The following is a 140,769-nucleotide window of genomic DNA, read 5'->3' on the forward strand; positions in this document are numbered from 1 at the left end:
TGAGTCATTTGTTATGTATTTGAGCTCCACTTTCTTTCTAGCCATAATGATGATATGGTAATCAGAAAGATGGAAAATCAATAATGAAAAGTTTTTTATTTTTATTGACTCAATGTCAACTATTGCTCTATTTATGTTGTTTATATAGGATAAATTTTAGATATGCATTCAAGTTGAATATCTTAGGTAGCATGTATGTGCATTATCACCATTGTACAAAAATTCCTGATTTAATTAGGGGGAATTTAAAATAGATTTTAATTAAATGCATTGCCATATGTGGATGGTATAAAAAATCTAAATCTTTTAATGTTTTGTAACAAATAAAATAAACGGAAATATTTGGTAATAAAAAATATTAATCAAAAACAGCTAAAACTTGTTTTGTTTAGTATTTATTAATTGTTAACAATTAATGTATGCTAAATTAAATAAGATAATTTCTGACTTTTTTTTATCTTTCTACCATTATTGTAAAATAAACTTGGGTAAAATACTGTTTTGGTCCTTAACATTTGGAGTGAATTCTATTTGGGTGTCTAACGTTTTAATCGTCCTCTTTTTATCCCAAAACGTTTAAAATGAAATCAATGTTATCCCACCGTCAAATCCCTCACTAACAACTAACATAATTAATATACTGCTAATAATATTTTTGTTAAAGTTATGTTTGCTCAACCTTCTTTTTCTACTACATTCACCCTCTAAAAAGCTCAAATCCCATTTTTCTATTCCTTTCTTCCTCTCCCTTTTACACTATTAATTCTTCAACAGGGGTACGAGGAGGAAGAAAAAGGGAGTAAGAGCATGGAGTTTGAACTTGTTGAGAAGGCGAAGGTAAAAAAAGGGGGGTTTGGTAAATGTAACTTTAACAAAAGCATTATTAATAGTACATCAATTTCGCTAAATGTTAGTGAAGGAATATTTAACGGTGGGATAACATTGATGTCATTAAACATTTTGTGATAAAAATAAGACAATTAAAAAATTAGGATCCAAAATAAAATTAACCCCAAATATTAGGGATTAAAACAATACTTTATCTAATAAACTTTTAAAGCTTTACAATACAAGTCAATAAGGTGTACTGGTGTAGACTTTCAGTCAGAAAAAACTACTGTTTATCAAATTAAAAAATCTAATACATCCTTATATATATTAATAAATATCCAAACTTACTCTTATGTTTATAAGAGTGGTAGACTTTTTAAATTTTAAAAATTATTTTAGACTTATTAAAAGTTATTTTTAATTTAATGTATTAAACATAAACACAATAGCTTTTAGAAAATTATCTTTTAAAAGCCAAATTTAATACGCTACTGTAAAAAAACACCAAATAAACAATTTTATAAAGAATATAGAAAAAAATAAATATTTTATAAGACCAAGAACTTATTTAAACTAAATATTTAATAGTTTGTGATACTGAAATAGGCTTTCGATAAATCATATAAAATGGTAACTACTGGTTTTTTTTTCATACTACTCTTTCGATATAGAATTGAATGCTTTTTGAGAAAAATTAATGTCGAACTTGAAGTACCATGCTATTATTACTTAATATTTATTTGGCGAAGACATAGTCTTTTTTTAAGGACTTGTTGGTGCTAAGCGTAAGAGAATGCTACACGTTTGGTAATTTCTCCACCTTCCAAAAGAAAAGATCCCATTTTATTAAAGTAGCTTCTCATATATACCGTCTGTATAGCAAGTCATACAAATTGCATAGTATCATAATTTGCTATTCCGGATATTATTCATCGCTTGGAAAATTTATAAACAGATACAAATCTTTCTTGTCCTTCATACTAAGATATATTATAAGGCCAACAAGTTGATTCAATATTTCACTATCAACCTCTTAGCCTAAAAAAAGAGTCGTTCTCTATAAAGTCGGTTGATAATAAAGGATTACCATATGTTCATAACACGCAGCAGAAGAAAAGAAAGTAATCCTAAAGATCTATTTTGTGCTTGAACTTTATTCGAATAATATATAGATCAGATCTAAATACCTTAGGACGTTTTAGTAAAAAATTTATTCTTTGTTGTACGATGACTTTATGCGCATCCACACCAAGACCAACCTTTGCTGTTAACTCCTTGACCAACGGATATCTGATCTAAATTGAGAAACCTCTTTGCAATTCTTTACACACCATAAAATTCTTCTCCAAAAATCAGACTCACATACATTTATGAAGGAATACAACTCTTGTGTTGGTTTTCGTCTCTTTCCTCCACTCTTGGCATACAAACACACACACATATATATATATATATATATATATATATATATATATATTATGAGATTTGTTACTGATTTCATATTTGAATCTTTCAAATTTATGAATAATATCATAACTCAATTTGAAACAAAATCAGTTAAGATCTAATCAAAACTTAGAATTCAAATTTAGAAATAGAATAGCTAATTATTCTAAATTAGCATATTATTATTATATTTTTGGTGCTAGAATAAAATATAATAATATTCTATTTGAATTAATATAATTATTTATTTGATCGAATCAAAATAATAATTAAATAATTCTACAGCAAAGGGTAGAACACTCGTTAGTTTGTGATTCCATAGGTTCAATACTAAGCGGGTAGTAATTAGTAAATTAGTCATACTCAATTTACTATTTAAGGTTGGCATCTAGCAACACTTCTTAACGACCCGATAGTATGAAGTAATATATTTTTACTAAGAACCTAAGAAGAATAAAGTATAATTCCTTCCAACTTTCCAACTCTTGATTAACCCTTAAAGTATAGTTTAATTGTCAAAATTCTAACTTGTTACTATTATTATAATGAATTGTGAATAACTTAAAAAACTCATTTATTCATTCATTCAATTCCCTTAACCAAGATTTTATTTATCTCAGTCATTATAATCATAGAGCTCAAACTCTTTACTGAGAGTTGACAGATTTCTTATTTAGTAATCATTAATTCTACAAGCATTTAAATCATACCCAATATATCCATTAAACTAGCACCCTAGGGTATTAGGTGCCCAAAATCAAAGTATAATAAATACATTATTAATTATGAGGACAGTCACAGGTCAAAGGAAACTCTATTACTCTGTTCATCTTGAGAATATCCTATTGACAAATATGTGATAATTATAACCATTAGGAATTTTTGAAGTGAGTCAGTTAAATGGACATATCTCTATATGCACCATCAATATATATAATTTAATAAATGAGATCTATTAATCTTCATCTAATGAAGACCATTATATATATATATATATATATATATATATATATATATATATATATATATGATCTTTTTGGATTATTAATGTTCGTTTAATAATCTTTGGTTTAATTACTCTGTTGGTCTTTATAGTTTTACAAAATTTTCAATTAGGTCTCTATACTTTTTTTCCTTTTAATTGAGTCCTTGCACCAAATTTTTTTTAATTGGGTCCCTACACTGTTTTTTCCTTTTATTTAGGTCCCTATACCAATTCTTTTTTTTTAGTTGAGTCCCTATAAAATTAAGCCAATTACTACTAAGAGGGATTTAATTGAAAAAAAAATTAGTGCAGGGACCCAATTAAAAAGAAAAAAATATAGGGACCTAATTAAAAATTTCACGAAACTATAGGGACCAACAGTGTAATTAAACCATAATCTTATGACCAAGAATATTTTAAATTAAATTATAAAAGATTTATCTCTCAATATTATGATCACTATCACAATGATAAATCTATAAATTTAATCAAAGATCTTATTATATTAACCCTTTAATATAATACCAATAACAAATTATTTGACACATGATAGATTGATAAATTGAATTGTGGTTATACTACTTATTCTAAACACATTAGGATAAGATTTTATTTTTTAAGAGCAGTAATTATTCATTTTATAAGTTATACTTTGCACAAATCTAAGCATACAATTATTGATCAAGCTAAGAAATAAATGCTAAAGTAATGTTACATGATCAATAGAATTTATCATTTTCGGTCAACGGATAACCAACAATAATATTTTTATACCTAATATTCAAAAAATATGGTATTAGCTAAATTTAAACCCTAAACTCTAAACCTTAGATCCTAAGTATAAAAATAAGGTTTCAATTCAAAGTATTGGCTAACACTAATACAAAAATATTATACCTAATATTTCTCTATGTGGTGTGAGAACAAGTTTTCATTTGTTAAAAAATTCTATTTATTATTAATTATTTATTACAAGCGGGTATATGTTAGAATAAAAATCATCCAAAAATATAAAAAATCGATCACCAATAATCCAACTATCATGTATATATTTATTATTTTTGTACATTAGTTTAACAAAATTAATTAATCATCAGAATAATTAAACTTAACATAATAGAATAATCAAACATTTTATGAAAATATAATTAACTTTTTTTTATAAACACTAAATATATATGAAAAATACTAGGAGACCAACACTTCTAGGAGAAAAAAAAAAGAAAAGATGGTTAATATTAGTTTAAATTAAATGTAAGACACAAAAAAAAAATATTGACTACCTAATACTTAGGCTTGTAAGGATGATGAGCATTGTTATTTGTAAGATATTATAAAAATGGGAACCAAAGTATTGGATGGAGATATAAGTTTCCCTCTTAAAAAGAATTGGAATAGGGATGAAGACTATGCCTAAGTATTGTAGACTATAGAGTGAGTTATTGAAAAGGATTACACAAAAGAGAAGTCTTCAAATGAATTTTCTCATTCTAGTGAATGTATGTCATCACTTCCGTGAAACATAAGTTTTTAATTTTATAGTGGCAAATGCATCAAATATCCTATTTTATATCTTTGTAAATTTTCATGGTCCAAAAAGTAAATTAAAAAAGAAAAAAAGTAGAGAAAAAAAAGAAAGAACACTTTTTTTCGGTTTCTTACGGTATTTTTCTAGTCCAGTAGGCTAAGAATTAATCTGTCGTGAATCAAAGTTCTATTTAAGGATTTGCAGCTGGCCCATAGATTGCCGCATGTATAAGATGATATTTGAATATCCGATACTTGTTTAAGCAGACTAGTGAGCTAACCACTAGCTAGATCAATTCAACTTGGTTAGAACACTTTTTTTATTTATACTTAAGCACTCATTAAGCAGGAAAATGAAGAAAATGTACATCAAATTAAAAGATCCAAAAACACTAATATAACTTCATCAAATACCCCACAAATGATAATACTTCTTACCACCAATACATTTCATAAGAAAAAGTACACTTTGAGTTGTGCAAAAGGAAAAAAAAACATGCATAAAAAATTCAAAACTACTAAACTATGATGGTGTAAGAAAGAGACATCTAATAATAATAATGACAAACATAACATTAAAATCAACCGACATGGGACAAACTCATCATTGCACACCCCACTAAGCATGGTTGGTTGGTTTGTTTGTTTTTCAAGGATTGAATGGGGTTGGGCAATAATCATTTTGGAAATTATTAGCGGCATCCACAAATGGAAATACACCACCATTGATATTATCCACTTGAGCTTGCTCTCCATTGATGGTTGCTACTCCATTATTATTGCTACTAGTCCCTTCTTGCCCTTGAAGCTTGCTCATTTGCTTGTTGACCTCGTTGATATTTTGATCAATGATCCATGCAAGATCATTGAGATCAATCATGGTGGCATTGTCAAGGGATTGGTATCCACCTAAGGATTGAAACATGAGATTGTTCATTTCTTTCTTTCTATTCTCATTCTTTAATTTCTTTAGTTGATCTTGGCCTTTTTGGATCCTTTGTCTCAAGAAGCTTTCTTGAGACATCATTTTCTTGCTTTGTTCTAATTCAGGCATCTCCTTAAATCTAGAGATCACTCGGTTCACCCCTGATGGCGACGACGATACTTCTGGTTGTGGATCATCAGAGCTATAGATTATAGCACATGCATCAACCCCACAAAAAGTGCTAATCTCATCAACCTTTTTTATCAGACCACTTTTCCTTTTCTTTTGTGTTACCCTCCTCTTTGAGTCATTTGCTATATATTTGAGCTCCACTTTCTTTCTAGCCATAACGATGATATGGTGATCAGAAAGATGGAAAATCAAGAATGAAAAGTTATTGATTTTTATTGTGACTCAATTTCTGCTATTGCTCTATTTATGGTTTTTATATAGGATAAATTTTTTATACGCATACAAGTTGAATATCTTAGGTAGCATGTATGTGCATGGTTGCCATTGTACAAAAATTCCTTATTTAATTAGAGGGAATTTAAAATAGATTTTCTTTAAATGCATTGCCATACGTGGACGATATCAGAAATCTAAATCCTTTAATGTTTCGTAACAAACAAAATAAATGGAAATGTTTGATAATAAAAAATATTAGTCAAAAACAGTTAAAGCTTGCCTTATTTAATATTTATTAATTGTTAACAATTAATATATGCTAAATTAAATAAGATAAGTTATGACTTTTTTTTATCTCCTTACCAATATCGCAAAATAAACTTGGGTAAAATACTGTTTTGGTCCCAATATTTAGGGTGAATTTTATTTTGGTCTCTAATGTTTTAATCATCCTATTGTTATCCCAAAACGTTTAAAATGACGTCAATGTTATCTTATCATCAAATCCCTCACTAATAACTAATGGAATTGATATACTGCTAATAATGTTTTTGTTAAAAGTATGTTTGCTCAACCCTCTTCTCCTACCTTCATCCTCTTAACAGTCTCAAATCCCATTTTTCTATTCGTTTCTTTCTCTCTCTTTTACATTATTAATTCTTCAAGAGGAGTTTGAGGAGGAAGAAAAAGAGAGTAGTATAATGGAGTTTGGACTTGTTGAGAGGGTGAAGGAGGAAAAGGGGGTTGGACAATGTAGCTTTAACAAAAGCATTATTAATAGTACATCAATTTCGTTAAGTATTAGTGAAGGATTTGACAATGGAATAACATTGATGCCATTAAACATTTTGTGATAAAAATAAGATGATTAAAATGTTAGAGACCAAAATAGGATTCACCCCAAATGTTAGGGATTAAAACAGTACTTTAGCCAATAAACTTTTGAGTAAATTACCAATTATGTCCTCGGATTATCAGAACGGTGACAAAAATAACCTCCACTCTTATTAACGACAAAAATACACCAAAAATATTGAAAAACACTACAAAAAATCCGCTCGTAAATAAAAATCTAATCTATTAACAGAGTTGGCTGAGCTATCAAATGGATTCCGTTACACCTATTCTTCTGCTTCTCCTTTATTCTCCCTCACTTCCTCCCTCCCCCAAACCTCCCAAAAAGAGCTTATGCCTCACCCTCTTCACTCTTACTCTAAATCCATGGTTGCTGCCTTTCGATCTTCTTTGTCTCGCGCTTTCACACCCCACTTTCCGCTCCTTTTTTCTTCTCCCTTCTTCTCACTTTTACTTCTCCAACACACAGAACAGTTGCTCATCAACCCACGTCACTTTCTCTTTTTCTTTGTCTTCAACGGCAGAACCTCATTGTTGCCACTACTGCTTGCTCACCGCCCCTCCATTGTCGTCAGGAGCGTATCTCGTAGTTCCTTACCTTCTTTATTGTCCCAGTAAATCTCTTGATCTTTTCTCTTAGATTTGCCATCGTCGTCGCTGTTTTTTTGCCACCCCTCCATCGTTGTCAGGAACCTGTCTTGTAGCGCCTTACTCTTCTCTCTCGCAATAAGCCAGTAGCGGATAATCCCTCTCTCTCGAGGGCGGTGAGGAGCTATCTCTCCAACTCTTGTCTTTTGTCATTCTTTCTCTTTAAATTCTATTTTTATTAGATTATTAAAAAAAGCATAATGAAAATTTGTGAAATTGCTGATTATGGATGATTATTACTTATTATTACTGTGGATGATATGAAGAGGGTGAGGTGTAAAGTCTATTCTAGAAGGTTTGGAGGAGGGAGGGAGTCATTGAGATGTTGCTTATAGTTGTTGTAGTTGCTTTGGGGAGTGAGGGAGGACAAGAGGAGAGGGTAGCATCACTGCAGGCACCATCGTTGACACAACTAGAAAATGGATTAATACAGACAGATTTAGTCTTTATTACAGACGGATTTTTGGTTACCGACGAAATTACCAACGGATTTTGTCCCTCTGTAAAAGTCCCGTCGGAAATTATTTACCGACGGATTTTTTTCCGTCAAAAAATTACCGATGGATTTTTACCAGTTACCGACGGATTTTTCTTCTGTAATTATAGACGAATTTTCAGACAGATTTTCCGTCTGTAATTACAGACGGATTTTCAGACGGATTTTTCGTCTGTAACTACAGACAGATTTTCAGACGGATTTTCCGTCTATAACTACAGACGGATTTTCCAACAGATTTTCCGTCTATAATTTGAACTTTGAAATATCATCTCACACTCTAATTACAGACAGAAAATCCGTCTGTAAATCAGTCAATAACGTAAAATAAAATTTTTTTTATTTTTCTAATTACAAAATAAACTTGTTTTCATACAAAATAAATATAAATTTAATGAATACAAATTTTCATCTAACTTATATTCAAATATTTATAATATTTCAAAAAATAAACAAGTTTATCGTATTATCAAACTAAAAAAAGGTACTATAATAAACAAGCAAGTCAATATAATTCAAAGCATAAAGAAAATGTATTGATACATCAACTATAATCCTCAATATATTTTTCAACCATACTAAAACTATCAACGATACTAAAAGCTGTGTTATTCTCCATATTAAAACAGAAATTGGAAAACACCAAAAATCTCTATTTCAGTTTAGACCTTAGTTACAACAATCTCTCAGGTGAAATCTCAGCTTCTCTTGGGAATCTATTGAAATCTCAGCTTCTCAACTATAATCTCTGCTTGTTCCAGCTGCTTCACCACATCTTCGAACACACCAGGGCAACTCCTATGTATTTTAATCTGCAAATGCCATTCAAAATTGCAATTACAATTATTAGAATTCAAGTGTTTGTACAGAAAATGATCATTTTTACCATAACTATTATAACTTTTAAAAGCCAAGAAAGTTAAAAAATGTTTGAACAGCATAACAAATACTAACCTCACTCTAAATAAGTTCTTAGCACAGGAAGAAGAAGAAGAAATTAAGCACAAAATAGAAATTGAACAACTTAGCAGAGAAAAATTAGAAGAAGAATCAAATTCCAGATCTCAATCACAACCAGAAAAACTATAGGCCATCCAGCAGCTTGAAGCTTCTTGCATAATCCTAGAACAAGATTGCTTTTTAAATTTTGCAACTCTAGCATACAATTGACAATGCTGTTTTCATGAAACCTACACCAATAAGATCATGTCAAGTTAACTGGTGCTGAAGATCAGCTTGGAGTTAGAACAACAGAAAAGAATACTTCTTTCTTTTTTTAGAACCTGATAAACTATAAGTTATTTCAAAATAAACTTTGATAAACTACAAAAAGAAGAAATTTAGGCAAGATTAGTATGTTACCTCTGATATAGATTGGATGAATTGGGATTCAGAGGAAAAATGCTATCTATGTCTATTATCCCCATGTGATGCAAGTTTTGTGATTTGTTCATGTGAAAAACAATCCAAAACAGCATTATTCCCATTCTCAACTCCCTTAAACCCTTTCTTCCTAATCTCTTCTGACTCAGCCTTCCAAAATAGTACCCCATTGATGCAAGTTTTGTGATTTGTTCCTAATTGTAAGACTTATGGAGAACAGACTTACTGCAAATTGTCAACTGCCAAGAGATTGTTCACATGATTAATATACTTACAGCAACAACATTTACAAGGGAAGTCTTTCTAGCATTCTGGAGTCCTGTCAGAGATAGCTCCATTTCCTGCTTGAAGAATATGCTGCAATCATATTCATGATAACATAGTAAGCTCAAGCATTTCAGATAAAGTGATCCACTATTACAGTTCAAATTATATGATGCATCATACTAAAATATGAATCAACTTAAACAGGTTTATTGAAAACAAAAGACATTGCAACAAATAACATGCGAATAAATGGACGCTTTAAAACAAATTCAAAAGTGCTATGTAAGGATCAAAAGGATGATCACCAATGCTGTGTCAATTATAAAGTCTAGTGTCTTTGTTAATCCCTACATGTATACATATATATAGCAATATTAGTCAACATTCAATTTTGACAAAATAAATAAACATGAAATAGGTGATGCTTTTTTAATTTGTTATGCTTACTAAGCAAATTGAGGGCTTCATCTTCCTTAAATATGCTGGTGTTAAACACTGTATTCAAACCAAAAGCCTTTCCAAATTTAACAGCCATGTGACTAAGTCCACCAAGGCCAATCACTCCAAAAGATTTTCCCGGCTGCTCATTCATCTTGAGGCAAATCATTGGTGAATAAACAGTATAAAAACTGCAAAGACTCCAAAACAAGTAAAAACATTCCCGTAAAAACTGGCGTGTGGTTATTTTCAATGGAGGCAATGCGGCCAATGTCAATGAAGTCTCTAGAAGGAATACAAATTGGAGTCCCAACCTGTCAAATAGAAGATATTACATACAAACTCATAGAAACCATGAATCACGAAACAAAATAGAATTAACAAGGCTCCTTCATTATACTAACAGTAGAACCCAAACAGATAAAGTTAGTTTTAATGGTAAAAAAATTCTTTCAAGATAAGGCTTAGAGATCTCAATCAGAGCAACAATTGGGTTGACTGAGATCACTCCAAAAAATAATGATGCAAAACAACCATACAGAGGTAACCATTATCAAAATAAAATCCAAGCAGAGTAGATTCTTACAGAGAATATTTTAACCCTGCTCGTAAATGGTATTAAGAAAGGGGCCTGTTTCAAAATTTCATTTGCTTGTGTGTTTTCTGTTACAGCCTGTGGAAAAAGGATTATACAACTAGCAACCTAAGCTTTTGTTCATATAACCTTAAAAATCATTGATAATAAAAATACCTGGGAGATAAAAATGTCATTCACCCCATCAGCATGAAAATCACCGGGGGATGTAAACTGCCGCCTGTTGTTCCAATCTTGCAGCTTAGGGAAGTAAATCAAAACACAAGTGAGAAAAAAGTCATTGTATTGTAAGGTTACTCATAGCAAATGCACAAGGATTTCTCTTTCAGGAGCAACAAAGATCCCATAACACAGATTATAAGACTAAAGAAAACCCAAATAATTTAAAAAAAAAATCAAAAAAGCAATTAGAGATGAAAGAGTGGGAGTAGAAGATATCCAGTCTAACTGCTTATTAGTGATAGACACTTGCTGAAATTCTCAGAGGAATAGAGCAAATAAGCTATAAACAACACCCTAGCTTAAAGCAAAACCCTAAGAAACACCCTTTGCCACATAAATGATCTAAGAATATAATTTTCCTAGAATAATAGTTAAAAAGAAAAAGGAGGGGAAAAAAAAGATATGCAACCTATGGATTATCTCTACCTGTGAAAGAAGCTCAGAAACCACAGTGCTAACCCTCTGTTGAATAGCTTCAACAGACTGCCTCTTACTAGCTGAACTGGATGAAGCAGATTTCAGCGAATTAGGATTTGTGGTATGATTTATCCACAGCAGCTGCCATAAAGCCTGCACGAACCGAAAATTGTCATGAAAAAGTTGTAACTGCAAATACATTTGTAATTGGAATTTTAGCAGAAACCCTGGGCAGCTTTACACTATATCCTTGGCTTAAGAGTTAAGACCAACAATTTAGAAAAGGTATGACATATTGGTCTCATATATATAATGAAAATTTAATACACCTTATTTAGGTGCCGACTCTGTATCTGTTAACAAACCTTTTTTCTCTAAGGAGTTCAATCATAAAATTCTCAATCTTTCCTACAAGGATAGATAATAATCTTACCTGTCTCAATATAATGATAAGGCTTCTGATATCCTTCAGTGACAGTGGCCTCTCATGCTCATAAAATTCTTCATTATCAACTATCATAAGCATGTGCCTGGTAAGAAAAAAAACTACTTAAGTATACGCTTAAATAATTAAAATCAGTTAGCACAGTGTAAAATATCAAACATTTTAAGAGGAGAAAAAAGGAGACAACAATGAGCAAGAGAATATAGTTTGTGAACCCATACAAGCATTTATTGAAGATGACCATGGTAAAAATGTCTTACTTGTAAACAGGACCTAAAAATGCACATCACTGAATATAAAGATAAGTAATTTATAGAAAAACTAAAGGGATAAAACAAAACACATTCTTGTAATGTAATCTATCGTAGAACAAAGGGATAAAAATGAAGGTAAAAGATATCTGAGTAAAATACATTTACACTCACCTACTTTTAGAATTGTCCCACCAATGGGGATGGTTACATGAATCAAACAGCACTACAGTACTTTTTAAATCATACTGACACATATATCCATTTTTTGTTTTTTCTTGCAATAATTTAAGTTCTTGATTAAGCATATTAATTCCAACAACAAACAATGCCCAAGCATAAAGCACAATCACAACAACTATAGAAATTCAGAGGTAGGGTCTTCTTCTACCTGCAATGGTTTGGGAGAAACTCCCAGCAGCTAGAAACCTTGCCATGACTTCCATTCTTCCAATCCCAAGGGAACATACCATCATGAATGAAAAAAGTATAAAATAAAAAAAACCGCAAATCTGAACAACATAATAATTCAAATCAGTTTCAGCTTCAGCTCGTAGCTACTCTTCTGATCTAACAACAACAACGACGATAGAACAATCGGTAAAAACAGAAAACCCAACGAAACACGAACGTCAAATGCAGAATGCGCCAGATGCATTGCCAATCAATGAATCCCTCAAGACGCAGCGAAAACAAGCGTAGGCGAAACTAACATTCGGAAATCCAGAAACAATGATCTTAGAAACAGAAGAAGGTTACCTGGATCGACGAGAACCCTAGAAACGACGGAATCAGAGCGGAATTGGGGAATGGAAGTGATATGAGAGCAATGCCTGTGGAGAAGAAGGGGCAGGAGCTTAGGGTGATGCCATCAATGGCAGAAGAGAAAACCCTAGTAGAAGAAGCAACTCGGTGACGGAGAGAGAAACAAGCTCATTTGATATGGGTAGAGTGTAAATGGATCGAGTGGATAGAGATAAGATTAGGGTTATCTTAATATTTACCGACGGAAAATTTAAATTACAGACGAATTTTCTGTCTGTAATAATTTAACAAAACGGACCGTTTTGTCTATTTAATTACAGACGGATTTTCCGTCTGTAATCATTTTCCACGGAAAAAAATTAATTTTTCCAACGGAATTATCGACGGATTTTCTTTTCTGTCTGTAATTTATGCTAATCCATTTTTTTGGTTTTCCGACAAAAAATCCCTCTGAAATTCCCTCTGTATTTCCGTGGGATAAAATCCGTCGAAAATATCTGTCTGTAATAACTAGTTTTCTAGTAGTGTGAGGAGAGAGAACCAGAACAACAAGGAGAGAGAAAGATAGAAGTGGCGACAGAGATGAATCAAAGAAGGAGAAGTGGATGAGCAAGATGACACTGGCATAGAGCCAGACCATTGTCGTACTTGAGGGAGAGAAATTGTGGAAGAAGAGGCGACATCGTATTTGATGAGAGAAATAGTGATGAAGATGTTGTTGTTGCAGGAGCTTCAGCTAGGAAGATGATGTTGTTGTCGTTGTTGTAATTTTGGGGTGACTGAGATATGTTGTTGTTGTTGAAGCTTGTAGCGGCTTCTGGGAGGTTTGGGGGAGGGAACGAGTGACTGAGATGCTGTTTATTGTTATTGTAATTGCTTTGGGGAGGGAGGGAGTGAGGGAGAATGAAGGAGAAGTAGAAGAAAGGGTGTAACGGACTCCGTTTGACAGCTCAGCCAACTCTGTTAACGGAATAGATTTTTATTTATGGCCGGGTATTTTATAGCGTTTTCTAATATTTTAGGTGTATTTTGTCATTAATAAAGGTGGAGGTTATTTTTATCAGCGTTCTAATAATTCGAGGGTAAAATTGGTAATTTACTTTAAACTTTTAAAGCTTTACAATACAAGTCAATAAGGTGTACTGGTGTAGACTTTGAGTAAAAAACAACTAATATTGTTATGATTAATTTTGTAGTTTTCCCTTTTTGAAAAGTAATTCTCTTTTATTACTTTTTTTTCCTATTTTTTTATGTTTTCTAAGACAATTCACTCCATTTCTAGAAAGATGAACTAACCTCTCATCCTAGGGTGTCTTTTTTTTTTTCCGGTTTTCTACGGTATTTCTTTAAGACGGTAGACTAAAAACTAATCCGTCATGGATCAAAGTTTCATTTAAGTATTTGTCATTGGCTAATAAATTGCTGCATGTATAAGATGAGATTCGAATCCCCGATACTTATTTAAAAGGACTAGTGAGCTAACCACTAGACCAATTCAACTTGATTAAAACGCTTTTTTTAATACTACTTATTCACTCATTAAAGTTCCAAAACAGAAAAATGAAGAAAATGTACATCAAATAAAAAGATCCAAGAACACTAATAGAACTTTGTCAAATACCTCACAAATGATAATTCTTCTTACCACCAATACATTTCATAAGAAAAAAGTACACTTGGGTTGTGCAAAAGAAAAATAAAACATGCATAAAAAATTCAAAGCTATTAAACTATGATGGTGTAAGAAAGACACATCTACTACTACTACTACTACTACTACTAATAATAATAATAATAATAATAATAATAATAATAATAATAATAATAAATCAAACAACATGGGACAAACTCATCATTGCACACCCTACTAAGCATGGTTGGTTGGTTTGTTTGTTTTTCAAGGATTAAATGGAGTTGGGCAATAATCATTTTGGAAATTATTAGCAGCATCCTCAAATGGAAACACATCACCGTTGATGATATTGTCCACTTGAGCTTGCTCTTCATTGATGGTTGCTACTCTATTATTATTACTACTAGTCCCTTCTTGCCCTTGAAGCTTGCTAATTTGCTTGTTGACCTCCTTGATATTTTGATCAATGATCCATGCAAGATCATTGAGATCAATCATGGTGGCGTTGTCAAGGGATTGGTAGCCACCTAAGGATTGAAACATGAGATTGTTCATCTCTTTCTTTCTATTCTCATTTTTTAGTTTCTTTAGTTGATCTTGGCCTTTCTGGATCCTTTGTCTCAAGAAGCTCTCTTGAGACATCATTTTCTTACTTTGTTCTAATACAGGCATTTCTTTAAATCTAGAGATCACTCGGTTCACCCCTAATGGTGACGGCCATACCTCTGGCCGTGGTTCATCAGGGGTATAGATTATAGCACAAGCATCAACTCCGCAAAGAGTGCTAATCTCATCAACCTTTTTTATTAGACCACTTTTCCTTTTCTTTTGCGTTGCCCTCCTCTTTGAGTCATTTGCTATGTATTTGAACTCCACTTTCTTTCTAGCCATAGTGATGGTATGGTGATAAGAAAGATGGAAAATAAAGAATGAAAAGTTATTGATTTTTATTGTGACTCAATTTCTGTTGCTCTATTTATGTTGTTTATATAGGATAAATTTTTTTTATGCATACAATTGAATATCTTAGATAGCATGTATGTGCATTGTCGCCATTGTACAAAAATTCCTGATTTAATTAGAGGGAATTTAAAATAGATTTTGTTTAAATGCATTGCCATATGTGGAGGATATCTGGAATCTAAATCTTTTAATGTTTCGTAACAAATAAAATAAACAAAAATGTTTGATAACAAAAAAATATTAATAAAAAATAATCAGAATTTACTTTATTTAGCATTTATTAATTGTTAACAATTATTAAATGCTAAATTAAATAAGACAAGTTATACCTACTTTTTTATTTCCCTAACATTATTATATAATAAACTTTTAAAACTTTACAATACAAGTCAATAAGATGTATTGGTGTAGACTTTGAGTCAGAAACAGCTAATGTTGTTATGTTCGTTTATTATATTTTGTAGTTTTCCCTTTTTGGAAAGTAATTCTCTTTTATCACTTTTTTCCCTTTTTTTTAAATTGTTTTCTAAGAAAATTCACTCCATTTCTAGAAAGATGAACTAACCTCTCACCCTAGAGTGTCTTTATAAGGATAATTTGTGAAGAAATCAAAATCAATTTTGATTTGTCAATACGATGAAAATGAATGTGCATAAATTAAATTAAATAAATATTAAGTTGCAATGATGATAATCTTAATTATTGAAGAATATAGTAAAATCACAAACCAAAGTTACAAGTGTCTAATTACAAGAATCATATTATAATATAGTTAAAAATATTGACTAATTCTTATATTATGATCATTATGACAAGTAATATACATCTTGTTTACAAGTTGCATAGTTGAATGTCTTTTTGCCTACACGAAAATAATATAAAGAGGTAGTTTGATCTCAAATTTATATATCATTTTATTAAGAGTTATAAGTCAGTTAGTGAGTGTTAAAGAACAAATTATTAGATATTTTTTTGTATTTTTATATTTGTTTTGTGTATAAAATCATTAGTTATTCTTTTGGTTAGATATGATTGATTTTGTACTTTTGGATATTCCTTTTGTATTTGGGTTGTGTATTTACACTATTTAATTTAGTATTTTCGATATAATTGAGACTTGATTTTAGGTGGAGTGTGATAAGTTACCACTTTAATTTGTATCTCTGTATCAGAAATTTAGTTAGCATAGAGTGATTATCCGATTTTATAACTCTACTATATTTTATATATTTCTTTAGTAGAATTTTTGGTGTTCTTTTTTTGTGTCAATCGTGTAAATTTTACGTTTTTGCTTGCACGAACTATTTTCTATCACAAATTTTTTTGAATAAATGTTATGAACATTGTATTGTTTTGGAAATCAATTTTTTATATTTGCATTGTAAATGAATGAGAATTGAATTGATTTAACTGTAGAATTTTACATTTTTATTCTCTATTCTCTAATATATTACATAATCTACCACCACTATAGAAGTTTTCCTGGTCACTACTAAACTGTCGGGATCGTTCGAGGTCATCCAATGGTTGACCAGCCTTGTCCATCGGTTTCGTGTTTGTCACCTACGTTGGTTGGGCAGTTACTTGGGATCATCTAGTTGATAGTTGGGATCATTTGGGAGTTAGCCAAATAGTTGGTCGAGGTTTAACTGAGATTGACTGGCTAGTTGGCCAAGGTTCGATTGATGTTGTTGCTTTTACTTGTTTATTTTTTTCGTTCTTACTTTTTTTTTTTTTGGAAAGTGAAGAATTAAATTGATGTTGTTGCTGTTATATTTGGGGATTTTGATGAGTTTATCAATCCTAGTGAAGGAAGTAGTAGGAGTATTAGTAAGAGAGGAATAGAATAGTTTAAATAAACAATAGATGAAGGGGATGGAAGTAATGAATATACTATTAAGTGGTAGAAAATTTACATGGAGAAAGAGAATGTGTGCCAACAAAATTGATAAATTTTATATCTGTCCAAATTGGGGAAGATTTTCAAGTTTAAAGGTTGAAGTAGTGTAATACTCAAAATATATCGTGTACCACTTATACTTGAAGAGAAGAAGGTTGATTGACCATTCAAGGTTCTAGATGTTTGGTTCTCTCACCCATAATTTAAAAAAGATGTTTGATAAGGAATGTATGAATATAAAAGGGAATTTGATTGTTGAAAAATTGAAAAATATGGAAAAGAAAAACATTGGAAAAATAGAATATATAAAAGTTCGAGAAATTAAAGAAAAGATAAAGTGTTTTGAAGAGAAAATTGTGAGATATAGGAATGCATGGAGAATAGAGCCAATCAAGAAGAGAATATGAGTAGATGAGAAGTGTTGAATACTCAATAGTCAATATTGAAGTATGACATGAAAGAAGAGTAAAATAGTAAAAGCAACAATCAAGGAATAAATGCATTAAAAATGTTGACAAAAACACAAAGTAATTTCATGTGAATCCAACAATTAGATAAAAACAGAAGAAGCTAGATTGAGGTAGTGCCAGTGAGAGGAAGAAATGTTAGAAAACCAAGAAAAATTAAGCAAATTGCTATGAGTAATTTTCACTAGAAGAAGACGCGGAGTACTATCTGATTTATCATCAGAAAAACGAATAAAATCCGATGATAATTTAATTATAGTCGAATTTACTATCGAAAACAACCAGACGGTATAAACCTCGCTAACAAATCTTTACCCACGGAATTTTCTCGTTCGATGATAATTATCGTCGGATTTTGCGACGGATTATCAGCTTAGAAAACCAATTAGTTACAGGCAGATTTTTCCGACGGTATTGTTGGCGCCAAAAAATGTTGTTCGCACACTATTACCATCGGATTATTCCTACAGTAATTCCGATAGTAATGTCAATTTTTTTTTCAATTTGAAATAGATGGTCAATTTTAAATTTATTTTTTTCGCACAATTAGTTGTCCATTCATAAATAATGAAAAGCTTTTATTTAAAATAAATAATACAATATTCACATAAATTGAAAGTCAAGTACATCCAATAATAAAATGAAACAATAAAATAAAAACTAATAACTACAGATCCAGGTAGTCGTCGTTGTTGGTCCGATGGCCCTAAGTCGACGGTGTAGAAGGCGGTGATGTCCGTCTGCCACTAGTAGGACCGCTGTCACCAGTAGCGGTGCTGCCACCAGTAAGGTTGATAAAAGCGGTGCGCATCTTGGCCTGGTACACCTCCATTTGAACCTCCATATGTTGCATCCGCTCGAACGACTCCCTCCACTCCAGCCTGAGCTCATCCGTAGATGTCACGTGGTTGAGGATCTCCTGATTCCTCTCCAGATAATCGTTAAGCTCCTGAGCATGCTGTTGAAGGCTGTGTTGAAGCTCCTACACTTGTAGCCTCAAATCCATGCCTTCCTCAGGCTCAATGGCTCAACTGGTGGTGGAGCCTGACGACGACCTCAACATAGATGTGTGATGGCTACTGGCGAAAAACGACTCCATCCCGTATACGCGGTTCTTATACGGCGCTAAGGCGATCTCGCACCAAACGGCATCAGGATCGACGATTGAAGCTGCAGAGCCATCGGTGGCGTCCTCTCTACGTTTCTGAGACTACTGAGTCGTGGCCTCTAGTGTCTGTGTATAAGACTCCTGTGTAAGTAACACAATTTATTGTGATTAATACAACAGATATACAGTTAATCTCTAATAATTTTATAGCGAAAGATAATTAGATGTATGTTTACTCACCTATTGGTGCTGAGATCGCTGATAAGCAAATGTCTCTTTGTTCTCCTTCAGCGTGTAAGTGTACTTGAACGTCTCTGCCAACGTCGTCTCACGATCCAACGACTTCGACTACACATGTTACATTGAAACAATATGATTAGGATGCCTAGTAATGACATGCAGGAGAATATGACTAAGTTATTAACAAAATTAAAGTCACTTTACATACCAGCTTGGCCTTGGTCTTCATGAAGGTCGCTGAGTCGCTAGTATACTTGGACAACCTGACCGATGCCCTGTTAGCTCTGTTAGTGAGACACTGATGCCCAAACTCCTCATCAGTTTCCCAATGAACAAATAGAGCCTTCTATATGTCTGGTCTAAGCTAGGTCATTCGGTGGTCCTGTCCCTAATGAAAATCATCCAGCATCTGCTGGAGCCGCCGACCCATTCTATGATTGAATATCTTCCTGATGGTAAGGTCGTGCTCAGCGTCCCACCTAAAGTGCAGCTGCAACAAAGAAATTTTAAAATTAGTTAAGTAAGATAGAAGATATAAACTAGCTAAGTACACACGTTGTTGTTCGGCGCAAACCTAACATCCCACAAACAAGAACAATCAACCTAAATCCACTAAACAGGAATCATAATCATTGAAACTTAAAACAATAACAAGGCAACCAAATCAACCTAAATCTACTAGACATGAATCAATTTTCACTAAATTTCAGCAACAAAGTTAATCATAATCATTGAAACTTAAAAACACTAATCAGCCAACCAAATCAACATAAATTCACTAAATAGGAATCAAATTTCAAGAACTTTCAGCAACAACCATAATCATTGAAACTTAAAACAATAACCAGACAATCAAATCAACCTAAATCCACTAGACATGAATCAATTTTCACTAAATTTCAACAACAAAGTTAATCATAATCATTAAAACTTAAAAACACTAAACAGCCAACCAAAGAAAACTAAATTCGCTAAATAGGAATCAATTTTCAAGAACTTTTAGCAACAGCCATAATTATTGAAAATTAAAACAATAACCAAAAAACCAAATCAATTTAAATTCACTATATAGGAATCAATTTTCACTAAATTTTAGCAACAAAGTTAATCATAATCATTGAAACATAAAAATACTAACCAGTATTCAAACCTAAATCCGCTAAATTAGAATCAATTTTCAGGCACTTTCAGCGATAATCATAAACAGAAAATATACGAGACTCAATGTGATACTTACCCCGTGCCGCCATCAGGCCAAATCTTCAACTGTACGATAGGAGGTGATGGAGGGACATCAGTTGCTGCCTCACTTGCATGGCTGGACTCCGGGGCCATGGCATCCGTCGCTGGAGGCAGCGTCGATGTGGATGCGGGCTGCTGAGCAGTAGGAGGCGGCTTCATCACCATAGATGAAGGCACGTAGTTAGAGTAGAGCGAGAGGATCTAAAAGTCTTGGGGGGTACCGGAAGAAACCCTCCCTCTACCTCGACCACGGCTACGACCACCACCAACAGCCTGATCCACGGCACCGACCTCTACCTGTCAACATGTCTGAAAATACCAAATTATCAAATAATTTCAGCAAAACAATGATCAACGCAGCAATTAACACAATTAGACAATTCCAAACACTTCAGCAATTCAAAACCTAATGTATTGAATCTAACCTAACTTAATCAAACCTAAAATCACTAAGATTAGAAAACTAAACTAAACTAACTTTGAAACTGATTTAAAATTAAAATTGAAACTTTAATCAAACCTAAACTAAATTAAACTTGATGAGTTTGAAAAACTCCAAATTAAATTGATGATGATCAAACATTATTAACATAATTAATTACAAAATTATTAATTTGAATTTTAATTCATATTTGCTAATTAATAATTTTGTCACTTGCAGAATTTTTACTTTGGGCCAAAAAGAAATTGCAAGCCCAATGTGTTGAAGAAATCCAGCCTTGGTTACAAAAATGCTTTAAAAATTATGGCTGAAGTATAACTATATTGGTTGGACCAGGTTTAATCATTATTGTATTAGCCCAAATTAATTTTGAAAGACCAACTAGCTTGGTCCAAAATTAAAAGATGAAAGAAAGCAAAACTTCATGCTTTCCACGGATAACACTCCCTACTTTTAGTTGGAATTCAAATTTTATAAATTAGCTTTAAATGACTTGGTAAATGGAAAGAGAAAATTTGATTTGATGGCATTTAATGAGTTATGCACGTTACAAAGCAAAAGCATGGGAAATGGGTTTCAATTTATTTTAATTGATTATAATAGATATCACTCATTACTTCCAAAGCTTTTCCTTTTACTTCTCTTTCTTCTCTCTCTTTGTATTCGGTCACCTCACTGTTAGAGAAGAAAATGGTAGAAGCAAGTAAAGGAAGCAGAGACTAGACATGAGTAAGTAAACTTAACTCATTTTCATTTTCTTCCTTAGTTACATAGCAAACTTTTCTCTGTTCTCTCTCCTCTCTCTTTCGGTCTTGTCTTGCAGGAAAGGAGGGATGAAGCAAGCTATTAGTAAAATCACAGAAAAACTAGGAGCAAGGAAGAGGCCATTGTGATGATGGCATCAAGAAAAAGAAAATCTGAAGTGTGGTGTGGCTAAGATCTTTACCACAAAAGGCAAGATGTGGTGAAGTAATCTTAAGCTCTTTATACCCTAAAAAGGAAGAAGATGATCTCGATCAGAGGAAGAAGATCCTTGGAGGCATGGCTCGTCTCAGCTTTTGATCAACTACCACAGGAGGTAGCTACTGTAGCTACGTGGAGGAAGAGGCAGAAGTTTGAACAGATGGAGCTGTCATCATCAAGGACTTATCAAGGGCTAGGAATCCTTCTTGGAGTGCAAGTCAAGATGGAAGGCCCGCCGGATTGATGAAGATTGATGACTAAGGAAGACGTAGAGGTAATTGCATGTTGGATTTTACATTCGGTTATCTCTCCTCTCTCTCTGGCTGAACCGATTTTGCATGAAGAAGAAGAAGTTTAGCTTGGTTCAACAGTTTCAACCGTAGAGGCTTCCCCTTCTATAAATAAGGGAGAACAGCCAGGACTTGAAGCAAGGAAAAGAGTGAAAGCACAGTATTCCTATAGCTACCCCAGCTAACAGAAGTTCTTCTCCTTCAATGTTCTTCATTTTGTAGTTTTCTGTTTAATTTTGTCTGTCTTGAGTCTCATGGAAAAAGGCAAACAGTGAGGTTTGTAAGAAAAAGCCATAGAGTAGAAAAAGGCAGAGTGCACAAAATTAAAAGAAAAAGCCATAGATATTCTTAGAGGTCCTTTGTACATCTGTGTTGTGTTTTATGATTCTGTGGGAATCCCCTTGCAAGTTGGGTTAGCACTTAGCAGTTGAAAGCTTGGTAGTGACCAAGTCAAGTTCAGGATTGGGGATTAGATTCTGGACTTGTCCCGGATAGGAAGGGTAGTTCCTAGGGAGAATTGGTGTTTGTAATCAAGGATGATTATAGTGAAATTCCATCATTGTTGTGATGGAGACTGGATGTAGGCTGCATTGCACTTTACAGCTGAACCAGGATATATCTGGGTATAATTTTATCTCTCTTCTACTCCATTTCTTATTCTGCTGCACAGGAGACAAAACTGAAAAATATCTCCTGGCTGGTCACGAGACAAAACGAAAAAGTCTCTTGACTAGACACGAGACAAAAACAAAAATATCTCCTCAAGTGTTCTAAAGTACAACAAGAGTTACTAAGCGAAAAAGGTGTTACGATTCAACCCCCCTTCTCTTAGCCACTGATAAACCATCAAAATTAAAATTAAACAATTATCAAACAATCTCAGCAACAATTTCTCAGTAAAACCGTCATCAATGCAACAATTAATACAATTAGACAATTTCAAACGCTTCAACAAATCAAAACCTAATGTATTGAATTAACATAATTTAATCAACCTAAATCCACTAAAATTAGAAAACTAAACTGAACTAATTTTGAAATTGATTCAAAATTAAAATTGAAATTCTAATCAAACCTAAAATAAATTAAACTTAAAATTAAACAATTATTAACCAATCTCAACAATAATTTCTCAGCAAAAAGTCATCAACACAGCAATTAATACAATTAGAAAATTTCAAACGCTTCAACAATTCAAAATCTAATGTATTAAATGTAACCTAATTTAATCAACCTAAATCTACTAAGTTTAGAAATCTAAACTGAGCCAACTTTGAAACTGATTCAAAATTAAAATTGAAATTCTAATCAAATATAAATTAAATTAAACTAAAATTAAACAATTAGCAAACAATTTTAGCAATAATTTCTCAGCAAAACAGTTATCAACACAGGAAATAACAAAATTAGAGAATTCCAAACATTTCAACAATTCAAAACCTAGAGTATTAAATCTAACCTAAATCCACTAAGATTAGAAAATTAAACTGAACTAACTTTGAAACTGATTCAAAATTAAAATTGAAATTCAACTCAAACCTAAACTAAATTAAACTAAAATTAAAGGAATTGGAAAAGAGTTGCTCAAAAACCTATAATGAAGAACAAAGCAAGAAATAAGGGAAGAGGTGAAATTGAGTTATTGTCGAATTTTTCCGATGATAAACTCGACAGTAAAGGATGTGCCAGTCTAATTTATTTTTCCTTCAAATATTACTAGCAGATTTACTGTTGGAAAACAAAATCCACTGGTAATTACTTAACCTTACAAATTTGACGTGGTTATCACCGATAAATTTGACGGTAAATCTGCCACTACTCTGTAATATTAAATCTGACGGCACTCAGCCTTTTTTTTGTAGTGTTTAAAGACGTGTAGTAAAACAAAATACAAGACAAGATGTTCTTCTAAAGATGGAATGGTATCGAAGATATTTAAAGAACAAACAAATCGATTGAATATAATACTAAATGCTAGAGAGATCAAAGAAGGAATATGGTCATGTGAATCTACAAGAGTTTTAGAATTGGATGGTAACAATATGGGATATATGAAAAAGACTTGGGAGACAGTGGGAGCAGAACTTATTGATATGGTTGGAAATTTAATTTCTTTGTAAAACACATAATGCCAAAAAGTGATTAACATGATTTGGGTGACTCTAGCAATGAAGCCGGGAAGAGAAACAATATAAAAGATACGAGGCCTAAAATAACAAGATCAAAAGCATATATAAGGTGTTATCTAAAATAACGATTGTGAGAAGGTTGGTAGGTGAAAAACTAGTGGCATTTGTTCAAAATAAGCAATCCTAGTCACTAGATGGTGCATTAATAACATGTGAAACAGTAATTTGAATTAAGAAAACTAATAAAATTAATGTCGTGATAAAATTAGACTTCGAAAAGGCATACGAGTTATTGAGATGGAAGTTTGTTCACTATATGCTTTGCAGGATTGAATTTGGACAGGTTTAGAGAAAATTGATACAATAAATTTTTGAGAAAACAAGCATGTTAGTTGTGGTAGATGTCTCACTGTCTAAGATATTTCAAATGCAATGTGGACTAAGACAAAACGATCTAATTTCACATTTTTTCTTTGTCCTAGTTGCTAAATTACTTAAAAAATTGATGACAAAAGCAATACAACTACGATTGGTGCGAGAGTTAAAGATTAGCAAGAAAAAGAATAAAAAATTTCATTAACTTACCTACAAATTTTACATATGTCTGTCAAATTTCTAAATGTCAAAGAGTTATAAAAGAACCATTAAGTGTTTTCAAATGATTTCAGGTTTACTATCAACTTTGACAAATCTGTCATCATCTCGGTAGATTGGGTATAAATGTAGAGACTTATTTTAGATAAGAAGAGTATTAGGGGTAGCGAATTTTGTAACATTAATTAGTTATTTTTGTTGTTTTTAATGGTGTGAGATTTTATTTAATGATGTGAGATTATTCACTTTTCTTTTATTGGTTAAGTGCTGGATAAATTTTATTAAAAGTACTGTTCCCTAAACTTTTTTTATGGATTTTTTTATTTAAATTAAAAAATATAATATTTACCAATTTAAATAAAAGTAACCAAAATACATTTAGAGTCATATCTCGGATACAGTGGAAAAAATTTTCAAAACAAACATATCTCGGGTGCACCGACCCCGTTCTGTGATATGGGACGCGTTGGTCATATTCCGGGTGCACCCGAGATATGAACAACAGAGCATCTTAAATATACTGCATCCGAGATATGCTCATATTCTGACATGAATCAGTGCATCCGAGATAGGTGTAAGGAAGCAAGACAAGGGAACTACATCCGAGATATAGTCAAGATCCATTTTTTTTATGAAAATATTGTAATGTTGTAAATGAAAAATGGTCCCATAACAATCGAAGGCAGATATAGTCAAGATCCAATTTTTTTTTTTATGAAAATATTGTAATGTTGTAGATGAAAAATGGTCCCATAACAATCGAAGGTAGTAGTTATACATAAATTATACTTCATTACACATTAAACACATTTAATAACAATCAGTACATCAAAGTGACAACATTAAAACAAAAAGATCTAAACTCTAAACTGCATGCCCCTGTCTTGCTCTTTTGTTCATATCTCGGGTATACCCGGAATATGACCAGCGCATTCTATATCAAAAAACGGGTCAGTACACTTATGATATGTTCGTTTTGTGATTTTTGTCGTCGTATCCAAAATATGACCCTAAATATATTTTGATAAATACTTATACGTTTATTTAAATTGGTAAATATTATATTTTTAATTTAAATAAAAAAACCTTTCTCTATAAGTAATACAAAGAAAAAGTTAAACAGTTGAAAAATTTATTATTAAAAACAAAAAGGTTAGTCATAGTCATATTAGTAATAACAATCCACTCTTGACTAGTTTCATATTTATTATTGTCACACATATTTGATAAAAAATAAAAAAAAGAGAGATTAATAGATGATATGTATTAATTTGGATGAAATCAAGTCATTCTAATGAAATTTTATATTTGAAAAATTATTTTTAGAAATAAAATTATCTAAAATCATCGAATAAATTAATGATAAAAATAAAAATAAATACTTTTTAAATTTAATTAAAAATCATTTAAAAAATAAGTAAATAAAATTTTTTATCTAAACCAACAAACAAATATTAAAATGAAAAATTTGTAAGAATAAAAAATTAATAACATAAAAAATTTTAATTATCATTAAATTTATAATTTTATTATATATAAATTTTATTATTATTATTATTATTATTATTATTATTATTATTGTTAAATTTTTGTATCAAATTATTATTATTATTATTATTATTATTATTATTATTAATTTTCCAGTTCTTCCCCAAATCTTCCCGTACGAGTTGCGCTGAGTTTTCCACTGAATCCAAACAGACAATGGACCCTGACATTGCGCGGTGGGTTGCGGAATTCCACCTCCGTAGTTCCGCCCCCGACTCCCTCGTCTCCAAGATCCTTAAGGTCCTTAATCTCTCTGGCGCCGATCCCAACCTTAAGAAAACCCTACTCCTCCGCACCCTCCGATCCCAACTCTGCAATGCCTCAATCACCGAAACCGCTCTCGAGATACTGGAGCAAATCGAAGCGATTGACCGAAACGACGCCGTTCCGATAATCGATTCCATGCGCAGGGCCTACTGCGCCGTCGCCGTCGAGTGCACTGTCAAGTACCTCGCCGCCTCCTACGACGGCACCACCAGCGGTAAGTACTTATCCGCGGTGACGCGTATCTGGCGCGGCCGCGTGGAGGAGTTGGAGCAGCGCCAGAGCGAGCTGTTCTTCGACGAGACTGCGCGATGGAGGGACGACATTGAGGCCGCACTTTTTGACACTAGGGTTTCTGATAGGTTGAAGGAGTTGAATACCCGAAACGACGCGTTTACTGAAGTTAGGTTTTATCTGCAGGAAGTGTGGGAAACAATGGGTCCTTCTTTTCTTGAATCGGTAGCAGAAATGACAAAGAACAAAGGAAAGACGAAAGGCAAGGGGAAAGAATTGCCGAATGTGATTTTGAATCCGGTGCCGGAGACTAGAGTGGTAGGGTGTACGACAGGTGTTTGCAGAAATGCCTCTGGTGCTGAACAGGCAAGGGATCATGATGTTGATGACAATGGTGACGTAGACAATGATGGTTCACGTTGCATGGACGGTGTGGAGGTGAAGAGAGCTGAAGGTTCTGTTGATGGAACCCAGGAGCATGCAAAGAAGAAGAAAGGTTTGTTCTATTTAGCGGATTTTGATGTTAATGATTTTTCTTTAATTGTCTTGGACCTGTTCCTTGCAAATTTTGTGTGTTTTGGTTATTAGTGTACAAGTACAATGCACAATAGTTCTATGTGTTTTATTGTTTCAAGTCCTAATGGTCTATGGTATGGCATATGGAGTGCAGTTCAAGTAGTTTTTCTTAAGTCAATTGTGAAACTGAATTTTCGTGCAGGGCAGTGCCAACCCTATCTAGTAAGCTAAAGCTCGATTGATGTACAGTTTTGGTGTCCCTTCTTGCAGGAGTTTTTAAAATGTTTATGTTAATTCTTTTGTTATTGCTTGTTTAAATAAGGATATACATAGATATTTAGTGCTCTAGAAATGATAATTTAGCCACTCGCTCTCTCCAATTGAAGAGAAACTTGTGAATTGGCCTAAATATGAAGTTACTAAATGTGAATTGGCGCAAATGCTTCCCTTACTTGGTTTATGCTTTTACCTTTATCGGTGTTGTTATTACCAAGTGGGACTATGTTGTTATCTGTTTTTACTCATTTACTCTTGCTTACCACTTACCAGAGGACTATTTTCAATCAGGGTCAATTTGAACATAAATTTTGTTTTAACAAATGAATGGGTTTGCTCATTGTTGAAAACAAGAGACAATTATGCAATTTATAACGCTCTTCATGAATGGCTATCTTACACCTATTCTTTGTTATTTACACGTGTACTATGTTATGTCCTCATTAGCAAGAGGCAATCCTCAACTTAAACGCAAGCCGCCTGCATTTCGTAGATGCAGTAGAGGAGTTAAAATGTCTAGTGCTGAGGAATTGGGGACAGAAAGGTCAAGGAGAAAAAATGATACTGTGCTAAGTGGAGAAGTTAAAACGGCCCGAGAATCTCTTAAATCAAGTTCTTCGGAGCTACGGGCATTGGTCAATGATCCTCTTCCTGAGGCATTGGATATACCTGACGCTGTTAGATCTAAACTTGCACGGAAAGGTACAAATCATGAACAGCCAATGGAAAACCATAACGGAGATGCAGATGTACGAAACTCAAATACTTGCAGGACTACTATTCCTTATCAACCTAATGATGCCGAGCACAAGAAGTCGGCTTCTGTTGAGCCGAACAAAACTGCTCATAAAAGACCCAATTTGATGGAGCCGAGTGGTACTTCTCAAACTTGTGAGGTAATCGTGTCTTTATTATCTGCATTAATCTAAGAGCATAGATCTTAAGGGTGGTATCATATTCAAGGTAACTTTTCTAATGAGAAAGAAAATGTTTGCTTACGCCTGGAGCTAGTTTATCCTCTAAGAGGATTACCAACATCTGATGCAGTGAATTTTGGGTTCTGCAGATGTGGACTACCAAAGACTGTTTTTTACACAACAAGATGGTTTATATATATAATATTTTTTTGCCTGCTTGGTTTGGGCATTCAGTTTGTACTTGTTTATATCTTTTCATTGGCATCTTAGTTATTTCTTTATCTTTGCAGTGGAATGATTCAATAGAAAACATGCCCAATGGAATGCAGCCAAGAAGGAAGAAAAGGAAGAATAGAAAATGGTCTTCATTAGAAGAGGTGACACTAAGGACTGGTGTACAAATGTATGTGTTAGCTCTAAACTAGTCAAACCAAAAAGATTCAGGGTGAACTGTCTTGAATGTTAGTTATACATGAAATTGAAAACTATTTGATTTAGTCAACAGTTTTGTACATCATGAGCGGTTTTGTTTTCCTATTAACCATATTATCTTATATAGGTTTGGTGCAGGAAATTGGAAAACAATTCAAAGTTTTTACAGTGATGTATTTGAACATAGACTAGCAGTATGTAATCAATGCTCCAAAGTGATTTGCCTTTTTTTTTCCTTGACTTAAGCATTAAGTACAACTGCAATGGTTTTATCAGGTTGATTTGAAGGACAAGTGGAGAAACATGATGCGGTAGTGATGGACATGTGTATATCTTAGGGAGGTATGTTTCTTTGCTTTTATATCTGCAGTTCATAAAGTTGTTTGTTTTAAAGCTCATTCTTTAATGCACCCAGTAAAAAGTATGCATCAAGAACCTTAAATAAGATGTAGAAGTATTCTATTCTTCCTTTGCCTCCTCTGCTCTTAACAGAATCAAAACATTTTCCTATCTTCCAAAACTTGTCACGCTTGAGGTGATGACAATTTTGTTAGCAGGTTCTTACTTCTATGGATGCAACCAAGTTTTTTTGAAGAGGGATCTATGACCTAAGTACCAACTTTGCTGCCAATACACTTCAGTTTTATACCTGGCTTTAAGAGCTCATCTAAAGGTTAGTCTACTTCTAATAAATCCAGTCTCCAAAAATACTTTTTATATAAACTAGCAGGAATTACCTTCTAAAAGATAAGATCTTAGGTCAAACTTCGAGAAAACAATGTTTTTTTTTTCCTTGTTGTTTAATCCTAACAGATAAGTTCTATGGCTATATAGATAATAGTTTCTTTTAACGGAATTTACAATTATAATAATTCAGTTTAAGTAAAGAGTTAAGTTTGCAGTTTTCTTTCTGCCGAACCGTACCTATGCTATTTTCATCATGCGGGAAAAAAAAAAGTATTTTCCCTGCCACTTTAACCATTCCGATTAAGAGTGTTCCAAACCCTAATAAATTTCAGGTACATAAATCCAAGATTATGTGGGAAGCTTGAGACAGAAAGGAATGCAGCCAATTTTGTTGCAACTGATTAGTACTATGTGTAGAGATATATGAAATAAAGTGTATGGATCTTACATAAACGATTCAAAGAGCAATAATCTCTGTGTTGATCAATAATATTTAATCGTTCCATGCAAGAATTTTATCCATCTTTCCAAGGTTATATTGGTTGCAACTTACAATGACTATGCGAGAGAAATAATTATTAAAACTAAACAAACAAACAAACTGAATTACAATAAAAGAGTGAATTAGTTTAGTATAGTGGCTTTGCTATTCAAATGAGATAAGGAAATGATGTAAGAAATGAATTATTACCGGGTGAAAGGGTGACAAAATTAAAAGGGAAAAAGACAAATAGGTTCCTAACTTTTTAAGTTTTTGATAAATACATTCCTGACAAAATTTAAATACAAAAAAGTCCCCGACTTTAACAAACGGAGGACAATTTAGTCCTTCCGTCTATTTTCCTCTCACAAATCAAACGGAACTGGCTGACGTGGTTGTAACGGGGTCCAGGTGTCCGTTATGGTGCCACGTTGGAAGGGGAAAAAAGTTCGAAGGACAAATAGGTTCTTGAGAATTTTTTTTTCATTATACTTCTATTATACTTCTATTATGAGAATTTAGTTTATAAAATTAGGCTAATTTTTTTTGTATGGAAAAAATATTGGTGTTTTTGTTGAAAATGAGAGAATGTGGTGTAATTATAGATGGGTGGATTTTTTGTGTGGAAAGTCAACACGTGGGGGGCGTGGTGAACACGTGGCATCATTCTGGTCAACACGTGGGGGGCATGTTGAACACGTGGCAGCATCTTAGCCAACACGTGGGGGCGTGTTGAATAATATTCACAATACTGTAATACACTTCAAATGTCAATATTCAACCAAAACACCAATTTTTTTTCATATTAAAAATAATTTCTGATAAAATTATGCTTGTATTTTGAAATCTAGTTAACTTGTTTTATTCTACAATTTAAATTATTTGTATTAAAATTGTAGAAATTGGGCTTGTTATGTTTCTACTCTTTTTCTTAAATTGCATTAGTTTAGTTTTAGTGCATTTGTGTATTATATTAGAATTTGTTAAATTGCATTAGTTCAGTTTTCATCATACCAGTGGCATTAGTTAGCATCAGTTCATTTATGCATCAAGTTAGCATTAGTTCATTTGTGCATCATTCATGTATTAAGTTAGTATTAGTGCATTTGTATATTATATTAGAACTAGTATTTTTATGCATAATAACATTACGAGAATATATTTTTTTTAAAATTATAGTTTACTTTGTTCTAACAGTATAAATTATGCATGACACAAAAGATTTATAAAATCAAACTACTTTTACAAAAAAGTCGTAAGTTGATTAAGAAGACCAAGATATCTGCAGATAAAAAATTAAATAATAAGATTTTTAGTTATTATTTTTATATGAAAAAGTCTAATTTTTTATTAGTAATTAATTTTAACATTCATTATCTAAAATTTAAAATAATTTAATGTGTATAATTTTATATTTAAAATATTTTAATTGTAAAAAAATATCGAATGACATATTTTGATTTGTCAAATTACTAATATAAAATATAATTATATATAGAGTAAAAATAGTAGAGAGAAATATAAAAATGGAGAGAGGTAGATGAGAGAATTTAGGAAATGAGTTTATTAATTTTGAAAAAAAAAAATTCTCAAGGACCTATTTGTCCTTCGAACTTTATTTGTAAAATGACGTCAAGGACTTATTTGTCCTTTGAACTTTTTTCCCCTTCCAACGTGGCACCGTAACGGACACCTGGACACCGTTTCAGCCACGTCAGCCAGTTCCGTTAGGTGTATGAGAGACAAATAGACGGAAGGACTAAATTGTCCTCCGCTTATTAAAGTCAGGAACTTTTTTGTATTTAAATTTTGTCAGAGATGTATTTGTCAAAAATTTGAAAAGTCAACGACCTATTTGTCTTTTTCTCAAATTAAAAATTAACGTATGGAACTCAGAAATTGAAGGGAAAGAAGTAGAGTTGTCAAATGGAGAAACCCGCGAATTTGAGTAAAGTTATCATGAGTGGCGAGTTAAAATTAAAAAATAGTTGACTCTTTTTTAAACAAACCAATAAATACTGATTTGACTCGTCCAAGCAAATAAGTTAATTAAACGAGTTCACTCGTATTGCTTGTTAAACTAAATTAAGAAAAAAAATTAGATAATTTTAATATTTTTATTAATTAATATCCATACAAGTCAAGAAGTTTTATTATACATTTATATATTTTTATATTATTTTTTTGATACATTATATATTTTTTGTATATTAAAAAATTATATTACATTTTACATAGTTTATATATTCTTAAAAAAAAAGGGTCAAATGAGCCGACTGTTGCTCATTTAATGTTATTCGAATTGAGTCAAATGGCCAATTTATAAACCAGTCATATTTTTGCTGGCTTAACTTATCCATTTTTAATATTTTTATTTTTTATAATATTAAAAAATAGATTAATGTTTATTATTGTATAACAAAATTGTAAAAATAAGAGAATAAGACCAAGTAGAGTTTCAATCAGATTGGACATCAGAGTGAGGGGCGATGATGCTGAAAATATCTCTTCAACCTTCTCTTGCGAATAGATTGAACAAATGTAAAAAGATTGAACAAAAAAATTTAATTAGTTCTTCTCATAAATATGAAGGCCCTAGATGATAATTAATACGTGTCTCATCATAACAAATTAACAATAATAATCGTCAAGTCACAACTCACAACAGAAATAAATAATAATTAGTATGTAGATTATTTTCTTGACAATTTATTTTTTATTTAAAAGTTAATTAGACATTTTAGTAGATTCCTTTTAAATACATGTTCCATCATTTTTTTTTATTTTTCTCTCTCTTAAAACAAAGACGTGTAAGAAATGATTATGTGAAACAACTTTAGTGAGACTTCTCTTAATAGTCTTATCCTTATTATCTGCCTGGTTCCTAAAATAATCATAATTAATTACGCAACTTTATACTTGATTTGAAGTTTTCGGAGACATACTTGTGCCTAAGAAAAAGGAGGGATTGAATCTTGAATTTTCTTTTATTTTTGTAACTTTGCTTTTTTAAGATAAATACAGAAGAGATTTTAAATTTTGTCTCCTAATACAAGATGAACCAGAATTAAATTACTTATTAGAACAAATGCAGTTAAGTTGAACAATTAGAAGACATTTTTAGTTGTCTTCTAATACATATAACCAAAAACAAAGATAGTAAAGAGTGACATATAGATATATTTTGGTTTGGTTATTTAGTGTAATGTAATTTACATTCGGTCTCTATCACAATATGATAGAATTTTACTATTTCTTCGACAATTTACATACACCAATTCTTCCTAAAATCTACCATAATCCTATTTGCGACAAGTCTAGATTCTAATCCAAATTGAACTAGGACTCACTCTATCTTTTAACAACGAAGTGCTAACCCAACTTGTAAGGGAATCTTCTTAGGATTATGACACAAAACAGAAAAACTTACAAAGAATCTCTAAGATAATTATGCTTTTTTATCCAACTCTAGCTCACTGTCTTTTTCTATTCATTGGTTTTTTTTTTTTTTTACAAACCACACCATGTTTGTCTTTTTCCAATGAAACTCAGACAGACTAAATTGAGAAAAAGAATTACAAAATAAAAAACATGAAGAAGACGAACAGGAGCAACTCAATGAACTATGGAAACCGAAACAAGTGCTCTTTCTCTCTTGTTCAATCGTTAGCCGTTCACCCCTATTATAGAAGAGTGAAGCCTCCAAAGTTTGAATCAAGTTCAACACTTGGGTTGTCTTCTTCTTCATCATTAGAACTACTAGCAGCGTGGTGAGAGAGAGCAGAAGCAGTGACATGCAACTTTACCTTTCTCTCTCAACCTTTTTCTTAAAGAATCTTGAATATGAGGCGTTGAGTTTTGCTTTGCCCCCAAGTTTGATTCTTGACCATGGATTTCCAGCAGAGCACCATTGACTTCACTTTTTCCATACTTTTTAGAATGTTGCTTGTACAGAGTATATTTCTGCACGATTTCTTGGTGATTCACAAATGAAAAAAAAAAATAGCTTTTGGGATATTCTATTCGGATAAGATTTACCCTTTTGTTGTAACCCTTTTTTCTTTTTGCTTGAAATCGAAAATAATTTTTTTTATCTTCGTTTTACTCTAGCTTCTGATCTTTCCACTTTCTTCTTTCTTAGTTAAGGGATTTGACGTGAAAAGAGTGAAAAAGAGAAAAGAGAGAGTTTGTATTCGATGGAAGTGAAAAAAGATTTAATTAGAATTTAATTTGCTTGCTTGGTTAGTGATTAGGATGAAGAGAGATAGGTTTAATGTGGTCACCGAATTGGGCTTGAATTAGGCCAACTTATCTTTGTTTCTTTCAGTTGGTTTAGCTATCCAGCCTTCTTAGATCAAGATTGGAGTGAATGTAGTGGTACAGCTGAATTGATATAGGGCCATATTTTGTATGTATGTGTGCTTTGATCATTTGCTTTTTGGGTTTGTTTTATTTTTTGCACACTAAATCAAACCAATCACAAATAATTTGATAATTAACCCAATAATATTTAGTCATCATCTTTATCATAGTTTATTTTACTAAACTCAACAATACTCTTTAATAAAATTGAGAGAGTATGTAAAGATAACTGTATTTCTTATTCAATTAAAAATAGATAAAAACGACTAACTATATATATATATATATACACACAAAAGTAAAACAAACTAATAGAATTTTAAATTTTAAACTACGCTAACAAACTAACAGAGTTTTAAATTTTAAACTTCTTCATAGGATTCTGAAGGTGATTGATTCAATATGTCTCCGCAAAGTGGAAGATCGTATATATCGAGAATCCACCGCTTGGAAAGATTAGCATGAAATGGTTGAGTAGGCAAAGGTTTGGTAAAAATATCTGCCAATTATCGTGAGAAAGGAACGGGAAGTAATTTCATGATCCCCTCTCAAACTTCTTGTCGAACAAGGTGATAATCAACCTTTAGATGTTTGGTTCTTTCATGAAAAAACGGGTTGGCAGCGATATGTAATGCACCCTGGTTATCACAAAAAAGAATGGGAGGTCTTCCACAAGTAATGCGAAGGAATTGTAGTAAGTTTAATATCCATAAAAGCTCACAAGTTATATTAGTCAAAGTACAATACTCGGCTTCCGTAGAAGAATGAGCAATAGCGGCCTGCTTCTTAGTTTTCTAAGACACTAAACAATCCCCCAAAAAAAGCAATAGCCAATTAAGGAACGGCGAGTATGAGGGCATTGGACCTAATCAAAATCACTAAATCCATAAATCTGAAAAGTATAGTCTCTAGAAAAATACAACCCTTTGCCTGGACTATTCTTGAGATAGCGAAGAACCAGCAATGCAGCGTTATAATGAGCCTGAGAAGGAAAGGCCATGAACTAGCTAAGTTGCTGGTGGCATACATAATATGCGATTGAGTAGTGGTTAAATAAATTAACCGGCTAACAAGATGGCGATAAACAGAGGGAAAGAAGAGGACCATCATCTTAGTAAAGCTTAACAGTACTTTTCATAGGGACAGCAGCAGGTTTAGCACCAAGTAATCTAGAATCATCTAATAAATCAAGGCAGTATTTATGCTGAGAAAGAGAAATACCCTTTGAAAAGTGAGCAACTTCAATACCTAGAAAATACTTCAGTGTACCAAGATCCTTAATCTTAAAATTGTAATTTAAAATCTTCTTAATAGAAGCAATTTCAGCAGCAGAATTTCTAGTAACAATGATATCATCGACATAAACTAACAGAATACATATTTCATTGCCCATAATTTTGACAAACAAACTATAATCAAAAGTTGTCTGCTGATAACCACAAGAAAGGAGAAGAGAAGAAAGTTTTTCATACCACATTCTGCTTGACTGTTGCAACCCATAAAGAGACTTAAGGAGCTTGCAACACTGATTGGGACGGGATGGAATGATGCCAGGAGAAAGTGCCATATAAACTGTTTCTGTCAAATTACTGTGTAAAAATATATTATTGATATCCAATTGTGGAATAGACCATCTCTTCATTGATGCTAAGGCAAGAATAATTCTTATCGTTGCAGGTTTCACCATCGGTGAGAAAGTCTCGAGAAAATCAATCCCCTCTGTTTGTGTGAAACTCTTTGCGACGAGTTGTGCCTTGTATCTCTCAATAGAACCATCCGGCCTTCGTTTAATCTTGTAAACCCATTTGCAGCTAATGGGTTGCACTTTTGGAGGGCAGTCCACTAGTTTCCAAGTCCTATTCAACGCCAGGGTAGCAATTTCCTCATTCATGGTATTTTGCCAGTGAGGGACCTTTTGTGCTTCCTAAAAATTCCTGAGATCATACTCATAATACAAAGATAAGACATATTTTTTATGTGAAAGAGAAAGGTTATCAAGAGAGAAAACATATGAAATGGGATACCTAGAACTTGAGGAGGAGGTTTGGTCAGAAAACGAGAGAGAGAAAAGGATAGGAGATGAGGGTGGTGATGGGAGAGATGGTGACGATGGAAAAGTGATAGGAGGAAGGATGCTATCTAGAGAAGATGAAGGTGAGGACGTGTTAGATGAGGGAGAGAGAATAGGTGTTGGGTCATGGAATGGTGTATTAGGTCCAATTGGAAGTAGGGGTGGCAAAACGGGTCGAACCCGTCAGGCCGATCCGCCGAACCCGTTAAAAAAAGACGGGTCGGACTAGATTTTGGTACCCGCCAAATTAAAAAAAGCTGCCAAACCCGTACCGCCGAATTTGCGGGTTCTGGAGGGCCAGACCGGGTCGCCGGGCCATGAACTTTTATTTTTCTTTATTTAATTAAATAAAAGATTGATTTTTACTATAAAATTAATAATTATATAATTATAAAATTAATAGTTATACAGAAATAATGTTTCATTACACATTAAACACATTTAATAACAATCAGTACATCAAAGTGACAATATTGAAACAAAAAGATCTAAATCCTAAATTGCATGTCTCTGTTTTGCTTCTTTGCACGTATCTTGGATATACTAGTCCATGTCAGTATATGAGCATATCTCGAGTGCACTCGAGATATGATTAGCGCGTTCCATATCACAAAACGGGATTAGTGCACTTGAGATATGTTCGTTTTATAGTTCTGTCAATGTATCTGATATATGACCCTAAATGTATTTTGATAAATATTATATGTTTATTTAAATAGGTAAATATTATATTTTTAATTTAAATAAAAAAACTTTTCTCTATCGGTAATACAGAAAAAAAAGTTAAACAATTAAAAATTTTATTATTAAAAACAAAAAAGATTAGTAATAGTCATATTAGTAATAACAATCTACTTCTGACTAATTTCATATTTATTATTGTCACACATATTTGATAAAAAAAAAAAGAGATTAATAGATGATATGAATTAATTTGGATGAAATCAAGTCATTCTAATAAAATTTTATATTTAAAAAATTATTTATAAAAATAAAATTATCTAAAATCATCGAATAAATTAATGATAAAAAATAGATATTTTTTAAATTTAATTAAAAATCATTTCAAAAATAAGTAAATAACAAATTTTATCTAAACCAAGAAACAAATATTATAATGAAAAATTGGGTAATTTACTAAAATAAATAATTTGGCTTCCAATCTTACCGGAATACACATTTTGCAAAATGGATATTAAAATGTATTTTTTTCATAAACTATGTAAACTGCGACAGGTATCCATAGTTTACAAATGAACGTAAACAGTAGGGGTCCGCAGTTTGTGTGTGAATTAACGTCTATAAACCGCTATATCCCTGCTGCGTTTATATTTATATGCAAAATGGCTAAAAATCGCACCGGAGTCTCGCGGTTTATATGTATATGTGTTTTTTGTGTTTTCAATTAAACTTTTTTTCAACCGAACCTTCAACTTTAGCATAGTTTTCACCAGTACTTCACCCATGTTTATTCACCAACTTTAACATTTTTATTTTAAATTTTTTATATTTAATTTTTTTTAAAAGAGACCTTATTTTTAAATGTTAAAAATAATAAAAATATGTTTAGCTAGTCTATTTTTAAAATGTATTTTTTAATTTTTTAAAATATCAAATTATATTTTTATTAAATGTACATTTTTAGTTATTTAAATTTTTTATTAAGTTAACAATTTATTTTTATATAATATCAAACATGAAATACATTTGTTGAATTTATAGTCAATTTAGTTCTAAAATTTAGGATTGAAAAAGTATATTTGTTAAATTTTTTTATTTAGTACTGAATACCTACTACCTGACTTAAAAGAGTTATGGTAAATAATAGATTAACGTACTAGTCTTATTCTTTTAATGGTTGATCTATATAAATGCAATTAATTATTTTAAGATTGTAATTTATTTCATATTTGATATTATATAAAAATAAATTATTCTTAAACTTGAAGTAAGAAATTAAGAATTAGGAGCATCATTCTTGATCAAATGATAGAGAACATAGCCAATAAAATCAGCCAATTATTATAGAAGACATAGCCTGAAAAAATAAAACAAAACTAAATAAATAAACACAACATCATAGGCCCAAAAAAATTGATCTTTTGATAAAATTGAAATAAAATAATAAAAAAGGTCGCTGAAAAAATCAACAATATATATATAATAACTTGAGAATTGGGGAGCATGATGGGAGAATCAAGCAATGCAGTGGGACTAATGCCAGGGTATAGTGATGCATGGTGATGCAGAGCAAGAAAATGGAGATAAAGAAGCGAAAAGGGCCGCGATTTATGGACGTTTGCAATTCACACACAAACCGCGACATCCCTACCACAGATGATGTGCAGTTTGGCTTCGAACATAATTCACGAGACTTGTTGCGGCTCGGCCCAGTCTCATAGCCGATCCGGCCCAACACACGATCTGACTCAACCCGAGCGAATGGTCACCGGGGCACCACACGCCCGGACCCTGCCCCGAACACCTCCTCCAGGGAGCCAACTACTTGATAGCTGGGGTTAGGAAAGTTCCAGGAAGGTGGCTTGCCCTCGTGGGACCCACCCCACTGACAGGGTATAAATAAATGGAGAGGGCCCTATCCCTCCCCAAGGTACGTCACTACCACCACTACTCACTGCCATCTGTAACATTTTCTGACTTGAGCGTCGGAGTGTCATTGTAGCGTCTCGTACAAAGGCTCAGATCCAGGCTAGTATCCACCTCCTTACTTGGAGCATCTTCTCAACCTGTCCGGAGTACTGAGCAACCGAACAAGACCCCTATAGCGGTTTACGTTCATTTGTAAACCGTGGGTCCTCTATCGCGGTTTATATAGTTTATAAAAAAATGCATTTTGATATCCATTTTGCAAAGAGAAATTCTCTACATACAAGCGTTTTTTTATACAAGTCTTTACAAGTGTACCTTCTTCTTCTTCTTGCGCACGTTCTTATTCATCTTCCTCTTCTTCTTCTTCTTTTCTTTCATTTCTTGCCTTCTCTTTCTCCTTCTTCAACAATTACTGCATGTTTTTACTGCACCTTCTTCTTCTTGTTGTTGCACGTTCTTTTTCCTCTTCCTCTTCCTCTTCTTCTTTTCTTTCGTTTCTTGTCTTCTCTTTCTCCTTCTTCAACAGTTACTCACTGCACCTTCTTCTTCTTCTTGCTGCACGTTCTTCTTCCTCTTCTTCTTCTTCTTCTTCTTCTTCTTCTTCTTCTTCTTCTTCTTCTTCTTCTTCTTCTTCTTCTTCTTCTTCTTCTTCTTCTTCTTCTTCTTCTTTTCTTTCGTTTCTTGCCTTCTTTTTTTCTTTCTTCATTTACGTGCTTTTCTCTCTATTTTTTTTCGTTATTCTCTCTATTTTTTTCCTTCGTTATTCAACGAATTTTAGGTGTATTTCTTAAATCCTTTGGGTGTAGTTTTTGTAATCCTTTGGGTGTATTTCTGTAATCCTTTGGGTGTATTTCTATAATCGTTTGGGTGAATTTCTGTAACCGTTTGGGTGTATTTCTGTAATCCTTTGGGTGCATTTCTGTAATCGTTTGGGTATATTTCTGAAGTTTCATTATCTTCAAATTTGGCAAGAAACACGTTTTCACGAGGAAGAAGAAGAAGAGTCGTTTATAATGCATGATGAGTAGCGCGCTTTGGAAACAGGAAATGGTTGAATAACGTGCGTTTATTTACTCTTAAATGTGGGAGTGCAATGCGTGTTTTTTTTAGGCTTGTACCAACTTGTAAGACTTGTAAGGCAAAAAGACTTGTATGTGTAGCAGACCTCTTTTGCAAAATGTGTATTCTGGTAAAATTGGAAGCTAAATTATTTATTTTGGTAAATTGCCCTGAAAAATTTTTTAGAATAAAAAATTAAGAGTGAATACCCCATCCGACCCCTGACAATCACCTCGAAAGGACAACAAGACTCCAAGAAAGAAAACACCCAATCCAACCCCTGATATTTTTTTTTGGGACTGATTAGCCCCTGTGCAAAAAAAAGCAACCTAAATTTCTTTTGACACAGGGACCTCGGCGTCCTTTCGAGATAATTGTCCGAGGCCGGGTTAGGTTTTTTTTGTTAAGGACCTCGTTGTCTTTCGAGGTAATTGTCAAGGACTATTTTGGGTTTTATTCTAAAAATTAATAACATAAAAAAACTTAATTATCATTAAATTTTATAAATTATTATTATTATTATTATTATTATTATTATTATTATTATTATTATTTGGATCAAATTCCAAACCCCACTCTTTTTCATGCTTACACACCTGTCACTCGTTAGTAGCAAAAAGTAAAATTAAAAAACCCTAATATTCCAGTTCATCCACAAATCTTCCCATACGAGTTGTGCGGAGTTTTCCACTGAATCCAAACAGACAATGGACCCTGACATTGCGCGGTGGGTTGCGGAATTCCACCTCCGGAGTTCCGCCCCCGATTCCCTCGTCTCCAAGATCCTTAGGGTCCTTAATCTCTCTGGCGCCGATCCCAAACTTAAGAAAACCCTACTCCTCCGCACCCTCCGATCCCAACTCTGCAATGCCTCAATCACCGAAACCGCTCTCGAGATACTGGAGAAAATCGAAGCGATTGACCGAAACGACGCCGTTCCGATCATCGATTCCATGCGCAGAGCCTACTGCGCCGTCGCCGTCGAGTGCACCGTCAAATTCCTCGCCGCCTCCTACGACGGGTCCACCAGCGGTGAGTACTTATCCGCGGTGACGCGTATCTGGCGCGGCCGCGTGGAGGAGTTGGAGCAGCGCCAGAGCGAGCTGTTCTTCGACGAGATTGCGCGATGGAGGGACGACATTGAGGCCGCACTTTTTGACACTAGGGTTTCTGATAGGTTGAAGGAGTTGAATACCCGAAACGACGCGTTTACTGAAGTTAGGTTTTATCTGCAGGAAGTGTGGGAAACAATGGGTCCTTCTTTTCTTGAATCGGTAGCAGAAATGACAAAGAACAAAGGAAAGACGAAAGGCAAGGGGAAAGAATTGCCGAATGTGATTTTGAATCCGGTGCCGGAGACTAGAGTGGTAGGGTGTACGACAGGTGTTTGCAGAAATGCCTCTGGTGCTGAACAGGCAAGGGATCATGGTGTTGATGACAATGGTTACGACGACAATGATGGTTCACGTTGCATGGACGGTGTGGAGGTGAAGAGAGCTGAAGGTTCTGTTGATGGAACCCTGGAGCCTGCAAAGGAGAAGAAAGGTTTGTTCTATTTAGTGGATTTTGATGTTAATGATTTTTCTTTATTGTCCTGGACCTGTTCCTTGCAAATTTTATGTCTTTTGGTTATTAGTGTACCAGTACAATGCACAATAGTGCTATGTGTTCTAGTGTTTTAAGTCCTAATGGTGTATGGTATGGCATATGGAGTGCAGTTCAAGTAGTTTTTCTTAAGTCAAATTTGAAACTGAATTTTCGTCCAGGGCAGTGCCAACCCTATCTAGTAAGCTAAAGCTTGATTGTTGTACAGTTTTGGTGTCCCTTCTTGCAAGAGTTTTTAAAATGTTTATGTTAATTCATTTGTTATTGCATGTTTAAATAAGGATACACATAGATATTTAGTGCTCTAGAAATGATAATTTAGCCACTCGCTCTCTCCAATTGAAGAGAAGCTTGTGAATTGGCCTAAATATGAAGTTACTAAATGTAAATTGGCGCAAATGCTTCCCTAACTTGATTTATGCTTTTACCTTTTCCGGTGTTGTTATTACCAAGTGGGACTATGTTGTTATCTGTTTTTACTCATTTACTCATGCTTACCACTTACCAGAGGACTATTTTTACCAGAGGACTATTTTCAATCAGGGTCAGTTTGAACTTAAATTTTGTTTTAACAAATGAATGGGTTTGCTCATTGTTGAAAACAAGAGACAATTATGCAATTTATAACGCTGTTCATGATTGGCCATCTTACACCTATTCTTTGTTATTTACACGTGTACTATGTTATGTCCTCATTAGCAAGAGGCAATCCTCAACTTCAACGCAAGCTGCCTGCATTTCGGAGATGCAGTAGAGGAGTTAAAATGTCTAGTGCTGAGGAATTGGGGACAGAAAGATCATGGAGAAAAAATGATACTGTGCTAAGTGGAGAAGTTAAAACGGCCCGAGAATCTCTTAAATCAAGTTTTTCGGAGCTACGAGCATTGGTCAATGATCCTCTTCCTGAGGCATTAGATATATCTGATGCTGTTAGATCTAAACTTGCACGGAAAGGTACAAATCATGAACAGCCAATGGAAAACCATAGCAGAGATGTAGATGTACCAAACTCAAATACTTGCATGGCTATTATTCCTTATCAACCTAAAGATGCCGAGCACAAGAAGTCGCCTTCTGTTCATCATAGTAGAGTTAATGCTGAACGTCCGAATTCAATTGAGCCGAACAATACTGCTCATAAAAGACCCAGTTTGATGGAGCCGAATGGTACTTCTCAAACTTATGAGGTAATCATGTATTTATTATCTGCATTAATCTGGGAGCATAGATCTTAAGGGTGGTATCTTATTTTCAAGGTAACTTTTTTAAATGAGAAAGAAAATGTTTGCTTACGCCTGGAGCTAGTTTATCCTCTAAGACGATTACCAACATCTGATGCAGTGAACTTTGGGTTCTGCAGATGTGGACCATCAAACACTGTTTTTTACACAAGAAGATGGTTTATATATATATATATATAATTTTTTTGCCTGCTTGGTTTAGGTATTCAGTTTGTGCTTAATTATATCTTTGGATTGGCATCTTAGTTATTTCTTTATCTTTGCAGTGGAATGATTCAATAGAAAACATGCCCAATGGAATGCAGCTAAGAAGGAAGAAAAGAAAATGGTCTTCATTGGAAGAGGAGACACTAAGGACTGGCGTACAAATGTATGTGTTAGCTCTAAACTAGTCAAACCAAAAAGATTCAGGGTGAACTGTCTTGAATGTTAGTTATACATGAAATTGAAAACTATTTGATTTAGTTAACAGTTTTGTACATCATGAGCGGTTTTGTGTTCCTATTAACCATATTATCTTATACAGGTTTGGCACAGGAAATTGGAAAACAATTCAAAGTTTTTACAGTGATGTATTTGAACATAGACTAGCAGTATGTAATCAATGCACCAAAGTGATTTGCCTTTTTTGCCCTTTCCTTAAGCATTAAGTACAACTGCAATGGTTTTATCAGGTTGATTTGAAGGACAAGTGGAGAAACATGATGCGGTATTGATGGACATGTGTATATCTTAGGGAGGTATGTTTCTTTGCATTTATATCTGCAGTTCATAAAATTATTTGTTTTAAGGCTCATTCTTTAATGCACCCAGTAAAAAGTATGCATCAAGAACCTTAAATAAGATGTAGAAGTATTCTATTCTTCCTTTGCCTCCTCTGCTCTTAACAGCATCAAAACATTTTTCCCATCTTCCAAAACTTGTCATGCTTTGGGTGATGGCAATTTTGTTAGCAGGTTCTAACTTCTATGGATGCAACCAAGTTTTTTTGAAGAGGGATCTATGACCTAAGTACCAACTTTGCTGCCAATACACTTTTGTTTTATACCTGGCTTTAAGAGCTCCTATAAAGGTTAGTCTACTTGTAAATAAATCCAATCTCCAAAAATACTTTTTATATAAACTAGAAGGAATTACCTTCTAAAAGAATAGATCTTAGTTCAAACTTCAAGAAAACAGTGTTTTTTTTCTTGTTGTTTAATCTTAACAGATAAGTTCTATGGCTCTATAGATAATTGTTTCTTTTAACAGAATTTACAATTATAATAATTCAGTTTAAGTAAAGAGTTAAGTTTGCAGTTTTCTTGCTTCCGAACCGTACCTATGCTATTTTCATCATGCGGGGAAAAAAAAGTATTATCCCTGTCACTTTAGCCATTCCGTTTAAGAGTGTTCCAGACCCTAATAATTTTCAGGTACATAAATCCAAGATTATTTGGGAAGCTTGAGACAGAAGGAAATGCTGCCAATTTTGTTGCAATTGATTAGTACTATGTATAGAGATATAGTTAGATGGTGCTTTTCGTCTTCTGGATATCCTTTGCATTCAGTGTAAATATTAGATCTTTTAATTAAGTGTATTTTGTGTTGGTAGTAGGTAGATAGGGTAATAGTGTATTACTCCAAATATTGCATTGTTACTACTCACTAGCAAGTGCAACTACCCTTTATCTTTGTCTTGTGAAAAGGATACGAATTCATTTTAGTGAATTCTATCTGACTAATATAATTTAATTTTCTGATATGTTTGTCTTCTCAAACAAAAACGTGCGAGTAAAATAATGTCCAAATACGCGACTTCCACCTTGAAGTTTCGTGATCAGACATGATTTTTGAAATTTATCACCATGAAAATAATGCAAAACAAAGAAATTGGTGACACTATTTCTAAACATATAGCAGCCTCTTGGACCCAATTGTAGTTACTTATTACCAAAATCTTCTATGCCACAACACCCCAATTCTCCACACTATATATAACCCTATTAATTCCAACATCTCACACCATAGATCAAAATCAAATTACAAGCTTCCAACCTGGTGTTCCTAATGGAGACTAGGAGAAAAGTAGATGAATTAAATAGGATAAGAAACAGAGGAGGAATGATGAACATTGCAAAAGTTGACTGTTTCGGGAAAGGTAGAAGAAGAGCAAAGTTGACTGTTTTGGGTAAGGTAGAAGAAGAGCAGGGGGCCTTGCAGTTCTGTGGGACAATTTTATATATATTAATGTTTCTTTTATGTCCCTAAACCACATAGATATGGAGGTTAAAGCAGAAGAGAGTAAGCAAATTATCTTTTGAACACCCTTGGACAAGCCTGAAACATGTCATGGCTTGTCTTCAGTAATTTCAATCAGGTTCTTGAATAAAAGGAATAGTAAGAAAGTTTACCAGTCACTTACATTCAGGTAAAAAGATTTCTAGAGACTTTGCAGATCAATCAATTACTTGACTTGGGTTTTGTAGGACACGTCTTTACGTGATAGAAAAACCAAACAGGAGCTGCAAACATTCAAGAAAGACTGGACAGAGCAGTGGCATCTATAGACTGAAAAGAAGCTTTCCCAAAAACGGTAGTGCGACATCTTCAAAGATACCAATCTGATCATTGCCCCATTCTCATTGATGTAAAAGGAGAGACATTAAAGAAAAGAAAGAAGCTCAAGCTGTTCAGATTCGAAGAGGTGTGGCTAGGAACCCGAAATGCAAAGATGTTGTGAAAAGAGCATGGAATAATAGCTCAAATCAGATCAATGGAAGAATAGAGAATTGTGGAAGAGTCCTAACTGAATGGGGGGAGGCAATTTTTGGTATAATTTCAAAGAAAATAAATGAAAAACAAAGAAGATTAGAGCAGCTAACAGCCCTCACTCAAATCGAGGACACAATGAAGAAAATAAAGGAGATTCAAGCTTATTTAGATGACCTTCTACACTAGGAAGAAGTTTGGTGGGCACAAAGATCCTAGGCCACTTGGCTAAAGTCCGGTGATAAAAATACCAAGTTTTTTCATAGAAAAATAGCCCAAAGAGAAAAGAGAAATCGGATTGAAAGAATCACCGAGGAGGCTGGAATTGTTTTTGAAGAGGAGAAAAAGATGGAAGAAATCATTGTTGACTTCTATGCAAACCTTTTCAGGACAGAGAACACAGAAAATGTGGAACAGATGGCTGATGTAGTGAGGGAAAGAGTATCACAAGAGGCGTTTAATGTGCTAGATTAAAAATTCACAAAAGAGGAGGTCAAAGGAGCATTAAACCAGATGCACCCATCAAAAGCCCGGGTCCGAATGGATTACCAGCTTTGTTCTACCAAAAAATGTGGGATGTAGTTGGGTAAGACAACCAATTGGGTGCTAAATTGTATTAACGAAGGAAGTAACCTAACATAACTAAACAAGACTCACATATGCCTAATTCCCAAGACAAAGAACCCGAAGCACACAAGAGAATTCAGGTCAATCTCCTTATGCAATGTCATATTCAAGATAGCAACGAAGATTATAGACAATAGACTAAGACTAGTCCTACTTGAAATTGTGGGCGATTTCCAAAGTGCTTTTGTTTCTGGGAGACTGATCATTGACAATGGGCTAATTGTTTTTGATATTTTTCATTTCATGAGGAAGAAGAAAACGGACAGCAAAGGTTATGTCGGATTAAAACTGGACATGACCAAAGCCTATGATAGACTCAAATAGAATTTTTTGATAGAAGTTCTCAGGGTCATGGGCTTCCCGGATTGGTGGACAGCACTAATTGAAAAATACATCAACTCAGTTTCTTTCTCAGTTCTCATAAATGGGACACCATATAAGCAGTTCACCCCATCTAGGGATATTAGACAGGGGGACCCGCTATTCCCCTATCTGTTGATCTTTGGTGCTGAAATATTTTTGGAATTGCATATAAAAGCTCAAGAAAGGAAGGTTATTCGAGGTATTAAGATTACAAGACAAGTCTCAGAGATCTCTCACTTTTTTTTTGTGGATGATAGCATAATTTTTGCGAGAGCATTAGACCAAGACATAACAGAGATCAAAAACATCCTTTAATCCTACCAACTGGCTTCTGGATAAAGAGTTAACTTGGATAAATCCGAACTCTCTATTAGCCAAAATGTGCCTCTTCTCAGACAAAAGCTTATACAAGAATGGTTAAAGATAAAGGCAGTGGAGAATCACCAAAAATACTTGAGAATTCCAACCTTCATGGGTAGGTCAAAGAACCAGATTTTTGAATTAGTGCAAGATCGAGTTTGAAAGAAGTTAAAAGGATGGAAGAAAAAGTGTCTCTCTAGAGTGGAAAAAAAAAGTGCTCATCAAATCTATTGCCCAAGCCATACCCTCATACATAGGGTACTTTTTCAACTTTCCAAGAGTCTTTGCCAACATATCGAAAGCCTCGTTAGCAAATTCTACTGGGGGAGCAAAAATAGAGAGAGAAATATTCATTGGATAAAGTGGTCAAAGCTATGTGCATCTAAGGAGGAAGGGGGAATAGGCTTTAGAAGGTTTGAAGTTTTCAACCAAGCGCTCTTAGCCAAGCAAGGTTGGAGACTCATCAAGAATCTCGACTCTTTAGCTGCAAGGACCTTAAAGGCTAAATATTTTAAGATGAAAATTTTTTTGAAGTCTAAAATTGGGTCAATGTCTAACTATACTTGAAAGAGCATTTGGTCTGCTAAGTGGGTTCTTAATTTAGGAGGGCAATGGAGAATTGGTTCGAGCAGAACAACAAGAATTTGGGATGACTCGTGGCTTCGTCATCAAAATGGCTTCAAAATCTGGAGCCCTTGCTCTAATTTTGATTAGGAAGCCACAATGAAAAATCTCATTGATCAAGAATCATTAACAAATTTTAAAACTACCACTTGACATTAACTAGCAAGAAGATTGCTACTATTCAAAATATTCTAGAATAGGAGAGTTTGAGGTTAAAAGGCGTACCATCTCATTAGGTTTTAACCCAAAAATTCCGCATAAGGAAGTAATCAAAACCACCGTTTAAACTTCTCTTAAAAACAACTCTAAAAAACCAAAGCAAACCAAAAGACTTTGAATTTTGTTTAGAGATTAATCTCACGTGCTTTGCCTACAAAATCCAACCTAAAAAAAAGCGAAATCAGAGATATAAATCTTTGTTCCAAATGCTAAAAAGGAGAAGTGACAAATATTTACCTTTTCAGAGATTATCCTTGGATACAAAAATTCTATTCTTATTGTCTTTCAATTTGAGAATAGATCGAAAAATAAAATAATCAATAGAAATAAAAATAAAAATTTAAAGAATTAATTATAACATAAGCCAATTTAAATTATTTTTTATATTTTTAATTTTAAAATTTAAAAAATTGGATAATAAGAGATTTTTTTTATAATTTTTTTTATTTTTTAATTAATTAACTATAGTTGATTACGTTTCTAGTTAGTTCTCTAACAAAACCGTTATAATTATTATTGGGGATAATTATACCGTGTATGGATTGCATATTTGCACTTAACCACGATCCAGTGTATTAAATTTTCTATATATTGATCAGAAATGAGATCTCTATATATACCTGTTTAATTATAAAGTCTAACCAACTCTATCCATTAGCAACCTAAGTGGAGTAAGGGCTAAATGTAATTTGCAATTTTAAGAACTATAATATTAACTATATATATATATATATATATATATATATATATATATATATATATATATATATATAATACTGTCCATACTGATTTTTGCCATGTATCACTAGCATGATCACGTGTTAAACTTGATGTTTCAGAATATTTTCCTTTTAATTGAAGAATAAAATATGTTGCATGTATATATTTTCAGGTATATATTAAATTAAAGCGAAGATGATAATTCTAAAATATCTACCATTATTGAGCATCCATAATATTTCAAGAGATCCATAATTTGAGAAAATAAGATGATTAGTTTACAACATCAACAATAATTTAGCAAATTAGAAGGACTGCGCCAAACTCCAAAGGAATAAAAGAAAAATATCACTAAAAGACAACCCAACTCAACACTTAGTGTGGAAAAATCTTTGATTCATATAATATTTTTTCACGCATATACCTGTTTAATTATCCTTTTTGGTTTTACAAGGATATATCTATATTGGATATAATGATTTTCTTATATTATACTAATTGGAGAACTAATAAATGTCACATGCCAATTCCTTGTTGATATTTCGTTAAACCATAACGTTTATATATTAAAAATTAGTTACTATATATATATTGTTAGGATTTGGTTGAATTAGTCCCACATTATTTAGGATAGCAAATGAAGTGGGTAGCCTAGGTTATAAATATGAGGCTAAGTTCTCCATATTTTTTGCACCAGTCAAAAATACTTAAAGCTTGTATCTGACTTTTCTTTTCCTCTATACTCTTTGATTAAAGAGTGTTGTGAGGTGTAGTTAAATATTTGCTTTGAGAGAGTGTGGGTGTACTGGGGTACTGGTGTTAGAGAGAAAAAAGTATATATGTTGTAACAATTTTCACATAGTGATATTCTCTGGTTGTCATTTGGCAACGGCCGTGGTTTTTTCTCCAATAATTGGAATTTCCACGTTAAATTCTTGTGTTGTGATTGTGTCTATTTTATTTCTCTGTGAAAGGTATTTTCTCAAGGAGGAATGGTGTATTATTCCCAACAAGTGGTATCAGAGTTTCGGTTCGGTGGGATTTATTCTTAGTATGCTCTGTGGTCGCAGCCTAGTCTGACCTTCCACATCAGAAAAGAATTTTGTCCTGTAACTTGAGGTTGATCTTTGGTTGCTGTTGTTGTTGCTGGAAGGCAGTGTGACACTGTGAGAGTGCAGTTTGGAAAGGTTCTGGTTAAGGAAAGACCTGGTATTTAAGTGTGTCCATTGTGACCCACCTCTCTTTCCTGGGGACCCTTCCTAGTGCACGGTCTACAGTTGAGTTATACTATTCCAGTATACGGTTGCAACAATGTCAGGATATTCAAGTGCTGTGAAGCTTGAAATAGAGAAATTTGATGGAAGAATCAATTTTGACTTGTGGCAAATACAAGTCAAGGATGTGTTGATACAATCAGGTTTGCACAAGGCGTAGAAGACAAGAAGTATCCTCATGGTATTGCCGCATTGCCATGGATAAGGATAAGTTGTGGCAATCGGGTCCACAATTGCACACGGGCATTGGTTGGCGTTGAGATGCAAGGTATGTGGCGGAGTTATGTCGATGGCTGAAGAACTTCCAGGAAAAGCCAATTTGGAAGTTGCACCATGAATTTTCAGCAAGGTTTCGATTCGTACCAAGGCGAAATGTTTGGAGTGGTCTAATTCCAAGTGAGTATACTTTCATGATGGAGTATGATAGTTCTCTGAACTATGATTGTCGGTATAGACAATGGCAGCAAAGAATTGTCTGTGTTGACAATGGAAGCTGAAGATGTGTGACTATTTCAATCAAGGTGGAGATTGTTAGGATTTGGTTGAATTAGTCCTACATTGTTTAGGATAGCAAATGGAGTGGGTGGCTTAGGCTATAAATATGAGGCTAAATTCTCCATATTTTTTGCACCAGTCGGAAACACTTAAAGCTTGTATCTGACTTTTCTTTTCCTCTATACTCTTTGATTAGAGAGTGTTGTGAGGTGTAGTTAAATATTTGCTTTGAGAGAGTGTGGGTGTATTGGGGTGCCGGTGTTAGAGAGAAAGAAGTCTATGTGTTGTAACAATTTTCACATAGTGATATTCTCTGGTTGTCATTTGGCAACGGCCGTGGTTTTTTCTCCAATAATTGGAGTTTTCACGTTAAATTTTTGTGTTGTGATTGTGTCTATTTTATTTCTCTGTGAAAGGTATTTTCTCAAGGAAGAATGGTGTATTATTCCCAACATATATATATATATATATATATATATATATATATTAATAAATATAAAAAATTAATTTTTGATTAGTTAATATTTATTATTTTTATAATGATTATAAAATTATATTTTAATTTTTATTTTTGAAAAAAAAAATAGGATTTAGATTAAAAATTTGGGTTTAGAATTTAAAATTTAAGTTTAAAATTTAAGCCGTAAAATTTAAAATTTAAAAAAGTTGATTGATAAAAATTTGCTATTTAATTAAATTTTATATTAATTTATACATTTTTTAACTAAATAATCAACTATACTAGAATAATCAAATATGTTATACTAGAATAATCCAATTTATAACAAACAATTATTTAAATTTATTTATAGTAGTATGATAAAATAATTATTTGAGCGACCAAATAGTTATTTTATTTCTATAATTGATAACTAAATTTTGGTATATAAGTAACATGATTATTCTTGAAATTGGTTTTATTTTTATTTTCTTTTTGTAATCTATATTTTAATTTAACTTATAAGTTAAGGAAAAAATGCACCTAATTCCATAATATAAATAAAACTTTGTATTTTTAAATACTCTATAAATTTTTTTTATTATAACTAAAAAAATTATTTTTTCCACCAAAAATCAAATTCATAGGCTCTTATATTGTATTCATCTTATTTTTTGTTTTGAATAAAATACTGAAAATGAAACAATAATAAAAATATATGAAATATTGGGGGAAAAAGGTATTTTAGTTCTAAATTATTGTAGAGAGCCTATAATAATATACCTTATAGACAAAGACAAAGACAAAGACCAAGACCTTACCAAGAATAATAATAGAAGAAATCCTTTTCCCCCTTCTAAATCAAATAGATTGAACACATATAGATCAAATAGATTGAACACATATAGAGCGTGATTGATTTTTCTCACATCATCATGACAATAACATATGTGGTTTATAGAGAATTTTATAGATAATCAAAATGATTAAATTTTTATTTTATATATTTATATCATCAAATTTATTTTAACTTAATTACCACTTATTGATATAACAATTCATACGCTTCCTCTAATTAGTTTAAATTTTTAAAAAAGATAATTTTATAACATAGTATAAAAATTTCTATAACCTAAGACTATTTTTGGATTAAAAAAGGATAAAGATAGAATATCGAGACCAAGATATAAATGACAGAAATATAAAAATTAGTATTTTTATATTTTATTTAGTGACAAACTAGAATAAATTATGAAAGTTCAATTTACTGTTTTTTTTCCATACAAAAATTTAAGAAGAAAAATATAATTATAAAAACTAAGATTAATAGGAGTAATTAAAAGAAAAATAAAAAATAAACGGTATCTCTTGTTATTATTTTTGTGTTCTTCCTGTCAGAAAAAATATAAAATACACTAATTCAATTTTTTTGGACATAATATCTTTATCCATATCTTATCTGTTAAATATGATTTTGTATCTTTATGTACTTACTTTAGTGTATTATACTTATAAACATACGCAACTTAAATATTTAAAATTTTATTTTTATTGATCTAAAAATAAAAAAAATTTAACATACAATAAATAAAAAAAAGTCTATACAAATTCACGTAAGAGCTTTTGTATGAACTGTGTTTTCACGACACAAGTTTTTGTGAATTTATTCGTTGGCACAATACCAGTTTAGTGATTTTCTCTTTTCATTGTTTGTGCATTTGTGCTTCTATACAATAACAGCAAATTAAAGTCTTGTCCCATTAAAAAAAATCAACTACATTATTATTAATTATTATTATTTAATCCTCCTTCATCCTTCTAATAGAGATAGCAATGGGGTGGGTAGGAATAGGTTTTTACTCTATCCGATCTCGTCCCACTGCATAATAATTCGTATAGAATCCGTCCCATTTCTACCGGCGGGTAGTAAAACGTTGAATCCTAACCCATCTTTACGGATACTCGTTCCGCCCCTACCCACTCCTATAATTATTAAAATCCAATAAATAAAATAAAACTTCAAAATTTATATAACTATCATCACATACATAACATAAATTAAGTAAAAATTTAAATATGTGATACAATATTATAAATCATTTACTAATTATTTTACGTATATTATACATATTATATATTAAAATTATATATATTATATATATAGCGGAGCGGGTAGAGACGGATATTACCCCATCCCGCCCCTTCCAAGAACCCTCCCTAAACGGATAGAGATGGAATAAGTACCCGCGAATTCAGATGGTATTTTCGTACCTAGCTTCTAATCACCTCATTAATCATAATCCTAATCACCAAACTCTCTCTCATCTGATCTGATCTGATCTATTATCTTCTAACAGGGTGTTCTTTTTAGTCTACTTTTGCATTGTGCGTATATTAGTTAATTAAAAAGTTAAATTCTAATATCACTATGTTACCGTTGTTATATTAATTATATAAGTGTTGTTAAATTATAATTATATTTTTTGTTATATTTTGAAATACTATTTTTCAAATAACACTTTTTTAAAAAAATTATTTAACGATAAAAAAAAATTACTTTAATTTTAACAATATTTTTTATTATATTATAATTATCGTAAATACTATAACATAGTCATAGAATAATACGTAATATTTTTTTAGTAATTTAGATATATTTTTAGCGTTAATCAATATCTTCATGTCGCAGTATTGCAGCTAGTACTCGTAAGCAAATGCAACCTTACAGAGAAATTGAACTTGAAGGGAAGTATTTCATTGACGATCGATATAGAAATTGATCATTGGATCGTAAATAAAGTACACCTTATTTTTCTTATTTATTTCCAATTATTGCTAAATATTTCTATATATTATATATATTATATAGATCAATTATTTAATGATCTTTATACAAGTGCTGGTGAATAACTAACGATCCTGATCCCGATTAGGCCAATAATTGGAACTCTTTGCTGCTGCTTACTGCACCCTATAAAATAACATCAAATATCGATCAAATTAGTATAAATATGTATGTATGTCATATATATAATATTATTAGACATGAAAAATAATTTTGGGGAAAATATAAATATTATCGTTAACTACAAAATAAAAGTAATTAACAAAGTCTTGTATATTTTCTTATTAACTACTATTACACCTTCCCGTACATGCTTCTCACATATTATTAAATGCCAACTTCGATTCATCCCTAACTATCTTTTGAGCCAAAATTTGTATATTTATATGGTTAAAAAGATAGTATTTAACATAGTATTTAACAAGATATAAATTTTATTATTATTTTTTCATTAAAATAGAAGTTATAGAGATAACAACGGATTATTAGCGACTGTTTTGATAGCCGTCACTATCTATTAAATCAACGACAATTTTAACTACGACTTTAAGAATAATATTTATATAATCTATTAACGTTTAAATAAGTTATAAGTAGAAATTAGAAGAGATTATTCTCTATATGTATATATATATATAAAAGCTCTAACACCATGCTAGAAACCTAAAAAAGAGATTAGAAAAAAAAATATGTGTTTACTATGAATAAAAAAATATGATACTATACTCTAACATCACTTATAGAATCTCAAAAAATTGAATAAGATTATGATTATCTCAAATTATTACTTAAGAAAACCTACTATATATAAAATTCAAAACAGAAAAAGAAAAAAAAGAGAAAAATATAATAATAAAAACTTACTTGGAGCAGTTAGTAGTTGGGTAAACTTTGTAGGGACATTTAGTGCCACATAAGCCAGCAATTTGATTAACACGTGTATAATCAATCCCAGGAATAAGGGCAGCCCTATCCTTAATGCATTGGCATGCAGATCTTCTATCATCTCCATTCTTATATCCTTTATTAAGAGAATATATACCTTGGCAGCACAATTGTGACACATTCCCTCCCAAAACTGCATAGGTTACGCATGGAAGTAGCCATACTGTCACTTGGTCACAACTCAATGTTGCTTGACCATGAGAACCAACTATCACCATGCAAGCCATAATTGTAGCTACTAATGCCAACTTAGCCATTGCAAATATGGCTTTTCTTAAATAATATGATTTATTTAGTGTATGGTTGTTTGTGTTGAGGTGCAGTTTGTGGGAGATTTATTATATAGAGGGGAGGATTTTGGTTGTAAGCATTGGGGGCTTGAATAAATTTAGAGATAGAGCCATCATAATTGTTTGATTTTTTGCATTATTCATGATGAGAAAATTCAAAGAATAATGTGCCTCATCATGCAAAGAAATGTAAAAAAAAAAATGTGAGAATTATTAAGGGTGTATATTGGTAAGATTAGACTGAGTAGCCAGATAGATTGCAAATAGTATTTATTAATTAGTTGCTATGTTTATCGATAAATATAATTATTTATGTATATATTTTTTTATCAGTTTAAATCTTTAAAAGAAATAATATTATATCATGATATCAGAAATTTTTATGATTAGAAAACATAAAATTCAATCTTTATAAATTTGATCTTTATTGACGCAAAAAAAAGAAAAGAATTTTAGAAAAAAAAAGAAAAAAACTCCTATAAAAAATATTTGCGCAAATAAAATATAAGTGTATAAAGTTTAACCAACTCTATCTATCATCAGCAACATAAGTGGAGTCGGGGATAGGTGTAAGAAAAAGTTTTAGAATTCAGTATTTTTATTAAAATTTAATTAGTATTTAATTATTAAAAAAGTGTATAATTTTATATTATTAAATATAATTTTATATTATTAAAAATATTAATAATAATTAATTAATAATTATAAATTATAAAATGTATTGACTTCCTAATACTATTCTAAATGTAATTTGCAATTTTAAGAACTATAATATTAATTATATATAAATAATGCTGTCCATAGTGATTTTTGCCATGTATCACTAAAATATCACGTGTTAACTTGATTGTTTCAGAATATTTTCCTTTTAATTGAAGAATAAAATATGTTGCATATGTATATATTTTCAGGTATATATTAAATTAAAGCCGAGATGATAAGTCTAAAATATCTACCAACATCCATAATATTTCAAGAGATTCATAATTTGAGAAAATAAGATGATTAGTTTACAACATCAACAATAATTTAGCAAATTAGAAGGACTGCGCCAAACTCCAAAGGATGAAAGAAAAATAGCACAAAAAGACAACCCAACTCAACACTTGGTGTGGAAAAATCTTTGAATCATGTCATATTTTTTCACGCATATATATAGAATAATAGTAGATAATTGAAAGCAATACTTTTTGTCTTTTCTTCCGTTTTTCTACTCTACTCTATGAATAGTCAAGATTAATGTCTGTGGAAGGTGTTAATAACCAATAAAAATAAATAAAATCTTAAGATATTTTCTGGCGGGATTCACGCAAGATATTATGGTCTTATTAGTTTCTTATGGGTTTATTAATTTTCATAACACTGTCAGAAACATACGCGTTACCAATGGGAAGCTACGTGCAAACGAAAAATAGTGGCAAATTTATATAATTATAGTAATTACTTGTAACGTCTTATGTTTTTGTGGTCAAATTTTATAAAATTTTTTTATGGTTTTATTTGTTCGTATCTAATTTGAGATACGTTCTCTCAATTATCAGTTTATCACAAACTCAATAATCATCGTGATGAAATCAAACGATTTTTATTTTTAAATTTTGCATTTAATTTAGTATTTTTTTCTGTCTCTCTCAAAATATTTTTATGTAGTTTATACTTTTTTTTCTACTTCGATTCTTAAATTCTGCCATATTTCTGAATCATGTGTTTTTTTTATTTAGTACTAACTATGCGCTAATTTGGTTAATTTTTCTTTTTGATTTAACAGTAATTTTTTACGTGGTTGTGTTATTTATTACTTGTATAAAAATCAGATTGTAATATAATTAAAGAGACTAAATTATATACATAAAATTTTACTATTTATATTTTTTAGTTGTTATATTTTTTGTCCATGTTCTTTTTGGTCAAATGCAGTTTCGAACTTTCGGTGTCCAATTTTTTCGTATGTATTAATTTAGAGACTTTGGTAATGGAATAAAATGATTTAATTGAAAATAAATGTTAAAATTATAAAAAGAGTACCAAAAAAAGTACAAAAAGAATACATATTTATTTTTAATAAAATAGTTCTAACTAATTTTAGAAAATAAAAAATACTAACCATAATTGATTGGAATAATAACTAATTTAATTATTCATTATTAATTTATAACAACATTAATGAACAGAATCTTAACTTTTAAAATTCATAATATTAATTTTATACCTATATTTTATTAATTTAATAAAAAATAAATTAAAATTAATTTTATAGTAGTTCATTTTCTATCTATGTATAAAATTTTTATTCTTAATCAATTTAAAGATATCAAATTCTTAAGTTTTAAGTTTATCTATTTTAATTTTTGTTGATGCCATTTTTTTTTAATTCAACAGTCAAAATTTTAAATTCTAATTAGTATGTGAAATTTTGGAAATATAGTTTAAAGTTATAAATTTTGTAATTTGATATTTTTTATTAAAATTAAATTTTATTTTAAATTAAAAAATTATAGTTACTTCACTAAACAAAATTCAAATTAACATCTATAATAAAATAAAAGAAATTTTTAACAATAATATTAAATGCAACTTTTATTTAATAATTCACTCACTTAGTTTTAATAATAACTCCCTCTTACTATTTTCTAAATTTTCTGATTGTTAGCTCTTGCAATTGATTTTCAGTATTTTCTTTTCTGTGGCAGTCCATTTTAGAAGGCTTCTTAAAAAACAACGAAAGATGAATTTGGTATTTTTGTTTAAGCAATGAAAGAAACAAATAGAGAATGAAAGAAAAGAAAGTGATATGAACCTGAAAGAAATGATGAAATAGACAATGAAAAGATCAAACGTTATTTAGTATGAAGCAGTGAATGCCACCTTAGTTTTTTTTTCTATTTCAAAATGTTGTTATCATATTAATTATTACGTTTGATTAGATTTATTATTTGATATTAATAAAACGGAAAGAGTACATAAAGAATACGTAAAGATAATAAAATTATGAAAGAATAAGAAAAGAAAAGATGAAGAAATTTTATTAATTGGTGATTCATTAAAAATTGTAAACTATGAAGGTAAAACTAAATATATATAAAATATTAAAATATTGTCCTATAAAAGATAAAATCAAATAAAGATAAGATAAAGATAAATAAAGATAAAATAATAATAAAGACAAAAATTATAACTGAATTTGTGTATTCTGTTGGGCTGAATTTGTGGGTCGTGAGACTTCTTTATTGTTGCCATGGGCTAAAGTGGAAGAGTGGTTTAATACGCCACCACAGATTGGAGGATGAAAGATGTCAAGAACACTAAGTTTATTCAAATTAAGATGGAAGGGTTGAGAAGACAAAGGTTTGGTAAATATGTCAACTAGCTGCCCAGAAGAGGGAATAGGGAGGAGTTTCATCACTCCAACTTGAGCTTTTTGTAGTGATAATCAATCTCTAAATGTTTGGTCAATATGAAGAGCACTCTGATTATCACAATATAAAACTGGGTGAATAGGAGAGATGCGTAAAAATTGTAAACATTTAGTATCCATTGAAGTTCACAAGTTGTGTTAGCAAGTGTACGATATTCTGCTTCAGTGGATGAGCGGATAACGGTGGTTTGTTTTTTGGTCTTCAAAGAGACTAAAGAACTGCCTAAGAAGAAACAATAACCTGATCACCGAGTGTCAGGACATCCAGCCCAATTAGAGTCACTGAAACTGAGAATCTGAATTTCTGATTTTCTTGAAAAAAAAGTTCTTTGCCAGGGCTAGTTTTCAGATATCGTAACACATGTTTGGCAGCTTCTTGAAGATGAGATTCAATAGGAGATGCCATAAATTGACTTAATTGTTGAGTGGCATACATGATGTTCGGTCGAGTAGTGGTGAGATAGATAAGACGCCAAACCAAAAAGCGATATACAAAAGGGTCAGCTAGCAGTGGACTTTTGTCTTGATGTAGTCTTGTGGTACTATCCATTGGAACAGAGGCAGGCTTAGCACCTAATAAACCAAAATTCTCTAAAAGATCAAGACAATATTTTCTCTGAGATAAGCAAATTCCTTTCACTGATTGAGCAACCTCAATACCCAAAAAATATTTTAATGGGCCCAAATCTTTAATTCGAAAATGTTGGTGCAAAATAGACTTAATGGCAGCAAGTTCAGAAATGGAATTACCAGTGAAAACGATGTCGTCAACATAGACTAGAAGGATAGAAGTTTGAGCACCAGTGAATTTAACAAATAGACTATAATCAGATAAGGTTTGCTGATATCCATGAGATAGCAAAAGATGAGAAAGTTTGTCATACCACATACGACTAGATTGTCGTAAACCATACAGTGACTTTAGTAGCTTGCAGCATTGATTTGGTCGAGAAGATGTAAATTCGGGTGGCAGAGTCATATAAACATCCTCAAAAAGATCTTCATGTAAGAAAGCATTATTAACATCCAACTGATGTATGGGCCAATGCTTCATAGAGGTCAATGCCAAAACTAATCTGATGGTGGCAGGCTTGACAACAGGGGAAAAAGTTTCCAAGAAATCAATACTTTCAGTCTGAGTGAATCCTTTAGCCACAAGACGTATTTTATATCGATCAACTGAACCATCACGCTTGCATTTGATGTGATAGATCCATTTACAGCCAACCGGCTTAACGCCTACAAGGCAATCAACAAGATGCCAAGTTTTGTTCATCTCAAGAGCATCCAGCTCATCTTTCATAGCACTACGCCAATTAGAATGTTGATTGGAGTCCTTAAAAGACTTTGGCTCTACATTAGAATGTAGAGATAAAAGAAACTTTTTATATGAAGATGAAAGAGAAGAAAAAGGCATGACTGAAGATAAAGGATACTTGCACTTTGAAGGAGATTGATTTGTAGAGATGAGAGAGGAATTGCACAAATAATCAGAGAGATATGCTGGAGGTCGGTGAGGCCGGTCGGAATGACGAAGACGGGATTGCTCAGGTGGTGAAAAAGGTGACGGGGGAGGAGGAGGTGATGGTGGACTGGTGTCTAGTGCAGAAGGAGAGATGGGTGTGTGTGTTGAAAGAGATTCGGTGGTCATGGGTTCAATTTGGTTAGGAAACGACAATGAGGAAGAAGGATAGGTTGGTGGAGCAAATAAAGAATTAGATGGAGTTGGGTCAATGGGTATAGGTGAGGTTTCAACTGGAAGACTAACTGAATCTTGTTTTTGAGAAGGTGTGTTTGGCAATGTTGGGTTGAGTGTATGGAATTGGACATTTTTGGTGACTAAGAAAAAGATCATTTCATAAAAAATTACATTTCTATAAATCTCAATTCTTTTATCTTCTAAAACATAAACAATATATCTTTTAAAACCATGTTGAAAGCCAATAAACACAGCCGTTTTTACTCTTGGATCAAATTTTGATCTGTTCGCCATTAGGGTAGAAACAAAACATAAGCATCCAAAAACTTTAAGGTCATGATAATTTGGTGGATGATTGAATAAAATCTCAAATGGTGTTTTAAAATTAATTGCGAATGATGGAACTTTGTTAAGTAAATAAACAGCATGTTTAACAGTATAAGACCGAAAAGATGATGGTAAATTAGATTGAAATATAAGAACACGAGCTATATTTAAAATATGTTGATGCTTGCGTTCTACCCTTCTATTTTGTTGAGGAGTTTCAACACAACTACATTGATGAATAATGTCATTTGAAGCATAAAAATCATGTAAAATAAATTTTGGTCCATTATCAGAACGAATAGTTTTGACTTTAGAGTTGAATTGTGTTTCAACTAAAGTAATAAATTTTTTTACATGATTTTTCAGTTCTCCTTTTGATTTTAATAAAACAACCCATGTAAAGCGCCTAAAATCATCAACAATAGTAAAAAAATATTTATGATTATGAATAAAATTTTGTCGAAATGGACCCCAAATATCAAAATATAATAAATCAAAACTTGCATTGGTTTTGTTAAAAATTTGTGAAAAAAGAAAGTTTCTTTTGCTTAGAAAGATGACAAATATCACAAACCTCATCATAATGCATAGAGATAAAAGGAAAATGTTTATGTAAATGATTAAGTCTTTATCCAAAAAGATGTCCTAAACGAAAATACCATATATTTGAAGGTATAATGGGTGGGGATTGAATAGAATTTATGGAATGTGTAATGGATGGATTTTTACCGAAATTGGATTTAAGGAGATATAATTCCTCTCTCATTCTGCCCAAATCAATCGTCCTCAAATTGTTACTTTGTGCAAGAAGAAGATGAAAAAGTGAGTTCACATATGAGTGCTGAAATAATTTTTGAGATGGAGATAATATTAAAGTTGAAATAAGGTAAATAAAGAACATCACGAAGAACCAAGGATGGTGAAAATTGAACAATGCCTTTATAAGAAACGGTAATTTGAGAACCATTTGGTAAATGAACAATGATAGGAAAAATTTGTGTGTAAGAAATAAACCAAGATAAATTTGATGCAAAGTAATCTGTGGCACCAGAATCAATGATCCAAGTGTTCAAGAATGAATCTCGATTTGAAAATTTGTTAACAATAGAAAAATCATTGAAAGAACAAAGATAATGAGTAGTTGGACTTGACAACGATAGGTCTAAGAGAGGCTCTTGATGAAGTTGCTCATATGCCCTTTCTCCTTGACCTAGAATAGAGTAGGGGATTGATTATTCATAGTGGGAGGAGAAGTTGAAAAGATTTTAGGATTTGATTGGTTGGTTTATCCATAGATGTCAGTAGAGGAGCTCTGATACCATAATAAAACAGAAAGAGTACATAAAGAATACGTAAAGATAATAAAATTATGAAAGAATAAGAAAAGAAAAGATAAAGAAATATTATTGATTAGTGATTGATTGAAAATTGTAAACAATGAAGGTAAAACTATATATATATATATATATATATATATATATATATATATATATATATATATATATATATATATATAAAGCATTATCCTATGAAAGATAAAAGCAAATAAAGATAAGAATATAAGATAAGGATCAATAAAGATAAGATAAAGATAAGATAATAATAGAGACTAAAATTATAACTGAATTTGTGTATTCTGTTGGGTTGAATTTATGTGCCGTAAAACTTCTTTATTGTTGTTATGAGTTAAGGTAGAAGAGTGGTTTAATAAATATATTTGACTAAACTGTTTTACATATATCCATATTGAAATTATTTTTCACATTGAAGACATTTGGACGTGAATATATAACCATCATTTTCGTTCTTGCATTGTAGTGTTGGCAAATGCTCCCTTAGTGATATAAAAGAATTAATGGATTAGGTTCATTTTCACTCCAACTTAAAATGATAAAATAAAGATGCACCTTTAGGCAAGAGATTCCAAAAAGGACATGCCTCATATATTAGTTTGGTCGTTAAACACTCATAACTCAACTAATGCACCTAGTTCTAGAGTTACTTCTTATATTCTGATAATTGGCCCCTATATTATATCTGCCATACAGAATAGTTTCCTTACAATGTGGTAAAAACAAAAAATAAAAGTACATTAACAAATAATCAGAAACCATAATGCAATACATAGTATTAGAGTTATTCAGCTACTTCTACTTTTTTATACAACCAGGAACAAAAAAAGAACCAACAAATTTGATAACATGCAGCCAATCTCTTTCACTAATAACGTTCTCTTTAGTTTCTCCAAATTGCAATTTCTTAGATCTTGCATTCAGATCAAGCTAGCTAGCTAACCCTTCGAACAAATCCAATTGTTCAATTTGTTCCTGTTTAGGTTCTGGGTATGATCACACCAGAAATTTTGTGGAAGAGCAGGAGACCACGATTTGCAGTTTGAGTACCGTCAGTTCGAGTCGCCAAGCAGCAAACAAAATCGGTGGAATCTTATTCTACCGGCAAACCCGAATCGCGAAGAAACTCAAAGGAACCCTAAGTTACTCCATTGCACCTGAGTTAGTGCTCTAAATATTGCCTCTCTAAAACACTAAAATACGAGCCTCCTAGTCGATTTAAGTTTTCTCTTCTTGTCTTGTTGTTAGTGGAGATGAGTGCGTTGCCTGAGGCATGAACAAAAACGATGAATTTGAGCAACTCTTTCGAAAGTATGCTTAATAACTCTTTTCCCCAATATTCCTTGGGTAGAAACTAGATCTGCGTGTATCAATGCTGCAACTTTGGCTCTTGCCAGTGCTGGGATCTCATGCATGATCTTATAACTTCAGTGTCGGATATCTTAATAGCACCCCTTTGCCTGGTATGCATCTATTTTACTTTTCAATTGGCTAAATTTAAGTTTGTGTTTTCTTTTAAACTGCTCAACTTTTAATTTAGCTTTGTGGCTTTGTAATAATTGAAATTTGTATGAATATGGATAGATTTAAACTACGTAGAAGACAGTGTTAGAGATACTGATGTTACCATTAGAATTCTGCCACCAAAGTTGGATAAAGTGACACTTCTTCAGGTTAATTTTCATGGCATCATTTTGTTTTGTATATTTTTTTAATCAACAATGAAAGTCACCTTTAGATTTTTCTTTTTTGTTATTCTAATATGCATTCTTTTTTTGTTGCTGGCTGTAGATAGATTTTAGATTACTAATTGACATTTTGAAAAATATTATGCAACTGACAACGGAAAGCTCCAAAGCAGCTGCAAATTACATCCGAAAAGTAAGTGTTGTACCTTAATTTTTCTGATCATTTTCGAAAGAGTCAAATCATAGTCTATTAATTTCTTAGCTTAATTCCTGATCTCTATCTTGCTTAGCAGATTTTATTGAAGGACACAAAGCAACTGGAGTATCGACGACATGTATAATTTAGTAGCTGAAGTTATGTGTCTTTTTTGCTATTTACCTTAAAATGTTTTTGTATGTTGATTGTCTGTATAACAAGAAATGCATCATTTTAGCAAAGTTTGATATTTATTTTGTAATAATTTTATTTGAATATTTTTTTAACATTAAATTCATTTAATCTAGGATATTTACTTTTCAATACTAATTAGTATTTGTTAATTTTATACTTTTATATTATGGATAATACGAATAGAAATGTGATTATTTTTCTTAATATGATGTAATTTTATATTAAGGAGCATTTTTATTATGATATATTTTTTTAATTTAACTTTTATCGTTAGTCATGGAAAAAAGTATAACAAAAAAGTCCAATCTAGTCAATTTTGTCACGGATAAAGTGTGGTAGAAACAATTATTTCGTTGTGCATCCTTTTATTTTGCTATGGAAAAGAATGTATCTAAACATGTCAAAGTTGTGGCTAACAAAATGTCTTTACAGATGTTAAAACTATGGCTATTGGAATAAAATACGTGCCTAATTAAAAAAACATCGCTTTCTTTAGCCACAGATGTTCGTTTGTTGTAAAAGTGTCACAGTTTTTTAAAGTTTAACCACGAATTTTTCTGTGGTTAAATTCCTTATTTTTGGTAGAGTAACTAGATTGTAGAAAACTGCTCTCTCTTTTATTTATTTATTTCTTTCTTTCATAGCATGTTCAGGTTGAAATGGGTCAAATTAAAAAAGATAATTGACCATTATATTAAAAGGCGATTAAATAGCACTTCTTAAAACTTTCTTTTTGTTAAAGTAAACATAGATAGTTCGTTATTTAGGTTTTACACAATGAAAGAGAGTCTGGGGGGAGATTATTTGAGATATAGATAGAAAGTTTTTAGTTGGTTTTAGTACAAATTTAATTTTTACTTCGATTACTTCGATCGAGTTTTAAAAAATTTTAATGAGTATGGATCTTATTAGAGTAAAGTATTGTTTTTGTCTCCAACGTTTGGGGTAAATTCTATTTGTGTCCCTAACGTTTAAATCGTCCTATTTGTATTCCTAACGTTTATAAAAGTGATTCAATGTTATTCTACTGTCAATTACACATCATGAACACTTTAGTTTGAGTTTTAAAAATCTCTTCTTAAAGTTAGAATACAAATGTCTGGGATAGAATCGATGATCCACTCCAAAAAATAGCTCATCAAAAGTTGAAACTAATTCCTACAACATTTACATAATTCACTTTTCTAGGGACATAATTGAATATAAACACAAATAGTGGGTATAATATTAAAATCGAACAAATCCAAGTGAGACTTAATTTCAAGTGAGAATAATTAAAAAATATAATATGATTTATTAGTATAATTGATAGTAGGATAACATTGAATCACTTTTATAAACATTAGGGATATAAATAGGACGATTTAAACGTTAGAGACACAAATATGACTTACCCCAAATGTTGGAGACAAAAACGATACTTTACTTGATCTTATTATAAACATTGAGTATAATCATGTAGTTGTAGAAGTAGATTTAGTTGTTACAATAAAACTTATTCTTTATGATGATATTGATTTTTATTTTTTTCGAATTCTTATTTTGACAATTAAAAAGAGATGTAATAGACTAATTAACTGAAAAATATAACATCAGTTATAGAAAACAAATTTTTGTATAGATAAAATAATTAATTATGATTATAATTTACCTTTTGGTTATTATGTGTTTTTTAATTTATTTTTTTTATTTCTCTTCGTTTTCGTGCTAATTCTATCAGTATTTCATTTTTAAGAACTATTGTCGTTTAGTTTATTTTTTTTTTACTTTAAATTCCGTTATTAATTAAAAAAAAAAAAACAAAACAGGCCGCCTCGAAAATTTATTTTAACATAAGAATCCATCGTTATATATATCCGTAATTAATAACTCATAAGTAGATAAAATAAAGATGTGTTAAAAAGGGTTTTGCAAACGATAATTTGCTTTCAGTAGCAAAAAATGCCGTTGAAAAAAGTGTTATTTCTACTAGTAATAACTTGACGGGGGCAATATATAAACTCCTTCCTAAACTTGCTTTAATTTGCTTAATCTTTTAAGGGATGAGCTTAATGCTCGCACGCTCCATTTTTCTAACACCAAATGCGCCAATTTGTTTATGAACATGATACTCACTTCAATTTTTATTTTTATTTTTATTTTTCTATTTTTTTATCTTCTTATTTGATTTTGGGTAGAAGTTTTTGTTTTGCAATTTGCCGTTGATCTTAATATTATTTTCAAACAATTCCTTTTGAGAATTCTTTGATTTATGGTATGAAAACATTGAGTTTCGGTAATGATATTTGATTGCTGTCATTTTTTTCTTAATCTTCGGCAGTCATTGTTAACGTCATTAAAGGATATAAACTTGTTGATTGTCCGATATATATGATGACCTAAATGAATACATATGCTTAAAACCCATATTTATAAAGAAACCCCAAATTATTACCAACAATTTCGTTATCTATCTTTGTTCTTTAAGCACCAAAATATATTTTCACCACCTTAAAAAACTCCTATCTAACATTAGCCAAAGTGCTTTTGCTCCTTCATTTTGTCGAATCACTTGACGCCGTTAACAACCACGAAGAATTCGAGAAGTTTAAGAAGAGGAGGCACGATCTAAAAATGGAACTGTTTAGAAGCGTTCAAAGAACAAGAACAAGAAAATGAAGCTCTACATGTTGATGGAGCAATTTCTTCGGGTCCTCTTCTTCATGTCATTGAGCAAGATTGAAAAATTTAAATATAATTTTGGGGTAAAACTGTAAAAGTATAAGAATAAAAAATAATAATATATGTCTAAGTTTAAAACATAATTAGACTATAATCAATGATATGTCATTAGATAGACACATGTTTATATTTGAATAAGAACAACCAAGCAGAATAACTTAAACCCTGAATTTAAGGTTGGTATGGGAGAAACCACCTTATAATGATAGAATGTAACACAAATATTTCGTACAAGCTAAGTTATTTTATATTTGAAATAATATATAGTACACAAGAATAGAGGTCCTTATCGCCAAATCCTTAAAAAGGACAAATGCTGTTACAAAAGCCGAAAACGAAATACATGGAGAAAATCTTTCGGAACCTTATCATCAAACGAAATCATGAATGTACGGCACACAATTAGATTGAGTTATTAATATCAACATGAACATGATAGCTAGCTACTACAACTCAATGGTCCCTTCCAAATTTCTTGGATTCTAGAACTACTCAGTAGATCTTAAAAATACAATGCTAGTACGTATTATAATTAATTATTGAGGCATTCTTCATTCTTTATGAAATTAAATTTTTTATGTTCCATAAAGGTCAGATGCATTCAATTAAAAAAAAAAAAGAACAAAGAGAAATAAATAAGAGAGAAAAAAAATAATAAATAGATATAATAAAAAAGAAATCAATTTACACGATCAAATAAAAAAAATTTTCCAACAATCATTGGGTTGCACAACTAGAGTAAAACCCAAAAATACAATAACAATGCATGGTAGAATGAACTAGTTTCATCTTCCATTTTCTACTTTAGCAAAATCCACCCTAAACATACTTTAAAAATATGTAACACAACAATAAATCACAGTATACAAGCTATCAAACGGAGGTGATAGCTAAATATCCCAACATACCAAAAAATAAACTATAAAAATGACCTTTCACTCCCTATATTCTAACACCCACAAGAACCAAAATGTCATGATTCAACATGATTTTTGTAAAACTTTTGCTACAAAAAACCCCAGGGTGATGCTCCTTTGTTGAGGGAATCCCTAAGAATAAACAATTTAAGAATTAATCCTCAATAATCTAAATGGAACTTTAAAGGAAACAAAGAACCTTAATTAGACGGCTAAATGTCAACATTATAAACATCTTGAAGAGAAGGAACAAGGCCATGAGTCAGCAGGTCAATCAAGAGATTTGTTAAATTCAAAATGTATTGCTACTCTCACTCGCAGAAAGTGAGGGGCCTTCGGCTTTCACAAGGGTTGATCCTTTGCTGCTAATATCGAGTCCCTGCAAGCGACCGAGCTGGTCGTTATGCAATATATCTGCAAGTTGATGAGAATTTGATTGTTGCATTTCATGAGGAATGTTGGATGGGGGGTGACAGAATGACATCATTGGTATGCTCTGCAGACCAGGAGGACCTGAACTTTGTGGGACTGGAAAGAAATTTGACCCTGCAAATTGCATCTGTTGCATTCCTAGATTAAAAGATTCAGAGGGCTTCATTGCCTCCCCGGTGGCAATCTTTAGCCTCTCTACTTCTTTCATCAATGCGTCATTAAGAGCTGCATCAGATCAGAAACAAGTTCCAATGTTTTTAAGATTACCATCCTAATAAAGTCTAAAGGGTGTAACACTTTGACAAAGTGATTGAATTAATAATATTTACCATCGCGAAGTTGTGCTTGTTGTTCCATGGCTTGTAGCCGAAGTTTGAGCTCGGTATTTTCACTACTCAGACCTGTTGTGTCCCTCTATAAAGAATAAAGACGAGACATGTCATATTCATATACAACCTCCGTATGTAATTTAAGTCAATAAATATTGGATGGCAATAATCTTAAATTATGAAAATCATCGAGCAGTAATCATAATCAGCCAAAAGGAAACTGCAGATAGAAGCATATCGTAACCTTTTCAAACTAAATTCTCAATGATTTATGGGAAAAAAATATAAGCCAAGAAAAATACAGTCCTCAATAAACAAAATGAGATATTGTACAAGGAATTTCCAGTTTGTTGCAGCAAAGATGAACTTAACACTTGAGTGCTTCATCTATTTTATGGCAAAATCATGCAAGTGGTTTCAGATGGACAGCACGAACCTGGTATAGGGTCAATTGGGCAGAAAGAGTTGTAGCTTCGGTCTGAAGGGTCTGAACTTTGCGCTCAAGTTCTTGTATATAGCGGGCCTTTCTCTCTTTTGAGCGTGCAGCAGATTGCCGATTAGCAAGTATTCTGTACATACAAGATATAACAATATTCGTCAGAATACTAATCCACAGAAAGTACTAAGATATGGAAGCACAAAACGACATGAAACAAAAGAGCAGCGTCCCTTGAATCTCACTATCCCTCACTTTTGTTTCTCCCATCTCAATTTGAAATCAAAGCACACACAAAATGGGAGGATACATGATGATCTCTGTTTTTCAGAAATAATAAATTATCTATTGCAATGTCACTAGATTGAGCATAATTCATGTTAAAAAGGAAGAGTCTTCATGACAAATGATTTTGAACTGTGGCCTGCACAGCATTTGTATTGGTTTTGAAGGTTCTGCTACAAATTCACAATTGCAGCTGCATCAGCCATGTAACCTTAAAAACTTCGAAAGTGCCTATTCAGAAACTACCTATCAATTGCTATAACAACTCATCCGATTCTGAATTCCAATGCTTCAATTACTTCCAGGGTTAACAAACCAACGCTACAATAGAGCTAGAATGCCAAAATCCATTCATGCATCAAATTAAGAAAAAACATGGCAAAAATCAAATATCATTGCCAAAATTCAGCGTTCCGACGTCAAGAATCAAAGATTTCCCAAAAGAATTGTTTGTAAATAACATTAAGATCAACGGAAAAAGTCCACGCATACAAATGATTGCATTACCTTAAAAAGTGCAATTATCCACCACAAACTAACGCAAGAAATTTTCATTTTCAATAGCTAACTCAACAAGACGAAATTCGTAAACTTCATGCAACAATGTTCATAAGAAACCTAATTCCAGTGTTCGAATTCCGAAATTGCAAAAACAAAAACGTCTACTCAAAATCAAAATAAAAAAAAAAATTAAATGAAAAATGAAGTGAGTATCATGTTCAGACCTCTTGGCGCGTTTCGGATCAATGGTCCATAGCTCAGCGAGCTTATCAGGAGGCATTGCTTTCTTCGCCTCCATGATCTCTCCGAACACGCCTGTCGTAGAACCGTCGACGGAGTTACTATGCCGGTGCCTCGGCCTAGCTCCTCCGGCACCAGCGCTACCGTTTCCACCAGGACTCTTATCTTCCTCGTTGTTGCCGCTCGTTCCGGCGCCGCCGTAACCGCTCTGATCCGATCCATTTCCGCCCTGAATCGAACCGTTCGAAGCCCCTCCTCCACCGCTGAGCTTCTCGACGTCAATGTAGGTAGAGAAGAGGTCGTCCTCGGATCCGATCTCCTCGAGGCTGGCGGTGGATGAGCCGCCGGTGAACGGATCCGACGGCGAAAGGTCCATCATGTCGTCCGGCAGCCGGAAACTGACCTCCGAGTGAGCCCTCCGGTGATGCGCGTTCGGACTGCCACCTTCACAACCGTCACCGCGGATGAATACGGATGAGGTTACGCCGGTGGAAGATGGCGGAACCGCCGCCGTAGGCGGAGGTTGAGGAGGTAATTGATGAGCATTGACGGCATTGTTGTTTGCATTGGGATTGTTAGGGTTAGATTTCGAAGGTGGATCTTGCATATGTGTAGCCATTTTCTTCTCTCTTTTTTGTTTCAGTTTGTATTTTTCCGATTTAGTTTTTTTTTTTCGCTCTCCGTGTGCAACAAAAACACGGCACAATGTCTCTTTAGCCTCTCTCTCTCTCTCTCTCTCTCTCTCTCTCTCTAATTAATATTGTCTTAATATCTAATTAAGCGTTGTTACATAAATTTAAAAAAAAAAAGAAGACAGTTGGCGTAAAAGTTAATCGCTTTTGACAAAATGTCAATCCTTCTTTTGTTTTTTAAAAGCCAAAATGTCAATAATGCTGAATAATAGTTAAACTCTTAATTTAAATGTTTTATTATTGTAAAAGAAGTTTAAACACATTTTTGATTAAATAATTATATTAAACGTATTTTTATAAAAAAAATCGATTACAAAATCACTCATTTATATATAATATATATTAAAATATAAAATATATATTAAAAATAAATTAAATAATAAATATATTTATGACTATTTTGTGTGTGTATATTATATCTTTGAATATATAAAACCATTTAATTTGTATATATTTTTAGATAAAATATAATATAAACAGATATTATACAAAAGATGAACATATTTTATGATTAATAGTTGAAAAAGAAAGTTAATAGAGTAATTAATTTCTTAAAAAAAATCTTCAAATGTGTTTTTGATGGTCAAATAATTATAACAAAAAAATTTATCGGCATAATATTTTCAAGTAAAAGATTCTTTTAGAATTAACAGTTGTCAAAACTCAAAAGTATAAACACTATATTTTACAATCATTGATAGAAGAGTATGTATCACTAACAAAAATACTAAAATATATCTTTTTTATATATATATTTATTGTCAAAATAGACTATATTTTTAATTTTGTAGTATAATAAAACCTGCTAGTTTTTCTTGTATTGCGTTCACTTCTTTTATATACGTTAAGGTTTTCATTTTTTTCCCCCTCAAAAACTACTAATTGAATAATTTTTTGCAAGGGGCAAAAGTTACACTCCTGTTAACTAATTGTATTTTCTCATCATGTTTATTCATTTCATCCCCATAACTAAAACGTATAATTTATTCTTTAATATTAATATGATACTGTCCATTTATTTAATAGTAATAATAATATAATAGAGTCGATATGTCTAATGTAACTTCTCTAGTTTACACAATTAGGCTTAAACGTGATGCACGTCTTTGAAATTAAAACTTCAAATCCTTCGTCCTAAGGCTCTAATAATTTGTATTTTTTAACAGCCTTCTTGTCAAGCCCGTCTTCGAAAATAATTAAATAAATCGATATATGAATTAAAGAAAACTTTTATCGTGAACCTCCATGTGACCTTAGTATTATTTAACTTAATACTGTTCTAAAGTATTTATAAATATTTTGATTGAGTAAACACTTGGCTTTCAATTAGCATGTAGTAGCACCGCTTGCACAATTATTGTGTTTCGTTTGGCAAAGGCTATTTTGGTAATGTCGCTATACATTGTATACTTGGTGCTTTGACTTAAAGCATGGTTTATATGTTCTTTTCAAAAAATTATGTGTTTGAAATAAATTTCAATTACATATTTATAATAAAATTTTTGGCTGCCTAGCATTTAGTAATTTTCCCCCTCCAATTTTATTAGTTAAGTATAACACTGTTTAGTAACTAATTAAAGTGACATTAAATATAATATTTCTGCTTTGCATTATAAGCAAGGTTTCTAGTTTAAGTTTGGAGTAAAATATGCTAACTAATGAAGAGCTACGATGCACAATTATGACGTAGATACGAGACACGACATCATACGGGATACGCGAATATGCGATTTAAATTTCTTACAAGATACGAAGATACGCTACATATATAAAAATATAAAATATTTTTTAGATAAATTATAATGATATTTTAATATTTTATTAATATTAAAATATACATTAATTTTTAATTATATAAATTATTAAAATTATTTTTTGTTTTAATAATTAATAATATATAATATTTCTAAATTTATTTTAAAAATATATGTTAAGAATAAATCTAGACACGCTAACATGTGATGAAAATTAAGAGTATCTAAACATGTCTGAAATTTTTTTTTTATTTTTTATTAAAATACGGTTGGATACAGAAGATATGCGTATCGAACGAATATAAGTATCGTGTCCAAAATATATTTAACACGCGAATATGATAAATTAGAGAAGTATTTGTGCTTTGTTGATGAAAAGTATAACTTGATTTATTTAATTTGATAAAGTTCTATTCTTCAAACAACTCATACTCCTATATATATATATATATATATATATATATATATATAAACTAAATTTTTTATGAAGAACATTATTAAAAACTTACTTTGGATTAGTTCGATGATCATTAAGTTGGATATAATTTATTTTAAAATTGATGCGTCTGTTGAGAATCAATAAAAGCATTTTGCAAAGTTTACACAAGTACGTAGTGAAGTAGGGGCTGTAGGGCCATGCATTCACTACTAGGTAATTATTATGTTAAAAAATAGGGTCACTATGATATTTTAAAAAATATACGTTTTTTATTACGTAGCAATATTTTTTAAAAAATATTACTAAAAAAATGATCAAAATGTATAAAAAAAGAGTTTAATTTTAATAACACTTAAATAACTATCATAATCACTGTAAACATATATATAATAAAATCTACCATTAAAGCATAGTTAAGCATGCTCTGTAATTTTGTCTATCGATTTTTAAATTAATGAAAGCTCTTAATTAGTTAGTTAGAACAATGATGATGTCGCCCTTTTTTACACATTCAATTAGGCCGTCAGCATCTCAAAGCCAAAGGTGCTTTTCATTGCAAAGAAAGAAAAGTGTTAAGAATTATTGGATTTGGAACTTTATAAATATTTGCATGAGGTTTCAAGATTTTGACAATAAATGTTTGAGTTTGCCTCAATTAAATTTATACTAGCCTTTCGTAAATCTTCTCTTTTCTTAAATCATTTCTATTTTTTTTTATTTTTAGTTGCACTTTATATTCCTTACATTTTATTTTACATGCACTTTATTATCTTCTAAACTTCAAATAAAATAGTGTGTAATTCAACCCCTTGACTTTAATTTAAATTGATATAGATCATCTATCCTTTGAAATTTCATAAATGTGTTCCACTCAAAATATATATACGAGTATCAAATCAAAGTGTAGGAAAAGAATGGATTTGCAATGATGAAAGCAACAACAAAAGGATCTCGTATCTTTATTAGTAAGGTCTGATTTGTGCAATACAATGATACAATCAATCCTTTTGATTAAACCAAGAACTACACAATAATGAATGGGAGGATGGATTCTTTGCATGAATGAACATGTGCATGTGTATCTTGATGGAGATTAAACCAAGACAACGGCAAACACGAGGTAATAATCCATGAACGTGTCAAAAGTGTGTATTTATTTGTTTATATTTTTATACCGTGAAGAGTGATAAAATGACTCATTTGCTGTATTTATCGACAAACTCATTATTTCATTATAATATAATAGAATTAATAATAATATTTCAGTAGTTTTACATATTAATTAGAATTGAAGTTAAACTTTATTTATTTATTTATTTATTTTATAAATTTAAATTTTTGAAATAATTAATTTTATAATATAATATTAAAATTTATCCGATTTAATATTGTTAGATCATACACTTACAAAAATTCACGATAATTATTCCTAAACGTAAAAGGGTGTATTATAAGTCTACACCTCTCAAAGATAAAAATCTTTAAATATCTTATAAATAAATCAGATAAAAAAATTTCTCGTCAAGCTTTATCGAATAATGAAATTTTTTTCGGCCCGACCCAGCGGGTTGCTCCGGACCCGGTGGCCAACCTGGCGAGAACATGAAATTCGAATCGAAGGAATCGCCCAGAAATCTCCTCTCCTCTAGCAAGGCACATGACAGTTAGGGAGAAAAATTTTCTGGAAGAAAAGCCTGTCTCTACAAGACCCATCCTAACAGCAGAGTATATAAGAGGAGGATTCTATCCCTCCTCCACGGTACGTCATTATCTACTCATTTTTACTCCTATTTGTACAGATTTTGACTTGAGTGTCGGAATCCTTTTTGTAGGTAGCTCCTCCTTTACGCCAGGACAGTTTGGTAGGTCAGGAGACTCCAACTCTCCAAAAAAGTCCACTCACCTTCCAACAGTCCAGGTCCAGATTTCTCCCATTTCATCCACCATACCAACCCGACCCGTTTGGCACATGAACTATCGAACAGAATTGAACAAAGAGAAAAAAGAATAATGCATGGATGAGAGAAATGAGAGAGTTTAAAGACCTGTTGCAGAAGAAGAAAATTGAGATGAGAGAGGAATTGCATCGAAAAAAAGTATGTGAAACTCGATTCTATTTTTAAGATAAAAATGAGAATGATGGAAGATATTACATAATGAGAGTTAAGGCTGAAGCCTTTTAACTAACCAACTTCCCCTTCTAACTGACTTCCTTGAATGGAATGTTCCAATTGATTTCTAACCTAATCATACTAATTAGTTAAGTCCTAATCAACTGATTCTTAGCTGAATTGATTAAATACATTATATTCCAAACAATATATAATATCAAGTTACAAAGAGTGTATATTTTAATTCTATTGTATTCTTTTTTTATCTTATTTTTGTAAAATCAAATATATTTCTATTGTATAATTCATTGTAAATTTAAATTTCGTTTAAGGATTTGTATTAGTTCTTAAATTGTTGTATGTACAAAATGTAATTTAAACTCGAATTAATATTTGCTTAAGTGGACTTATGAATAGAATTATATAATGAAAAGTGATACATGGGCTTACAAAAAATGAGTTGGGCCACAAATGAAGTATTATGTAATTTATTAGGCCAATCAAACACCCCTATTTATGCTGTCCAAAAATATAAGAATACACTTGTGGATTTGATCCGATCTTTTCTTGGAGTGGATATGAAGCACCCATGATCAATGGAAAAAAATAAAGAACCCATAGTTGTGTTCGTTTAGGGTTGTTAAACGGGCCAGTTCCGCTCGTTAAGACCCAATTCGCCTAGGGCATAGGATATAAAGTTCGGTCCATTTATTTTTTATTTGTTCGCGGGTTAAAAATTTTAAGTCTGGATCGTTTATAGTCAATTGAATGGATTATATAGGTTGGTCTATTTACTTTTGAAAAGAATTGGATAAAAAATTCAGTTTTATATGGAAAAGAATTTTTTGACAGAAAAAGACTGATTTTATACCAAAATTCTTAAACAAACATTTCTTTTTAGTTGGTTGGCGGAATTTTCAGATTAGATAAAAAAATATGGTAATAAGTGATGATATTTTTGAAAAATACAAAAAATTTAAACGGATCTCTCGTTTAGACTATAAATTAATTCGTTTAATCCGTTATTTTTTTGAGTTAATCAGATTTGCTTATTTAGCCTTAAAGTTAACGAGAATTAATTTAAAGACAAATATTAACCTATTTAAGTGGATAAATAAGTTAATTCGATAGATTTAATCTATTTTAATAATTCTATCTGTGATAATGTGAGTGTTTTCTTAATAAATTTGTTGGTATTTTAATTAAAAAATGGCGGTTTGAAAAAATAATTGTAGTAAGTTAATTTTTTAACTTTTTTGATGTAATTTTTGCTTCTTTTCAAAAGTCAATCATATCTTAATTATATATTAAAAAGTAAAACAAATATTTTTTTTGGTAATGCAACAAAAAAAAGTTAATAATGAATTCTGGAAACAGAGTTTAAAATAATATAATAGAAAATGCAAGTGAACAAAGAATTGATATATATACAAAACCATGCATCTCTGTGGAGGTTGGCTAATATAATTTACATTCAGTTGTAACTCTTCGATCCATTATATAGTGGTTGTAGTGATTATAAAACTGTTGCTAAAATTAAAGCCATACATTTTGTTATTTAGTAACACTTTTTTAAATGTCGCTAAAATTACATAGCCAAATGTAGTATATTTTATACACTTGACGCAGAGTACATGTGAATGGTAAACTTAAGAGCTATTTTAATTAACATTTGTTCTATTAATGAAGTAATATGGAATCAGCAGAATTAAGGTTATGAGAAATTTTTGAGGCAACAATTTCTAGTGGTTTGGGTTATTATTTGGTTAGCATAAACACTAAATTATCTTTAATAAATAAATTTTATTAATTTATGTATGTAAATTCTGAAAAATTTAAATGTAAATTGTATTGATTGATGTGTGTAAAATTCTGATAAATATAGGTACAAATTATATATTTTTTGTATATAAAATTTTTGTAAATATGGATACAAATTATTACTAATCAAATACTAACAAAAAAATAATAATATTTGCTAGTCATATAGCATTGCTCTTAAAGATATAGTACTAACCGGCAAGCTTTTAATATTCAACTCTTTGCTAATTATACTCTCTCAACTTGATCTAATTCTAATAATTTGGACAAGTTGTGTTTGTCCTTTAGAAAAGCTAGAAGTAGAAAATGCAAGAGATGCGTGCAACAAAGAGCTTATTGGTGATGAATATTTCGATGCAACTCTTTTTGTTAATTTGTGGTTGTAACAAACGTTAGATACACAAAACAAGACAAAGAGGTTCAAGACAAAGAAATTAGAAATTAAGCTTTTAAATTAAATCAACAAATTGAATAATGAAGCAACATATGAATATAATCAAGCAAAACAAACTAAAAAAAAAAAAGACATTCTTATGAAGCACCCGCTAGATCTAACATAATACATATTATATAGGAGAAATTGCAATTTATTCGTCTGAACTTAGACTTATATCTAAATATATATTATCTTTTAAATTTTTAAACGTGCAATTTGACTCTTAAAAAAAGTTTGTCTGATAAATTTTTCTCAAGAGTAAATTTTAAAAATTCAAAACACAATTGCAAATAAGTTAAAATTAAAAAAACAATAAATTGCAATTTACCCTATTATATGTATAAGGTCATTTTAGTATGACTATGTTATAATGATTACAGTAATTATAATATTTTAAAAGATATTATTAAAATTAAAATAATATTTTTTTATTATTAAACAACGCTTTTAAAAAGTGTTGCTTAAAAAAATATATAAAAAATATAACTTTAATGTTAATAACAATTATATAATCACTATAACTACTATAACATAGTTACACTAAAATTCACCACATCTATATATATACTCCCTTAATTTTAGTCTATTGTCACCAGGCCACCACTCTTTAATATATATGAATATTAACTATTAATTCAAAAGAATATACCAAAAAATAAGAGTGACACAATAAAAACGAAAAGAAGGGAGTAGAGTATAGTAGTGATGTTTGAAATTGTTGGGTGTTTAAAATAAATTAAAGGGGAAGGTGGTGATGAGAAGAGAAAGGGGAATAAGAGGCAGACATAACAAAAGATGGTTCATTGCTATGAGTAGGTGTAGGTGTTCTTGAAGGTGGCATGCCATGGTGGTGACTATACCCTCTTCCACCACTCCTCCTTGGTCCTTTCTCAGCCCATTTCAGTTCAGTTTGCTTCAATGTACTTGGATACCTCCAACTGCAGCACCCTAACATCCCTGCCCTTTCTATGTACCTGTATGTCTTGTGTGTTATCAACTAATAATCATATTTTGTTTGTAACCTAAAATTAAAGGGTAAATCATGTCTCATGCTTAAAAACTATTTAGAGCTGATATCGTTAAGAGATAACGTGAGACTTGCAATATATTAATATGGTATCAATGTATATATGGAGAGCTATTCGGATAAAAGATGTTTAAAACGTTTTTTTTTAAATTGCTTTTTAATAATTAAAATTTAATATATATAATCGATTAAACTGTATTATTTTTATCAAAATTAGATTAGACAAATTGATTTGGCCGAAAAATTGATAAACTAAATCTTGAACCGATCTAAATTAATATTTTTTTTTATAAAAAATTACTACAATACTCCTATTATAGAGAATAACTAAAATACTCATATATATATATATATATTAATTTTAAAAATCCTAAATCAGGATTCTTAAAAAATATATAATAATAATAATATTATTATTTTAATTATTTTTTATAATAAAAATATTGTAGTTATTTTTAATAAAAAAATATTAATTTAGACCAGTTTAAAATAAGGTTTACTAATTTTTTAGTCAAATTAATTTATTTGATCTAATTTTGATAAAAATAACATAATTTAATCAATTATATGTATTAAATTTTAATTATTAAAAAATATATTTAAAAAAATATTTTAAACGTCTTTATCTTAATAGCTCTCATATATATATATATATGATTCAATTATGTTAGATTACTCGTAAATATTCACATTCTGCATTATAATTTTTGAGCATGAAAAAAAGTGTATTTTAAATCTTATATCTTTAAAAAATATGACTTTTAAATAGTTTATAAGTGCCAAACAATCTTTACTTTTTGAATTAGTTTTTAGAATTGAATTAGACTTATTTAATTATTTAGTCTCAATTCTAATAAGACAGAAAATCAAAGTAAGAAAAAAAAATGTTAAGTTTTGTTTTGAAATAAATTTTTTTTATTAATTTCTATATGTGCCTTCTTCTATCTCCAATAAAATAGGGCCTATCAGTAACTTATTATTATGTCTGTCTACAAAACAAACTCTAAAGGTATGAAATAATTAATGATATCATGATGAGTATAGAAAACCAGGAGAATACTCATTTGTGGTATGAAAGAAGTTTAAATCACAGTTTCAATGAAAACAAAAGTGACAAGTGAAATATTATTATTTTTAAATTAATCAAACTATTTTAAATGTTAACTAACATGTAATTCTCTCAAATTTATGTATATAAAATAATGTTATTTTACTTCATCTGAAAACCTACTTAAGATGTTTTTGGGAATATATAGCTTTACATAAAAAAAAATTGCATCATCCCTCGTTGTTTTACTAAAATAATGCTACCTTCAGAGTCAGATGTCTAGTTAATTATATTGTTCTTGTTCTGGATAAACTTGATTATATTTTGGATTAGACATATGATTTCTTGGTTGTTTATTTATATAATAGAATTGACGATTCTTATGTTGAAAAGGGACTAAATAGAAAAACCCAAATGCCGGCATATAATGGAGAAAACTAATTATAACTAAAAGCGGTTTGTTTAGTTATACGTGGCGCGTTACATGATTTGGATGAGTTATTTATCAAAGCTTAATATTATATAAAAGTTTTTAAATGTACCCAAAACACAAATATTCTAATAATCTTAACTGTTAATTTTAATTAATATAAATTATATATTTTTTATAATTAAAATTAACAGTAAAAATAATTAGACTACAGATATATTTAATATGTTTATAGAGTAAATATCATTTTTTATTTTTAATAATTATTTGTTTATTTAAAAAATAAAAATATTCTTTTATAATTTTAAAAAATTTTATTGATCTTTAATTATTCAAATAATTAATCTAAATTGCTTTTGTTATTAATTTAAACAACTCCTGATATATTAATAGGTCACCGTTTATAAAAATTGTTTAAATTTATTACTTAAATAATTATGAATGAATCGATTAAAAATTTTAATTATAAAAAAATATTTTATCTTTTGGACAAATCATCAAAGACGAAAAAAACATTTACTCTAATTTATACCTATATATAGTTGAACTTGTTCTCTTAAGCTACAAAATTTATAAGTTTTTTCTGATCACTAAATTGTAATTAGTTTTGTATTTATTATATTATATAAAATTTGAAAACGTTTCGGTTCATACTTTCTGGTACACTAGTTTTAACAAAGATTCTAGTTATATTTTTATTTAAAATATTCAGAAATATAATTATTTATATTTTTTTATTAATTTAAATTTTTGAAATAAATAATTCCATTACCGATAAGAGAGATGATTAAAATTTACCTTTGGCTAAATCTTAATCCAAGACACTCGATACACTTTCTTCCTTCAGTCATCTCTCCCATCCCAATTTCAACACATTGCCTACAGTAAACTCTGCCACATACCTGCATGCCCCCAGAAAAACGTTATTTCTTAACTAAAATAATAAATTCTTTAATTAAATCCCCTTCTTAATACATACATAGATAAGAATTACAAAAGTTTGATCTGTATCATGCTAATATTTATTCAAAAGTATCAAAGAATCCATATTAAAAAAGTGATAGAGATGTAATCATATATCTCTTTTGATCAATTTAAATTAAGTAAATTTTTAAAACAAGTGATTTTAATATAATAATTATTTAAATGTGAATCATGTGTTACTATAAAATAATTAATTTTATTATTACATCTACATATTTTATAATAAATATTATTTTGACATTAGTGTTTTTTAGTAACCACATATACATTTTTTTCGATAATTATAAATAATTTAAATACACAATCAGGAGCAGAACTAGATGAAATATTAGAGGGGTCAAAAATATTTATACAATAAAATAAGATTAAAATAAAATTTTAAAAAAAGCTAAATTAAAATTTATATGTAAAAAAAATTAAAATTAGGATGACCATTGTCCTCTTTTTATGTATGTAGCTCTGCCTCTGTACACAATTAACTAATAACAAGTGTATTTTTATGAAGGTATTAAATATGTATTTAGAAAAGAGATGAAGATTGAAAAATTGAGGCTGGGAGACAAAGATTGAGAGACAAAATCTAAATTGAGTTTTTGTATTGTATTTTGTATAAAATATACTAAATTGAATTATGTTTTAATATTATATTTAATTTAAAATAAATATAAAAATTGAGAAATAAATTTAAAATTTAAAAATTTAAATAAAAATATTTTTTTAAATATTATTAAAATTTTAGCATCTATCTTAAGAAATTTTAGTTTTTTATATTCTTATTTTTTGAATATATTAAAAAAACTGAAATTTTAAATTTTATGACTGAAATTTTTTTTTTAGTTTCTAACTATCAAATACAATACTAAATTTCAATTTTCAATCTCAATCTTAATCTCTGAAAACAAATACTATCTAAAAATATTTGGAGTATGAATACTTCCTGTCAAAAATAATGAATATCAATTTGTAAATGTGAAGAGAGAGAGAGATACCAAGCATCTAGTCCTTAGAATGTAGATATAATTACTACAAACAGTGCAAATCTTGGAGTGAGGAATCCCAGGTCTCCTCCTTCCACCACCACCTTTTCCTGAACCACTAACCCCACTCATCATCATGCTGCTATAATCACTTGCATGGCTAAACTCATCATGATTATGATGGTGATGATGATGATGACCATTATTATTATTATGCACTACTCTATGATCACCAACTTCAATATCATGATGCTGCTGATGATGATGATGTCCAAAATGACCCCATGAAGATGAATCATCATCACCATGATGATGATGATTGTTGTTGTTGGTGGCTTGCAACCCTTTGCTGAAATCAAGGCTAGGTAATTTGGACATAGGAGGAGAAGAATTAGGTGAAACAAAAGGGTTAGTAGTAGTAGTAGGGGTAATTATGGAATTTGATCTCTTTTCTGGTGATACACTATTATTATGATGAACATTGGCTAAGTCTTGAAATGTGAGGTTAACAGATTCATCTGGGATTCCTTGATACAATTCTTCAAGTTCCATAATTCTTGGCCTTGTTGATGATGATCCATGATTATGCATAACCTTCTTCATTTTTTGATCATCACCCATTTAGAGTGTTTTTTTTTATTTATTTAAGGAAAATTGATGAGATTATTATTGACTATGGGGTTCATGCTTATATATTATGGTTGCATATGACAATGATATATTAACATAGAGATATATGTAGCAGGCCATGCTTTGTTTTGTTCATTTGGATATAGAGACAAATCATGTGGTGACAGTTTACAAGGCCGGTTGGAAAATTAATAACAAGATATAATTTAAATTTGTCTGTGAATTAAGGAACATAAATCACTATTTTAGTTTTGTCACACTATATATATATATAATATATAGCACAATGGTAGCTCTATAATTATCATTTCTGGTCAAGGAATAATGATGTTTCAAACTGAAAAATTTTCCGACTATTTTAGTGTCAACAACATAACTTATTATCCAAGGAAAAAATTGATGCAGAACTAAATTATTATTATTTTTTTTCACATATAGACATTTAATTATGTATTCTGAAATTAAAAAAAATATTTGACTTACTTATTATTTCAAAAGCATACATTTTATTAAATAATTGTATAAAACTTTCTTATATGATTAATATAAGAACCAATTAAGTGCTGCTATGAATTTATTTATTTATTATTATTATTTATTTTTGGTAGATAGAAATCGGAATTTTAAGCTATAGATCTTCCCTTTTTTTTTTTCTGATAAACTTATATGTAGTTGTTTATTTTTGCTTGGTAGATGCCAACCTTATACACCAGAAGAATCTTGGAGCCCCCTAAATAATGCAGACAACAGAAGATTCAGAATATCCTGTAGGCTGTAACCTATACGCGAAAGTTTTATCAAATCCATTGATGATTGATTGAAATATTCAAGACATGTAACATTATTTTATGTTAATATAGACAACCATATGCATGCATGCATCAATTGTCGATTTATCGTTAATACTATATTGCAGATATATTAACGCGGTTTCTCAAAAGAAAAAGGATAGGGAATTAACTATAATTCAATCATTTTTTTATTTTTTTATTTTAAAATGTAAAAAATTAAAACAGTAAATTTTTTTTAATAGACCTGTTTTTCAATTAATTGACTCCAATTGGCTACCCTACTAATTAGTTTCCTAGTGGGATCATTCTCAAAATTATTGTAAGACTTTAATTTTAACTAAAGTATTGGTTAGGAATATAATTATTTATATTTTTTATTAATAAAAAATAATTTTATGATATAATGTTAAAATTTTACAATTAAAAAATTTAGAATTTAATTTTTTATAATTAAAAAAATAACATTAACCAAGAAAAATATTAAGAAAAAATTATATATAAAAAATTATGCAAACCCAATCTCATTGAGATCAAAGAGAATATGGTTAAAAATAAAAAGACAAATGCTTTAATTTGGATTAAAGTGTACAGGTGTACTAATAATATGAATAATGAGCATCTAGCAACTCATCAAATGACAATTTACGAACAATGGCCTTTGTTGCTCTTCTTCTTTTTTTTTTTCCTTACTCATTTCAAAATATTTTTTGAAACTCTTGAAAAAGTAGTCTACGAATTGAAATGATTTGGATTTCTTTTATTTAATTCGTATAATGTCTCATTATTTTGAATTTTTGATACACATGTAATTAGGGTTTTAGAGGGAGTATATATACCTCTTTCAACAAGCAGCGTAACGTTATTTAGGCCACTTAGATAAACAGAGAATTTATGAACTAATTAAGAGGCGATTTTTATTTTTATTCTCAAAACTCAAACTCAACTTGAATAAGGCCTAAGGTGAAAAATTGTGTACTGTTCTATATTTTGATCTAGAAAAAATTGGGAATCTTCAATTTATTTTTATTCAACATTTTTTTCTTTTCAATTTTTCTTTCTTTCTTTTGATGTTCATTTATCCACTGCTTTATTTGTTTAGAAAATTAATCCCCTAAAAAACTGTTTTATTTATTTATTTCATTCGAAAAACATTATGTATAGTTCTAGTTAAATCCTCTTTTTTTTTTTTTTGCATTGTCTAGTTAAATCCTTTATCTCACACCTTCATAAATAGGATAACTGATCAGAGTTACATAATTTTGGAAAAAGATCCTCTCTAATTTTTTTAACAATTGATAGAATCCAGTGTGATTTATCACCTTTGATTCTATGAGTGGGACCAAAAATAAATAAGAGAGAGAGCACAATGAATGATTAGATTGAACACTGGATACCATCCAGTTTTTTTCTCACTGGAGAGGATCTACTCCCCATAATTTTCCATACTTAAGATGAACATCATGGGCCTAATAATGTCTTTTGCAGGACTTTGGCCCATCACTTGAATATGGTAGAGACTTAGGCCCTGTTCAGTTAAGTTTTTTTAACGCAAGGCTTGTACTCTACTTTGTATTTGATAAATAAAAAATATGATATACTTTGTAATTTTTAATTTTGAAATGTTAGATGCTTAGAGTATTTCACATGAGTTTTATTTGGCCCTAGAAAGACACTTGAAATAGAAACTAACCCTTATATTCATGATAAAAATCATCTTTAAATTGGACTTGGTTCTTTCAAATTACTTTAAGATTTTTTTACTATTGAGCTATAATTTTTTTTGTGTTTATTATATTATATAAAAAAATCCATAAAAATATCTTTTGGCGGACAGAGTATTCGGCAAAGCATACTAATGAGTTTAGCTTTCCATCATACCAAATAAAAATGTTTAAATTGCTTTCTTTGAGTTTTTTTTGTTTTTGTTTTTGCATTTTTCGTTACAACTATATTATGTGTACACTAAAATTAGTTATTTGTATAGAATACATATTAAAAATTAGTTAAACAATACATGTATTTATATATAAATATATAGTAATTAATTTTTGTTATGTACGTAACATTTTTGTTTTCACTATTATTAACATATGGTATATATCTTGAACTTTCTATTAAAAAAAATTAAATGTAGTAAAACTAATAATGAATTTTAGAAGATATTTGAAGAAGAAGACGTTTATTGAACACATAATTTAAAATGTTTAAGAGACTAATTAATAAAGCTTTTGTTTTAACCGATTAAAATTGGGACTATAAGGACAAGAAAATGAGAATCAAACGTAATATCTTGTGTTTCAAAAATATTATGTTGATATAAAAAATTAACTACTAAATTAATTATTATATATTTATGTATAAATATATATTATATAATTTATTTTTAATGTGTATTTTATATTTAAATATAAAATTTAATTTCGATACATTGTCAATGTAAAACTATTTTACACGTGTATCTAATTATATAACGTAACATTATTAATAAAAACAATTATCTTTTATATTAACCGCATGGTTAATCATCTAAGAAAATAGTTAGATTATATGATAATTGTGTAAAATGTTTTACACAATCAAATATCAATACATCAAAATTAAACTGTTAAATATATATATATTTTATACGAGTAATTAATTTAATAATTAGTTTTTGTGTATATAGTTAGCGGTAGGTTTAACCGTTAATTGAAGAACTTTGTTTGAATAAAATAAATCAACATCTACTACCTGGGTTAGTTTGATTGGTTCTTAACGATCGATCTGTTTTATATTCAGATCTCCCCCTGCCTTTTTTGCATCCACAAGTCGCTAATGAGAATAATGTGGTTGCAATCGTCAATTGAATCGTGGTTGCAGTTCTCATGAGTGTACTTGTCGGTGCTTTCTCTATATATGCGCATTGCAAATTTGCAACTCTTCTTGTGTGGTGTGATTTTTATTAATTATTATTATTTTTGGCATTTATATTTGAACATTGTACACTCGTTAAGTCCTACCTAATGTGTCCCAATATTAGTTAATGTAGCCCTCTTATAGTCAATTTTAGTCCAAAACCATAGAAACTGAAGTGGGGAAGAAAAAGTATTTGGTGGTGGAAATTGATGATACATCTATATATTTCCTTTTAAGAAATAAAATTGTTCGAAAACATTATATATTAGAATTAGAATTTCCCAAAAGAAGAAAGTGAAAAAATTTTTAAAAAATTACTAATTTTAATTTCTACAATATTAATCCTACAAAATTTCTAAATTTAAAATCCTAAATCTAGTATTGATTTTAAATTTAGCAATAACTTTAAATTTAGTAGTGATCGAAAGTTCCCGAAAGTTCTTAATTAATAATTTAGCTCAATATATTACAAATTAATTTAATCATCTTTTTAACCGCATTAGTGATGGACTTTTAGCGACGAAAATCCAAAATTCCATGGCTAATTTTTTTAAAAAAACAAATTGTTTGGCAACAACTAATTAGCAATAGATTTTTAGAACAAATTCGTCCTTACTATAGACTTATATAATGTCGTTTTAATTTGCCAATTTAACAATAAATTTTTTATTTCGTAAAATCCCTCACTAACTAAAGTTTTTGAACTTGTCATCATATATGGTGCGACAATACAGTAATGAATTGTGGGACACAACAGTTTATCTGAGACATGGACACGGTGGTACGTGTACACTGTTTGTTTGTTGAGATATAAAATTTTAAAGACACGGTAACACACAAATGCACATAAAAAAACATGTATTTAGTGTATCTCTTTTAAGTTGTGACACTAAGACACAATTTATGAGACACAGATTTTTTCAATTCTATCCTTAATTATTCTTTAAAATTCCAATCACTGTCCTTTATCTTTAACACTTGAGTTATTTTAGTTTGGAGATAAAATTGACTTTTAAATTAAATACATGTGTCTTGTGTATTATCACCAAACATATTATAAAATTTGTGTATTTTTGTGTTCATGTATATTTGTGTCTTTATGTCTATGTCTCTATTTTTTTGAAACAACAACCAAACACGGCCTAAAATTTAGAAAAAGTTCGTGTTTCAATTTGTCTGTTATTAATTATTGACGAAAAAATCTGTCACTCAAAATTCATCAATAATCCAAAAAATTCTAGTAGTGAATGACTGATAGCGAGAGATGAAGTTATATAATATTAAAAGGAAGAAAGAGAAAATGAAAAGAGATAAAAAAAAATCATTAGAAAAATAATAAATGAGTGAAGGTTTGATTTTGGCCAATATTTAACATCAATTATATAATTATTAATAAAAAAAATTTAATGACCGTAAAAATATATAGTTGTTATTATAAATATATAATAATAATAAATATATAATTATTATAAAAATATAAATTAATTAAAATATATATAATTATTATTATATTATTCACACTGATTTTTTTTTTACTAAAAATGATTTTTATTGTAGCGTGAATTTGAGTTCCGTTATTATCATCAAAACAAATTTAATAAGTTAAATTTATTCAAGTAAATAATTGATTACCTATAATCATATATAATGTGTTTTGTCTGATTTTTGGTATATGTTCAGTGGTCGGGTTCCGGACAGGTCGGGTGTGCAAGTGAGGGGGTGAGGACGCCTTAGCTTGGGTCACACTAGTTGCGGGTTAGTTGAGCAGACGAGCACTTGTCCTGGAGAGAGGATGAGGGGGGGTGCCACCTGCAAAGACACTCCGACGCTCAAGTCAGCGATGTGCAGGCGGGCAGAATAACGAGGTGAAAGGATATGACCTACCTCGTGGGAAGAGCCAATCTTCCCTTTATATACATGTCAGTAGTGGGTCCCTTATGGGGACAGGCCCATATTCTCAAGGACGTTGTCTTGCAGCCGCGTGCGAGCCGTACAGGACGCGTGTCCGGGCCGGTTGGAGGGCGCGCAGCCGGGTCGGGTAGAGCTTGGGTCGGGTCGACCCGTGCGGACCTTGGGCCAGGCCGTAACAGTGCCCCCACGCGCCAATGGTAGTCGTGGGAGCTACCAATGGCATGTCGTCTCGCATCTCGTCTGGTCGGCCGCTCGTGGGAAGGATATGCCCCCAACGCGCGTGTCCCTTGGTTGCATAAGCAACCGTTTCATCACTTCGTTCCTTGTGCCGAGCATTGAATGCTCATAATGGGGTGGAAAAACCTTGCTTGAAAAGACTATTCTGCCCCCAGGTGTTTCGCGCTTTGGGGAAGCAGTTTTTAAACGATCGGTTTTATGCTTCTGTGCTTTTCCACACTTCCCATTCCTCTCCTTCCTCTTCCTTATTACGAGACTTCAGAGCGTTGCTGCGGTGCCTTTGTTCATCCTTCTTGCCTTTTTCCAGACTTGCAACTTCATCTTCTTTTCATCAGTTTAGGTAACTTTCGAATCATTCTCCCTTTTATGCATTTTTTTGTATGCTTGTTGTTTGGTTCTGTTGCTGTTGTGTGGCCTTCCAATGGCGGTTATACGTGTTAGGGGGGGAGCCATTCAGGGTAGGCTTTCCTGTCCACCTCTAGTGCTTTGTCCTTAGTTGGGGAGTAGTGGTGTGCTTGAATGAGCAACCGACCTACGATCTTAGACTAACTGGATGATCCCCCGTGTAGGTATGGCTCGCACGGTTTCCCGGGCTTCCGTTAACCCCGCGTATGATCCGTATGCCTGGGTTGTTTCCGACGTGAAGGATTCACCAACCAAATGGGCGAGGAGGAGCTCACCGAGTTCCGACAAGCCGAGTACTTGTGTGGGGGAACTGACGAGGAAGCCAATTATGAGTCTTTGTCCCGGCCCTCACGAGCGCCTGTACGAAATCAACTTCCAACCTCGCCAAGTCGCCGACTGGATTGGTTTACAAGGCCATGTTCACCAAGTCGGAGTTCGTATTCGTTCTCAGCCTTTCAAATGGCGCTTTAGGTCGAATTTCCGTGGCGCCGTCGCAGTTGCATCCGAACAGTTGGGCCTCGATCCGCTGTTCGAGATGGTTTGTGAATACCCCGAACTGCCGGGTGTCTGGATGTTTTCTCTTCTTTTTCACCCTTACGAACCCTTCAAAGAAGGGGAAGCACAAAAAGGGGTCATGTCCTTCCGGTCTGCCCAGGGTCGGAGGATCTTCGGTTTGTTTGAAGATTTTACCACGGGTTTAAGGACAAATATTTAAGGTCCGCCTGCAAAGGTCGTATCTTTTTGGTTGTCGTTGGAGGGGGTACGGCTCATCCGACCTATTGGAGTTTCGGGGCAGGGTCCAATACCTTTATTAAGGTAACCTATGGAGGTATGTCGGCGGTGGATAAGCAGATTGCCGAGGTGTTGATGGCAGTCTTTGGGAAGAACCAAGTAAACCCCCACCTCCTCATGGGTGACCGGGAGTCCGGTCGTAATATATCTGTGAGAAACTTTTACTTTACTTTTATCTTTTTGCTTTTGCTGATAACTTGCTGCGATTAACCGACCTTCTTTGCTTTCCTGCAGTGGAGATGGTCTGCGTCGGTGACGGGCTTCCGACTTGTTTCAAACTTTCCTCTGCGGCAGTGACGACGAAGGGCTGAGGAGCACTTCCATGAGTCTTCCCTTGCCGGGCAGGCGAGGTGGATGTACCGTACCCTCTTGCGTGGCGCCGTGATAGCCCGGAAGGCAGAGTTTGAGCTATCCGGGATGGAGTCCCTCCGCAGAAGGTTGGAATCTGCTGGGAAAGCGAATAATGAGCTAAAAAGTGAAGTTGAAACTCTCCGGGAGCAGTTGACCCAGTCAAATGAGAAACTTGACGCCGCCGAGAAAAAGGCTACTGCCGCCGAGAAGAAAGCTGCCACTGCTGAGGAGAAGTTGAAAGAGTCGGGCGCCACGGTTTCTCGTCTTGTCGAGCGTGAGATGACCTTGGAGAGCCAGGTCGGCGCAGCGCAAAAGCGGGGCCAAGATAGAGAAGGAAAAGCAGGTCGTGGAGGCCGAATTAGCAACGTGGAAGGCCAAGTACAAAGATGTCTTGAAGCAGGGGAAGCGTGCAATTTTGGCGACCGAGGAGGCCCTCAAGGCTCAGGTCAAGGTCATTGCTCCTGAATTTGATACGTCGGCGATTGGTGTTCTCAAGGTCATTCAGGATGGCAAGGTTGTCGACGTCCCCAAGAAATGAGCCCTCTGTTTGAAGTTTTTGTTTTAGCCGTCTTGTTTTGGCTTTATGAACAATTTTAGTTTTTAGCCGTTTCTGACTTGTGAACAATTTGATTTTAGCCGTTTTATTTTGGCTTGTGAACAATGACCGTTCTAGTCGTTTGCTCGAGTTGTCGTGATAAACTTTTCCTTACTCGTCTAGTCGTGTTTCCGTTTCTATTAACCGTTTTTGGTTTATTGTCGTCATTTATATCAACGGCCCATGGCCTTTCGCGTAGTTGTTACGACAACGGTTGACGGGTTCCCGGGGTGATCAGTCCCGGGGACGCATGTCGTCGTTGGTCGTGATGGGGTGGTTTATCTGGAAGATTGAATGACAAAACAGGAGAGAAAATTTGCACAAGTATATCTTATTCGGTAATCGCATAAAGGACTCGTAAGTTGCTATGAAAAGTTCAAAAGTTAAATTTGCAAATTAACTACTTAGCTAGTCTGGTCGGCTTGTCGGGTCATCCTCTAGGAGTAGAATCTTCTTAGGTTGTCCGCATTCCATGTCCTCGGGACTTCTTTGCCGTCAAGCCTTTCTAACTTGAATGCTCCTTTTCCCATCACTTTTTTGATTCTGTAGGGGCCTTCCCAGTTCGCCGCTAGCTTGCCTTCTCCGGGGGTCGGTAGGCCGATATCATTTCGCCTCAGGACGAGGTCGTTTGGCTCAAATTCCCTCTTGAGCACCTTGGTGTTGTAGCGCAGAGCCATTCTTTGTTTTAGCGCCGTTTCTGTCAGGTGGGCCATTTCCCTTGTTTCATCTATCAGGTCTTTTTCTATGGTTTCCTCCACTCCTTTCAAAAGCAACCGTGGGCTCGGCTCACCGATTTCTACGGGTATTACTGCATCTACCCCGTACGTTAGTCGAAAAGGAGTTTCCTTAGTGGAGGATTGTTCAGTTGTTCGGTAGGACCAGAGGACCGCTGCGAGTTCGTCGGCCCAAGCGCCCTTTTTATTGTCCAACCTCTTTTTTAGCCCTGAAAGGATGACCTTGTTGGCGGACTCCACTTGTCCGTTTGTCTGAGGGTGTTCTACCGAAGAGAACCTTTGCCTTATACCCAGGCCGTTGAGAAATTCCATGAACTTTTTGTCAGTAAACTGCGTGCCGTTGTCTGAGATGATGACTTCCGGTATCCCGAACCGCGTTATCACCTGCCTCCACATGAATTTCCTGCAATTGGACGAGGATATGCTAGCTAGTGGTTCGGCTTCTATCCATTTGGTGTAGTAGTCAATTGCGACTATGAGGTACTTGACTTGCCCAGGGCCGACTGGGAAGGGCCCTAAGAGGTCGACTCCCCATTGAGAGAATGGTCGGGAGGTCGTTAGCAAGCTTAACTCGGAGGCCGGTGCCTTGGCAAAGTTGGCGTTCTGTTGGCACTTTACGCATTTTTTGACAAACTCTTTGGAATCCGTCATCAACGACGGCCAGTAATATCCGGCTCGAATTAGTTTCCTTGCTAAGGCCTTACCTCCGATGTGGTGCCCACAGCAGCCCTCATGGACTTCCCTGAGGACGTAGTCCGTCTGGTCGGGGCGTAGGCACTTCAGTAGGGGCTGGTTGAGCCCTTTCCTGAACAGCTGTCCTTGGATGACGGCGTATTTGGCCGCTTCCCTTCTCAATTTTGCCGCATCCTTTTCATCACTAGGGAGTTTGCCGTGTTCTAGGAAGTTGGTGATGGGGTCTAGCCAGGAAGGACCTAGGGTTGTCATGTGCAACGTGATTGCCGGTTCTCTTGCCATGCCCTGGATGAGAGACCGGTTCCCTTTCCCTGGCTTTGTGCTGGCCAACTTTGATAGGAGGTCTGCCCGTGTATTCCTTTCTCTAGGTACATGGTGGACCGTGACCTCTTCGAACTTTTGGCTCAAGCTTTTAACCTTTTCCAAGTACTTCTGTAGCAAGGGGTCTTTGGCTTGGTAGCTACCGTTTACTTGGGAGGTGACGACTTGGGAGTCGCTGCATATTTCCAGTCTTCTTGCGCCGACTTCTGCTGCTATGGCTAGGCCTCCTATAAGGGCTTCATATTCTGCTTGGTTGTTCGAGATGGGAAACTCGAATCTGACCGACTGTTCGTATACAACCCCAATCGGGCTTTCCAGGATGATCCCTGCACCTCCGAAGGTCTGGTTGGAGGCTCCGTCCACATGGAGCTTCCACCGTGTACCCCCTTCTTCGCTTGGATCCCCCGTTACTTCTACGAGGAAATCCGCCATCGCCTGCGCCTTGATGGCTTGCCGGGGTTCGTATCGTATGTCGTACTGGGAGAGTTCGATAGACCAAGTCATCATTCTTCCCGCTAGATCGGGTTTTTGGAGTACTTGTCGGATCGCTTGGTCCGTTCTGACGACAACTGGGTAACTCTGGAAGTACTGCTTTAACCTTCGTGAGGAGGTTAGAAGTGCTAGGGCTAGCTTTTCCAACTTGCTATACCTTAATTCCGCCCCTTGTAAGGCCCTGCTTATGAAATAGACTGGCTGTTGAGCTTTTCCGTCCTCCCGTACCAGAACTGCGGTTAGGGCTTCACCCGTTATGGCGAGGTATAGGTATAGTGGTTCCCCGTCCTTTGGCTTCCCGAGGACGGGAGGCGCCGCCAGGATTTCCTTGAAGTGCCGAAAGGCCTCTTCACATGCGGGCGTCCACTCAAACACCATCGCTTTCTTCATGAGGTTAAAAAATGGCAGGGCCTTTGTTGCCGAAGCTCCGAGGAATCGGGATAATGAGGTCAACCGCCCTGCCAACCTCTGGACGTCCTTGACACAACCCGGGCTCTTCATCTGGAGTATTGCCTGGCATTTCTCCGGGTTGGCTTCTACCCCTCTCTGAGTTATCATGAATCCCAGGAACTTGCCAGCTTCCATGGCGAAGGCGCACTTGAGGGGATTCAACCGCATACCGTGTTGACGGAGGGACGCAAATACCCTTGCCAGGTCGTCCAAGAGGTCGTCAGGTCGTGTTGTTTTTGCCAGGATGTCGTCCACGTAGACTTCCACTGTTTTCCCTATGAGGTCGTGGAACATCCTGTTCATCAGCCTTTGATATGTTGCCCCCGCATTTTTCAGGCCGAATGGCATTACCCTGTAGCAGAAAGTTCCTCCTGGCGTTATGAACGCCGTCTTGTCTTCGTCAGGACGGTGCATCGGTATCTGGTTGTAACCGGAGTAGGCGTCCATGAAACTTAGATACCGATATCCCGCCGCGGCATCGACGAGTGCATCTATGTTAGGGAGGGGGAAACAATCTTGGGGCATGCTTTGTTAAGGTCGGAATAGTCCACGCACATTCTCCACTTGCCGTTGTGTTTTCTCACTAATACCACATCGAGAGCCATGTCGAGTAATCCACTTCCCGTATGAAGCCTGCTTCTAGGAGGCTGGCCGTCTGCCTGGCCACCTCTGCTCTCTCTCCGCCGACATCTTTCTCCTCCGTTGGGCCACCGGGCGTGCTTCCGTCTTGACGGCTAATGATGTGAGATGATTTTTGGGTCTATGCCCGGCATGTCGGTGGAGTCCAGGCGAACAAGTCACTGTTGGTTCTTATCATTTCGATCAAGGGCTCTTTCAACTCATGTGGGAGGTTCTTGTTAACGAATGTGAACTTTTCCACTTCGTCACCAATTCTAAACTTCTCCAGATCCCCTTCTGGTTCCGGCCTCGGCTTGTCGTCCACTCTGGCATCAAGGTCGGCTAGAAACACACCGGATGCTTCCTTGGACTTCTTTCTAAGGGAGAGGCTGGCGTTGTCACAAGCGACCGCCGTCTCGAGGTCTCCCCTTATGTCCCTATGGATCCGTCGTCGGTAACGAACTTCATGACTAGCAGCTTTGTGTTGATTATGGCTTCGAAGTCGTTGATGTTTTTCTTCCCAAGATGATGTTGTAGGCAGTGGAGTCTCGGAGGATTACGAACTCGGCCATCGCTGATCTTCGGTTGGGCTTGTCCCACCGAGATTGGTAGGGATATTACTCCGTCCGGTTTGATGAAGTGGTCGCCCAACCCGATAACCCGTGCTGGTGAGTCCAGGTCGGCATCTTTAGCCCTAGTGCGTCGAAAACATTGCGGAACATGATATTTGAATCAGCTCCTGTGTCGACGAGGATCCGTTTGACGAGGCCGGTTCCCACTCTGGCCGTAATGACCATGGGGGGGTTTTCCGGGGCGTCGTTGAACCATTGGTCTCCCGGGCCGAAAGAAATGGAGGGAGGCTTCTTAGAGCTTTGCGCCGGCGGGGATGAGACCGTCAAAACCTTAACGTCTTTCCTCTGTGCCGACCGGGATCTTGGCGCGGCGTTTTTGGCCGTTACCACGTTTATCACAGTGAGGCCGTGGTCTCTGTCTTCGGGTTCTTGTCGCCGTTTGGCCGAACGGGCTTTGCCTTCCTCGTCTTGATCGCGATAGCGTCTTCTCGGCTCCCTGATGAGGTGGGAGAACGCGGCTAGCTTTCCTTCCCTTATCGCTTGTTCTAGTGCATCCTTCAGGTCAAAACAGTCCTGTGTTTGATGGCCATAACCCTTATGGTAATCACAATAGAGGTTCTTATTTCCTCCCGTACGGTCCTTAAGTGGTCGGGGTTTCGGCAGGATTCCCTTCTCCGCTATTTGTTGATAGACTTCCATGATGGGGAGAGTGAGTGGAGTGGTTAGTGAATTTCCCGACCCGGGGGAACGGTCGAGGTGCCCTGTTTGATGCCTCCTCCTCTTCTTTTCCTTTGCTCTCTCTCCGTCGCCTGGTTGCCGGCTTGGCTGTAACCGGACTGCCGCTTATTGGCAGCCACGATCGGCTGACTTCCTCGTCGTTTATATACTCCTTGGCTACCGTCTGGATCTCAGCATCGTCCAAACCGGTTTCGTGGTGAGATGTTTTCGGAAGTTCTCGTTGAGGAGGCCGTTCGTTAGGCAAAGACTGGCCACCGAGTCGGTTAAGCCGTCGATTTCCAAGCATTCGTCGTGAACCGATCCAAGTACCTCCTCGCACGACTCGGCTGACTTCCTCGTCGTTTATATACTCCTTGGCTACCGTCTGGATCTCATGCATCGTCCAAACCGGTTTCGTGGTGAGATGTTTTCGGAAGTTCTCGTTGAGGAGGCCGTTCGTTAGGCAAAGACTGGCCACCGAGTCGGTTAAGCCGTCGATTTCCAAGCATTCGTCGTTGAACCGATCCAAGTACCTCCTCGTCGGTTCCCCTTGTCTCTGGGTTACCCCTAGAAGGTTGATAGGGTGCTTGGCCTTCGCGATCCGCGTTGTAAACTGGGCCAGGAATGCACGGCTGATGTCTGAGAAGCTGTATATGGAACCTTGTGGGAGGCCGTTAAACCATCTGATCGCTGGCCCTGCTAGGGTCACCGGGAAGGCGCGGCATCTTACTTCGTCCCCCACTCCCTCCAGATTCATCCTGGCCTCAAAGGCCGTGAGGTGTTCTAGAGGGTCTTGAGTTCCGTCGTACCTCATGTCCGTTGGTTTGTCGAAGTGTTTCGGCAACCAGACCTCGAGGATAGATCGGTGGAACGGGTGACGCCCATTATCACGGGTTGTCGTGTTCTCTCGGATCTTCCTTCCCCGTCTTCGCGACCTCTTGCCGCTCGGCGGGTTGGTCTGCCGTGGGAGTAGATGATCGTGTCATTTCTCCTTCTCATTATGGGTGACTCTTCCCGCGTGCTCTCCGCTTCCGTCCGGGATGCGGATGCACGCCGCGGGCGGCTTCGGTGAGAGTCTTCTTTCTTCGCTCCCAGGAGATGGGGTATAGCTGGGATCGGTAGACCGTCCATCCCGCTCCCGGTCGGCTAGCTGTCGTTCTAGGTTCTGGACTCTGTGGCGTAGCTCCTGCATTATTATGGCGCTATCGCCGCCCGTTCCCCCGAATGGTCGCGTTCTCGTGTGTTGTTGGGGAGATCTCCGCCCCCCCCCTTTGCGAGGCGACGGAGGCTGCCCCCTCCGTTCCGGCTGCTCGAGCCCGGTCGCCGGGACCTAGTGCGACTTCCATTTAGGCAAGGGATCCCCACAGACGGCGCCAATGTTCAGTGGTCGGGTTCTGGACAGGTCGGGTGTGCAAGTGAGGGGGTGAGGACGCCTTAGCTTGGGTCACACTGGTTGCGGGTTAGTTGAGCAGACGAGCACTTGTCCTGGAGAGAGGATGAGGGGGGGTGCCACCTGCAAAGACACTCCGACGCTCAAGTCAGCGATGTGCAGGCGGGCAGAATAACGAGGTGAAAGGATATGACCTACCTCGTGGGAAGAGCCAATCTTCCCTTTATATACATGTCAGTAGTGGGTCCCTTATGGGGACAGGCCCATATTCTCAAGGACGTTGTCCTGCAGCCGCGTGCGAGCCGTACAGGACGCGTGTCCGGGCCGGTTGGAGGGCGCGCAGCCGGGTCGGGTAGAGCTTGGGTCGGGTCGACCCGTGCGGACCTTGGGCCAGGCCGTAACAGTATTGAAGCATTAATAATAAGTATAAAGACAAGAGTTCTGATACAGGAAAGCCAATAAATTGAAAAAAGTATAGTGTGGTATTAATATTAAGTAGGTATATCAGTAAATAATTTATAATATAAAAATACGAGTATAAAGGAATTGAAGAATATGACTAGCAGAAAGAAAAAGAAGTTTAAGAAGGTGCCAAAATCTCTAGTCTTAAAAAGCAGTCAGCAACCATTAACCTGAGACAAGAATAAAAGGTGTACTGAAAAATTGAGAAGAATTAGAAAAGGGATAGAATAGAGAAAAAGAGAATAGCTACAGGGGAAGGAGAATTTATATCACAATTCACTAATGATTATAATCCTCCAACTACTTGCTATTTGTTTTCTCCCTCGTGCTCTTCCTGCTGCCCGAAATAGGTGAACCAACTGCCACCTGTCCATGGTTTGTTACAACCCTTCCTTCCAACCGTGCCTGACTTTTGTTTATGTACTCCTTACTTTTATTTATGTACTCCTCATTTGCTATATTCGTATCATTACCCTCCCCATCAGCAACAACCTTATCCTCAAGGTTGAATTCCGGAAATAACTTGTGAAAGTGATGAACATCTTCTCATGTTGTCTCTATCAAGTTGTCCTGTCCCTATTGAACCTGACATTGTGGCACTAGTCTATCACCCCTCATAATAGAACGTGTAGAAAGTATTCTCAAAGGCTCTAACATTGGCCCCACATTAGTAGTGGTCAATGGGAGAGGGAAGTACTGGAAAGTACCCTATCCCCGAAATCGTTTGAGAGCTGAAACATGAAAGACATTATAGATACGCGCTTTCGGAGGTAACTCCACTCTATAGGCCACGTCATTGAGTTTCTTGTTGATCGGAAAAGGACCAAAATAATGCAACCCCAGTTTCGGATGTTTACGTAGTGCCACGGAATGCTGGCGATACAGCTGTAACTTCACAAGCACCAAATCGCCGACAATATTTATCACTAACATGTTTCATATATTGCTGGGAGCGTTCCAAATTAAACTTCAGCTGATCGAGTAAGTGATCACGATCTTGAAGCCACTCTTGCAAAAAAGAATTATCAGTACTAGAGAGTTCATAACGAGCCAAAGTAGGAGGGTCCCTGCCATAAAGAGCTTTGAAGGGAGTCATCCTGGTACTGCTGTGCCACGAGGAGTTATACCAAAACTCGGCCCACGGCAAAAACTCTAGCCAGTGCTTAGGATTCTCGAAACAAAAACAACGTAAATACATCTCCAGGTTCGATTACAAACTTCACTCTAGCCATTAGTTTGGGGATTATAAACTGAGCTCAATGCTAATTTAGTACCTTGGATGCGAAAGAGGTGCTGCCAAAATTTGTTGATAAATACCCGATCCCTATCCGATACAATAGATTTTGGGAAACTATGCAACTTAACCACATTGTTGATAAAAGTTTCTGCAACTGTCCTGCTATTAAAATCTTGTTTCAAGGGAAGAAAATGGGCGTACTTAGTCAAACGATCGACAACCACCATGATAACTAAATAGCCGGATGAAACTGGCAGAGACACAATGAAATCTATTGTAATATCTTTCTATACCTGTGAAGGGATAGGTAATGGCTTGAGCAAACCGGCTGGTGCCTTGTTCTCTACCTTTGCTTGTTGACAAATGCAGCAAGATAAGACATAATTCCTGATATCCTTTTGCATATGAGGCTAATAGAAAATGGAACAAATGCGTTCCACAGTCTTAGCAATTTCCGCATGACCACCAATCACACTATCGTGGTATTCATGGAGGATTTGCCTAATTAAAGTGCTTTTGGAAGGTACCACTAATCGGTTCTTCCACAACAAGAGGCCATTTTGACAAGAGTAATTCAAATCCTCAACCGAATTGGAGTTGCACTTTGCCAATAATACTCGGAGATCCTCATCCGCCACCAATTCTGCACGAAGTTGGTCTAGCCACTCTACTCTTGGCGCCGACCAAGCCCCAAAGAAGCTGCGAGAGAGTGTATCCGCTGCAACATTTTCAGTCTCAGCCTTGTAATGGATTTCAAAATCAAACCCGAGCAATTTATGAAGCCATTTATGTTGCTCTGGTGTATGAAGATCTTGTTCTAAGAGCGCTTTCAAGCTTTGGTGATCAGTGTGCAAAATAAATCTTTTGCCTAGCAAGTAATGACAACTTAGCTAAGGCCTCAATGATGGCGTAAAACTCTCTGATGTAAGCGGATTGTTTCTGTAAAGTAGGAGGTAGTTTCTTGGAAAAATAAGCAATGGGATATTTTTGTTGAATCAAAACAGCCCTAACACCAGTACCTGAAGCGTCTGTCTCCACTTCAAAAAAAAATTGGGCAATGCCAAGACTGGTTTGGTGCATATAGCATGCTGCAGCTGTCGAAAGGCTTGAGTAGCTTGCTCCGACCAATTAAACGAGTCTTTCTTAAGTAAATCAGTGAGAGGAGCTGCTACTGAGGCATACCCTTTAATAAATCATCGATAATAACCAGTAAGGCCTCAAAACCCCCGAAACTGCTTTCCGCTTACAGGTTAAGGCCAATCCAGAATTGCCTGAACCTTAGCCGTTTCCATGTGAACCCCACCACCCCTGATTGTATGTCCCAAATAATTGACTTTCGAGGAGCCAAAAAGACATTTGGAAAGTTTAGCAAATAGAGACTCTTGCTGCAGCAGTTTTAAGACGAGTTCCAAATGCTCTAAATGTAAGTCAAAACTACTACTATAGACTAGTATATCATAAAAAAAACTAGCACAAATTTGCGCAAGTAAGGCTTGAATATATCATTCATAAGGCTCTGAAAAGTAGCAGGGACGTTGGTAAGGCCGAAGGGCATCACTAACCATTCATACAGCCCTTGATGCGTGCGAAACGCTGTCTTAAAGCGGTCCTCAGGTTTGACTAAGATTTGGTGGTAACCCGAGCGAAGATCCAGTTTCGAAAAAATAATAGCCCCAAAGAGTTCATCCAACAACTCATCAACAGTAGGAATGGGAAAGTAATCTTTGACTGTGATTGCATTTAATGCCCGATAATCAGTGCAAAAACGGCAAGTGCCATCCTTTTTCTTGACCAAAAGAATGGGAGAGGAAAAAGGGCTTTTGCTAGGTTGAATTATCCCCTCTTGCAGCATCTCAGACACCATTGTTTCAATTTGTGCTTTCAAGTTGTGAGGGTAACGATAAGGACGGGATTTAACTGGTGGAGCCCCTTCAATTAAAGGAATGACATGATCTTGGAAACGTTGGGGAGAAAGACCCGAAGGCTGCTAAAAAATAACAGCATATTGCTGCATCAAACTAACCAAGGCAGGGTGAAGAGCTTCTGGTAATTGCAAGGGTGGCTTGACAATCCCATCCAATTGCTGAAGTTCAAGAGTAAACACTGCAGCCACTGTATCAGTGCTTACCGACCTTCGTATATGATGAATTTGAGCTTGAGATGAAGGTGGACTCTTATAACCTTGCACAGTGACAAATTCCCCTTTATGCCAGAAGCGAAAAAATGAAGAATTGTAGTCTACAATATGAGCCTTTAATGTTTGCAACCAAGTTGAACCAATCACCAACTCTCCTCCAGCCACGTGGAGCATGTAAACCTCTGGAATGCTAACAAGGCAACCTGATAGATTAACATCCAAACTAGCAATGCGACCCTCTACCGGCAAGACTTCAAAACTGGCCACTATCACCTTAAATCCCGATGCAGGTTCAACAGGTAGATTAAAAATTTTGGCTATGCGAGGTTGAATAAAACTATCCGAACTACCACCATCAATCAGGGCCTGGACCTCTAGGCCATTGATGATGGCGTTAACACGGATCAAAGCAGGACCACTTGTACAATGCATAGCATGGTAAGATAAATGATGCTCAACTACCTGAAACTCCAAGGCCTCCAAACTGGGCTCAGATTCCGATGACTCTTGCATTCCTGTGTCCCCTCCATCTGTATCATTTAACACTAGCTGCAGTTGCATATACTGGCGATTCGGGCAACGGTGAGCAGCTAAAAATTTTTCATCGCATCAGTAACATAATCCCTTCTCCCGTTTGCTCTGAATCTCCGCCGGAGACAGTTTTCGTACCGAGCTTTTCATCAGCGGTAAGGTAGGATGCTGGGGTGGAGTCGGAAGCAATGGCGGCAGAGTATTCCGCTGAATGAGCCTATTACTCGAATTTGCAGTAGCAAGAGTCGGCTGAGGACGGGGAGAGGCCGGAGCATAAGTTCTTCTCGGTACTGAAAAAAATTTGTCCTCGTAAAGTCTAGCTAATATGACTGCACGCATCAGAGAGGGAGGGCACTGTGCCTTCACCTCTCGTCTAATATCAGATTTTAACCCACTAATAAAACAATCCTTCAATGCATCAGGTGGATTAATTTGTGTGCGATTAGTTAAAGCAACAAATTTGTTGTTATAGTCACTCACCGTACCCAATTGTTGCAATTTGAATAATAATTTTCGTGGCGATTCATATAGAGAAGGCCCGAATTCGAGTTCAATGGCACGCTTCAATTGATTCCATAAACGAAATGGAGCAGCGTGTTGTGACATTTAGAACCAAGGAATCCCGGCACCGGTCATGTGAATAGCCGCGATGCTGATTTGCTCTTCCTCAGGCACACGGAAGTAGTCAAAATACTGATCCAGAGAAAAGATCCAACCCAACGCATCAGAACCATCAAATTTAGGCAGATCGAAACCCACTCGACACGGTTGCAGAAAAGGACGCTGGTGGAATTCTGATCCTGAGTTCGAACCATAGAAGAGCTCATGCAACTCAGATCTGTGATGAGGCTGGGCATGGAGAAGCTGAGTAATAGATTGTTGTAGCCCGTCAATTTTCAGATTCGTCGCTTGTGACGATCGTGCGTGCTCAGCGCGAGTCTCCCTCGAAATGGATTCGAACATCTGAAAGAGTTTCTTGATGTCAGCTTCCATGCCTTTCACGCGGGTATTGTCAGCTACAGCCATGGGATGAAAGCACCAAATGATACAGGGAAGCCAATAGATTGAAGAAAGTGTAGTGTGGTATTAATATTAAGTATGTATATCAGTAAGCAATTCACAATATATAAGTATAGCAGAAAGAAGAAGGGGTTTAGGAAGATGCAAAAATTCCTAGCCTTAGGAAGCAGCCAGCAACCAGTAACCTGAGACAAGAATAAAGGGTGTACTTGCTATTTGTTTTCTCCCTGGTGCTCTTCTTGCTGCCCGAAATAGGTAGACCAGCTACCACCTGTCCATGGTTTGTTACAACCCTTTTTTTCAACCGTGCCTAACTTTTGTTTATGTACTCCTTGCTTTTATTTATGTACTCCTCATTTGCTATATTCGTATCAAGCTCTGAGCAAATAAAAATGAAACAAAAGAAAGAAAAAGTATAATATAAATTAAATGAGAGAATTTCTTTAGTAAAAAAAAAACAAAAATTCTAACCTTTTTTTTAAATAGATATTATACATATTGTTTTCGTCTTTTTATTTAAAAAATTATAAAAAAACTTTTAGTCACAGTTTAAAAGGTGACTTTTTTTAGTAAATTTATTTTAGGTTTTAAGTCATGTTTTTAATTGTCACATTTAAAAACAGTAATTTAAAATTATTAATAATTACGTTTTTAAACTAATGTGAGTATAGAATAACTTATGATAAAGATTTAATTTTAAACTTAGTGAAATTATAAAATAAATTATGATCACAACTAGTATTTACTCAATTGTGATATGAAAAAATTTGAATGAATATGCAGTTTTTACTCAATTGTACTTTTTATTTTTCTATCATCACCCTTAATTGTAGTCTCTGATTTTATACTATAAATTATTTATTATCAATATGTTATAAATATTCGAGTTTAATAAATATTAACTAGGATTTATCAGTGTTCTTTTTGTATATTAATAAATATTAATAACTATATATTAATTATTATCACTTTGTTTTGATCCGAATGCAGTCAGAAAAGATGCCCAAGATAGATCGTTACACGAAAAAATTCCGGTTAGACACAGCATGTCAGCAGCCTCAAGTAGGATCTGCTGCGGCTTCAACTTCCCATCAAGCGGACTGTCCAATTTCGCCGTCCAGTGGCAGTGGTGCCCCCCACATCCTTGTCTTTTGCGCCCCTTTCATCCTCCCCGTAGCGAACCACCGCCTGCTCCACAGGCTTGCACGAACGATGTTCAAAACTCAGAGCCGAATGCTGAAGACTTAGACCCAGAGGCAGATTAGATAGATTCTTTTGAGCAACATGTTGACAACCTGTTTGCTGCATCGGAGGCTCAGAAGCGTAAGGGACGCAAGACCACTGAATTTTGGGATGTTAAGACAATTGGTATACAAGAAATTATTTAATAAAATTTTTCATTCAGTTATTTTTCTATGATTTCATCGCAGCTTGGCCACAATAGTTACTCGCACAGAATAACTATATTTTACAGAATCTGATGGCATAATCAAATAGGTCAAACTGAGTGTGAAGGAAGCTATGAAGCTACCTAACAAAAGAAAGATCGTACTCAAGTTCAACATTGCACTACAACTAGTTGGGAATGAAGCTTGAGCGGCGTTCTCGGACTGCTAGAATCTGACTACACCAAATTTCCAATTTGCGAGAAGGACTGGAGAAAGGTTCGCACCAGGGACAAGGTCTATAATGAATGTGTAAAGGTAAAAACGTATATTTTTGTACCATTCTAGACTCATAATTTGAACCTTACTGACAATTTAATTTTACTGTTGCAGAAAATGTTCCATTTTGATGAAGATAGTGGAGAAATTATCAAGCGTATAATATTAAAAATGCTAGGAAGGGTTTGGAAGGAAACGAGGAACAGGTTATACCATCACTGTTATGACTCAGAACTGACTCTTGAAGAAAATATTGAACGCTACCCACCGAGAATTACTGCGGATCATTGGAGATAGTACTTCGATTATCGCAATAGTGAAGTTACAAAGGTAATATATTTTTATTTCATAACAGAAAAAGTGTATTTATGTTACATTGAGTTAGTCATAACTAGTGTCTAGTAACTCTTGCTTTTGATGGCATAACAGAAGAAGTGTAAGAAAAATGTTGAGAATCGATCAAAGCAGCTTTACACCCACACTGGCAGATCGAAAAGCTTGGCAAGGCTCGGAGAAGAAGAGATAATCTATTTTTGAGAATGTCTTTGAACCATTTCTTCGTCTACATATTCACTTTGTCATCATTATTGGTATAGTCGGAACGACAAGGGAGGAGAGTTGGTAGAGGATAGTTGTATCTCTTAACCCACAAAAGACCTAATGGCTCCTATATCCATGATACAGCTCGGACTATTGGAGTAAGTAATGTGTTGAGAATCGAGAAGTAGTTTCTCGTATGTTTTTGTTTCTAAAATTCTATTGGAAGTCTATGTGGTTAGCGACTAGTTAATAAATGCTTATAATTGCTTATCTATGTGTGTGGAAAAGAATTGAGGCTATTGAGCAACGTGATGAATCCTCTAGACTATTGTCTCAGAATGATTCGCTTGCTCAAGCTCTTGGAAAGGAGCACTCGGGTAGGGTACGTGGCATAGGTTTGGGGCCGACTTCTAGTCAAGTCTTCGGTATGAATTTTCATTAGCCAAGCAATGGAGCTCAAAGAGAGGAGACCCAAAGGGTGCTGCTTGAACTACAAGCAGAGTTGGCGGCCGAGAAATTAAAAAGGAAGGCAGTGGAGGATGAAGTAGCAGCCGAGAAGACAAAAAGACAGGCAATGGAGGATGAAGTAGCAGTTGGGAAGATAAGGATACATGCAATGGAGAGTGTTCTGATATGTCTACTTCAAGGACAAAGTGGGAAGATTCCATCGGATGTCGCCACATGGATGAATTTGTCAGAGGGAAAGATTAAAAAGTAGATCTTAGGATTGTGGATTTTTTTTAAATATACACTTTTTGGGTGTTGACTATGCAACTCTTACTAAGGAGTACACTTTATTGATATTTGGACAATTATATGAATTTTATTAAAAGTTTTGCTAATGTCATTTATCCATCAATTTATTTTTCAGGATATAAAATAGTTTGACTTACTAATATTAAGAAAGATTCCAAAAATAACAAAGAAAAAAAATAAAACCTGGTACGTTTAAATTAAAAAGAGCATTGATTGCTAGTGTACAATACATTATTTTTGCGATCATTTAACCGGAAAATAGCGACTATTGCAAAATAGCCGTTAGAAATTTGAGAAAACAGGATAGGAGATAGCGGCCAAATACATTTAAAAACACAACGGCCGTTAACTAGCAGCAGTTTCAAACCGTCGGTAAATTCGTGTCAAAATGAATGTTCTCCAGATAGCGGCGGTTTTAAATTACCTCTAAACATTGCGCCGTTATTTTATGGATTTGCGGCGGTTGTGTAAGCAATTCATTAGAATCGCCGCAAAATCATATTACCACTTTCTAATAGACAATGCATAATAAATTGTTGAAATTTTGTTTCGCGGCAGTTTAGAGCCGCTGCAAATCTCTAAATCAACCGCCGCAATTTTTCGTCTGTGTTGTAGTGTTAATTTGCAAAAAAAAATAACTGTGATTTTAGATATAAAATCATGATTATAGAACTATGTTCACAATTTTAAAATGTGACCGTAGATAAAATATTATAGTATTTATATTGTGTGTTTGTACATCTTATGAGTAGCGTTCTCTTCTTTAATCGTCTAAGTTATACTTGTGTATATTTGTAAGGTTTTTTTTTTTTTTCTAGAATTAATTCCCCTCCCCCTATTTCCTTAATTTAGTATCTGATCCATTCATTTTGAATGGTGAGCATTTATTTCGAAAAGGGAAAATATGAATGTGAGAATCATGTGACTCATGCTGGATTTATCAAAGCCAATGCATAAACATGTTTAAAATGTTTCAAGACGTGTCTTAATTTCATATGCTGAAGTATTGAACAATAAGAGAGAAAGTTACATGTCCTAGAAAATTTTGAGGTTACCATGAGAATAGCAAATAAAATGCAAATTTTCGCTTACGAGACGGTGGGGACAGCGCTTAATAATGGATATGTCACTGAAACTTCAATGACCCGATATCCATCTGTCTCTACACATGTACTACTCAATCGAAATTTTATAGTTTAATTATTTTGTCAATTATTATAATTTTATTAAATAATTTTTAATTAAATTTTTATATTTTTTTAATTAAATTTCTATACCATATTAAATTTATAATTAAGTTTTTATGGTAATAAAAACATTAAAATTAACTGAATATTTTATTAAATTATACAAAATATTTAGTCACATAGTAGATATATTCATTTTGTTTGATAAAATCTTCGGTTAATTCTAGCATTTTTATCACAATAGAAACTTAGTTACAAAATCTGATATATTATAAAGATCTAATTGAAAAAAATATATATAGAAATCTAATTAAAAATTTGGTAAAACAATAAGGATCGACAGAATAATTAAACCAAATTTTATTAGAGATATATAATTATTTATGTGTTTTTTTATGAGTTTAAATTTTTAAAAGAAGTAATTTATAACATAATATTAAAATTTTTATAATAAAAAAGTCTAAATTTCAAGTCTTATTAGACTTAAAAAAATTTTTAACACATAAAGACAAATAAAAACAATTATACAAAAAGTTTAAGCAAATTAAAAAAAACTCCTATTTAAATTGATATATTAAAAATATAATTATTTATGCGTATATATCTCTTCTTATCAGCTAAAGATTAAAAAAAAAAGTAATTTTATGATAAATTCTATATCTCTACATTGATAATACAAATGTTAAATTTGTCATTTTTAATTTAATCTAATCCAAATAAAAATCAATTAACACCTAACAACTTGGATTTGGATTAGATCGTATCCGAATCTAATTTTTAGAACCGCTCTAATCCAATACAAAATATATAATATTATGTAACACCCTAAACTCTAAGCTGTAAGTACCAAACCTTGTTGCATTGGAGATAGTTAGATAAACATCCGTTTGGATTAAGAATTTTTGTTCATCATTTTTAGGGTTTTACCTGTAGAATTAAAAAAATATATATTTTTTAATCCTCACATCCTGTTTTTTTATTTTTAAAATAAAATTATTAAAAATAAAAATAAAAAATAAAACACAAACTAAACACATCTATATATATGTATGGTGGATTGGTGGTCCAACTAACATTGGACACCATTGATTTGAAATTTTCTTGACAACAGCATATGGAGCAATTATTTTAATGACTTGAACCATACATTTGTATCCATATCCCCCGGCCCACACTCATTTAGGAAATAACTAGTTTCCTAATTATTATTTGAAAGAAAAATCTTTAAAAAAGATGGCGCACTTAGCTTATTTCAGTGATATGGAATTATATGATTTGTCATGGCATAGTTCTATATTTTTTAACTAAAAAGTTTAGAATTTAATATTTGTTATTTTTAAAAGAAATAATTTAAATATAAGACAAAAAAAGTTATATAAAATTTACACAAATTAAAAAAAATAACTCTTGTGTAAAAAATATTTATTAAAAATATAATTATTTGTCTACTTCTACATATTAATTTAAATATTTAAATAAGTAATTTTATAATATAATATCTGAATTTTTACGATAAAAAATTCTAAAATTTAATCTTTATTAACTTCAAAAAAAATAATTTTAATATAAAATAAATAAAAAATAATACTTATGTAAAACTAAATAAACTCAAAAAAAAGTTCTTGCCATGAAAAAAAATTTTCTTGACGATTATCTAAAAGAAAAAAGATGCAGAGAGTTAGAGACAGATATTTTACCATCGTTTTTAGAAAGAATTCTTATAACTTAAACATTTAGAATATATAAAATAATACTATATCTAAATTAATTGGGTCCATATATAAATAATGAATAATTTAAATATTTTGAACAAAATTATTAAAATTCACTTTTTGTTATAAGTCAATGTGGCCAAACCTACTGATTTTGTTATGAAATTATTTTTTTAAAGTTTAAGTTGATAGAACGAAACATATAAATAGTTATATCTCTATTACCTTCTTTTAAGTAAGAAATTTTTTTGAATTTATTTGATTTTTGCATAATTTTTTTTATTTGTCTTATGCTATTTTTCTCTTTTGGAAATAATAAGGATTAAATTATAAATTTTTCTGTCATAGAAATTTTAATACTATAAGAAATGAACTTCAATTAAACTAAGAAATAAACTAAAATTACTTAAGAAATAAAAAATTTGGTCAATACTTAACAGCAGCATCAAGTGAACCTTAATTAATATATAAATGAACCGAAATAAATTAAAAAATGAACCAAAATTATTTAATGATGATACCAGAAAAAATCAGAACCAATAAAGATGTTAGCAAAATGTTAGTGTTGTTGGTGATGACAATAACGAAGAAGAACCTACGTCCGCGAATTCGAAAGAAGAAGAAGAAGGAGGAGGGGAGGAGGAGGAGAATATGTGTGATTTAAAAAGCGGTTATAAAAATTTGGTTAAGTATTTTGTTTAGATGTAGAAATTTATTCTATAAAGTATTATATATTATTTGATTCAAGTGTATGTTTCTTCTTCTCGAATAAAGATTTAGGTTATTTGAGGCTTTATACATATATCAAACTGAACCAATTTAATTTAAGCTAAATGATTGAAGATGAACTTCAAATAAATACAGTATTTAATAATAACAAAAGGAGAGAAAAAAAGATTTTAGAAAAAGTATGAGGAGCCAATGGAATAATGTTTACAATGGAGGTTTATGGAGTATTAGAGATATAATTATTAGTATTACCTTTTTTCATCGGCTGAAACTTTTGAGATGAGTGGTATCATGATATGGTATTAGAGTACTAGATCTAAAAGGTCAAAAATTTGATTTTTAGTGAATCCAAAAATTAGTTTAAATTTTTAGAAAGATGTTTATTATCTCTAGTACTCGAATGTTTATTTTAAATAATATAAAAAATATTCATTTTATAATTTAATAGCCCATAGTACATATTATATAAATAGTCCATTGCAGCGGAATCCAATCAAAGCATACTCTACGTACGTTACTTTATATCCATTACATTTATGTGTTCACTATTTTTTTCCCTTAAAAAATACATATCGCGTTGTCTCTACCAACCTGTCCATCTTTTTTCTATAAATATACACATTCATCCAGTTAATATATAATAGACACATACACGGATACACCTTAGTAGTTTTGTTGTATGTCCATTTCACATAATCAAACATGCTTTATGGGGTTGTCTCCTAGGTTTCTTGCCTTTTTTGGTGTTTTTATTTCGTACAATTTTTCACTTGCCTTATTAATTATTGTTGTATTCAAAACCAAAAATGCAAAAAAACACGCACCTTCCTTAAGTCCCAAACTATACGTATAATAATGATTATATATTCACATGCAATCCTTTTCATTCAATTATTTTAATGTGAAATTGATAGTTGAAAGTTGTTAGATAATAATTAATGAATTATGCTATGTGTATACTAAAATCAGCCACCAGTATAAAATATATGCTGAAATATAAATACATATTAAAAATAAATTAAACCATATATATATTTATATACAAATATATTGGTAGCTAATTTTAGTATACAAATAATATTTTTGATAATTAATTTAATCAAATATATCAAATTATCTAACAGTTTTTAACTAATAATTTCACATAAAAACAACATATAATTCACATATAATTTTTTTAATGTAAAATTGATAATTGAGAACGTTATATCTTATATTGTACTCTTAAGATAAAAAAGTTTACATTTAAAAATTATAACTTTTTTTACCTTTTTTGAAATTTTTTTAATATACCAATGTCTACTTTTTGAATTTATTATAAAATATCACTTTTTTTAATTATTTATCAATTATTTTTTTGGCGTCTATAAATAGATTATAAGGTTTCCAACTCTTACTCATCTAAAAACAATCAACAACTCTTCTCTTCTCATCCAACAAAACTATAATAATTAAGCTATGGCTTACACTCTTACCCACTCCTTATCCCATGTCTTAGCCTCTTTGGCATCCTTAATTATTATGATTTCTACCTTTACAATTCTCAAATTCCTAAGCCCTTTCTTTAATAAGAATAAAAAATCACATAAAATACCCAAATTACCCCCAGGTCCCAAACCATGGCCTATAGTAGGTCTTCTTCCTGAAACGCTAACAAACAAACCGGTTTTCCGGTGGATTCACAAAGTCATGGAAGAAATGAACACCGAAATTGCATGTTTCCGCATAGGAAATGTCCATGTTATCCCTGTAACATGTCCTAAACTTGCTTGTGAATTCCTAAGAAAACATGATGCTGATTTTGCTACAAGGCCATTAAGCATGGCGACTGAAACCGCCACAAATGGTTACTTGACAACAGCACTTACACCCTTTGGAGAGCAATGGAGGAAAATGAAGAAAATAGTGGCCAATGATTTGTTGTCCCAACAAAAACATCAATGGCTTCAAGACAAAAGGGACCAAGAATCCAACAACCTTGTCTTTCAAGTCTACAATAAGTGCATAAACAACAACAACAATAACAATAATAACAATAATGTTAACAAGGACAATTGTTTTGGTCTTGTTAATGTTAGAAGTGTTGCAAGACACTATTGTTCCAATGTCGCAAAGAGGCTAATCTTCAACATAAGGCACTTTGGTGAGGGTGGCATTGATGGTGGGCCATCTTTTGAGGATGAGGAGCATCTTATTAGTGGCACTTTTAAATTGCTTAAGTACATTAATGCATTTTGTGTCACCGATTACATGCCATGCTTGAAGGGATTATATGATTTTGATGGGCATGAGAGTGAGATTAAGGAGGCTATGAGGATTATGAACAAGTATCATGATCCAATCATTGAAGAGAGAATCAAGCAATGGAATGATGGGTTGCGGAATGAACAAGAGGACTTTCTTGATGTTTTGATCAATTTGAAAGATTCCAATAATGCACCATTGTTGACACCCATGGAGATCAAGTCACAAATTATAGTATATTCTTTAATTTATGCTTCTACTAACTTCTCCTTTTATTACCTTTGCTTTTTTCTAATAATAGTTTTTCTCTTCTCTCTCTTAGTAAACACAACGAAATATTTTTCAAATTTAAATGATGATTAAATTATTTATTTCAAAACCCCAGTTAGTATTGATTATTATTATTATTATAAAATAATTGCGGTCAAAATAAGATAAAACGTCAATTCTCCACACAAAAAATGGAAGATTGTGACGGTATGGTTTAGTAGTAATGGTTTAAAACCGTCACAAAATGGATTAATAATATTTTAAAAATTAAAATTGCAACAGTTTTAAATTATTTTTTACATGAGTCTTTTTTTTAAAGAATTATGGCAGTTTAAAACTTGTACAATTTTCTACACGAGATTTAAGTTGAAGTTAATAAACTATTATAGTTTATATCATTTTTATTTACTATAATATTTTTTTATATTATAATTAATTAAACTTGATATATATATATATATATATATATAAACAATATTAAACTTGTAGGTAATTTCAAAATACTAACATGTGTCCTAACACTATATATATTTTAAGAGCACTATAAAAAATAGTTTACTAAATAAATTATTGAATTTTTTATATTTTTAATATATTAAATACATAAATTAAAAAATCTATATATTTTATAAAATTATTTTTTTATATTTTTTTATGCTAATGTATTTTTATGTATCCAACCTGTTGTAGGAATTGATGATGGCAGCCATTGATAATCCATCAAATGCAGTTGAATGGGCACTTACAGAAATGATAAACCAACCTGAATTGCTTCAAAAAGCAATTGAAGAATTGGACAGAGTTATTGGAAGAGACAGAATGGTAGAAGAATCAGATATCCCTAAACTAAACTATATAAAAGCTTGTGCAAGAGAAACTTTTCGCCTTCATCCAATTGTACCTTTCAATGTTCCTCATGTCTCAATAAAGAACACAATTATTGGCAATTACCTAATCCCAAAGGGTAGCCATATCCTACTAAGTAGACAAGGTCTTGGGAGAAACCCTAAGGTTTGGAAAGAACCACATAAGTTCAAACCTGAACGACACATCACGAGTGATGGTGATGATGTCGTTTTGGCTGAGCCCAATTTGAGGTTCATGTCGTTTAGTACCGGAAGACGTGGTTGCCCTGGAGTGATGCTTGGAACCACAATGACTGTGATGTTATTTGCAAGATTGCTTCATGGCTTCCATTGGAGTGCACCTCCCAATGTGTCAAGCATCAACCTTGCTGAGTGTAATGATAATTTGCTTCTTGCTAAGCCACTTGTTGCCATGGCTAAACCCAGATTAGCTCTTGAGTTGTACCAATTGATTTAGGGTGTGTTTGGCAAACCTGTTTGAAGAGAAAAAATACATTTAAGTTTATTGAAAGTTTTAATTTTTTGTTTGACTAACTTTTGATTTGGCAAACGCAGAAGTGATTTGGATGTCAAACCCAAGTTTGCCAGAAGCAACAATTTTTAATTTCTGCGTTTTACTAACGGGCTTTTAACCATTTACACTAAACATCTATTTTTCTTTACCAATTTTATCCTTCAGACATATTATTGTATTATTTATGAAATTCTTATTATTTCTCCTTATATGAACTCTTTTTTTTGTTATTTATTATTATATTTGACATTATACACTTTGATTTTGTTCACAATAAACTATTATTGTTTATTAGAATAACATATGCTTTTAGTTTTATGCTTTATCTAGACTAGATTTTTTTTTGGTATACATATGATTTTATTGTGGTTCGAAAATAGTAAAATTTTATTGAATTTAATATTTTTTTATTTTTTTGTTTCTTTTTTTTCTCTCTGCGTTTCTTTTTTTTTATATTATATTATTTATAAAAAAAGTTTTCTATGTTTTTATCCAACATTTCTATGTTAGTTATAACAATTTTATGCGTCTGGTTTAATAAATTACTAAATTTTTTAAAATTTGGATAAAAAACATATTTTGCTACGTTGTCAATTTCCTATGAAACTACGAGTTTTTAATTAAATTAACTAAATCCTTGTAGAAATTAAACCATGCTCAATTTGTTAGTCAATATTAAAAATTTACATTAATATGATAAAGTGTCAACAACTTCATCATTACATAGATATATAAGACTTCAAGTAGGGGTGTTCATGACTTCATGGATCGGATCATATCCGTAGATTTGTGATAAATATTCGCATTCGATCTGAAAATTGCATATACGATTCGATCCGTATATTGATCGGATCGAATAGGATCCGATTCACATTTTTTATAGATTGGATCGCAGATATCTGCTTTATATTCGCATATTCGATCTGTAGATCCGCACAATAATAATTAATATATATATATATGTTTGTTATATTTACTTATTTGCATATTTTAGTTAGTAATTATTATTTATATATTGTATTTTTTTATTTTTGTTATTTAAAAAAAGTTTGATTAAAAATATTTTAAGAATAAATAAGTTTAAAAGTATGAAAAAAATATTTTTATTGAATTTCTCACGTAGAAATATGATTAAAAAGAGAAATTTTAATTATGCGGATATATTCGATATTCGATCAGCATATTTGCGGATCGGATCGAATCGGATCTAATACTAAAAAACGCGGATATTATATCTGATACGATCCGATAGAAATTGTGCGGATCGAATCAAATTTTTAGTCATATCCGATCCGATCCAATTCGCGTACACCCCTAACTTCAAGTATAATTCCACACAAAAATTCATCATAAAAATTAAAAAAAGCAACTATTATTATTACAACAAAAAGCGCCAAATTCATTGAAATAGAATAACAATACAGAAGCTGCATATATATATATATATATATATATCAGTTTGATCATCACTTATCATATCATAGCTCTCAAGTCTTAACAAATTATTACACTGTGGCGCGAACAACACACAAACGTGCATGCACCTTTTTATTTTAATTTAAAATAAAAGATAGATAGGCCATTAATTTTTTAATTTGAAAACATATAAATTTTTGACCAATTAAAAATATAAAAATACTCTTAATTTTTTAAAATACGAGGTATTAAAATTTTTCGGTCCAAAATATATAAAGAAAAATCAGGTTCTTAAAAAAATTTAAATATCTCGTATTTTTTAAAACAAATAATATTTTTATATTTTTAATTTATCAAAAATTTATTTATAAAATTAAATAAGATAAGGTACAAAGAAAATGAGTTCACTCTCCTTATTTGCCGGCTGAAGCACGATGGCCAAGTACTTATTCGATTCCTTGCCATTTGTAGCCGACAGCACGAGGAGGTACTGGAAGCCGGCGACGACTTGGTTTTGGCCGTGGAGGACCCTCTCCAGCTTCAAATCGGTAGATCCTTTCTCTATTGCGAAAATCGCAACCTCCGTCACAGTGGGGCTGCTAAGATCCTTGATTACATTCCAGGCACCGATAATCTGAGTTGAAGGAGTAGCCATTTGATCAATGATCACTTTGTTTTATTGGCTTTTCAAGAATTTGTGCTTTTATGTTTTGTGGTTATTGCAATTTATAGAAGAAGGAGAAGGAAGAGAGCAAGCTAGGCTCTTAAAGTCAAGCATGAAGTTATAAACTATTTTCTTAAAACAATTGAATTTAAGATAGAGTTTATTTTAACGTACCGACACATTTTATTAAATATTTTATACAATTCTGTAATTATATTTATTGTTTTAGATGATTATTTATGTAAGTAATGTAAAAGATAATTATTTTTTTGAGTAAAGTATGTTTTTGTTTTTAATGTTTGGGGTAAGTTTTAAAATTATTCCTACCGTTTCAATCGTCCTATTTAAGTCCCTAACGTTTTAAAATTGAATCAATGTTGTCCTGTCGTTAGAGATCCGTTAACAAAATTGACCGTGAGAGTGAGACAAAATTGAGACGATTTTGAAACGTGGGGGACTTAAATAGGACAAAAACGTTGGGGACAAAAACGATACATAGAAATAAATTTTAATTTTATCCTTCAATAATATCAATTTTTTACTATACATAGTATTCAATTATTTTTTAATCAGGTCTAAGTAAATTATACTTAATCATAAATTAATTTTACTCTTAAAAATTTTTAGTTATCATGAAATGTTTGTAGAATGGCTAGTATCTAAACTTGCGAAAAAGAAAAAATAATATATATACAATAAAATATAAGAGAAAATTCCACTCTCCTCCCCTGCGAGATGCTAAAATGACACTCTCCTGTCCTCTATTTTGCGAGATGCTAAAATGACACTCTCCTGTCCTCTATTTTACAAATGTACATTTTTCTCCCTTCTAACTTTTAAGAAATGTCATCTTTAATCCATTTTAAATTTTTTTGTGTTAACTAATATTAACTTTATCCATTTTTTAAGAAAAAATAAATTATTTTTTAAAAAAATATCCATTAACAAAAATTTTATTTTTATTATTAAATTTTGCTTATCAAAATATTATTTAATAAATTATTTTTTATTGACTAAATTGTATTTTTACCAAAATATTTTTAAAAAAATTCATAATTAAATTATTTTTTTCTAAAATATCTACTATTCGATAATTTTTTAATTATTAAATTGTGATTTTACCAAAATTTTTGTTAAGAATTATTTTTATATTTTACTATTAATTTTTGGGATAAGTACTTTTTTCGTCCCCAAGATCTGGGGTCAAAATCAAAATCGTCCCTGATCTTTTTTTGTTATTAAAATCATCCTCAATGTTACAAAACGCTTTAAAATCGTCTTTTTCTCGAATTTTTAGACCAAAATACCCTCATCATCATCATTCTCCTCTTCATCTTCCTCACCACCACCACCACCACCACCACCACCACCACCACCACCACCACCACCACCACCACCACCACCACCACCACCACCCTCACCGTAACCGCCCCCACCCCTGACCCCCTCCTTCACCGCAACCGCCCCCACCCCTCACCCACTCCCTCACCGTAACCTACTCCCTCACCCCCCACCCCTCACCGCCTCCCCCTCACCCCACTCCCTCACCCCTCACCGCCTCACTGTAACCCCCCCCCCCACCTCTCACCCCACTCCCTCACAAAAAAAAAAAGTAATCACTTGCAATAGAAAAAACCCAGGCAGAAATCAAAGAATCCTCTTTGGCAAAAAAAAATCACAAAGAAAAAGTAATCACTTGCAACAGATCCTCATGGAAATTCAAAATCCAGGCAGAAGTTCTTTTCCTCAATTGAATCCAAACCAACAATCAAAATCGACTTAAAGCCACAGAAAAATTATTGAACAATAATCCAGAAAAAACACTGTTCATGGTCATCATCATCATCATCAACAAAAAATTCACGCAACATTCACTTTGAAGAAGAAGAAGAAGAAAAAGAAGAAGAAGAAGCGGTGGTGCGGCGATATGAAGAGGAAGAAGAAGATGGTCATGCAGTGCGGTGCGGCGGCGGGTTGGACGTGGAGCGGCGGCGGATTGGATGCAGGGGCGGCGGCGGTGAGGGGGCGGGGGCGATGGAGTGATGGAGTTAGGGGGTTACCGTGAGAGGGGTGAGGGAGTGGGAACTGATGATGATGATGATGATGATGATGAGATTTGGGGGTGGGGTTTGGGGGTGGGTGTAGGTGTAGGAGGAAGGGAAATTGGGTTGGGGGGGGGGGGGGGGGGGGGGGGAGGAGAGAGAGGCGAAGACATGCTAATGGGTGTGGGTGGGGGTGGGGTTTTTTTTTTAATTTTTATTAATAGTTAAGGGTAATTTGGTCCAAAAAAATAGAGAAGGACGGTTTTATAATGTTTTGTAACGTTGAGGATGATTTTAATAACAAAAAAAGGTCGGGGACGATTTTGATTTTGACCCCAGACCTTGGGGACGAAAAAAGTACTTATTCCTTAATTTTTTGATATCAATATATATTATTTTAACATTAAATAAAAAAATCTTACTACTATTAATATGTATAACAATTAATATATATTGATATTGAAAAATAATCTTACTAAAATTTTTTATTTAATGTTAAATAATATATATAGATATCGAAAAATTAATAGTAAAATATAAAAAAATTGTTAATAAAAATTTTGGTAAAATTATAATGTAATAATTAAAAAATATTGAAGGATATTTTAGAAAAAAATAATATAATTATTAATTTTTTTTAAAACATAATTTAATCAATAAAAGAATAATTTATTAAAGAGTATTTTGGTAAGCAAAATTTAATGATAAAAAATAAAATTTTTGCTAATGGATATTTTTTAAAAAAAATATTTTTTCTTAAAAATGGATAAAGTTAACATTAGTTAACACAAAAAGTTTAAAATGGATTAAAGAGGAGGTTTTTTAAAAGTTAGAAAGGAGGAGAGTGTACATTTATAAAATAGAGGGGAGGGGAGTGTCATTTTAGTATCTGGCAGGAGAGGAGAGTGAAATTTTCTCTAAAATATAAATTATACTTTTTGTCTCTAATGTATCAAAATTCTTTAAAATTATAAAAAAATAAATTTATTTAAAATAAAAGTAATGTAATTAAGTGTAATACTTAGATGTAATTAAAAAATAATTGAGTACTATGTACAATAAAAATTGGTATTACTGAAAGATAAAATTAAATAAAAATTTATTTTTATGTATCGTTTTTGTCCTATTTAAGTCCCTAACGTTTCAAAATCGTTTCAATTTTGTCCTGTCGTCAATTCTGTTAATGGATCCCTAATGACAAGATAACATTGAATCAATTTTGAGATGTTAGAGACTTAAATAGGACGATTGAAACATTAGGAAAAACTTGGGACTTACTCTAAATGTTGGGGACAAAAATAATATTTTACTCTTAATATATAATATTACATAATTAAATGTACATGTAAAATTATTTTATATTGATATCAACTATAGTATATTAAAATTAAATTCTTTAAAATGATTTTATTTGTTTATTTATTTTATTATTTTAGTGTGGAATACTGGAATTGAAGGTCATTTTTTATTGATGATAGAGTATGAGATGGAATTTTAATTTTTGGTCAAGATTTTTATCTCTATTTTATTCGGATTCCCGGTAACACACTACATCTCGCCATTCGCCAATTCATTCAACACCATTAATCGGATTATATCTATACCAATATATAAAGTCAAAATCAGAATTTGGTGTCCAATTTTCATAGACACTATTTACCCTCAAATAATTCATTTTACAAATTAAATTTATGGACAAAATAGTAATAATACATTTTTGTTTTTAAATTAAAAAAAGTCATTAACCCACGCTAGAGTTAAATAACTACTGCAATCGTGAAGAAATTAAATAACTGCTCCACTTACGAACATCCTTCACTGTTCTCGATCTTTTTTCTGCGTCTTGCTATTTTTTTGGTTCTGACATGCATTTATTAAGAAGGAGAATTCAACGAATCAATAATTATGTGCAAATCATGGCGAGATGATTTGATAAGGGAGTTGATATAATTTCTGTGCCAACTCCATTGCCAAACACAGGTATCTATATTCTACCTTTTGAAAAATACAAGAATAGAAACATACGATAATGAAACTGGTCCAAATAATAGATGTCATGATAATATAAGTAATTGGTATTTTATATTCTTGGTTTATTTTATGTTTGAGTACTAATTTTTAATTTTTAAAAGAAAATTCAAAGACAATTACTCTTTATCTTATTTCATTTTTAAATCTAAAGTTCGTATTTTATCTTATTTTTTTATAACCATAGATCGAGCACTACAGCTCGATAATATCGTCCTTCTCCTTCTTTCAATACCCTCAATTGTATAGGCTGCATCGTCTTTCATTACCTTTATTGACTGCAGACGCATAACTTCCACTTACATTTTTCCTTCTCTTCAATTTACTTATTTAATTTATATTTTTAATCTTTTCTATCCTTTTAATTCATTCTCAATCTTTTAGGTAAAAAATAGTTCTGTCTTTTCTCTTATCAATTTGATGTAAAAAATCATTTTATTTTATTTTATCAATTTGATGTAGAAAGAAAATATTTTTTTATCTGATATGTATTCTTATTTTTGTTTACATGTCTTTACCTATAAATGATGGAATGAAGAAGTTTCATAAATATTTTGTTAATTTATTATTTTTAGATTGCTTTGTAATAATATTTTTTAATTTTTTAAATTATTGATTATGTAGAGTATTATATTTGAAATTTGAGTACATAAATAATTTTTCTAAAATAAAATAAAATAATTAATTTTGTCTACCATCATTTATCTTACGTATTGGCTAAGTTATTTAATTGGCATGTATAAAGGGTGTAAGAAAGTTCGCACCTATCAAAACTTTGTTAAAAAGCATTAATATGTTAATTTTCTAAATTATCTAAACTATTAATTATGTAAAGTATTGAATTTGACATTAAATTATAAAAAATACTAAAATTGACATTTATTAATTTTTAAATTATTGTAAAAATATTAATTAATTTAATATTATTCGTTTGTCATATGAAAAAAATTTATACCTACCAATGGTAAAGTGAAAAATCTCTACGTATATTTTGTTAATTTTTTTATTTTTAATATGTTTTATATTTAAAAATATTATTTTTTATTAATTATTAAATTGACATATAACACAATAAATATAGGAAGATAAGAACTTTGTTAATTAATTTATAACAATATATAATGGGAATACAAAGGGTTTGCTGTCCAATATTTTTCTATTTTACCCTTATTTTTATAATCTAAAACTACATACTCAATCACGTTCTGTAAATTTTGCATTAAGCCACAACAGAATTTAAAAAATTTTAAAAATTAAAAAATTGCTTACTCTCAATAGTAAGATTATAAAAAATGGCTCCACTTACAATATAGTTTAAACAAGGTAATTTTTTTAATTAAATATAAAAAAATAATTTTTCTCTTTAAATTATTATTATCATACTATTTTAATATATTCTTAATACTTATACAATATATAATAATAATTAGTGTCTAAATTTAAATTCTAATATTACTCTTAAAGAGAGGTTTATTATTAAAAAAATTCTTTTGTCAATTACGTTAAATTAATATATAAAAAACTAGCGGCTCAACAGGCACTAACGTGCCTGTTCAGCCGCTTTTCTATTGCTTAGAAATTAATTTTAATTTTTTTTGTTAATATATTATTCATTTTTTAAATTTATTTGATAAGTATTCTTTTATTTTAATATTAACATGATGTTATTTATATTGTATTTTGTTAAAATTAAAATTACATTAAAAAACTTTTAAAATGTTAAATTATAAAAGTACACAATAAAAAATAATAAAAAATTGTCATAATTTAAAGTTCTAGATAATATATGAGGTGAAATATTTGATGGAGTAGATTTTTATTCTCAATTATGCTTAAATATACAAAGAGTATTTTCAGAATGATAATACTTCTATTGTATTTCTTTTAAAAGCTTTCAATATCGTCTATTAACTTATAATATTTTTAATTTAATTTTTTTAGTCGATTTTGTATTGAGTTAAAAAAATATTTTTATATTTTTAATTTTAAAATTATAAATTTAATATCAATCATTAAAAATAAGTTATAAAAAATAAAATATTTTAAATTATTTAATATATGTAAAAAATATAAAATAATTAAACTTAAATTGAAAAAAGTAAACAAAATATATATATTATTTATTATTATGTATAATAAAATTAAGATAAAAATTTACAAACATTGATTACAAATTAGTTATTCATATATTAAATTTATTTATTTTCTCAATCTTATTTAATTTAAAATAAATTTAAAATTTAATATTCAAAACACTCTTTATCTTTATGCATAAATTTAATAGATAAAAAAATTATTTCTTTAATCTTATATTCAACATCTTTAATTATTTTTAATTTTATTATTGTTTTAAAATTATTAATTTTTATTTAGATTATATCTATTTTTTCTAATTATTCTTTTTTCATGTATAATAACTATTATTGTCTCGTCACTATTAACCTTATTTTATTCCCTTTCCTTATTTTCTCTTTTATTAATCCCAACCGCAATCAATTACCACCATACCATTATAGTAGCTCTCATTTTTGTTCATCGCCTTAAGCCATAACTATCCACTGTGTTAACTTTTGAGTTGTTAAAAATTTGTTAAAAGAATTATTTTTTTGTTTGATTTAGATATTTAAATGTATAACTATTATATAGATATTTATTTTTCATACTTGCTTGTTAAATCATACTTTATCATTTTAAGAAAAAATTTAAGATATTAAGCATTCAAAAATTTTGTATAAAATAATTAAATAAAAAATAAAAAAATCTATAAGTTATTTAATTTTTTAATATATAGAATAATTAAATTTAAATTAATTTAAGTATAATACTTAAATCATTAATTTGTTATTATGTTTAACAATGAAGATAAAAATTTATAAATATTTATAAATTTATTTATTTATCAATTTTATTTAATCTAAAGTAGATATAAAAATTTATATTTAAATCACTCTTTTCTTTCGTATATAATTTTAATGGCTAAAAATTTTTTATTTCTAATAATTTTATATTCAATATTTTAAATTATCTTTAGTTTTATTATTCTTTTAAAATTTTTTATTTTTATTTTTATTATTCTTTTTTACCATTATCTATCTACATATTTATTATTGGCTCATCCCCACTCTTATATTAACTTGTTCTTTCTTCCTCTCGTTCTACCTTCTCTACAATAGCAATTAGTTATCACCATATATTAATTCATAATTATTACAATCAAAAGTGAATACTACTTAAAAAATAAAGTAAAAAAAAAAAAGGGATCTTGTAACACTTGTGTGCATCATTTACACTCCTATAAATACAATGAAAGAGTAAACTTTACTTTTTCTACTATGAGTATTTCTTTATTATTTAATACACACAAAGTCGTATATTTTTATTTGTGATAAAAGTTAAAAATTAAAGTTAAATAATATTAGTACTTTTTTGTTTAACAAAATTAATTAAAGCACAAAAATAAGGATAAAAACTAAAAAAATAAATAGTTCTAGAAAAGGATAATGTCAAATTTTATGCCATTATGTATGAGAACAATGATTTATTTTATTATATTTATTTTTATACCAAATAACAAAAAAAATTAAATTTTATGTTCGTTTTTTGTTATTTATTTTACTTATCTATAGTTTTTTAATTTAAACTTTATGCTTATTAAGTCATGTTTTCTCCTAACAAAAAAAAGTTATGAAATCATTTTTATATTTTTATAGGAGTACATTCATTATATTATCATTTTAAATATGATTTTTTTAAGACACTCCATGAACTTAGATGAATGAATATTATTTTCAAAGTGAACCATGAAATATTGATACAAAAATCGATACAAAAATTATTGTGTGTAATTTTTTAAAAAAAATAATAAACCTCTAGCTAATAACAATATTGGAACTTAAATTTTAACGCTAGAGTATATTAAAAAAATACGTTAATAATTTGAAGAGAAAAATTATTAGTGTAAAATTATTTTTTTTTAAATTATCCTTGTTGAACTATTTTACTTTTATTCCTTATAAATATATCTCAATAAAAATATTTCTAACAATAATTTACATCTAATAGGAATATCTTAATGATGTTACTATAAAAAAAATGGGTAGAAATTTTTTCATTTAACGTAATTGACAAAAGAATTTTTTTAATAATAAACCTCTCTTTAAGAGTAATATTAGAATTTAAATTTAGACACTAATTATTATTATATATTGTATAAGTATTAAGAATATATTAAAATAGTATGATAATAATAATTTAAAGAGAAAAATTATTTTTTTATATTTAATTAAAAAAATTACCTTGTTTAAACTATATTGTAAGTGGAGCCATTTTTTATAATCTTACTATTGAGAGTAAGCAATTTTTTAATTTTTAAAATTTTTTAAATTCTGTTGTGGCTTAATGCAAAATTTACAGAACGTGATTGAGTATGTAGTTTTAGATTATAAAAATAAGGGTAAAATAGAAAAATATTGGACAGCAAACCCTTTGTATTCCCATTATATATTGTTATAAATTAATTAACAAAGTTCTTATCTTCCTATATTTATTGTGTTATATGTCAATTTAATAATTAATAAAAAATAATATTTTTAAATATAAAACATATTAAAAATAAAAAAATTAACAAAATATACGTAGAGATTTTTCACTTTACCATTGGTAGGTATAAATTTTTTTCATATGACAAACGAATAATATTAAATTAATTAATATTTTTACAATAATTTAAAAATTAATAAATGTCAATTTTAGTATTTTTTATAATTTAATGTCAAATTCAATACTTTACATAATTAATAGTTTAGATAATTTAGAAAATTAACATATTAATGCTTTTTAACAAAGTTTTGATAGGTGCGAACTTTCTTACACCCTTTATACATGCCAATTAAATAACTTAGCCAATACGTAAGATAAATGATGGTAGACAAAATTAATTATTTTATTTTATTTTAGAAAAATTATTTATGTACTCAAATTTCAAATATAATACTCTACATAATCAATAATTTAAAAAATTAAAAAATATTATTACAAAGCAATCTAAAAATAATAAATTAACAAAATATTTATGAAACTTCTTCATTCCATCATTTATAGGTAAAGACATGTAAACAAAAATAAAAATACATATCAGATAAAAAAATATTTTCTTTCTACATCAAATTGATAAAATAAAAAAAAAATGATTTTTTACATCAAATTGATAAGAGAAAAGACAGAACTATTTTTTACCTAAAAGATTGAGAATGAATTAAAAGGATAAAAAAGATTAAAAATATAAATTAAATAAGTAAATTGAAGAGAAGGAAAAATGTAAGTGGAAGTTATGCGTCTGCAGTCAATAAAGGTAATGGAAGACGATGCAGCCGATACAATTGAGGGTATTGAAAGAAGGAGAAGGACGATATTATCGAGCTGTAGTGCTCGATCTATGGTTATAAAAAAATAAGATAAAATACGAACTTTAGATTTAAAAATGAAATAAGATAAAGAGTAATTGTCTTTGAATTTTCTTTTAAAAATTAAAAATTAGTACTCAAACATAAAATAAACCATGAATATAAAATACCAATTACTTATATTATCATGACATCTATTATTTGGACCAGTTTCATTATCGTATGTTTCTATTCTTGTATTTTTCAAAAGGTAGAATATAGATACCTGTGTTTGACAATGGAGTTGGCACAGAAATTATATCAACTCCCTTATCAAATCATCTCGCCATGATTTGCACATAATTATTGATTCGTTGAATTCTCCTTCTTAATAAATGCATGTCAGAACCAAAAAAATAGCAAGACGCAGAAAAAAGATCGAGAACAGTGAAGGATGTTCGTAAGTGGAGCAGTTATTTAATTTCTTCACGATTGCAGTAGTTATTTAACTCTAGCGTGGGTTAATGACTTTTTTTTATTTTAAAAACAAAAATGTATTATTACTATTTTGTCCATAAATTTAATTTGTAAAATGAATTATTTGAGGAAAAATAGTGTCTATGAAAATTGGACACCAAACTCTGATTTTGGCTTTATATATAGGTATAGATATTATTGCACGATTGTAGAATAAAAAATAAATATATATATAAAACGAAATAATTATAACAAAAAAAATTAATAAATGTGATTTAAATATTCTTAATAGCTGGTAACGTGGAGTTTAACAAAATATAATTTATATATTTTTTTATTTATGTATATATATATATATAATTATATATATATATATAGAATTATTTAACAAAATTAATATATAAGTATATATAAATAAAAAAATTATTATAACTTCTCAATATTATACATGAATTTTTTTCTCAAATAAATTTATTTTAATTATATTACAATTAGCTCATGAATAATGCATAATTATATTAATTTAAAAAATATCTTCATTATAATTATATCAAATTAATATTTAATGCGTTATTAAACTACTTATAAATCATCAATATTTTTAATTATTCTAATTATATCAATTGATATAGTTCTAATTCTCATTTAAGTGCAATAATTTTATTAGGAGATAATTGATGCACACATTAATAGTGACCCATTTAATTTGATATCAATTAATGGACAACAACAACAACAACAACAACAACAACAACAACAAGAATAATAATAATAATAATAAAGTCTACACGGTACATGCATTATATTTTAAAAAGGTAAAATATATTTTAAAAAATTAGAGTATTAATAATCAATTATGACTAATATCAATATCAATAATTAATTTTTATAATTATTTTTTGTACTACTAAAGACTACATATAGTGTTTTTTTTTTGTAAAATAAAAAAGATTGTGATTCATAACATTTTTGTAAAGTTATATCGTATGGACACAAAATTAATTAGATAACAAATTGAATTTTAATTAATATGTTTTATTTTTTGCTCATATTTTTCATTAATTATTTTACTTTTTATATTTACAGTAATATTGAATGTAAAAAAGAAAAAAATAATATTAAATGTTATCTATTTTATTTATTTAGATTCATAATTAAATTTGATATAATTATAGCAAGTATCTAGAATTAATAATAACATGATAGTATAATTTTAAGTTGTATAACATAATAAAAAAATGTAGCAATTTATGTATGGTTCCTATATAGCAATAATATTATATATATTTATATATCTCCTCTTTTAACTCTTTCCTAAAAATATTGGCATATAATTAATATCGATAACATATATATTGAGTAAGTATCTCTATTGAAAATATTTGTTAACTATTACCGTGTATAATTAGTGTGTGTATATATAAATAAGGATTAACAGTGAATTGTTACAATTATTTATCATCTAGAAAATTCGTACCTCAGACATAAAACTTCTTCTATTTATTATTTTTCATACCTAAAGGATACTAACTACGATTCTATCAACAGTATTACCTATGATAGATTATGTAATGAAAAAGTTTGAAAAATAAAGGTAAGAATTATAAGGTTATGAAAAGTCTTATCTAAATTTAACAAGAACAACACGACTTACATAGAAATGGTTTTTATCGATGATAAGGTAAGTTGATTATTTTCCATGATTTTTTCAAGTGATGCTAGGTCTATTTTATAAATATTTTTTGTTTATATTTTAAATTTATTTGATAAATAAACCCTTGAACGAATTAAAGACAGTGCGATTTTATAGATTTATAAGTGGGTGCTAATAGCCTTTATATTTAATTTGTTTTAGAGTGTGATAATAGCCAATATGTTTGTTGGTAGATTTAACTATTACTATATTATTTATGATCACATTTAGTATATATGTCTGATTTATTGAAGAAAGTAGATTATTAAAATCGATTAATAACTATTTTAGAGTTAATCTAATTAATATTAAATTAAAAAAAACAAACAATGTATAACATATTAATTTTTTATTAATCAAATTATTATAATTTAAATTAATTTTAAAAAATAATTTAAAATTATAATTTTAAAATTACACTTTTATATATATATATATATATATATATATATATATATATATATATATATATATATATATATATATATGAGAAAATTGTACTATTTTATTGTTTTCAATATAATACTTTATTCATGCATGCCTTTTGTAATTTTGTATTATTTCAGAAATTATGAGCAGACGACAACTAGAGCTTCTGCAAAAAGACTGGAATCAAACAATTTTGTATTATTTCAACAATTGAACCTCAAAAGCGCTGCTAATTCTCAGTGTTGTTCTGTTATCCAAATTTAGTAGTAGGTTTTAGATTTATGTGTTTAAATAACTGGTATTAAAATTTTAGTCTTTATTTTTAAATTAAAATTTCAGTATTTTAGTATCTCTAAAAAGTGAGTACACAGGAGATAAAAAATTTTAAAAATAAAGACTGAAATTTTAATAATATTTTATATCTAAAATATTTTATTTTAATTAATTAATTCTAATTTTATCTTTTGTGTAAATTAAATTATAATTTTATTTTTATTTCAGCTGTCTCTTATTTTACACCAAATACAATACTAAAAGTTATTTCAATTTTTATTTCTTAGTTGCAATCTCTCAACTTTTATCTCTCTTCTAAACGCTATCTTTTGTCTTGAGGAACGCATCTAAATCATAATTTGATTGGATCTTTTGATTAATTGGGGTGTTAATTTATAATTCAGTAATCATCATAATCTCATCAGATTGAAAATTGGATAGTGAATTAGTTAAATACCGTAAAAAACTAGAGACAAATTAACAAATATTAGCTTATCTCTCTATTAACCTAACTTTGTCTCCTTTTATGTTTCTCTCTTAAAAATAGAATTTAAACGCAACTTAAAAATCAACAATATAAAAATAAATTAAAGTAAAAAAATAATTTAATTAAATATGAATTATTGATACCTAACTAAACTTTGTCTCCTTCTTTAGCATTCATTTCTCTACCAGTGTCCAACTATATGAAGTTATCAATTTCCTTCAATAATAACTATCTGCAACCACTTTTGAAGTCTTTCTTCGTACAAATTAAATATTGATATAGTTGGAGTACGTCCCACCACATATATGAACATTTAATGTCAAGAGAGTGATAAGAGACAATAAAAAATTGTCGGTTCATTTTCAAAAATACTCCGTAAATAATATTCCATAATATAAATCCAAAAAATTAGTCACCCCAAATTATCCCTATGTATTTATATATTTTTAGATTTTTTTCCATATTTTTCAACAAAATAATTAACTACTAAAATAATTAAATTTATCATTGTTGAACCTATAGCGCAATAGAATGCCTCTTTTTGTTAGAATGAAGAGCATTGTTAAAGATTATAATATTTTGAAGGGTTAATAGTGAAATTAGTTTTAGAAGGATAAGATATTTTTTAAATTTATTTTTTAAAATTTTTTTAATTAAATTGATTCTTCAATGATTACGAATTAATCATATTTGTAACAATAATTAAATATCATTTAAAAATATCAAAATTATATATTAATAATCCTGTGTGCAAAGCATCTTGCAAGCCTTGATACAGTTCAGCTCGAAGTTCCTTTTGTCTTTGTCGAACCCATCTTAACTTGTCTGTTTCCATTTTCACATAGTTGTCAACAACATATTGTTGAAGAAGTCGCCCCGCTTGCAAAACTGTTGAGTAATCATTGGGGCGGATCTACGAATATTGAGGATTATAGAAAATTGTTAGAAATTGTGAAATGATTTATTGGTACAAACTATCATCTACGGAAGTCTATAAATGATGTAACAAATATAGGAGTTTGTACCTGGAGCATATAGCTATAATATGTCCGGCATGATACTTTGTTTCCACGTTGAGTTCAAGTATTTATATCCCATTCATGGGTTCCAAATGGAAAAAGAAGAGGATATTGTAGTGGATCGTAATAACCAACAAACTCTTGAATCCTTCTGAGGTTACCAGCATGAGTTTGAACCTTGATATCCCGTCCTCGCACCATTGTTTCAATATCATCACCGACTATTATGGCTGCTACTCGTGAAGCAGTTGGGAGACTGTATTGTGGTTGATTAGCAGGTCGCTCTCTGATCACCAAACTACACTCTTGCACATCTAGTCGTTGTGCAAGCTGGCGGAATACATGGATAAAAGGATTATATTGGTGCAACAATTGTTGTAGCTTCAAAACCAAACTTTCATGCAGTTGTGTGTTCTCCAGCATCCTATTCTGTAACTCGTGATCAGTATCGTATATATATAGTTGCAAGAAGCGTGGCCGCGCCCCCTGATCCGGATGAAATCCTGCTATACTGTGGTACATTGATCCTTGAGCACGGAATGTATATATACCATGACTTGCTGAAGCTAATTGTTCGTCTATGTGTACACCACACGAAGTGAATGAAAAAACATGATTGTAACCACGAATGTGTTTCCTAAAATGGTTCCCTTCTGCAGAAGAGTCTAAGAAGATGTCTAGTAATTCCTGAGGAGCATTTACTTGGGGCAAAGAGACTTTTTCTCCATTGCAACACATGTCAAATGTTTCATGGTGAAACAGACGTGCATTACATTGTGTACATGTCCTTGTAGGAGGCAGTGTAGTTTGAAGCACTGTTGTATTCTCTTGAAAATTTCGAGCACAATTGTGGGATGTTCGAACATGGTGTCTAATTTCTGCACTCGCATAGGAATATTAAAATATTATGTTATAGGTTTCTTTTCCTACATGTGCCAATAATTGTATGGTTAGGTACTCGGGTATAATTTATATCAAAAGATATTTTAAAAAAAAATACCCAATAATTAATATTATATTATGATAGTGTTAAATGATAAATTTAAAAAATAGTGTTACCGTTATGATTAATTTTTTAAAATATCGATATCAAGCCTAATATTTAAAATAAAACATAATTTAGTGCATAATTTATGAAAAAAATGATTATTATACCGTTAGTCATTGTCAACTCTTTTTTTTTTTTTGGGGTAAACTACTGTTTAACTTCTTAATATTTAGGCTAGAGTCTAATTTATTTCTGACGATTGAAATGTCATGTGCTCCACATGCATGTCTTATTTTATTTTATTCTAATTCTTTAGTCAAAATTAATTTTTAATTTTTTTAAAATATTAATTTTTCTATTATCAACTTCTTTTAAGTAAGACAAGAATTATAATTGTGGCGGTCATAGTGGTAGTTTTAATGATTTTAATTAGAATGAAATTTGCATAAAAAAGGAAAATAATAATAGATAATATTAAAAAAAGGTTTAAATTTTGACTAAATAAAAAATAAAAATAATATGAAATAAAATTTTGGAATAACAATAGAACGTGTTCTGAATGTTAATTAAAGACGACGTTAGGATTTAACTTATAAAAAATTAGGAACCTCGATCTGTAAAGTGTAAACAAAACTTAGAAAAGTATAAAGATTAAAGAGCGTCTTTGTTTATAAAATTACAACAGCTTGGTCACATATTATATTACGTTAGAAGTATGAATGGGCAACCTTGCATGTGTAGTCAACTTGAATAATCCCTAGATGCACCCACCCTAGTCTTTTTTGGTTTAGTTTTTCTGACTTTTTCTTTTAATCTTAATATTAAATTTCAGAGTATTTAATTAAGAGATCAAAATATTTACTGCATTAATTAATTCAAGTTGATAACTTCTTTTTTTCTTATAATATTTTTGATTTTTTTCTAAGTCCCAGTATATATCTAAATATTTTTATCAATTAAATTAATTTAAATTTAACAAAAATCACTTATATAATGTGGGTATAAATTATACATTTTTTTGTGTTTCTTTTTTTATTGTAATTTTTTTTATTATAGTTTTTTTTATTATTGTTGTTACATTTTTTTTTCTTCCCCTCTTCATCTTTTATTTTTTTTCTAGTGGTTATATTGCATTTTTTTATTTTTTATTTGATTATTTTTATTTTTATTTTTATTAAGAGAATAAAATAAAAAAATTATGAAAAAGTAAAATAAAAAAAATAAAAAAAAGATGATAAGAAAAGCGAATGAAGAGAGACAAATTTTGAATTATATAAAATTTATAAAAAAATAGTACTGAAACTTTTTAATAATGACATAGAAAATTTTTTAATTTTAATATAAAATTTTTTAATTATGACACAAATTCTTATTAAAAGGATGACATAAGAATAATTATAAAAAAGTAAAAGTAAAAAGGAGAAGATGAAAAAAAAAAAAGAAAAGGACGACAAAGAAGAGAGCTTACCAGATAAATGTAAGAAAAAAAATGCAATCTGGCATACGAGTTCAATTGTCTAAGAAAGAGAGAATTATTTTTCTCTTGAAGGAAATATAAATTTATGGGTGTGTGAATTTAGCCTGAGAGAAGAGAGACAGGAAATATAAAGACGATGAAGATGAGCGAAAGGGAAGTTTTAAATTATACAAAATTTATTAAAAAAGAATACTAAAATTTTTTAATTGTGACATAAAATTTTTTTAATATTGACATTAAATTTTTTTAATAAGCATGAAATTTTTTAATCAATTAAAAATTATCAAAAACAAAAATAACATCAAGATTTTTAACCATAGTAGAATAATTTCTTAATAGTAACATAGGAATTTTTAAACTGAAATTTCTCAAGGTTCTAGACTTGTGATTTTTTAAGGATTTTTTGTATTATTTACCAAAATTTTTGGTATTATTTTTAATTAAATAATATGTTAGAACTAATGTAATTTTTTTTACTTCTTTTTCTATTTTTTTTGGTTCTTATTTCTTTTTTTATGTTTTTTTTGTTTTTTTCTTTTTGTTCTCGTTTTTTTATGAGAAAAAAATAGAGCAAAGAAAAAAAAGAAAGAGGTAAAAGAAGAGAAAATAATGATAATAATGATGATCATAATAATAATGATAATGATGAACGCATAGTTGTCAGAACCGAATCGGTGATCGAACCAATGAGGTCACTGGGTCACTGGGTTATTGGTTCAATCGGTGGGTCACTGATCGAACCGGTTAACCCGGTATAATTAAGTAATTATGTAAAATTTAATTATTTTTTCTTTATTATAAGTACTTTTATTTTGTTTTTATAAAAATAATAATTATTTTCAAATTTTAATACTTTATTAATTAATTTATATTTATTGTATTGTATTATATAAATAAAAACTTACATACAGTTAATTTTCATGTGAAGTTGATATTTAAAAACAGTTAGATGATTGACAAGTTTAACTAAATATCATCTAACGATTTCAATTATTAACTTCATATGAAGATAATGCATGTGAGTCTTTACCTATTATTATATGCTACAATTATTATTGAAAAAATAATATAATAGATATATATCATAAAAAGAAAAAAAAATTATGGTATATTTTATCTTTTAATATATATATATATATATTAATAAAAATTTATAGTTAAATAAAATATAATTGATTTAAAATGAGTGACTTTAAAATTAAAATTAATTGAATATAAGTAAAAAAAAAATTGTATCATTAAAAATAATATTAATATATTATAATTATGAAAAGAAAATAAGTGAGTTTATAATTATTGTTAAATAAAAATATAATTAATTTAAAAATGAGTGAGTTTATAACTAAAATTAAAATAAAATAAATAAAAGTAAACTATTTGATGAAAGATATTTATATATATTATAATTTGTATGTATATTAATGAAAATCAACACAGCTCAGCGGCAAGGAGAGGTTTTGATCTTCCAGCAGATAGGGATTTGAACCCCATATTACACATTTTGGATAATTTGCCTTTCAAACGGTTCGGTCAGACCAATCTTACCGAATTTGACCTGTTCTCACTGGTTTACTCCGGATTTGACTAGTTTGTTCCAGTTTTATACTTTGTACGATCTAAATCCGGTCGAACCGGTCGGTCCGGTCCGATTCTACTAACTATGGATGAACGTGTGGAGGAAGGAGAAATTGAAAAAAGAAAAAAACAAAAAACAAAAGAACGGGAACGTACCTAATTTTTTTAAAAAATATGTACGTAAATTTAACTTAGTTAAAAAAAAGTTTAATAGTTTAATATTTCTCTTCTTCTAATTTAAAATCTATCTATTTACACATGTTGAATTGGTATCAGATATGTAAATTACAATTTACATCATCAACAAATAAATAATTAAATTCATACAAATCGTTAGTATATTATAAAAGATTATGTCATTACTCTATTGTTTTATTATTATTCAAAATGTTCATCATGTATTGACAATAGTGATTGGATTCACCTTCAAATGAGAACTCTTAAAGAGAATAAGCTTTAGATTTTATTGACATTCTAGACCTTTGTGTAAAATAAATAAAGTTGCATGTATTTAATTAATATTATTAAACATATTTTTATATAAAATATTTCACATGTGTATACATTTTTTCTTAACAAATACCTTTAGTAACTTTAAATTTTCACATATACAAAAATCTTTACAAATTTTTTATACAATTTTTTTTAACAAATACCTTTAGTCACTTTAAATTTTCACAAAATTCTGAAAAAATACGTGTATAAATTTTTCACCTTAAAATCTGCGTTTATAACCTTATTTGCAACGGAACCTAAATTACTTGACATGGTTACCTTTTTTGGTTTTTTAACGGAAGCAAAGTTCGTTACTTGATGAAAGGAGACCCAAGAATTGAAGTTGGGCTTTCTCTAGAAGGGAATAATGGGCCTATTCTTCATAGTTAGATGATCAAAGAAAGAGGAGATATATTCAACAACGATCAAGTTAGTATTTTTTATAGTTGTCAAAATTGAATCGTAAATAAACCGATTAAGTTACTAATTTTTTTAATGAGTTATTAGTTAAATGCCACAAATCAGGTATTTTGTGTCGGTTAGTTTAGCGACGGTTTATAACCGCCACAAATCGGCAAGAGACATTTAACCCTCTTACTTGCGACGTTCTTAAACCGGCGCTATTTGATAGTTGCGATTTATATGATTTTTATTTGCGACAGTTTTAAACCGCTACTAATTGTATAGTGAATTCTTTTTTAAATTTAATATTTCAGTTTGATTTATTTTATTAATCCGAGAATTTTTTTTAATCTATTTTTTTATTTTAAGAATCTTATCGTTCTTCTCTAAAATTCTATATTGCAGGCAAAAAACTTATGAATAATTAACTGCGAAACAAACTAACATGTTTATTTTAATATCAATAAAGTATTTCAATAGTCACTCAAAAAATAATTATATTCTAATTACTAAAAAGATTTGATATTTTTTATTTATACAAGTTTAACAATATTTATATTAATAATTATGAATAATAAAAAATATAATTAATTTAAACATAAGTGAGTATAAAATTAAAATAATATTTAAAAGAATTATTATGCAATTTTACTATATAATTAATAAATAAAATATAAAATAATAAGAAATAACATAAATCAGTGGTAAGGGGAGCATGAAGTATAAGGAAGACCTAGGTTCAAATTTAGAATTTTCTCTCAAGCAGTTCGATTGGACCGATTTTCTACTAGATCGAATTTTATCGGCTTTGACAGATTCTTACCGATTTTTATCCTTAATCAGTCCTTGGACTAGATCGGACCAATTGGGAGTCTGATTCACTGATTTTTTTGGTCAAATTGGCCTATTTAATCCAATTTTTACAACTATAGTATCTTTCCTAGAGTTAGGATTCTTGAACCACACTCTTTTACTGAAAGTGCTATTTATATATCTATGATGTTAAAAAATTCTTAATCTCTCACTCTAAAACAAAAAAGTTAGTATTTTCCTAAGATTTAGGGACACTACAAAAAAAGACATGAAATATAATTAATAGTATGGCGATTCTATAAAACTGTCGTAATATTTGAATATTTTGACATTTTTTTGTTGTCGTAATTAATTTATACTTAATAGTGATTTTTATGGATTCTTTTAGTTTTAAAATGCCATTATCACCTTATATAAAAAAGTCTAACCCTAAATTAACCCTCATTACAGGTTCTATATGAGATGATGCTATTGTGAGAGAAAAATTAAATTTTTGCTACTACACAATCTCCTCTAACGATAATATCTTCTGGTGACTTCTCCTCCTATGATGTTTTCTCCAGCGAGCACCAAGAGGATCAGAAAGATCATCACGATGAGGACAACTTAGATAGTGATTATGAGGAGTGCAGTTCATAGGTTTATATTTTTTGTACTATTTATTTCTTGTTTGTGTATGAATAATGTACTTTATTACTTAATAATAAGTTACGAATAATGTAATCTTTTTAATTTTTATTAAAAATTTTCTTAAATTTTGTGTTTTGTAAATTGTTATTCGACAATATGTAACATGCTCGAGAAGATATAGGGTTAAGTACTTTTTTGTCTCTAAGGTCTCGGGTGAAAATTAAATTCGTCCTTAACCTTTTTTTGTTATTAAAATCATTCTCAACATTACAAAACGTTATAAAATCATCTTTTTATCCATAAATAATATTTTTCAGACAATTTTTTTCTTAAACAAAAATAAAAAAAACCCCACCCTCACCCTCACTAGAATGATTTACAACAGAAAAAGAAAAAATCAGAGCACCAAATTTAGCATCAAACAAATTTTTTAGCAGTGAATCAGTAATCGGGTTATCAAATTAAATTTATCATCAAGGTCAAGCAGTGAGCAAACTCAACACACAAAATTTTGTTTTAATTCCTCAGAAGAAAGTGCTAACAACCAACAAGTATTCTAACTTTTCAACAAGAAATCAAAATTCACAGGCTTGATAAATATTAAGCCATATAAGAAACCATCATCCTCATTATTTTCATGGATCAACCAAAAGTAGAACCAGATCACAGCAGCAGCTGCAACAACAATAAAACCAACTGCCACCACAGGCCACTGAACATTCAAACAATTCACCCGTTTTTCATCCCTAGCAATAACCCCATTTTCATTCACTCCATCATTCACAGTATCAACCTTATGGTTCAGTCCTTTGATCACATTCTCAGTCATCCCTGCTTCTTCCTTCAACCGAGCAACAAACAATTCCAAGCTCTTTTCTCTCTCCTCAAACTTCTTCAGTGCCTCCTGCAAGCTCAGTTTCTCTTTAACCCACTCTTCGATATCTGAACTCTTCGAATTTGCAAAGCTCTCCACTTCCTTAGTCTTCTGCCCTAATTCCAAAACCTCATTTTCCTTCTCTTGAATATTCTCCCTCAACTCCTTCTCAACTCTAGTCCACTTATTTCTCTCATCAATATCTTTTTTTCCAGAGCCCCAATTTTCTTCTCCAAATTTCTAATTTTCTTTTCACTCTTAGATTTATCCCTCTTCAGAAATTCAACTTCTCGCTCCATCAATTCCACCTTGGATTCCATCTCTGGTAGCAGCTTCATGAGCTCGGCAGCCTCAGCCATCGTCTCCTCAGCAGCTCTCAAATCCGATATGGAGTCATGTTGGAGCCTCGCCAACTCTGTCTCCAGCTCCGCAGCCCTCGCGGCGAGCGCACTTGCAACCTTAGTTGCATCGCGCGACTGCTCCAACTCCTTCTCCATCGCGCCAACTTTGTCGTAGTTGTGGCTGAGGATATGAACAGATCAAGAGAGAGGGAAGAGCAGATTCCCTCACCACCAGAAGCTTGACGATGGTAGGGTGACGGAAAGAGAGAGAAAAAGAATTGGGGGGTTGGGGAGGAGATGGTTTCGAAGAGAATGGTAGAAAGAAGGGGATGAGGAGGGAAGACAGTGAAAAGACGCCAGAGTGGGATGGGGGTGGAGTTTTGTTTTTATTTTTCAATATTATTTTTATTAATTGTTAAGGGTAATTTGGTGAAAAAAAGACAATTTTATAACGTTTTGCAAAGTTGAAAATGATTTTAATAACAAAAAAAGGTCGGGGACGAATTTGATTTTCACCCCAAACCTTAGGGACGAAAAAAGTACTTAACCCTAATTAATATATAGAATAGATGTAAAAAAATAAAAAAATAAATTTTACCAATTGCTTGACTGTTAGTAAAATTAATTAAAAAATTTTTTTTAATATTACCGACGCCTAATAAATTGTCAGTAAATATAAATTCTATTTTTTATTTAAATTTTTTTTCTTAGGGCTAAGGCATTGAAAAATATATCTTTTTGGACAATATATTTATTATCCAAAAAATAAGCATTGCTATAATTATTTGAAGAGTTTATCTAACAGCACATAAAAAACGAATTATTAGTAAAAAATTTTAAATGCTTTTATTTAATAAATATAAAATAAATATATTAAAAACTTAAATCTTTTATATTTTTAATTAATTTTTTTTTAATTTATAAACTTAATATGTGTCCTAAAGATACATATTAAATAAATTCTTATTTTAATATTATCGATGGTTTAACCATCAATTAAATTTGATCGAATTTTTTCAATAAGCTATTCATTTTTGGACCATAAATAAAAAGAAGGTAAATTATATGATAAAAATATAAGTTTATATATTTTTCTTCTTATAGAATAAAAGAAAAATTAAAAAAGTTAAGGTCTATATTTTGAATATTAATAAAATAATAAAAAATATCTATCAAAAAAATTTATACTTTTTCTATACAATTTTAATCTCAATAGTAGTAGATCTCTAAAAAAAGTTTACCTACACCAAAACTGTTGGTAAGGCCATCGATAATATCAAAATGTCTTGTAATAGGTAAGTTTTGATTTGCTTTTTAACCTTAGCAGTGTCTCTGGTCCAAATGAAAAATGAAAAATTTAAAATTGTTCACAGGGTAACAAATTATCAGTTGACGCACTATAATCACCCCCAACATTAATATTATAGGCTACTAGACGTAATCTCGTACAGAACTGACCATTATATAAATGTATAATAATATATTTACCATAAAATAAATTTATCAAAAAATCATATGCTTATCTTTTCTTAAAGCTCAAATAACTATGTAAAGGTGTATAAATAATTTTATATTTAACTAGAGTAGGACACTTACATTATACATAATTACAATAATAATTGCAATAATATTACCCTAGCCAGCTAAAATTATTAAAATTATTTCAAGTTGGATGGAAGACATTATTGGACACTGACGCAACAATAATTAAGTATAAAATTTTGTATAGCCGTTGTATATGCGTTTATAACACAAGTGGCAAAGAAAAACGGAGATCAAATTGGGCTGAAGACCTATACATTAAATCATTAATTAACGGTTATCTTTTTATTAATTATTCTCATTTTTTTCACATACATTTGATGTTGAAACACAATATAAAGAGTAATTTATACCCAAAATAAAATTTGAACTATCAATTCTTAAGTTATTTCTGTTTAAGTATGTTCTCAAATTTTTTAATTATTTTTTAATTTAATTTTGATATACTACAGTGTAAAACATTTTACACAATCATATAATTATATCGATTTTTTTTAAATGACCAATAATAATTGCTCTTAATAATGTGATATTACGTGATTAAATGCACGTATAAAATTATTTGATTCTAATACTGCATCAAAATTAAATTCTTATTTGTTAACCATTAACTTTGAATGTTGAAGAAGCAAAATCAAATCATTTGTACAAAACATTATTATCGAATCAGGTTCGCTCAAAACGACATCGCACCTTCCCTATTGTTTGTTAGGTGGTGTTGTGGATTGAACTTGTGTGGTTCATTCCAAACTTTAGGGTTTCTCCCAAGTGCATGTCTATCTATTAGTACATGGCTACCCTTTGGAATTAGGTATTTGCCACCAATAATTGTTGTGTCTTCCATTTATACATGGGGAGCATTAAATGTTACAATTAGGGTTTCTCTCTTCCAACAACATTGTCCAATTCTTCGGTGGCTCTTTCAAGTAATTCCGGTTGGTTTATCATTTCACCAAGTGCCCATTCAACTGCATTTGATGGATTATCTACTGCCGCAACCATCAATTCCTACAACAAGTTTGCTTTTCTTTTTGAGTGTTTTAATAAAGTTCATATACTATAAATTAATGAACTTTAAATTCAAATAGATATTTAATTTCAACTATGTTACTGCACATTAAAATTATCTACTAAAATTAGTCACTTATAATTATAAATATATATTAAAAATAAATTAAATCACATATATATTTATACACAAATATATTAATGACTAATTTTAGTGATTGATTTAAAGTATAAATAGCATTTTTGTAATTTAATACTGCCTTAGTGAGTTTTTTATACAGAAAATATGAAATTATGTGTTATCAAATCAACAACAATATTTGAATAGTTATTTATCACCATCTCAAAACTCGTATAATTATTAGTACTGATTATTTATTTACCTCAAAATGCTATTTTTTATTCATAGTGAAATGATACACTTATATTAATAAATTTGTATTATAAATATATATTAATTTTTCATATATATTTATTCAATTAGCATTTTAGTCTTTTTCAATGATTAAATGTTATTTAGTTTAATGTTTTAATGAGTTTCTCAAAAAAAAAGAATTAAAATAATAAAAATGACACAAAATAAAAATTTAAAATTACTGGATATGAAATAAAAAAAAAGAATTGTCTATTGAATCAATTAAAAAAAAGTCAAATGAAAAAATAGAATAAAAAAATTCGTAATGGTTAATTGTACTGCCACAAAAAGATCACTAAAACCGTATTACAATATAATGGCTGTTTAAAACTGCAACAATATGAACGAATATTTAAATCAAGTTGGACTTTAGCTGTTTAAAATACAAATGCAGTGGTGGTTACAAACTATTGCAAAATTAGGTTATCATTATTCCAGCAGTTCACAAAAGTCACCTAAAGCGTTATTGTTGGCACGCAATGCTGTAGCGGTTGATGAACTGCCGTAAAACCTTTTAGTGGCGGTTCAAAACCGCAGCAAAGACAAGAAAAAAAAGCAATAAGAGAGAAAGAATAGAGAAGTGTTACTATAATTTGGGCCTTGATTTCCTCATGTGTCAACAATGGCATATTGTTGGAATCTTTAAGTGAGATCAAAACATCAAGAAAATCCTCTTGTTCATTCTTCAATCCATCATTCCATTGCTTGATTCTCTTTCAATGACTGGATCATGATACTTTTTAACAATCTTCATAGCTTCCTTCACCTTGCTCTCTTGGCCATCCAAGTCAAGTCCCCTCAACCATGGCAAATAATCAGAAACACAAAATTTAAAGAGATGAAAAACCAAAGTGAAAATTGCATCCACATATTCAACTTCCTCTAAACCTGGCCCACCATCAATAATAATATTTCTACCATCTCCAAAGTACCTTTTATTAAAAATCATTTTCCTAATAACATTACCACAATAATGTTGTGTGGCAACTCTCACATTCACAAAACTACTATTATTATTATTATTATTATTATTATTATTATTATTATTATTATTATTATTATTATTATTATTATTCTTGCATTTATTGTACACATAAAACATAAGATTGTGAGCTTCTTGATTCCTTTTGTTTAGAAATCATTGATGCCTCTTTGGGGACAACAATTCATTAACAAGGATTTTCTTCATTTTCTAGAATTGTCCCCCAAAGGGTACAGCAACTGTTGTTAAATATCCACCACTTATATGATCAGAGGACACGTTCAATGGTCTTGATGCAAAAACAGCATCATGTTTTCTTATAAATTCAAGAGCAATGTTGGGACATGACACAGGGATAATATGGACATTTCCTAGGCGGATGCATGCAATTTCAGTGTTCATGTTTTGCATGAGTTTGTGTATCCATTGATACACAGGTTTGCTTGCAAGCATTTCAGGGAGGTTACCTACTATATATAGGCCACGGTTTGGGACCAGGGGGTAGTTTAGGTAGTTGCTTATGTGATTTCTTGAACAAATAAGATGTTAGGGTTTTGATAACTGTGAAGCTAGAAATAATTGCAATCAAAGAAGGCCAAAAGCCTTCAGAATGGTACAAGTAATTAAGGCTAGTGGTTATGGTAATATAACCCCTAGCTTGGAAGAAGATTTTGTGTTCTCAATCTAAAATGTTGTGACATGTTGAGAAGTCTATCTGGACCCTATTTATAGTAGATAATCAACCAAAAAAAGTAATAATAATAATAAATTAATTTTTTTCTTGAACACAAAATTAATCACGTCACCCAAGCACTATATTTTTATACGTTTATTCATATTTTTTTATAATAATAATAATATAAATATATTTAATTATATTATTTATGAAATTTTAATTATATATATGTGAATTAAGTACGTATGATTACATATACATTAGAAAATAATTAAATTACTCTATCAATTCATATCATTTTACTAAATTTGTAATAATTATTTTATAATTTAAAAAATTTTATTTAAATTTTTATACTATTTTAAATTTTGTAATTAACTTTTTACTGTATAATAAATATTAGAATTAACAGACTTTTTTAAGTTAAAGATATTCATATCTAAAAGTTAACTCTTTAAATTTAAACATTTTTTTATTTTTAAAATATTTTATTATTTTTTATTTTGACAAAAATTTAGTTAATTATAAAATTTAAAATACTGTAAAGATTTAATAATAAACTTTAAACTATAAAAATTTAATTATAAATTTAGACAT

At 31.4% G+C, this 140,769-nt stretch overlaps 12 protein-coding genes and 1 pseudogene across 28 annotated transcripts in view; 4 read left to right on the forward strand and 9 right to left on the reverse strand.

Moving 5' to 3' along the window:
* The window catches only part of LOC130974636 (agamous-like MADS-box protein AGL80), a 627-nt gene extending 582 nt beyond the window's left edge, over positions 1-45 (reverse strand). The window contains exon 1 of the mRNA XM_057899500.1: positions 1-45. This exon is cut by the window's left edge and continues 582 nt beyond it. Coding sequence (XP_057755483.1) covers positions 1-45 — 45 coding nt within the window.
* A 706-nt stretch (positions 46-751) lies between these two features.
* On the reverse strand, positions 752-6,062 carry LOC130974644 (agamous-like MADS-box protein AGL80). Its single transcript, XM_057899508.1, has 3 exons — positions 5,508-6,062; positions 1,573-1,610; positions 752-848 (listed from the first exon to the last, which is right to left on the reverse strand). Exons 1-3 carry the CDS (start codon positions 6,060-6,062, stop codon positions 752-754), a joined length of 690 nt encoding a protein of 229 aa, XP_057755491.1.
* Positions 6,063-14,801: 8,739 nt separating this feature from the next.
* LOC130974654 (agamous-like MADS-box protein AGL80) lies at positions 14,802-15,428 on the reverse strand. The gene has a single exon (XM_057899518.1). It carries the CDS (start codon positions 15,426-15,428, stop codon positions 14,802-14,804), a length of 627 nt encoding a protein of 208 aa, XP_057755501.1.
* Positions 15,429-26,533: 11,105 nt separating this feature from the next.
* LOC130944365 (uncharacterized) lies at positions 26,534-30,281 on the forward strand. 12 transcript variants are annotated; one of them, XM_057872702.1, is made up of 8 exons: positions 26,534-27,417; positions 28,161-28,609; positions 28,780-28,818; positions 28,921-29,033; positions 29,190-29,256; positions 29,339-29,404; positions 29,620-29,735; positions 30,082-30,281. In XM_057872702.1, exons 1-6 carry the CDS (start codon positions 26,580-26,582, stop codon positions 29,375-29,377), a joined length of 1,545 nt encoding a protein of 514 aa, XP_057728685.1. In that variant the 5' UTR covers positions 26,534-26,579; the 3' UTR covers positions 29,378-29,404; positions 29,620-29,735; positions 30,082-30,281. The 12 variants fall into 12 exon arrangements, with proteins under 12 accessions (XP_057728685.1, XP_057728651.1, XP_057728642.1 ...); XM_057872668.1 differs by having other exon boundaries at positions 28,780-29,091; XM_057872659.1 differs by having other exon boundaries at positions 28,780-29,033.
* A 10,681-nt stretch (positions 30,282-40,962) lies between these two features.
* LOC130942027 (uncharacterized) lies at positions 40,963-44,920 on the forward strand. 6 transcript variants are annotated; one of them, XR_009070761.1, is made up of 7 exons: positions 40,965-41,877; positions 42,637-43,124; positions 43,445-43,548; positions 43,705-43,771; positions 43,853-43,918; positions 44,135-44,250; positions 44,577-44,920. XR_009070761.1 is itself a non-coding variant. In XM_057870713.1 (6 exons), the coding sequence occupies exons 1-5, from the start codon at positions 41,040-41,042 to the stop codon at positions 43,892-43,894; spliced, it is 1,539 nt and encodes a 512-aa protein (XP_057726696.1). In that variant the 5' UTR covers positions 40,965-41,039; the 3' UTR covers positions 43,895-43,918; positions 44,135-44,920. The 6 variants fall into 6 exon arrangements, 1 of the variants encoding a protein (XP_057726696.1); XR_009070760.1 differs by having other exon boundaries at positions 44,594-44,920; XR_009070759.1 differs by having other exon boundaries at positions 40,963-41,877; positions 43,705-43,918.
* An 8,864-nt stretch (positions 44,921-53,784) lies between these two features.
* LOC130944916 (non-specific lipid-transfer protein 1-like) lies at positions 53,785-55,201 on the reverse strand. Its single transcript, XM_057873515.1, has 2 exons — positions 54,760-55,201; positions 53,785-54,021 (listed from the first exon to the last, which is right to left on the reverse strand). The coding sequence occupies exons 1-2, from the start codon at positions 55,095-55,097 to the stop codon at positions 54,012-54,014; spliced, it is 348 nt and encodes a 115-aa protein (XP_057729498.1). The 5' UTR covers positions 55,098-55,201; the 3' UTR covers positions 53,785-54,011.
* Positions 55,202-60,278: 5,077 nt separating this feature from the next.
* Positions 60,279-63,952, forward strand: LOC130974679 (exosome complex component RRP41 homolog). The gene is given in 6 exon segments (XM_057899540.1): positions 60,279-60,288; positions 63,275-63,356; positions 63,358-63,386; positions 63,508-63,596; positions 63,715-63,804; positions 63,905-63,952. Coding segments are annotated over 6 exon segments (348 nt in total).
* Positions 63,953-67,366: 3,414 nt separating this feature from the next.
* On the reverse strand, positions 67,367-70,564 carry LOC130961115 (transcription factor RF2b-like). Its single transcript, XM_057886799.1, has 4 exons — positions 69,848-70,564; positions 68,838-68,970; positions 68,402-68,486; positions 67,367-68,297 (listed from the first exon to the last, which is right to left on the reverse strand). Exons 1-4 carry the CDS (start codon positions 70,480-70,482, stop codon positions 67,933-67,935), a joined length of 1,218 nt encoding a protein of 405 aa, XP_057742782.1. The 5' UTR covers positions 70,483-70,564; the 3' UTR covers positions 67,367-67,932.
* Positions 70,565-77,671: 7,107 nt separating this feature from the next.
* Positions 77,672-82,251, reverse strand: LOC130944676 (uncharacterized). The gene is made up of 3 exons (XM_057873125.1): positions 81,595-82,251; positions 80,420-80,523; positions 77,672-78,090 (listed from the first exon to the last, which is right to left on the reverse strand). The coding sequence occupies exons 1-3, from the start codon at positions 82,201-82,203 to the stop codon at positions 77,853-77,855; spliced, it is 951 nt and encodes a 316-aa protein (XP_057729108.1). The 5' UTR covers positions 82,204-82,251; the 3' UTR covers positions 77,672-77,852.
* Positions 82,252-90,626: 8,375 nt separating this feature from the next.
* On the reverse strand, positions 90,627-93,047 carry LOC130974689 (uncharacterized). The gene is made up of 2 exons (XM_057899550.1): positions 91,408-93,047; positions 90,627-91,326 (listed from the first exon to the last, which is right to left on the reverse strand). The coding sequence occupies exons 1-2, from the start codon at positions 93,045-93,047 to the stop codon at positions 90,627-90,629; spliced, it is 2,340 nt and encodes a 779-aa protein (XP_057755533.1).
* Positions 93,048-94,114: 1,067 nt separating this feature from the next.
* On the reverse strand, positions 94,115-95,600 carry LOC130974696 (uncharacterized). Its single transcript, XM_057899557.1, has 2 exons — positions 94,809-95,600; positions 94,115-94,642 (listed from the first exon to the last, which is right to left on the reverse strand). The coding sequence occupies exons 1-2, from the start codon at positions 95,598-95,600 to the stop codon at positions 94,115-94,117; spliced, it is 1,320 nt and encodes a 439-aa protein (XP_057755540.1).
* Positions 95,601-109,567: 13,967 nt separating this feature from the next.
* LOC130944237 (isoleucine N-monooxygenase 1-like) lies at positions 109,568-112,008 on the forward strand. The gene is made up of 2 exons (XM_057872461.1): positions 109,568-110,629; positions 111,356-112,008. The coding sequence occupies exons 1-2, from the start codon at positions 109,610-109,612 to the stop codon at positions 111,986-111,988; spliced, it is 1,653 nt and encodes a 550-aa protein (XP_057728444.1). The 5' UTR covers positions 109,568-109,609; the 3' UTR covers positions 111,989-112,008.
* Positions 112,009-137,684: 25,676 nt separating this feature from the next.
* LOC130974709 (isoleucine N-monooxygenase 1-like) overlaps positions 137,685-140,769 on the reverse strand; it is a 79,091-nt pseudogene continuing 76,006 nt past the window's right edge.

This window comes from Arachis stenosperma, chromosome 1 (assembly GCF_014773155.1).
Source record: "Arachis stenosperma cultivar V10309 chromosome 1, arast.V10309.gnm1.PFL2, whole genome shotgun sequence".
NCBI classification, from domain to species: domain Eukaryota; kingdom Viridiplantae; phylum Streptophyta; class Magnoliopsida; order Fabales; family Fabaceae; genus Arachis; species Arachis stenosperma.

What these genes read in the sequence shown, in the direction of transcription:
- LOC130944365 (XM_057872659.1), top strand. Translation starts at nt 26,580, where the DNA reads ATGGACCCTGACATTGCGCGGTGGGTTGCGGAATTCCACCTCCGTAGT. An exon ending in GCATGCAAAGAAGAAGAAAG is followed by an intron (nt 27,418 to 28,160) that starts GTTTGTTCTATT and finishes TGTCCTCATTAG; the next exon opens with CAAGAGGCAATCCTCAACTT. An exon ending in GTACTTCTCAAACTTGTGAG is followed by an intron (nt 28,610 to 28,779) that starts GTAATCGTGTCT and finishes TGGGTTCTGCAG; the next exon opens with ATGTGGACTACCAAAGACTG.
- LOC130961115 (XM_057886799.1), bottom strand. Translation starts at nt 70,482, where the DNA reads ATGGCTACACATATGCAAGATCCACCTTCGAAATCTAACCCTAACAAT. An exon ending in GATCCGAAACGCGCCAAGAG is followed by an intron (nt 68,971 to 69,847) that starts GTCTGAACATGA and finishes TTGTATGTACAG; the next exon opens with AATACTTGCTAATCGGCAAT. An exon ending in ACAAGCACAACTTCGCGATG is followed by an intron (nt 68,298 to 68,401) that starts GTAAATATTATT and finishes GATCTGATGCAG; the next exon opens with CTCTTAATGACGCATTGATG.
- LOC130942027 (XM_057870713.1), top strand. Translation starts at nt 41,040, where the DNA reads ATGGACCCTGACATTGCGCGGTGGGTTGCGGAATTCCACCTCCGGAGT. An exon ending in GCCTGCAAAGGAGAAGAAAG is followed by an intron (nt 41,878 to 42,636) that starts GTTTGTTCTATT and finishes TGTCCTCATTAG; the next exon opens with CAAGAGGCAATCCTCAACTT. An exon ending in TATTTGAACATAGACTAGCA is followed by an intron (nt 43,772 to 43,852) that starts GTATGTAATCAA and finishes TGGTTTTATCAG; the next exon opens with GTTGATTTGAAGGACAAGTG.
- LOC130944237 (XM_057872461.1), top strand. Translation starts at nt 109,610, where the DNA reads ATGGCTTACACTCTTACCCACTCCTTATCCCATGTCTTAGCCTCTTTG. An exon ending in AGATCAAGTCACAAATTATA is followed by an intron (nt 110,630 to 111,355) that starts GTATATTCTTTA and finishes AACCTGTTGTAG; the next exon opens with GAATTGATGATGGCAGCCAT.
- LOC130944676 (XM_057873125.1), bottom strand. Translation starts at nt 82,203, where the DNA reads ATGGGTGATGATCAAAAAATGAAGAAGGTTATGCATAATCATGGATCA. An exon ending in TTCTAAGGACTAGATGCTTG is followed by an intron (nt 80,524 to 81,594) that starts GTATCTCTCTCT and finishes GGGGGCATGCAG; the next exon opens with GTATGTGGCAGAGTTTACTG. An exon ending in GGATTAAGATTTAGCCAAAG is followed by an intron (nt 78,091 to 80,419) that starts GTAAATTTTAAT and finishes CAAGACATACAG; the next exon opens with GTACATAGAAAGGGCAGGGA.
- LOC130974696 (XM_057899557.1), bottom strand. Translation starts at nt 95,600, where the DNA reads ATGAGGTACGACGGAACTCAAGACCCTCTAGAACACCTCACGGCCTTT. An exon ending in CACCTCGACCGTTCCCCCGG is followed by an intron (nt 94,643 to 94,808) that starts GTCGGGAAATTC and finishes CATCAAACACAG; the next exon opens with GACTGTTTTGACCTGAAGGA.
- LOC130974689 (XM_057899550.1), bottom strand. Translation starts at nt 93,047, where the DNA reads ATGCGGTTGAATCCCCTCAAGTGCGCCTTCGCCATGGAAGCTGGCAAG. An exon ending in GTCGGCCCTGGGCAAGTCAA is followed by an intron (nt 91,327 to 91,407) that starts GTACCTCATAGT and finishes GTCCAATTGCAG; the next exon opens with GAAATTCATGTGGAGGCAGG.
- LOC130944916 (XM_057873515.1), bottom strand. Translation starts at nt 55,097, where the DNA reads ATGGCTAAGTTGGCATTAGTAGCTACAATTATGGCTTGCATGGTGATA.
- LOC130974654 (XM_057899518.1), bottom strand. Translation starts at nt 15,428, where the DNA reads ATGGCTAGAAAGAAAGTGGAGTTCAAATACATAGCAAATGACTCAAAG.
- LOC130974644 (XM_057899508.1), bottom strand. Translation starts at nt 6,062, where the DNA reads ATGGCTAGAAAGAAAGTGGAGCTCAAATATATAGCAAATGACTCAAAG. An exon ending in TGGATAATATCAATGGTGGT is followed by an intron (nt 1,611 to 5,507) that starts GTATTTCCATTT and finishes TCTTACGCTTAG; the next exon opens with CACCAACAAGTCCTTAAAAA. An exon ending in AAAAGACTATGTCTTCGCCA is followed by an intron (nt 849 to 1,572) that starts AATAAATATTAA and finishes TTACCAAACCCC; the next exon opens with CCTTTTTTTACCTTCGCCTT.